At 45.9% G+C, this 141,154-nt stretch overlaps 7 protein-coding genes and 1 long non-coding RNA gene across 32 annotated transcripts; 1 reads left to right on the forward strand and 7 right to left on the reverse strand.

Moving 5' to 3' along the window:
• Window positions 1-10,519: 10,519 nt before the first annotated feature.
• Window positions 10,520-50,278, reverse strand: LOC125739023 (anoctamin-4-like). Of its 3 annotated transcripts, XM_049008653.1 has the most exons (30): window positions 50,158-50,278; window positions 49,773-49,858; window positions 44,843-45,091; window positions 42,751-42,828; window positions 40,406-40,627; window positions 29,061-29,267; window positions 28,203-28,339; window positions 26,546-26,698; window positions 26,156-26,256; window positions 25,635-25,679; window positions 25,330-25,461; window positions 24,755-24,861; window positions 24,296-24,351; window positions 20,941-21,062; window positions 20,004-20,138; window positions 19,303-19,399; window positions 18,948-19,008; window positions 17,758-17,840; window positions 17,534-17,674; window positions 16,307-16,471; window positions 15,920-15,956; window positions 15,493-15,604; window positions 15,354-15,411; window positions 15,048-15,145; window positions 14,267-14,409; window positions 13,761-13,913; window positions 13,518-13,665; window positions 12,742-12,861; window positions 12,469-12,574; window positions 10,520-11,668 (listed from the first exon to the last, which is right to left on the reverse strand). In XM_049008653.1, exons 2-30 carry the CDS (start codon window positions 49,804-49,806, stop codon window positions 11,477-11,479), a joined length of 3,492 nt encoding a protein of 1,163 aa, XP_048864610.1. In that variant the 5' UTR covers window positions 49,807-49,858; window positions 50,158-50,278; the 3' UTR covers window positions 10,520-11,476. The 3 variants fall into 3 exon arrangements, with proteins under 3 accessions (XP_048864610.1, XP_048864612.1, XP_048864611.1); XM_049008655.1 differs by lacking the exons at window positions 40,406-40,627; window positions 42,751-42,828; window positions 44,843-45,091; window positions 49,773-49,858; window positions 50,158-50,278 and adding an exon at window positions 38,368-38,713; XM_049008654.1 differs by lacking the exons at window positions 40,406-40,627; window positions 42,751-42,828; window positions 44,843-45,091; window positions 49,773-49,858; window positions 50,158-50,278 and adding an exon at window positions 37,308-37,420.
• Window position 50,279: 1 nt separating this feature from the next.
• LOC125739024 (THAP domain-containing protein 5-like) lies at window positions 50,280-54,605 on the reverse strand. 5 transcript variants are annotated; one of them, XR_007397014.1, is made up of 5 exons: window positions 53,730-54,605; window positions 53,138-53,345; window positions 52,475-52,916; window positions 51,892-52,063; window positions 50,282-50,392 (listed from the first exon to the last, which is right to left on the reverse strand). XR_007397014.1 is itself a non-coding variant. In XM_049008659.1 (4 exons), exons 1-4 carry the CDS (start codon window positions 53,810-53,812, stop codon window positions 50,304-50,306), a joined length of 822 nt encoding a protein of 273 aa, XP_048864616.1. In that variant the 5' UTR covers window positions 53,813-54,605; the 3' UTR covers window positions 50,280-50,303. The 5 variants fall into 5 exon arrangements, 4 of the variants coding, with proteins under 4 accessions (XP_048864616.1, XP_048864615.1, XP_048864614.1 ...); XM_049008659.1 differs by lacking the exon at window positions 51,892-52,063 and having other exon boundaries at window positions 50,280-50,392; XM_049008658.1 differs by lacking the exon at window positions 50,282-50,392 and having other exon boundaries at window positions 51,802-52,063; window positions 53,730-54,604.
• A 178-nt stretch (window positions 54,606-54,783) lies between these two features.
• On the forward strand, window positions 54,784-64,162 carry LOC125738548 (dynamin-1-like protein). Of its 3 annotated transcripts, XM_049007648.1 has the most exons (20): window positions 54,784-55,016; window positions 55,683-55,827; window positions 56,817-56,852; window positions 57,597-57,643; window positions 58,109-58,180; window positions 58,307-58,393; window positions 58,507-58,669; window positions 59,441-59,561; window positions 59,792-59,923; window positions 60,038-60,244; window positions 60,387-60,507; window positions 60,586-60,741; window positions 60,867-60,956; window positions 61,121-61,213; window positions 61,430-61,483; window positions 61,845-61,919; window positions 62,514-62,654; window positions 63,200-63,309; window positions 63,528-63,687; window positions 63,856-64,162. In XM_049007648.1, the coding sequence occupies exons 1-20, from the start codon at window positions 54,915-54,917 to the stop codon at window positions 63,910-63,912; spliced, it is 2,169 nt and encodes a 722-aa protein (XP_048863605.1). In that variant the 5' UTR covers window positions 54,784-54,914; the 3' UTR covers window positions 63,913-64,162. The 3 variants fall into 3 exon arrangements, with proteins under 3 accessions (XP_048863605.1, XP_048863607.1, XP_048863606.1); XM_049007650.1 differs by lacking the exon at window positions 61,845-61,919; XM_049007649.1 differs by lacking the exon at window positions 56,817-56,852.
• LOC125738550 (uncharacterized) lies at window positions 58,842-59,426 on the reverse strand. The gene is made up of 4 exons (XR_007396861.1): window positions 59,315-59,426; window positions 59,195-59,234; window positions 59,035-59,154; window positions 58,842-58,994 (listed from the first exon to the last, which is right to left on the reverse strand). It is a non-coding gene; the product is annotated as an uncharacterized LOC125738550 (long non-coding RNA).
• A 1,305-nt stretch (window positions 64,163-65,467) lies between the features above and the next one.
• On the reverse strand, window positions 65,468-95,092 carry LOC125738549 (non-muscle caldesmon-like). 12 transcript variants are annotated; one of them, XR_007396859.1, is made up of 18 exons: window positions 94,957-95,092; window positions 80,096-80,209; window positions 76,160-76,303; window positions 75,055-75,325; window positions 74,498-74,785; window positions 73,995-74,036; window positions 73,571-73,615; window positions 72,847-72,974; window positions 72,500-72,755; window positions 72,226-72,366; window positions 70,977-71,020; window positions 70,453-70,528; window positions 69,958-70,095; window positions 69,762-69,857; window positions 68,602-68,670; window positions 67,853-68,412; window positions 67,708-67,744; window positions 65,468-67,355 (listed from the first exon to the last, which is right to left on the reverse strand). XR_007396859.1 is itself a non-coding variant. In XM_049007654.1 (17 exons), the coding sequence occupies exons 1-17, from the start codon at window positions 95,013-95,015 to the stop codon at window positions 67,348-67,350; spliced, it is 1,956 nt and encodes a 651-aa protein (XP_048863611.1). In that variant the 5' UTR covers window positions 95,016-95,092; the 3' UTR covers window positions 65,468-67,347. The 12 variants fall into 12 exon arrangements, 10 of the variants coding, with proteins under 10 accessions (XP_048863611.1, XP_048863613.1, XP_048863610.1 ...); XR_007396860.1 differs by having other exon boundaries at window positions 65,468-67,358; XM_049007654.1 differs by lacking the exon at window positions 67,853-68,412 and having other exon boundaries at window positions 65,468-67,358; window positions 75,055-75,322.
• A 3,635-nt stretch (window positions 95,093-98,727) lies between these two features.
• LOC125739035 (bisphosphoglycerate mutase-like) lies at window positions 98,728-102,199 on the reverse strand. Of its 3 annotated transcripts, none has more exons than XM_049008687.1 (3): window positions 101,991-102,199; window positions 100,945-101,566; window positions 98,728-100,475 (listed from the first exon to the last, which is right to left on the reverse strand). In XM_049008687.1, exons 2-3 carry the CDS (start codon window positions 101,543-101,545, stop codon window positions 100,297-100,299), a joined length of 780 nt encoding a protein of 259 aa, XP_048864644.1. In that variant the 5' UTR covers window positions 101,546-101,566; window positions 101,991-102,199; the 3' UTR covers window positions 98,728-100,296. The 3 variants fall into 3 exon arrangements, with proteins under 3 accessions (XP_048864644.1, XP_048864645.1, XP_048864643.1); XM_049008688.1 differs by having other exon boundaries at window positions 101,997-102,198; XM_049008686.1 differs by having other exon boundaries at window positions 101,986-102,091.
• Window positions 102,200-103,348: 1,149 nt separating this feature from the next.
• Window positions 103,349-107,979, reverse strand: LOC125739037 (troponin I, fast skeletal muscle-like). 3 transcript variants are annotated; one of them, XM_049008693.1, is made up of 7 exons: window positions 107,697-107,979; window positions 106,765-106,796; window positions 106,014-106,055; window positions 105,364-105,495; window positions 104,917-105,006; window positions 104,407-104,580; window positions 103,349-103,910 (listed from the first exon to the last, which is right to left on the reverse strand). In XM_049008693.1, exons 4-7 carry the CDS (start codon window positions 105,376-105,378, stop codon window positions 103,824-103,826), a joined length of 366 nt encoding a protein of 121 aa, XP_048864650.1. In that variant the 5' UTR covers window positions 105,379-105,495; window positions 106,014-106,055; window positions 106,765-106,796; window positions 107,697-107,979; the 3' UTR covers window positions 103,349-103,823. The 3 variants fall into 3 exon arrangements, with proteins under 3 accessions (XP_048864650.1, XP_048864648.1, XP_048864651.1); XM_049008691.1 differs by having other exon boundaries at window positions 107,693-107,979; XM_049008694.1 differs by lacking the exons at window positions 106,765-106,796; window positions 107,697-107,979 and adding an exon at window positions 106,630-106,738.
• A 4,362-nt stretch (window positions 107,980-112,341) lies between these two features.
• Window positions 112,342-116,580, reverse strand: LOC125739036 (troponin I, slow skeletal muscle-like). 2 transcript variants are annotated; one of them, XM_049008690.1, is made up of 9 exons: window positions 116,471-116,580; window positions 115,417-115,446; window positions 114,746-114,787; window positions 114,155-114,286; window positions 113,873-113,962; window positions 113,617-113,787; window positions 113,165-113,254; window positions 112,890-112,935; window positions 112,342-112,634 (listed from the first exon to the last, which is right to left on the reverse strand). In XM_049008690.1, the coding sequence occupies exons 4-7, from the start codon at window positions 114,257-114,259 to the stop codon at window positions 113,168-113,170; spliced, it is 453 nt and encodes a 150-aa protein (XP_048864647.1). In that variant the 5' UTR covers window positions 114,260-114,286; window positions 114,746-114,787; window positions 115,417-115,446; window positions 116,471-116,580; the 3' UTR covers window positions 112,342-112,634; window positions 112,890-112,935; window positions 113,165-113,167. The 2 variants fall into 2 exon arrangements, with proteins under 2 accessions (XP_048864647.1, XP_048864646.1); XM_049008689.1 differs by having other exon boundaries at window positions 112,342-112,935.
• Between the last annotated feature and the right edge of the window lie 24,574 nt (window positions 116,581-141,154).

Consider the following 141,154-nt stretch of genomic DNA (forward strand, 5'->3'; position numbering starts at 1 on the left):
GCAAGGAATGTAGGATGCCACGAAACTAATTGGCAGCCAATTTAGATTATGATCAAGGATAAACTCCTTACCGGAAAGATAGTCTCTTTGGAATTTCTTTGAGCTGTAACTTCCCATTCTAGGGATTCTGTTTTATGTCAAACTGTTTCTTTGTGTCACAAGTGACCTGTCTGAAGCTTTAATATCTTCCTGCTTGGGGATAAGTGTTAATTCTGCAGTCACTCGTGGGTTGATGCAGTGCTGTGGTAGTCCTCAGTTTGAGTTGAGCCCCCCCCCCCCCTCCCCCGCAGGTGCCTCGCAGTGAAACCGTATCATGGCTGTAGACAGACTGGCCAAATATATAACTTATATACAGTAAAATGAGGTGATCATGTTGGCCAAGTATGCAGTAATATGAGGTGATTTGTCATTTTTGTGTTTCGATACCCTAAACTGAAATGAATTCCTTTTATGAAAGATTTTCCTCGCAGACTCGGTGGGGAACACCAGCTGTAAGCCCCCACCCCAAAGAACATACGGTTCACACGCTGTTACTGAATCGCATATGACTGTACCGAAGCTGTATGCATACTGGTGGTGCATTTTATACATGAGTCCCGTATGCTAGCTGTTTCTAAAATAGCTGATTTTACGGTGTTTTGGTGTAATTTTGGTTAACTAATTGAGAGCTGTGAGTTTGCTCTGGGTGAAGTCTTCCACACTTCAGAATCGTAGGGTTTAGGTCAGTGTTTCTCACCCCGCTCCACTGGGCCCCCTGGGCCAGTTCGTGTTTTTGCTTCCTCCCGGCTGCCAGCACACCTAAACCATGCAGTCATGACTGCTGAATAGCTGGCACGAGTGTGTTGAATCAATGAATGTTGCATTTATATAGTACTTTATAAGACACTGAAAGCACCTTACAGAACGAATGAGGAGCCACTTCAACCACCACCAGTACGTAGCGCCCAGTTGGATGATGGAACAGCAGCCATTCTGCACCAGTATGGTCATCACGCAGTAGCTGTGGCAGTGAAGGGGCAGGAGAGAATTTACCAGTTAGATATAGGAGAAGGGGTGGCATGGTGGTGCAGTGGTTAGCACTGTTGCCTCACATCTCTGGGACCCGGGTTTGAGTCTCCGCCTGGGTCACATGTGTGTGGAGTTTGCATGTTCTCCCCATGTCGTCGTGGGGTATCCTCTGGGTACTCCGGTCCACCACAGTCCAAAAACATGCTGAGGCTAATTGGAGTTGCTACATTGCCCATAGGTGTGCATGCGTGAGTGAATGGTGTGTGAGTGTGCCCTGCGATGGGCTGGCCCCCCATCCTGGGTTGTTCCCTGCCTCGTGCCCATTGCTTCCGGGATAGGCTGCGGACCCCCCACGACCCAGTAGGATAAGGAGATGATTAGGTGGCCAGATTTCATAGGGCCACAGTGGGCAATTTTAGCTCGGACACGGGGGAACAACCCGAAAGATGCCCATCGTTCCGTTATTATCTCAGAGAATCAGGACCTCGGTTTTACATCTCGTCTGAAGGACGGCACCATTTTCACAGCACAGTGTCCCCGTCACTGCACTGGGGCATTAGGATCCACACTGACCACAGGGTGGGCTTAACCTTTTGGCCACACCAACACCTCTTCTCTGGGAGCAAACATGTGAACCGTCTGGGGCTCCCAAGCCCTGGGTTGGGAAACCTGATTTAGAGGATTTTTTGCTTCTAAATCACCTTCGATGTGCTGGCTGGGTGTATCCTGCCCTGTGCTTCCTTGGATGTGCTCTAGGTTTATATCAGTGCACTGGATGAATGTTTTTGGGAAGTGGGTGAACTTTTTCACCTACTCAAACAGGAAAGCCTGCAGTCTTTTTCTCGTATATTTAAAGCTGATGAAGGTGAAAATGAGCCAGGCGAGTAGGTTACCGAGGTCCATGGAAAGGCACTAGTTTCCTACAGGGGGTGTGTGGGAATGAGAAGGATCGCTCATCCTCCTGCCAGACGTTCTGATAAGTGCATCATGGATGTGCTTCTCCAGCCCTGACCCCCCCCCCCCCCCCCCCCCACCACCACCTCTGGAGGGGCCCGTGAACAGGTGGACAGCTGTCTGCACTGGAACTTATGAAACGATAGGGTGGGATGCACAGCAGGGCGGCCCCCTATTGGTCAAAAGGCAACAATTCACAAATGACGATAGTCATTCCTGCACCTACAAAATCGGAGCCAGTGCTGTTTTTCTCACGCGACAATTTGTAAGGAACGGGAGCAAAGTCATTGTTAGGAAGGACAGTCAGGTGACTTCCATAATTAGTATTAATTTGTTACACACCTGTGGTTTGCTTTGTGTATATTCGTCTGTCCTGTTTTGTTCAGTTTCGTTTCAGCCACCGCTACATCTCCAGGCAGAATCTGTTCTCAGCATGAGGCGAAAGCACGGGTCAAGTAATCTATGTGTTTAACCCTAACTCAAATATCATAATTACATTTTGCACCACAGAGGCCTTGATGTTTTCTTTATCAGCAGCCAGAATCTCAAATGTTCATGCAAAGCAGATCCCAAAAGACGACTGAGTTACACAGTCCCCAGGTCATGTGACGCTGATCTCCAACAGAAACTTGCCAGTTAATAAATTTCTTAGCTTCATCTTTCTGTGAGCAACTGATACTGTTCTACCATTAGTAACATTTGCTACAGTCAGGCCCCTTAATTTCACGTTATAAACTTTCTTTGAAGCCTTTGTGGTCGATCCAAATTGAAGTCTAAGTGCCTAGACTTTAAATGCATCCTATAAATTGTAATTGCAGCTCTGCATTTGGCATGAAGACAGTAAAATTAAGCCTACATTCTTTCTACAAAACATTTAATTTTGAAGGACTAGAGCAGCATTTTGGAAGTGGATATTGTGATTTATTTCAGTGTACCTAATAAAACCTTCACGCAAGCAGACACTGCTTGTCTACTAGATGCCAGTGATTACTCAGGTCTGTGAAATGCGTTAAAATCCATAATTTAAAACGAAGATTTTGATAAACTTTATGAACGAACAATTCCTCTTTGGACTGTGTTTGATGAAATAGAAGGAAACCTGATGAATAATCGATGAGGATTTTCAAAGGTAGACAGTGTGCATGGACAATTTTTTTTTTTGCAAGAGTAGGTCTCATGTAACCAAATGCCTCCTTGGGTGAATATTTTGGGAAGGTGTGGAATGCAACAACTGGGAAATGATGACCCACTTAACGAAAATAGCCACGGTCTTACTGGAAATGCGTTGGCCCGACGGCATAGTGAGGTCAGGTTCATACAGAAAGCATCACATCAGGTCACAGCATAGTGTGAAACCTGGCTGCAGAGAATGTTTATATATCGATGGTTTATGGTCTGGGCCGGACAAAGGCTTAGTGGTCAGCAGGACTGTGGGTCTGATTCCTGTCCCTGATCCAGCCTCATGGCTTTTCTCCAAAGCATGTGGTTAGGTGACCTGCTGACTCCACCTCTGAAACCGGTGATTGAGGCTAATACCATTGCCGCTACAATTCCATTTATCATTTACAAGTTAACATTTGACATTTTGAGCAACTGTAGAGTTCACTGTAAATTCCATTTAAAAAGTATATGTTGGTGCATATTCATGGAAAAAACTCCAGGTGAATTTATTGATGAGCCCAATAGCTTGGTTTGATCCATTCATCCCTTGATGACTATTATGGGCTTGTTGATATGACGAAGGTGGGAGACAGCCAGTTTAAGCTGAACCATTTGGGGTTTAAGGCTGTAGATTACCCTTCCAGTACAATCCCTGCTCAGAGTGCCTCAGCTTCAATCTATCCAACTGCATATCCAACTGTATATTCAACTGTACGAAATGTGGTACACCGTTCGCTTGAGAATGAAGTTCACCCTCTGTACTGAACACTAGTGGAGGGTTCCTACTGGGGGAGGGGTGGGGCATCTAAGTGAAAATGCTCAAGACCTTGGAAAGTAGAGAACCAGAGGGGAGTGAGATGTGGACAAGGCAAGGCCAGGGAGAAGGTGAGCATAATATGGAGAGATTCCAAAGCCAAGGGCAACTAATTCAACAAGGGTGCGAACAGACATCCTGCTATTAAACACTCTATAGATCCTGCTCTGTTCTTGGCAGTGTGAACGTCTAAAAGATCCGATTTTTCCCCAAATGCTTGGATGGTGTCGGATTCCGAGGCAAAATTTATAATGCTGCGATACATTTTGGGGTCAGGCTGATAAAGGGCATTTATCACCAATATGAAGGGGTGATATTTGCAGAAGGAAATACCTGGGTTTCCGTGTTGAGCCCGGGGTTTCGAGATTGTTTGCGTTGGCAGTTTTTTAAAGCTTAGCGAGGTGTATAGGTTCAGAGCTGTGTGCTGGACGTCCGCCCGGAGCTTGACTGGCAGGCCTCTCGGCTGCCTGGAATGGGGCGAGGTCAGCAGAGATTTAGTCGTGATTTCAGCCGTAGCTTCCCAGCCAGGCTACATCTGCTTGAAAGGCAACACATGTTTTACCTCATTTTACCTGTGTATCACGTTTATGGCTACGTCTCGCGGTGGCACGGTGGTCAGGGTTCGAGTCTGTACACGTGTGGAGTTAACATGTTCTTCCCATGTCATTTTGGGGGTTTTTTTCCAGTCCCCCCCCCCCCCCCCCCCACCACAATCCAAAAACATGCTAATGTGAACTGGACCTGCCAAATCGTCCATGGGTGTATGTGCGCTGTGATGGTGTGGCACCCTGTCCTGGGTAATTCCCCGCCTTGCACCTGCGATAGGCTCAGAACCCCCCAGTACCCAGTATGGGACAGGTGGAGACGGAAATGGATGGAGGAATGCTTCTCCAGAAACTATGGTGACGGTGCAGTGATGCAGAGACTAATCCATGAAGCTCAGGGTGTCAAAGGATATTTGCTGGATCTACGGTATGTTCAGTGCAATTCATGCACACATCATCAATGTCATCATCGTCATCATCATCATCATCATCACTTAGCATGTTAGAGTACCCAGAGAAAATCCACATGAACTTGCAGTGAACATGAGCAGTTCACACACATCCATGTTTGTATTTATATCTTTGAGGGGGACCATTGATTTTTATGGGAAAAACCCTAAACCCAACAATGATGACCTTAACCCCAACCCAGCCCTAACCTTAACCATAAATAACCAAACAAAATACAAGGCATTTTTAGTGTTTTGATTGCATTCACAAATTTTTATGAAAATGAATTTCCCCTTGTGGAGACTGAAAAATGGTCAAAATAACAGATTCTTATCACATTGTGGGGACATTTGGTCCCCAAGATGTATGACATACCTTACGTACACACTATTGAATATGAACTCACTGCCCTGGTTATATCAAGTAACAACTTTTACAGTGTTCGTTATGTTCTCGTTTTGATATAAAACATCTAAATCAAAAGTTAATCGAAGATTAATGGCCACTGTGTCATTAGATGCAGAATAACCATCTGAAGGGCAGGGAGGGTCCATGGCGAATTTTTAAATGGAAAAAAAATAACGTTTTCATCTTTCTTGGCAAAATGAGTCGTGCAACAAACTGATTTTTTTTCTATTTATTTTTGTTGTTTTTGAAGCTAAAGATAGGAGAAAGACGGTGGAAAACAGGGAACAAAGACGGAATTTGATGAACAGCTAAAAATACGTTTTTAAACAAGCAAAGCGGCTTCAAACGGCGTGCTTATTTTTTGACATCCTTTTCTGTGCATTTCTCCGGCATGTCCGTGTGGTGCGATTGCGGTTGGCTTTTGTTGTGTCTCTGACCTCACGCTCACAGGGATTCCTGCATGTAGCTACAGATAAGTGACTCTGGCACCCTGTCTGCCAGGTTTATTGTTTCGAAGGCCACTGGGCCCTTCTCCGGGACTGTTTTATTCTCTTCGACGGAAGACTTTTTCTGAAACATCGTGCGCTATTTACGCTCTTAATGACGTCTGTTTCGGCCCACGAGCTGCGAAAGGGTCAGGGCGATGAATCCCGCGCGGAGCCAGTACTCCAGCAGTACGGCATACGCTTCCCGTCATCGGCTGCCTGTTTTTGAAGTGAAGAAGTCATTCAGATTTACACATAAGCAGTGCACTACCTTAGCAGTGCAAACAACCATGAACAAAAATTAAGTGCTTATAACATTACAAAGCCACTGTCATCTAATTAACCAAGAAGGTCTGTTCCTATTAAACAGCACTTATTTGTCTGATTGGGAATAATATTCTCTAGCACATAGATAGATTATACTCATTCATTTAATTATAGAATTACGGTTACTTCATGGTATCATGATTGATATTCGCTGCAGCATCATTGTATGGAATGATTGGAACAAAGCCTTCCCATCATATGTTACAGTATTAGGAACTAAAACACTAATTCGTCTTGTGATCCAACGAAGAACTTCCCTTGAATTCATAAAACTCCCGAGACCTGCAGAACCTTTCTCAAATATGTATCTTGTGGACTGAGCGAGTTTTGGAAATTTGCTCTGCGATGGCCGACCTCGTAAGCCAGAGGACGCCCCAGTTTTGCTGGCGATGTGAGCCTGCAGGCGCGGCGTCTCCATGCGCGATGAAGTCAAGCTGAAAAGAAAAAGCCACCTGACTTGCATTTATCCCAATGTAATCTCCTGTCATTCAATTTCCGTTGTAATTAAATCACGCTATTCGGTTAAGAGCTGCTATCAGCTAATGAGCTATTGGCTATTTAAAACGCTGAACAGATATCGTTAGTTTTCTTCAGTGAGGGGGCGAGAGGGAAAGGGGTGGATCAGGGAGGGGTCACATATGAGCTTCACTAAGCGGAAGGGTGGGATGTCGGAGGGAAGGTGACAAGAGTCGGGACACTCTATGTAGGTAGGGGGTTTCTAATGATGCTTTATTTCCATTTCAGCAAATATGAGTAGGTGGTACATTGGGATGCTTCTTTCCCATCATGCTCTCCTTCGAGACAGACACACACGTGTGCGCGGTCGAGGGTGACGCTTGAGCTCAGAGTCCAGCGTCATGTCATTTATCTGGCACCCTGGGGGGTGTTTACTGTAAATGTCTGCTGATAGCCCTTCATGGGATCTCACCGCAGGCAACAATCAAAAGCCGCAAGCAAACCAAAACAGCAGAAATGGACCATTCTCCAAGCCAGGGCTCACAGTCCAGCCAGGGCTCACAGTCCAGCCAGTCCGGCCCATAAAGTCTCATGTCTGTTCATCACAAACGGGGCTTGTGTCGCTTCTTTAACAGGGACCATATTCCATGTGACTTGACAGATACTGCCAATTAAGATTAGAGATCGGCCCAGACTATAAGACATGACTTCTTTATTGTCACTGTAGGAGTACAATGAGACGACGTTTGGATCGTTCTTTAGGAACCTCAATAAATCAATGCTAAAGGAAGTTAAAGGGAAGAAAGAGTATAGGATAAAATAAATATCTTGCAATTACAGTACAAAGAGTACAAAAAAAGTACTGGGGGAATGTTGCACATGAATTATTGCGCATGAGACAAATTATAGCAATTGAAAAAAGCCTTGGCTGAGAGTGCAGGATCACAGACAGTGATATTGCACGGTATGATGGATTACACAGAAGAGAGGAGAGCTGCAGTGGGATTCTTATCTGGATCCATCCACGTTTCTGTGAGCAGGGGTGTTGGAGGAACATAGATTCATAGGGTCCAGCGCATTGTAGGGGCCTGATGTGGAATTGGAGGGGGGGTACTCAGGGTTTTTAGGTACGCCCCTGTGCACCCCAGTTCAAGGAACTGGAAAATGAGAAGAACATGAGAGATTGATAGGAAGTCACACCCCTTGTCAGTATGGATGAGGAACCTGAGACTGAGGTCAGGGAAGGTCAGCGATAGCGCCCCCTGCTGGTGGAGCTCCTGCTCTTTTCCGGCAGACAAATCTGTTGTTACAGCTGAAGTCTTTGATCACTTTCGGGGAGTACAAAGTGAAAAAGCTCGCTGGAAAGTAAATACAACTGGAATGTTTGTCTGGTGTCGGTTTATTTTCCTTACCCTCAACATCTGGGCTGCGTGTAAATAAATAAAGGTTTTTCAAATAAACTATTTTCCAGCTGCAAACTTGGGGGTCTATTTCAGAATGTTCCCTTCCAGAACAAAGTCAAGTGTCAAAGTGATGCCATGTGATACATTGTATAGGCTTGTCGGGGGTGGGCTGATATCACAAGAACAGGCATTGCTGTTTTATAGAAATATCTTTTTTTTGTATCGGATCACATATGGTGGGCGTAACATACTGCCTCATTCTCGGAACTTATAGACGTTTATTAAATTGCAACATAATCATCCATCCATCTTCCGTAACTGCTTATTCAGTACAAGGTCGTGGGGAGGATGCGGCCTTTCCCAGAATGCACAGGGCACGAAGCAGGGACTGCCTGCATGGCAGGGAAATAGCATGTTTCTGGAATGAGGGAGGAAGTCGGGGAATGACACGACACACCATGACCGTGCGGAGTCAGACAGGCCTGAATGTGAGACTTATGGAGCCCTAGTGCCAGGGGTGGCTCCGAATGAAGGGAAAGACCACAAAACACAGACATACACCGTGAAGCATACACCGTGTGCCTGCCATTTGCACAAGTACATGGAGATGCTGCTTCCCATGTTTCCCATGATGCTCTCCTTTTCTGAGACATATGCATACAGTTGAGAGTGAAGTTTGGGGTCCAGGCTCTGCTGGAGCCTTTTGTGGAATTAAGGGCTTTGGAACATGTGACTTTTCTGCCAAGGACAGAGTTCACCGCAGCGACCGTCTGATCACCGGCACAGAGGCCTAACCTAGAAAGCCGCTCTGCGCCCCGTGTGACCAAGCCAATGAGAAATTTGCTGATTCCAGCCCAGCGCCTCCTGTCCCAGAATGCCGAGCTCTACTTGCATCTTCATTCAGAATTGTAGTGTCCTAGTTGGTGGGCAGAACGGCATGGTCTCAGACCCCATAGTTCAGCAGCTGCTTGTGTCTGCAGGAAACATTTAATGATTTGGAGATTCAGCGCCTCTCAGCTTCAGACTACAAAGAGAGAGATGATGGTCCCAATCAAAACCAGAGGCCCATTTAATTAGCCCACAATCCATTTCATCTCTGGCGCTCCTCAGAGACGAACAATAGGAAATGGGGGTGTAATTATAATAGAACAATGCTGTGTATTATTAATGAGAGATCCATAATTACTATGATGACTTATCCTACAGTTTACTGTAGTTTGTAGCGATGTAACATTTTTTTGCTACATTTCCTCAGTTTTCCTGATGGATGACAATCAGGACGGAGCTACACGAACAACATGTACATTGTCCAATAGTCCTCACAGGTCTACCAATCTGGCCCATATAAGCTCATGCCAATTGTTTCTTCCACTTTTCCTACAAGAGATGAAGTCTGAAACCGACCTTATGACAAATCAAAATCAGAGGGAACAGAACAGGCACCAGAGCAGCAGTTTGGGTCCACACACCTGGGCCTACACGTCACGCAGTTTGGGGCTTTGCTTAAAACACTGAATTATTAATTCCCACAAGAAGAATCAGCATCACCAAAATTCCAAATTCAGTTGTACATTGTTTCCATATTATGTCCTCGAGCTTGTTTTCCTTTTAAAATTTCTCAGGCTTGTTCTCCTTTTAATTGGCAGACCAATTACATAAAACGTTATATAACTTATGTTGCTCGCACATGTTGCTCTTTCAGGACGACACGTTCGCGCAGTAAATGGGGCAACAGGTCGGCAGGGGCATATCCTGTTTTTCTCATACGGCTGCTGGGAACGGGGCGCAGTGAGGTCTCTGCTTCAACACAATGCGTGATGTCATAATATCAAAACCAATGCGATGCAAGACACTACACAATTCATGATGTCATGATATCACAACCAATAGGATACAAGACGCTACACCTCCATGTACAGGCCATACACAAGTAATCACATGACCAAAAAGTTCAGCATACTTCATAATTTTAAACTTTACTGAAATAACCAATTTTGCACCAAAACCAAGTTCACTTAGACGTTATGTTAAATATTCGCTACACATGCCCGATTTGAGTTTGCATAAAGCACCATAAATTGACCAATGGGAAGAGAGCTCATCAAGAGCTGAGCAGATGATGAAGCTGTGTGTTTTTGTACACAATGAGCATTAGAAGTCTAAACCAACTCTTTGTTCCAGCAGATTTTCATCTTGATGAACGACAGATGACCTGTATAGTAAATTGGAAGACACTCATGGGTCTCCTACTGGCTCCCTCCCCGTTAAATACCCTAAATTGGCAGCATGAGAGAGGGGAACATCTTGCCCGCAGGCTCTGTGTTAGAGCACTTCTGTGCCTCTTGTGATAATGACCGCAGAAATCTAATTAGCAGAAAATGGTCCAGCTGGGGTACCTATATCCAGAGCTACATTCAGCTACGCACCACGACCTTCGACCCCAACGTGTGACACATTCAGTCCAGAGGGCAGGATGCATCACTTGAGAAAGCACCAGGATCTCTGAACGGCTGGTAATAAATCCTTTTTATTATTATAATCATTTCCATGGTTCATGAGAGGTATCGAAGATGCGAGTAGTCTGGACCCAACTCTAAGAGTCCAGACATATACGTTTTTAATGTCTTATTGCATCACACTATACAAGCAGTAAACACGGCCTTAGGCCAAAAACTGAATATTCCCATATTTACAGTAAAGCGATATGTCATCATTTCTCAACTTATTCATAAGATGTTAAAATCAAGATTTGGTTGCATTGTAAACAGGTTGTTTTTTTTTTATATAACTCAAAGAGAACAGAAGACAACGTGGTTGGATTTGCAACAGACCACAAACTGTAAAAGTCCCCAATATTCTATTTACATTCAGTTTTGTTGAGGATGTAAAACAGTGGACAACGCAAACTTCTGCAAAAAAGAGTAGCAAACTATTGTCAAATGTTCTTCGACACATAACTTTCCTAAAAGAGAAATGGGAGCACAACGTTACGTTTGAGAGAGCCATGCTTGACGTGTTAGTGTATGTACACACACCGACTCCCAGGACCCCCGCATGGCTGAGGAATGCCTCATGCAGCTTCTTTATTGTTATGTCCATTTCCAGACAGCTCCAGCAGGGGGCATAATAAGTCCCAGCGCTACAGTATCACCTGCAAACCCTAAAGTGTACTTCTATCAGATCCGAGACTACAGATCCACAAGTACTAAATCAGAAAGGGAAGGCCGGTTAAGCCTGATAACTGGAGTTCACAACTAACTTAGTTGTTAACGTAGCCTAACCATGGTGATCCACATTGAACCAACTCCAAGACGCTGTTCTGTACCCTTGAGGTCAAAATATCGGTGTGCACCATTAATTACTCGTATGATTCGGTCATGGGTACGTTCAGTGCTAACTGAAATCTGGGTTCCGTAGTTTCGCTGGAATCTTCCACAGGACCACCGTACTGATCCCAGGTCAGTTTCAGGGCCACTCTTTGTGGTGGGACCTGTCGTGCCTCTTCTTCTCGTTCTTCTCCTTTTGAAGCCTTTCTAGCTCAGCTTCATACATCATCTCCTGGATCAGGTACTTCTCACGCCGCATGCGGTCGCGCAGGTCCTTCGGAAGGTCTGGGATCAGGTAGGCAATCAGGTTTTTAATGGTAAAAACCAGGTGCTGTGAACGGAGGGACAAATCAAAATCAAATGAAGCTGGAATGTAGCAACAGCACATCTCCAATTGGATGAAGCTAAAATATAGCAAATGTACAATTCTAATTGGATGAGCTAATATACAGTAATGACACAACTCTGATTGGATGAAGGTGGAATACAGCGACGGCACAATTCTGATTGGATGAAACTGGAAACCAGCAACAGCACAACTGATTGGATGACACGGGAATACCTCAACAGCACAACTCTGATTAGATGAAGCAGGAATGCAGTGACAGCACAACTGATTGGATGACACTAGAATACCTTAACAACACAAATCTGATTGGATGAAGCAGGAATGCAGCAACAGCACAACTGATTGGATGACACTAGAATACCTTAACAGCACAGCTCTGATTGGATGAAGCTGGAATACAGCAACAGCACAACTCTGATTGGATGAAGCTAGAATACAGCAACAGCACAACTCTGATTGGATGGAGCTGGAATACAGTACCAGGAATGCAGAAACAGAAAACGTAGGATGTGATGCATTCACATGCATTCACATTGCAAACTATATATCAATATATGAATAAATGTACATAATTCACAGAACATGAGATCCAATACACCACAGACAGTACTCTATGAACTGTATATAATATATATGCCTGGTCCAGTACATTAGATAGTGTGTAGGTTATATGGGATATGTATTAGTTACAATACATTAGGGTTGCTGTATGGTATATATTCTAGCTACAGTTTTCCTGACAGAGTTTACGCACAGCAGGTAATGTGACCTGCCGGGTTTACCTCGAACACGATGATGAAGGCTAGCCGCGCCGCGAGAACATGCCAGAACTGAAGTGTGTAGGCGTAGGGCTCCTCGGAGTCCGGCGAAGCGCGGTAATCCCGATACCTGCGGGGGTGTCAGAGACACTGCACCGGTCAGGAAGAATCGCAGGATCAGATCGTTAGAATCATCACTGCCTGAAACTGCCAGGGCGACTCCAGAGTAAACATGCATAAGACTTTAGGTTCGGTAGGTCGGTGATGTTTATTACGATGTCGTCTGAAGACCCCCACCTGCAATACCTCACCGGGGATCCATATAAATCCGATCCATCCGACCGGGGCTCTGATCGGTTTTCGAAGTCCGTAACGAGGAATATTGACAAACTGGCATTGACATATCCCACCATGCACCTGGAGAGGGCGGAAAACCCAAGAGTCAGATTTTGATGGCTTGCTCAGAAAAAGGGACATGCGAAAAAAAGTTTTAAATATGGTTAGAGAACCACGACAGCACAGCTTGGATGTGATCTTGGATCTGTAGTGGGCAGTGTACCTCTGTAAGCTGACTCTGTAGTGGGCAGTGTACCCCTATAAGCTGACTCTGTAGTGAGCAGTGTACCCCTGTAAGCTGACTCTGTAGTGAGCAGTGTACCCCTATAAGCTGACTCTGTAGTGAGCAGTGTACCCCTGTAAGCTGACTCTGTAGTGAGCAGTGTACCCCTATAAGCTGACTCTGTAGTGAGCAGTGTACCCCTATAAGCTGACTCTGTAGTGAGCAGTGTACCCCTATAAGCTGACTCTGTAGTGAGCAGTGTACCCCTGTAAGCTGACTCTGTAGTGAGCAGTGTACCCCTATAAGCTGACTCTGTAGTGAGCAGTGTACCCCTATAAGCTGACTCTGTAGTGAGCAGTGTACCCCTGTAAGCTGACTCTGTAGTGAGCAGTGTACCCCTGTAAGCTGACTCTGTAGTGAGCAGTGTACCCCTATAAGCTGACTCTGTAGTGGGCAGTGTACCCCTATAAGCTGACTCTGTAGTGGGCAGTGTACCAGTGAGCCTGGTACTTACATTTCCCCGGCCCGGCCCTGTCCAGCACAAGGGCCATACTTATAGGCATAAACCAATCGGGGGATGAAGTCAGATGTCACAGCAATGACAAAGGCGTTGGTGATGACGGAGAGGATGCCAATGCCTTCCAGGATGCCATACCAGATGCCTTCAAAATACCAACATGACAAATATATAAGTGTCCTAGGAGAATCATGTAACGCTTAATACATACATACATTGGAATATAATGACAGGCCTTGCCTATGTCCTTTGCTTGCGAGGGTAGAGGTCGTCTCCATTGTGTTACAAATTTGTAGGCGTCCAGGCGAATTTCAATGATGTTGTTCAATAAGGCCAACAGAGGAGCCAATGGGAAAGCAGCCACAAATATTGTAGTGAAGCCAAACTGTAGGACTGCAGACAAAAGTGCGATTCCTTGCTGAATTTACATACCAAGAACAGCTGATAAACCCGGGATACATTGCTACCACAATCTGATAAACGGGTGAACAAATAGACAGATAATCATTTGAAATACAAGTACACAAACGGCAATGTTTCAAGTTGTAAATACACACCAATAGTCAGATACAATTTTTCTCACCTCACTTCCCATAAACTGACTTTCTGTTTATGATACAGTGTACATGTTTAACGTAGTGTGCAGGATTCCAATCTAACAAAGTGCTTAGAGAATCTGTAGCATCTGCAGGAGTTGGTTTATTATGGCGAAATCTCAGCTACAAGCAACAGGGAGGTGCACATACTCATCTCTAGGTATTCATCAAAGAGCCCGTAAGCATTCATGGGCTGAAGGTTGTAGTCCTTCTCCCACTGTGGGAAGCTGGCCTTCACCTTCCGGCCGTGCTCCTTACGCAGCCTCCGCCGCGTCCACCAGTTCTGTATGAGCCTGGGGGGGTGGAATGAGGCAGGGCAGGGCAGGGGGCGGAGTCAGAACCCATCATATAAGGAGTGTCACTGAGACACGCACCTCGAGCTCAGAAATGCAGTTCATCTGGACTGATCCTGTTTTACTGCTGCATGTACCAACGAGAAGGTCTGTTAGGGAACTCCATCATGTGAATTTCATATTTTGCTTAAACGAAGCTGAATTTGCAACTGAATTTACTAGTATTGGACCGATGTGAGATTTACACACAGGCACTAACTAATGTGGTGTCTGATTTCTGGAACTCGTGCTCTTCTGTAACTAGACACAGATCTCGATTAGACTCGCCTAAATTGCGTGGTTGATCGTTTTCTGTCTTATGTTTGATATGCTTACATGAAAACAAACATTTAAATAATCACAAATAACCACACACACAGACGAATAAACATTGTACCGTAATGCTAAGGATTATGTGGGCTCTGTAAAATCTGGAGAAGATAAAAAGAAAAAATAATGCATTTGGAGTCATTGTAAAACATTACATCAAATGGCCACTAGAGGGAGCCACATAGACGTCCAAACGATGTAGCCAGTAGCAAGCTAACTGCACTGACTGTGATGCCCCCTTGTGTGGAGATGATCTGAGCTGTACTCACGGGTAGCCCAGCTCCATGAAGTTGTTCCAGGTCTGCTTGAGCACCATGATAATACCCATCTGCATACACAGGTCAATCAGGCATCCGCTTGGGTGACACTGCCAGAACAGCCCAGTGGGAGAGACGAATCAGAACCTCTGACATATTTACCAGTCACCCTCTGAAATCTTTGGCGTTATTTTCATGAGCCACTATGCTAACGCTATGCTAATTATCGTATTATTTTAGCATATTAGCATTGCATCATATTGTGGCATTTTAATGTTGAATTATGGGATAGCTGAGACGGTGAATATGTTAGCGCACCTCCTCCAGCTTCCACCTGTTGATGAGTCGCAGGTATGCACCTGGGCGGCCGGTGAATCTGCAGAACAGGAGCCCGTGAGATGGATTTGGCGCAGGCAGCGGCCACCTCCTGACCCCGGATCAGATACATAGCACTGACCTCCCGAGGAAGAAGGCGATGTAGAAGGTGGAGCTGTTCAGATTGACGAACTGAAACAGGAACATCTTCAGCGTGAAGCTGTTCTCCCATTCTGACTCCGTCCTGGGCTGTTCTGTACACGTCGATGCGTTCCCACCAGAATGTTAGTGCAACGTCAATGTAACCATCCATTCAACAGTTCAAATCAATACAACACATATTGTATTCGCTACACATTCACAACTGTAACTAGTTAACTATTAGCTTAATATGATAACTATGTGATTATATATTAACTAGCAAAAATGAGAGAAAATATTTGTATAGTATTTTAGTCTATGGGTCTTCCATTCATAATCAATATATGCCATAGGAATTAAAATATTTTTGGTTAGCATTGTTGCATTTATTATACATGAAAAAATTAGTAATTGACAGAATTTCTTACCTAAATTTGTCAGGAGAAGAGCAACCTTTTCATACACCTGGGAAGCAAATAGACACACTTTCTCAGACACAAGGAGGGAGGGCTTGTGATGCACCCTGATGGTGAATGGGACCACTGTGCAGATCATGTGACCCCCATAAGGCAACATGGGTACCAGAATCTCTCTGCTCCTTTTCATGTAGCTAATATTTACAGCCCAATGAATAAAAAAACCATTCAATTTTAAGACACTTGAAATAAAATCAGCTCCCAAAACCAGGAAGCGGGAATAAAAGCTGCTAAATGCAACAAATTGCAGTCACGGCACCTAGAAATTGGTGAATAGAATATATAACTGCAGTTATAGAAAGTAGAGGAGCGCAGAGGGGTATGTGAAGGGCAACTTACCACGTTGAGCAGCATTATGATGCAGAAGTTAATGCACACCGCCGTCCCGGTAGTTGCAACCTGAGAGTTATTCCTGATTAGTGCCCAATCGAAGGCGGCGAACGTGCTGACGGTCACCACCCGGTAGATGACGATGCCGAACACGGCTGCGATGACCACCAGGATCTGTTGGATGGCGTGCAAAGCGGACAGGCTGCCGTCACCGCGACGCGGCTGAGAAAAAGCGGGGAGCCTAGATGACAGACGACTGAGATTAACCTGCCTGTCATGGGCTACTGATTTCCCGCCCATTTTAATACAAAATGTCTCCGTCGCATAAATACTGAGCAATAAGTCATTGACTGGGCTGTCATCTTCCATTTGCAAACCAGACATTAACCATCATTGGCATGCAGCTCCAGAAAATAAGGTGAAGCAGATGAAATCCCAAATCATGATGCTTCCCAGCTCCTCTATGGACAAAAGTGTCCCATTTTTATAATATCCAATGGTCAGTTTCATACTGAGGCATCATACAGGAGTGGATAAAATAAGGAAAACACACATTGGAGCACTGATTGACCATGGAGATCCCTGAACAGTGATGCACTGGGGCACTGACTGACCATGGAGATCCCTGAACAGTGATGCACTGGGGCACTGATTGACCATGGAGATCCCTGAACAGTGATGCACTGGGGCACTGACTGACCATGAAGATCCCTGAACAGTGAAGCACTGGGATATTGACTGACCATGGAAATCCCTGAACAGTGAAGCACTGGAGCACTAACTAAGGAGATCCCTGAACAGTAATGCACTGGGGCACTGATTGACCATGGAGATCCCTGAACAGTGATGCACTGGGGCACTGACTGACCATGAAGATCCCTGAACAGTGAAGCACTGGGATATTGACTGACCATGGAAATCCCTGAACAGTGAAGCACTGGAGCACTAACTAAGGAGATCCCTGAACAGTAAAGCGCTGGGTCCCTGACCAACCATAAGTATCTCTGAATAATGAAGCACTGGGACACTGACTGACCATGAATATCCCTGAATAATGAAGCACTGGGACACTGGCTGACCATGAAGATCCCTGAACAGTGAAGCACTGGGATACTGACTAGGCCATGGAGAGACCACTGAGATCCTTCAACAGTGACGTACTGGGACACTGACTGACCCCGGAGATCCCTGAAGAGTGAAGCACTGGGGAACTAACTGACTAAGAAGATGACTGACCATGAAGAAGATCCCTGATGCCGACACCACCAAGCGGCTGCACTTGTCTGTGAAGGCTTGGTAAGGCTCCGGCTTCCCCGATATCGGGTTCATCCTCTCCTTCTTCGAGTATTTGGCCTCGAACTGCGGTCGGATTTCTTCCTGTGAGAGACAATCAATCTCCAGTTGTACGATTCTGAAAATAAGACACCGGGATGGATTGAAGACAGAGATGGAACAGAGACCTCCTCCTCTTCCCAATCGATTAGGTCCCAGTCGTAAGCGAGGACTGCTCGCCTCCTCTTCCAGAACTCCAGGAATACTGTTGCTGAAATGCAGAGAGCACAGCTCAGAAGCGGCATCCAGACGAATCAGCGCATTAATTGCTCACACTCTTGTTACAGTACAACATGTCGCTTCAAAATCTTGTGAAACGTGAGAGGCAGAATTGTATCTGGGTCAGATTTGGGCCACCCAGGGCCCGTCACCACCAAAGTGGCACGCTCTGATAGCTGTGCCAAACGTCGGCTGGCACGGCTCATCTGTTCACCACTGTCATGACATAACAGGGAGTTTCGAAGCCATCACTGGCCCATCTGCCTCCTCCACCAGCTTGAAGCAGTGACCTTTAGCCTCCAGAGGGCGCCAGAGAACCTCGAATGAAAAAATAAATCTCCCCGGTGGAATATTTCACAGCATATATGGACAGTGCTGTTATCCGCAGCGCGCACGGTGAGATGTATTTTCAGTGGGAACAGCTTGCGTGGGCTCTGCGCTTCTGAACACCAGGTTTCGCCTTCATAAACCCCACTGCAGCTCTTAAAAAGCCACGCAACAAAATCAGCGAGCTTTTCACTGAAGTGCTCAGCAGCTGTCCTACATCTCCGAGAAATGTGGAGTATGCAGGAAGTTAAAGTGCCATTAATTAGCACCCCCCCACACCACCACCACACACACACACACACACACCGAAAATAACAGCAATGGGCAGCTCTGATAGCTCCCTCAAGGTCATGTGACAGCCACCAGAACACGGGGCCAGGCTTCTGATGCGTGGATTATGGGTAAACGCGCGATGTGCACTGCGGCGTGTCCGCTGCAGAAGGCCTCCCCACCCAGGGATCCTGAGGCAGTCCACCCGCGACGTCACGCGAGCCTCAAAGCTGCCACTCTGGGCATTATGCAAGATGAGGACACCGATTTTCCGGAAAAAGGACATTCGCTGATGCCTATCGAAGTCAAATGGCACGATTATTCCCGGCTAATGCGCATAGCCAGAATGATTCGTCTCGATTTACGCAGGGCTGATAGATTATATATAATTCAATTGCGACAAAAATACGAGGGGCAGGAATCTATACGAGACCAGCGTCAAGATATTCTTAATTAATGCTGTCTCAACAAAAGCTGCCTGTCTGATGGTGCGGTAACTTACCCCAAACCGCCATAAACACGGCGAAGAACACGGTTCCCCCATTATCAAACAGATGAGTTACCTATAATGAAAACAGAATGAGTTCAAGCATTTATCAACATTTAAAATCACTCGGCAATGAAATGAATAACCCCTTATTGTTGTTATAGGAGTACACCTTTGGTTTAAATATCACACGCCTTGGATCGAACTAGCCTCGTTTACACCAATCTCTGATCTGTGATCTACGACGCAGGGGTATTTAAATCACAAGAGAGAAGATGAATGGCATTGATGCTGAATGGCAGGGTGAGCCCGCCAGGAGATGGCAAGGCACTTCAAAATGAGACGGCGGCCATGTGCCGAAACACAGTACCTTTGCGTAGACGCAGCTGTCAGACAGTCGCATGTAGGGGCAGTACTTGTCGCAAAGGGGACACATTATAATTGATGTTGCTTGACAGACTTCTTTACTGAAAAATCACAAATGGTCTTTAGCCTTAGTTGCTATCAACAAACAACACATTCAAAGAAACATATGCTATTTTTGTATTATTTACATTCGTACATAATTCATCCATCTTCCAGCCACTTATTCTAGGTAGGGCTCTTTATAATATGCTATTTATAAATAAATAAAAATATTTAGCCATATTTTAACATATTTGATCAATAAGGTTATTTAGAGCTAATCAATACACAATTTAATATCTATTTCTGTAGTCCAGAGATTCCTGATAATGAGTTCAGTGTTTGCATTAGGCATGTTGATGCTCCTACATTTTCCATCCATCCATCCATAATTTCTTATGCATCCCAGGGTAGTAGTGGATCCTTTCACAGGAAGCACAGGGCACAGCCTCACACACGCATTCACACACTATGGGTAAAAGCAGAGGATTTCATTTCCCATCGCAGGCGAAGCTGTCCTGGGTGGTCTGACGTGAATGTATGGTTAGCTCGGGCTCCCCCACCTGATCCCAGTGTGACGAGGGACCCACATGAATTATTTAACCGTTTCTGAACAGGGCCAAGAGATGTGTTTCAGACCTGAAGGCCGGGAGATACTGACGCTACCTGACTTGGCAATGCTCCAGTGTGAAGACTCCATAGAGGAAGACCAGCAACCCCACCATGGCTGCCGGAAAGAGCATGCCCGTGTACCAGCCCAGCCATGCGAAGTAGAGACCGATCTTCTCCCCAAAGTATCTCCTGCCAAGCAACACCCACAAGAGGACACGCTGGATGACCCAAATTCCAAACGACAATGAGGGCAGAAGGAGCCTGAATTTAATAGCATCGAAGCTTCAAGCTCTCAGTAACTCTTCAAGATTATACAGGTTTCCCTTAATTAATGTGGTTTTGTTTAAAGCGAGTTAAATTAATCGCGGTTAAATTAATTGCGACTATCCTTTTATGTACGCATTAAAAATTTTGATCAACACACTCCCAAAACTCCCGTGAATCAATACATCGTATCGTAACACGAGGTGGAGGTTATAACAATGTCCTTGGCCAACACATGCATGTTATATATACTTATCGATATTGAGATCAGTCAATAGTAGATCGACTAAAATTTTTATTATTGATTATTCTATTTAATGAGACACGGTTTTGATTACCATGGTGACGTTTGAGGATTAATTAATTGCATTAATCAATGGAAACCTGTATTTTCCTGCTAGCAGCTAATAGAAACCTCTGTTATATGTACATGTAGTCTCTATGTGTCTATACATCTGTTCTATGTGTCTATACATCTGTTCTTGACCACTTCTCCAGTAGAAGGTTACCTAGAGCCTACATCAGGAAATATGGGGCATAAGGCAGGGGAGCACCTTTACAGGATGCACTTCTGTTCATGCGAAGCAGGAGTATTCTGCATGCAAACAAGGCTGTAGTCATTAGCTAACACTTACGTACACTGACCTACAGCTAACAGCTATACGCTAAACTGCAGCAAAGCTAACAGCAGCCCCAAGTGGGAGCTCTGTAGGTAAATCAGGAGTACCGTATGAGATCCAGCGGCTGGTACTTGTACCAGACTCCCCACCACGCCCAGCACTCATACAGGAGGTGTCGCTGGTTGTCTGCCCCATGGGTCCGAATGGAGTTTTTACTCCTGTAGCTTCCCTGCAGAAACAGAGCCCAGTTCACACCTGGTCCATTAAAATGATTTATTCATAGTATAAATGACAGTTTCTTGTAGCTCGTTCATACTTGAAGCATAATGAAACATTTGTCGGTATTTATTTACGCAATTTGCGCGACGTTTGTAGCTATTTAACTTACAGGCTATCAATAACTGGCATGAACAGCCAAGGGGCATAAAAGTGTTTCATTTTATCAAACAAAGGACAGAGATGTTAACAGAATAATAGATCACACGTGTTTCTATTTGAATATCCATTAAATGCCATCAGACATACTAATTAAACTGCTTCCAGAACAAGCCACGCTTTCAACCAGTTTCATTGTTTTCCCAGGCAAACTGTGAACTTCCTTGACCAGCTTTGAATTCCTACACTTCCAACAAAAGAAGTTATTACTGCCTCAGCAGATTTAATTCAGTCCCCCCCCCCACACACTGTATTTTAGGTTAGTTCTACAGAGTCCCACTCCAGGTTCATTGAGGTTCCATATACACTCAGTGGCCGGTTTATTAATGCGAACAGCCAGCTTCTCCAAATAGCGAATCACGTGGCTGCAACTGAATACATATAGCAGCACAGGCCGGGTCTGAGCAGCGGAACAGCTGAGTCTGATCTAAATGATTCTGAGTGTGTTGTGATTGTTTGGCCATGCTTGGTGGTTTCGATATCTCAGAATCAGCCACCCTCCTGGGATTTTAGAGTGTCTAGAGTCTACAGAGGATTTTTTGATGCACAAAAACATCAGGTCAATGGCATTCCTGCACCTGAAAACACCTGATCACTGAGAGAGATCAGAGGAGAATGGTCAGACTCGTTAAAACTAACAGGAAGGTCACAAGTACAAAAATAACAGCTCAGTACGACAGATCAGATGTGTAGAAGGGCTTCGCTGTATCCACATCTCGTTTACCCTCGAAGTGCTTCTAGGGAAAATGTTGGTCCTACCTGCTACTAACATGGTATAGGTAAGCAGGTGGCCACTGAGTGTATACGTAAATGTCAAGGACAGCATATCGATGGTTCTACTCAGTTCCCATGCCGTCCCAAGGCTGAGAAGGTTAACTAGAGCTATATTTATATAATAGATGATGCCCCTCACACTGTGCCCTGCTTAAGCAGTTATCCTTGACCCCGAGTACCTACGATCCCAGCCTCAAACTGACTCATGCTGTCTTGTCCTCCGACTCCGACGTCAAAACGGCGCTGATGATTCTAGTCCAGCGAGCCCGGCCAGGAGGTCCACCACGCTGACCATCCCAGGCGGGCAGCTGACTAAGCTGTTCTCCGCCACCGTAAATTAAAACTCTCCGCAGTGAGCCGTGGCCAGAAAGGAGTCACGGGATCAGGACTCTCACTGAAGGCAGTAAAGAGTACATTCGCTTCAAAGCTTCACGATCATGACTACAAGCTGTTTGCGATCATGGACACACAGATCTACTGCGACGTGCACCAGGGTCGCTATAGTTTTAGCTTATAGCGAATAGCTTTAAAAGCTTTTTAAATGTTGTTTTTATTTCTGCATTATTTTCAGTTTTTATTTGAAATCCAGCTTAGTTTTAGCTAGTTCTTAGTGTGGGTTTTGTTACTTAGAATTTTTTTAATATATTTCTATTTAGTTTTTTTATGTTTTATTTTCGGTTTTCGTAATTTTATTTCTAGGCATAGACTGAAAGTTGTAAAGCTATTTTATGTTTCTGATCGTTGAAGAATCCTCCATGAATACACAGTACACGTGTACTAACGTCTTCAAAACAGGGAAAACAGCTACAGCTCTTACGAAAGATAAGCAAATTGTTACTTTAGCGAAACAGTATTTAAAACTACTTACTTTCGGAAGTAGCATTCATGTTTCGTTTATTTACATTTTTTTATTTTATTTTTGTATCTTGATTTATTTCAGTTTACGAATATAATTCCTTATACTTTTAGTTTTCATTAATGATAATAATCCTAATCGGTACCAAATGTTTATCATGTGATGTAATAGAATTGCCATCATTTGTAATAAAATCAATTAGTTCTACGCTGTCTGGTAACACTTCATGTTAATTGCACTTTTACAATACCTTTATAATGCAGTGCACCTTCATAATGCATTCACAGAACATTCATAAACGATGTAAGTGTACCATAACATATCTTAACAGCTTTAATTTATTTTAATAACAAACACTAAGCAATTATATAACTATAATGTTTGTCATTATAATACAGTGTTTGTTATTAAAGTATATTAAAGCTGTGAAGGGATGTTAGGATGTTAATGTATACTTACATGCTGCTTATAAATGTTCTGTGACTGCATTATAAATGAATTATGAAACTGCAGTTAATGTATAGCGTCACCCATTGTTTTATATCCTCAGATATTTGTACAAAATCTAGAAAATGTCTCTGACACCAGTTACTCTCATAGTTTCTCTTACTTTTGTCTCCAGTATCAAATGTAAGTTATGTTTTAGTTTGGAGCAGACGTGTATTCCAGGATAATAAAATAGATTAAAACTGATTAAAATCACAGGCGACCTCAAAACTGTGACTTTAGGCCCAATGTAAGCCGAACCGCACCGAGGCGATTTATATTTAAAGACAGACCATATTAGACGGCAATCCAGAATTTATGTGTTCTCTGCAAGCTAAGGCCTTTGGAAGAGGCTGTGTTATATTTCCTTATTATCAAAGTGTCACTCGATCCCCGAACATTTTGCTAAGTTGCATTTGTGGCTTAATGGATCTCCCGGCGCTAAAAAAGAGAAGGTCCCAGCACATTAGCAGCCACATAAGCGAAATCACCGCACAGCCCGCTAATGAACTTCAGCGTTTACTAGAATGTTCTGTGTGTGTGTGCTTGGGGGGTTCCAGGCCACAGGGGGGGGGGTTTGTGCAATTTTCCTGATTTCCCACATTTAGTTTTGCGTCTCTGACCTTCGATATCATTTTAAGAAACGCTGACGTTGACGCATTTCCCCTCCCACATCAGTGGTCTGTGCCAAAGCGGCGTTGAACGTGTACTATTCATACTCATTAACACACATTTCCACTGCTAGCTAAGCTGTAAGACGGAAACACTGCACATCAGTTAAAGCAACATGCTCCATCTCATGCCCCCCCCCCCCCCCCCACAACTGCCTCCTCCATCCCAAAGAGCACTGAGGTGGCCACACACCCCGAAAATCGAACCCTAAACCATCCTGTACGGGTCGAAATCGTTACCTCGTGCAGGGGAAACGCTGCCTCGTAGGAATTATTGCTCAAGAGGCGGTTGAGTCCTAGGGGAGAAACATCGCATGATCGGACAAGAGCAGCAAGTATTTAATTTCATTGATAAAGTGACGGACGGACGGGGTTTCTATGCTTGTTCACAGCCCGCACAACCTTAGCTGATTCTGCCCTGCTTTGTCTGTATGTAGGCCGCAAACCATGAGCACGATACGAAGTCCGGGTCAAGGACAAGGATGTTCTGCAGCTGTCTGAGACTGTCATAGCCACGCTCAGCGGAAGCGCCCTGCTTTCCACAGACATGCGAGCTTCCGGCTGCGTGAACAGACACTCCCAATTTACCAGCTCGGCATGCAGCATGCGCAGCTACTCCCTATCTCTTCCCGCAGATGCACTTCGGTCGACATCATTTGCTACTGCAGTGCTAATTAATTCCTTCTGTTTTTGTTTTACCAATTTTATTTTTGCCCTCCTCGTATTTCACCCTCTGCAGGATGTGGTGGACGATTCGGCTCCTTGTGGCGTTGCTGAAGAAGGTGTCTTTGTTGTGGATGATAAAACTGGAACAGTGAGGTGGAGAAAAAAAGCCTCCATTTTAGACTCCAGGAATACAGCTCGTAGCTTCCTGTGCTGATGTTCTCGCCCATGTGACTCATGGGAGATCATCTCCAAGACAGTGGGATATGGGCGTCTGTATGCCAAATTCACCCAGTACAGTAAAGATGTGTGTCAATATCTGTGATTTATCTGATTAGAATATCACATACCCTCTGTGAACTGAATTAAGTTGAACTGAATCCTTTTACTGGCTTTGTACAAATACAGAGAAACGCTCCATCCATTGCTACAGCAAGAAGTATAATTTTAAACTAAAATCAAATATGGAAAAAAATAAGAGACTGAGCATTAACTATACAAAATGAAATGTCAATGGCACAGGCAGTGGTCAAACAGTCAATGTGGTGCCTCTGGCTGTAGCGTTGCTGACAAGGACAGTATCACATGTATAAGTCAGAGGCTGTGCTTACTGGTGTATTCGCTGTTGACTGAAGGGGGCTGTGAAACTATCGTTCTCCTCCAGGTCGGGTAGAGTGTCGCTGTCGAACTTCATGGGTTTGCGAGGTAGCCATCCACGAAACTTGTTTATTCGCTTCTCCATCCTGTGCGGGATGGGAGGGGAGAGACGTGGCACCATGTCTCACAACAGGTGATGCCATTTGCCTTCCAAAGCTGCTCTGCTTTTTGTAACTGGGATTTGAAATTGGCGACTTACTGCCTACAACTAATGCTTGTCTTCTGTTTATATACAACTGAGAGAATGACAGCAACCAACCTGCTCATGAACTTGTATCGACGGTGAAGGTAGTATATTTTTCTCCTGAAAGGTAGAAAGTGGCCATTAATTACACAGAATAGCAGATGTGCATGACAGGTGGTGTTTAGGTTGCATATGACAGCTGATGGTGTTCAGGTTGTATGTGACAGCTGATGTGTGGTGTTCAGGTTATATGGGACAGCTGACGGTGTTCAGGTTGTTTATGACAGCTGATGTGTGGTGTTCAGGTTATATGGGACAGCTCACGGTGTTCAGGTTGTATATGACAGCTGATGTGTGGTGTTCAGGTTATATGGGACAGCTGACGGTGTTCAGGTTGTTTATGACAGCTGATGTGTGGTGTTCAGGTTATATGGGACAGCTGATGGTGTTCAGGTTGTATGTGACAGCTGATGTGTGGTGTTCAGGTTATATGGGACAGCTGACGCTGTTCAGGTTGTATATGACAGCTGATGTGTGGTGTTCAGGTTATATGGGACAGCTGACGGTGTTCAGGTTGTATATAACAGGGCTCCCACCTGAAGGGCATGCGGATGTTCATCAGCTCAGCGTAGCGGCAGAGCACTTCCCACGTCGCGTGCAGCTTAACGAAGATCACGTCGTTGTTGGTGATGGAAGACTGAGGGGAGAGGGGGAGGCCTGAGCGGTGGGCTAGGGAGGTGCGAGCTTGCAGACGAGGAGAGACAAGTGCTGAGCAGAAAGATCGCAAGCAGCTAAACCGCATGTTTTCACAGAACGTCGGGATCCTGACCTTGCAGAGTGGATGTCAGCAAAGCGGCAGGTGGGTGTAGCGACGACAAGCGCCTGCCGCGTTTAACACAGATCCTGCCGGGATCCACTCTCCTTCAAACAACGCTTCTCTGCCTCCTTATTTCTCATCTCCTAACCTGAATATCCTGGACGATTACCTCCTTTTCCATCTGGATGCCTTCGGCCCGAATATTCCTCTCGAACACTTCCCTCTTCTCCGACTGTGGATTGGACTTCCGGTAGACCAGGATGTAGTCGATCCGGCACTTCCCGTCGCTGAAGCACAGGCCGCTGGATTTGCTCCTTCCCGCCTGCAGAGTTGCAGAAGTTAACAGAAATTCACACGGTGCCTCGGAAGAATAGCATTTGTCAGGATGAGACGTGAACGAGTCGATTAATCGCTAGGAGCACAAAAGCGTAATTATCTCGCGGAAGCGTCTTTGGCGATAACTGGGACTGCGCGGTCAGCAGATGCGAAGAAATCCTGGCAGCGAACTCATTTTTAAAAAGACTGAGTCAGACCCTGGGCAGGGCTTAGCTTAGCATTAGCCAAGCTGCAACAGCTGCCAGCCAACGGTGGGTCATAAGTCAGCCTGGACTAAAGCCACAAGCTGCCATCAACCATGGGATCTCCTGGCCAATTACCTCGTTGTATGTTACACACCAGGAATACGCACTTCAGCCAAAATCCTCTCTATTCATACCACATTCACTTTTACTTTTACATCCTACTGGGTCGTCTGCCAGGAAAAGGAAACAATCACACAGTATCCAGCATCAATGCTAATATCCCGCCGCAGCCATGCGACATTCGCGCCTGAATTGATGCTGACAATGTCGGCGAATGGCGAAGACATTTATCTCCTGTATTCTCTCCCGATGCCCAGATTGCACTGTAAATAACAAAAGCTTTGAATTGAGCCGTCCGATGTACAGTCAGCGTAAGAATGACCGGGTGATAAATTTAGGAACGGGAGCAGGAGAAGAGATAGCGTTTAATCAGCCGATCGATTACCTTACAAATAATCGGGGCCGCCACAGAACAACAGAGCCCTGAGGGGTAAGCTTATCTCAGAAAATTCTGGTAACGCTCCCCCAGCTGGGATAGCAAAGAGAACCAAATTACATGCAAAAAGGGGAATGGTACTGATTGGCAGAAAGGCAAGGGTGAACTGAACGAGTGCGCTCATAACTAAACTCTGCCCCCTCCTGGGGACTTTCATAACCCCGCCTCCATCTCACAGTTTCCTTCAAGCAACCATCTACTCCTAACTGTGCCAGCCAGCTGCGTGCGGATGGAGCAGCGGCGCAGTCACCTGAGCTGCAGAGTCTGACCTGCCCCCCCCCACGTAGCGGCCCGCAGTGTCAGCATGACACCTGGCACGTCATCCGAATAAACGTTCGGACGGCCAAATGCATCGCTGTGTGGACCCACGCACTGTCAGTAACCGAGACGGGAAAAACAGCCAGCGCACGTCAACTTAAATAACTGATATGCTGTCAGATAAATGGTCTTATCTAAGCCATAAAGGGCAGCTCAAAAAAGCTATTAGAAGATGAACATCGTAATAAACATGGCAGAATAACCTACACTGGACATAATTACACCTTTACGGTATGTGTGATGTCATATAATTTATGATAATATCATAAAACCTTTTGTAACACTTTCTGCAGATGCTACATAAAATTTACATAGTGCTTATGAATGGAAGATGTAAGTCGGCAAATGATTTTCAAGCATGATTTACGCATCTTGGCATATATGAAATGAGAGCAGGTCAGGTGACCCGGAAGGAGCATCACGGCCAGCACCTCTGTGGTCAGGTCCTGCTGGCTGGGCCCCTCCGAGCTCTGGGTCTGACTGCCCGGGTTCAGCAGCGAGTCATCGTCTTTGGGCAGGTCATGCAGCTCCTCCGATCTGCCCAGTAAGACGTTCACAACCGTACCTGCTAATGTGAGGAGGGAGAGGGTAAGATTGGCGTTCTTTAAAGGGAAGCATATCCTTAATCACAACACCCGAGCATTGCGGATTACTAGGTCAGCAGTTTAAGAAATTATGAGAATGATGAGAAGATGAATAATGACCCCGAGGGAGAAATCATCTTCTTCAACGTCATTCAGACCACAGGGAGAATGAGAGCGCAGCCTTATGAAAGTACACTCCTTTGAATCAGTTTGTTTTTGATTTTTTAGTAATCAGTTTATTTTATCCATCTTCCAAATACTAATTCAGGATTGGGTCATGAGGATACCTGAAGCCTAGCCCGGGTGCTATAAACCAAACTATAATGCATTTCCCTAACAAAACATTGGGTGTTTCTCAATACCAAGAAGGCAAAGATCGTACTTGTGGTCTTGGCAAGACCGGTTTTGCCAACTTACCTCCCAAGAACCGACTTGCGTTGCAATAAATTATGGGATTGGTCTCGTTTGGAGAGGACGCAACCGATGCATCCTTCATATTTGTGACAGAGCAAAATCAACATCGAGGTTTTTTTTACCATCCTATGAACTTTTCTTCGGCAGAGGAAGATGAAACGGGTACATGAGAACACACGTATGGTCACAGTTTGCATATTGAGAAACGCCCATTATTCGAATGACCTGATCCACTGGCCAATCAGAAGCAAACACACGTGTCATGTGACAGCAGGGGTTAGTGGAACTAACCATTGGGTGGGGCTTCCTCCGACTGAGCGGCAGCTCTGGAGGGAAGATCCCCGGAAGAAGAGGAATCCATGGCTACGGGCTTCCTGACGGGAGGCAGGGAGAAGTTCCTCACCACTGCCACACAGCCCTGAGGGAGGGGATGCGGAGCACTTCGTCTTTGGCTGTTCCGCCACTGGAGGTCAGCCCCATGTAGAGACACGCTTATGCCTGGCAGGAAGAGAGGGAGACGAACGCCGGGAGGTCAGGGGCGCCCCTGGAAACGCAGGCGGGGCCACGGGCAATGGCACGGGAAGGCTTGCTGCGTCCACAGCAACCCCACTGGGAATTCAGCAGGATATTCTGCTGAGCTCTAGGCGGTGAAATCCTCCATCATGCACTTTCCTCCAGGGGCTGAAAAACTGACACTGCAAACAGTATAAAACCGAAATGCCTCAACGTCATAGACCTGCGTTACCAATATGGAGGGGGGGTCACGTCCCAACTGGACCGACGCAGCTCCCAGCCTGGGTGGCATCTAATTTTTCATACCTTACAGCTGTGCTATTCAAATCACGGTCCCCACGGGCCCAGCACTGCTGACTTCCCAGCCTTCCTTTACCCGTGAGCCAGGTGTGAAGCCTCTGACCAATTAGAATCAGTAATTATTAAATTTGCTACCTGGGAGAACTGAAGACAAGGCCTGTATTTGGAATCGGGGGATAAATTTGTGAATGCGAAGATTTTCCCCAGAATACCATGCTATACCCAAAACACCATAGCACCATATGACCACCCATGCCTACCCACGGGTTAAAATGAAAATGAAGGTTGCGAACGTTTTCCGCTTGAAACATTCCTCCCTACTTTTCCCGGCCTGGGTTCCCATGGAGGCTCGAACGGAGCGGAAAACGAAATGAGCCGCTGAGCAGGGGTCGGCGCTAAGGTCAGGCGCCGCTTTCAGAGCCGCGCTCGCGACGGTGCGTGGGCGCCAGGCGCACAGAGAGGAAGCAGTAGGTGGCGGCGAAGTGTGTTTTCAAGCAGGTCCCCTCGGGGGGTGGGGGCTTCCACTGCAGTGCCATCGCCACCCTCACAGGGCGACGTGGGAGGCCACTTTGTACAGCGGCTTACAAGCGACGCCGCGTGCAGGTTCAGCTGACAGCGACAAGGGTGCCGTGAAAATACAATGGCCAACAATTTAAAATAGCTGTTTTTCTGCATCGTGACCCTTGGTTTTTGAAGGAGTAAAATTGGCAGCTCAAAAGATTTAAAAGAATTTTTTTTTAAAGCTAAAATGGAATTCGTAATTGCATTTTTTTTTGTTTTTAAATCTTGTTGTCCGTATGATTCATGCTTATATTACCTCTGATAAATAACTAAGGCTGCAGATTTGGATATGGATGGTATGTATGTTTAGAGGGCGGGGGGGTTGGGTCTGACCAAACCAACGTCCTTGTGCTTAATAGAGTAACATTTTCAGCAAGGCTCTTAGGCTCAGCAAGACTCCATGGGTCTTAGACGCTGGCTGACAGAACTTGCTCTCACCTGTATGTACATGTGTGTCTGTGCCTATTAAAGTACCTCCATGTGCTGGTCTGCTATTGGACCATGGCAGTGATTGACAGATGTATGAGCCAATAAATCTACCCCCCAACAGAAACATCAGCCCTGTCAAACTCCTCCCTCTTTCTATTTCAAGACTGTAATTCCAGAACCACTGGGAATAATGAACTGCTCACTAGAATTAGAAAAATTCTAAACGGAGTTGCAGATGCCCAAGGATCCACAGATCTGAGCAAAGGTGACTGTCCATGTGAGGTTCCACCTGAGCAGCCATCTTGTGCTGATGCCTCCTTCAGCATATCTGTATATATCTGGCTCGGGCGGTGCTGTAACGAAAGCTCCGCTCGCGCGTCAGTCTCAGGTAGCGGCTGCTTTATCGCGGCTCCGCATCTGCTATCGAGTACCGCTCACGTCTCCAGCTTTATCTGCCTGGCCGCCAGAGATAAAGCCGCCGTCCAGAGAGCACACTCTGACCATCACTGTCCTTGGCCTGCTAAAGTAGAACCTTCCGGGCCCCTCCTTGCACTTGCACCAGATGCGTATGGGGAATCTTTCAGATTTTTGTTTATCAAATTCACTTCTCTCCTAATCTTTCCATTATTAAGATTAGGTGCCATCAAGTTGACGTCAAATCCCAGTGACCATACTGAAAGCATTTCTCCAGAAAATCCTGTCTTCTTTCTGGGTCTTCGGCAGTATTTATTCCAGCCTAGCCCTCCTCAAATCACTGCCTGTGCCCCCCCAAGAAAAACATCCAGTAATGTGAAAAACAAAAGGTTAAGACATTATGTATGCACAGGTGACACGCCTTTTACTTTTTGTGGTGTGCTGTGTCCAGGGGTGCTGTAAAGGGGAGGGGGGGAGTTACCAGGGGCCCCTGAGTGACAGGGACCCTAAAAAATTTGAACCATCATTGGATTGGTTAGGGTTGGGGGCCCAATATGACGTGCTTTCATGGGGCCCAAAATCTCTAGGAGCCCTCTCTGACTGTGGCTTGACAACTGTTACCCCCCCCCCCCCGACTTTTACCATCCCCACCCGTACTGACCCCCCATGAAAATCTTGGCCTAGATGCTGTTATTTAGTGGTATTTAGCCTGAACTACCATTGCAGCTACATTAACATACTGTAACATACTATTATACTGAGGATTTGTTCACATTAACATACTGAATAATTTATGTATTTACTTTATATAAGTGACTCACAGATCTCCCACCCACCACTGGTCTGCACGTCTCTCCCCTGGTACACTTTGTCGCCCATCGTTGGGGGTTTCTGTGACCATCGGCCATTTCAGCTGTTCTGATAAAGGGGGTGGGTGCCTATACCCCCCCGCCCACGCCCAGCCCAACCCCATGTGTTGGCTCTTCATCTTATATAACTATATAAGTTTAACAAAGCACTTGGAATCAATGTGCAGTGCAAGAGATAAAATCTATCCTGGATACAGCAGGGTCTGAGAAACAAATGACAACATGCACTGACATACTGCGCTTTAACTACACCCAGTTCCATCTTAATCTTAGCTTTTTTACCCAAATAGAAATATCAAATCTCATATATAATCACAAAAGTTCCTCCACTGCATCGAAATCTTTTCAGGATTCCTAAAAGTAGGGTGGATATACTGGAATACATGGAGACGGCAAGGTTTACCACAGATTAATAAAATATAGGTCACATTTTATGGCACTGACAGATCGGGTTTGCAGCATCTGTCCATTTCGTGACGCTTCCTGCTGTTTTTGGGGAACGGCTCGACTCACTGAGAATGAGCACAGCACACCGTGATGGGCTGAGCAATTATTCAAGAAGAGGTGGCCCAGAGCTTTTAATAGACCTCAATTCAGCTTTGGCCGGGACGCACACAGCGGAGGTCAACACCTCCGCTCTCCCGATGACTGCTGCAAAAGAAGCCACAGTCACTACGGAGAGCCAGGACTTCAGGTTAAACGTCTCCTCTGATGCTAGTCCTGGTTCCACTGGCCTGTATTGTACTCGATCCTGGGGGGGTCTGCATTTCTAGATGCAGACTATCCTCCTGTCCGAGGTCTACATTATTTTACTGCAATGTAAAAACACAAGCTTCAAAAACCCAAACTACCATCCGTCACCAACTTTTTCAAATAAGTCAATAGTTTCTCTTAAAAAAAAAAAAAAAAAAAAAACTGCAAACTTCTGGGTCACAAACTTGGGTCACAGAACTCTAGTGTTTTAATAAACCACTCACCTGCCCAGCTTGATAGAATCAGCTCCTTAGGGTGTAAACAGCCTTGAAAAAAAAAAAGTTTTAAAAAAGGCAACCACCGTGTCTATTGTTCTACTCAAATCCCGATTAATTATTTAGTTGCCTACAGAGAGCTCCAAGGTCCCTCGATCCGTTTAATGCTTGGCTTCTTCCGTTTGCATTTCTGCTTCCCAATATTAAGTTTCCCAAGGTCTGAATAAGCAGCGATGTTCCTCCGTCCACGAGCTGCAAGGGTCCAAGAGGCTGAACCTGAAAGCAGGGCATTCCTTTCATAAAATGGTTCTCCTGCACCTCAACAAGTAGAGCACTGTGCTAACAACCCAGAGGTTTTGGGTTCAAATCCCAGGGCGCATGCATGAATCTTACTCCTTCTTTGTACTGTAAGTCACTTTAGATAAATGCATTAGATACACGAATAAAATGTAAACATTCCAAAAATCAAATGTATGTCAGATTCTTTGACCACAACGGGGGGGGGGGGGGGGGAGTCAAGTTCACCGAAATGCATATCATGATTGTTAAAGGACTGAATTTGAGGCTGGACCTGGCCATTGTACCAGTGAGCAAAGCACATGAACGGCTGGTTGCATAAATGCATAAAAGTGTTCGCTGCAGGTCAGGAGCTTTTGTTAAATGACTAAATAATGTTCACCAAAGGCCATTTGGAAAGCCCCGAACACAGAGGCACTCCGCTCACACTCTTCCCACCCATCAATTTAAATACTCACGGCAACATCAGTCACTTTAATTGATGTGTGGTCCTGCAGACGTCCAGCCCGCAGCCGTGCTAAAGCGTAGGTCCTGCTGATGAGGCCCTTTGTGCCGCCCCAGCACTTTGCCAGCACTTACGCCTGGCTTCCTCCTTATGCATCATCCTTCCCAGGGCACAAAGGTGCTGATTTTAGAACTTTACAATCATTAATACATTTTCTTTCATTTCCCTGGGATTTCCCGAGCCCGCGGTAAACGTGAATTTCATGAAACCTCTAGACGATAAGCTCAACGTGATAAATGGGCCAAACATTCAAATGAAAACAAACTTGATACCATTTCTTAAATGAATAATAAGCCAGAAAAAAAATGATCACGTGGCCTAAAACAGATTTCCAGTTTTTTTTACCACTACTAATACTTCGTATACTGTGGGATCCCACGTGAAAAATGAGAACCTGAACATATTGATCTGCACGACGATTTTGGTTCTGGGTTTAAGCGTCTGGAATGTACTGAAATCTTAGTACAGAATCTGTCCACAGGCTGCCCAATGATTTCTCGTGATCAGATCAGATCACAACCAAAACCAGGAAGGTCTTTAACTGTGTAATGATGCACACCCACAATCAGAAGGAAGGCAGGTTTCACAAGGGTGCCGACAAGAATCCTGCTGTGTTACCCTTGAACAAGGTACCTGACATTCCACTGTAAAATATCCCAAATGCATTAACAGGTATAATTATAGGCTGGCTTTTGAGTAACCGGGATGCAAGCAACATCCTTTCATCCATCTTCCGTAACCACTTAACCATTCTCAGGTCATGTTGAGCCTGGAAGTTTTCCCACAAGGCAGGGGACACGCCGGATGGGATGTCAGTCCCTCACAGGGCACAGATTGCTACAAATACAGCTACAATACTACGGGCCATTAATTCACATAAATGCGAGCTTCGGGATTGTGGGGAGGAGCCAGTGTAGGTGTCGCCATGCAAACCATTAAGCCACTTCAAGGTCTCCTTGAGAAATAAGAATCAGCGACAGAGGCATGATTGGGACGCTGTGTGACTAATGTGGACCTGGCCCCGGAGAGCCGGTATTTTTAGTGTGCTATTGTTTCATCCCCAGCAGCGACTCCTATTTGCTGAAGCGGACAGAGGTTAAATCGAGGGTGTTCAATCCCGGACCAGGAGAGCCCACAGTGTTTGCAGAATTTCCACCCCTCCTGCGGGGTACCGGGGGAAAGAGCTAAATTAGTTCAATAATGGAATTACTTGCTTCAATCCGGCGCTTAAGTGCTCAGCTGGAAGGTAAAGCTGCACATGTCCAGCTCTCCTCTGTGAGAAACAAGTAAGCACTAAATGTCACTAACAATATTATGCCAGGGTTAATCCAACATTATTACAAATGTCAAGTGAAAACAGCAAATACTGTTTTGAATGCCCACACTATTACTAAAGGCAAACCAAAGACTTTTCATGAATGTCAAGTCCAACCCAGTACTTCCACAGTTCACAGTAATAACTCAACGTTGTCTTAGCAAACCGAAACAGTGCTAATGAACAGCTATGACTGTCAAAGCTAATGCAAGCATTACCATAAATGTGACAGCTAATGAAGCACGACTATGACTGTCAATGCTAACCCAACATTACCATTGTGTGAAAGCTAATGAAGCACGGATATGACTGTCAATGCTAACCCAACATTACCAGCGTGTGAAAGCTAATGAAGCACGGATATGACTGTCAATGCTAACTCAACATTACCAGCGTGTGAAAGCTAATGAAGCACGGATATGACTGTCAATGCTAACTCAACATTACCATTGTGTGAAAGCTAATGAAGCACGACTATGACTGTCAATGCTAACCCAACATTACCATTGTGTGAAAGCTAATGAAGCATGGATATGACTGTCAATGCTAACCCAACATTACCAGTGTGTGACAGCTAATGAAGCACGGATATGACTGTCAATGCTAACCCAACATTACCAGCGTGTGAAAGCTAATGAAACACGGATATGACTGTCAATGCTAACCCAACATTACCAGCGTGTGAAAGCTAATGAAGCACGGATATGACTGTCAATGTTAACCCAACATTACCAGCGTGTGAAAGCTAATGAAGCACGGATATGACTGTCAATGCTAACCCAACATTACCAGCGTGTGAAAGCTAATGAAGCACGGATATGACTGTCAATGTTAACCCAACATTACCATTGTGTGAAAGCTAATGAAGCACGGATATGACTGTCAATGCTAACCCAACATTACCATTGTGTGAAAGCTAATGAAGCACGGATATGACTGTCAATGCTAACCCAACATTACCAGTGTGTGAAAGCTAATGAAGCACGGATATGACTGTCAATGCTAACCCAACATTACCAGTGTGTGAAAGCTAATGAAGCACGACTATGACTGTCAATGCTAACCCAACATTACCAGCGTGTGAAAGCTAATGAAGCACGGATATGACTGTCAATGCTAACTCAACATTACCATTGTGTGAAAGCTAATGAAGCACGGATATGACTGTCAATGCTAACCCAACATTACCATTGTGTGAAAGCTAATGAAGCACGGATATGACTGTCAATGCTAACCCAACATTACCAGCGTGTGAAAGCTAATGAAGCACGGATATGACTGTCAATGCTAACCCAACATTACCAGTGTGTGAAAGCTAATGAAGCACGGATATGACTGTCAACCCAACTCTTCTGCCAATGTCAGGAAAAACTCAACATTGTAATAAGTGTTATGACTAACCCAGGACAACCGTAACATATATCCCAACACAGCTGTGAAGGTCATTACAAATGCTTCCATACCTACCCAACCCAGCGTTCCTCATGGCTTCCTATTTCTGTCACTCCCAGGACCCCCAGCTCACAATTAGTTTCTCGTTTATTAAGGAAATGGACAGTGAAGTCTGATTAGCCGCTTCCCCTTAGGAGTTTGGAACAAATCAAGACATGACAGATAGGCGAAAACCTCACAGGTGCTGAAATGCCCTGGGAGGGGGGCGGTGCTCAATGGGGAGGCCCGTGGGCTGGGTGGACAGAACCATACGAGAGGCAAAAATGATTTACCTTAATGATTAGAGCATGCATTTTTAGATTAATACCGGTTCATTACAGCTGTTACGGTCATCAGTGAAAAAATATAATCATCCATCCACCCATCCAGCTTCAAGAACTGTTCATGCATCCATTCATCCCAGAAACAGCAGGACATAAGGCAGTGGACACCTTTGATGAGATGTCAGTGCATCACAGGGCAAAAAAATTACCAAAACTCAGTGCTGATTTCTGTGCACTAGAGTTAAATATAACTAACTCGCATTAAATACTGAATGAACCGATCACTGCGTCGTTTGAAAATGCACCCAGCAATGAAACATAGGTAATTTCTTGCAGAATTCTAATGTATCTAGTCTCCGGTTGGCTGAAATTTGTCAGCTACAGAGGAGAAACTCATGTTTGAGGAGAAACTCATGTTCTCCCGTGTCCTGTCAGCGACCGTTTCACCGATGCCATGGCACACAGCAAGCGTACAGGTTGTTTCGATAAGGAAGTGCCACTTAAGAACTGGGCTGGAACGCACAGCATGCAACCTGGCTAGCTCAGAGCTCAGTGCCCCCTCTGCGAGGCTTCTAACACATGCTAATGTATTTCACCGGAGCTAACTCCCGCCCCCACAGACCCTACAGAGCACTTCATGGGGATGACATACCTCTGCTGCGAGAGCCGTGAAGCATGGAATCCGTCGTAGTTTCTTTTTACCTGATCGATCACTAACAGATACCAAGACGTCCTTCCACGTGGACCTAACCACGAATGACACAGGATATCCATATGGTTTAGTAATACTCAATTATGCTCCTCCCCTTGGCACTGACCCCGTCTAACGTGACCACAATCTGACCGCTGTACACAAGCCCCGGACGGTCCATCAGAGACCGTAAACTTGCCACGTCTCCATGTTTTACATGTAAACAAACAGGCTGTTTTTGCCCATCCTCCCCCTGTACAGCCATGGCTCTCCGGTGGGACAGGCAGATCCCCGTGTTCTGCTCGTAGACACGCTGGTTCATCTTCACATGCTTACACACAAACAGCAAACCGGGAGCGTTCCCATTTGAAATTCGCCACGCTGCTTCACTGTCAGATCGTCTGCTGCCACCTCTCTAACATACGCAGCAGGACTTCCTCCGCAAACGCCGAGAAACTGCCAGGAGACCAACTTTCCCCGTGCTGCCATCAAACCAGTTTATTTAACTTGAGCTTTCCTTCATTAAAATAGATGATTATCTGTCTTACTTGAACTAGGAGAAAAATCAGGACAGAAGACTAAAATAAGTATCTGATTATTCAACAAGCAATGGGATCTAGGGAACATCTGGGGACGGAGGGAAACCTGGAAGGTCGGAGCAGGAGACAGTAAGACGGAGAGATTGATTAAGAGCCGACCTGAAGTCACAGAGCTGGGGTGGCGACTGGCTCACACGTGGGACTCGCGAGGTGTGGGGCACACCAGCACCCCAGTGGCTGCGCTCACAGCGGTTCTGTGACCCCCGTACCCTTGAGAATGACGCATAACTCAGGAAAACCCTTTCAAAAGGGGAAAGCGAAAAACAAGGGACTCTCTCACTGTGCCACAGTCCGGCACCAGCGCGAGACAGCAAAGGTCAGGAAACAGGCGGCTGAGGGTTTGCGAGAGTGAGAATACTGCAGCAAAATGAGGAGGGGGGGGGACAGCCCCCGAGCTGGGGCAAAAACACGCCAGGACTTACCGGGGCGCGATGGAGAAAGAGCAGACCTCCTCGCAGGAGAGCGAGAAATCCACGCAGCCGAGGCGAGGAGCGATTAGGAGGAGGGCACGGGAGCGAGTGCGATCTGCCTGATCAGCGGGACAGCGGCGCCCTGCCGTCGCAACATCATCCCCTGCCGCTCGCACTCTGCCGCGGAGACTCTCGCCGGCACGCCTCGCTCGCTCGCTCGCCCGCTCGCTCGCCCGCTCGCTCGCCCGCTCACGTCCGTCCTCCCTCGAGCCTGCTTACCACGGCTAACGCACAGCCGCGCGATGGCAGGAGCCCGAAGCTGGAGACGCCACTCTCCTAGGCAAACAGGAGCGCGGCGCTTATGCGTTGAGAAGTGGGGGGGGGAGGGGGGGGGAGCCACACAAGCGTCGGCATGTGGAATCAGTCATCGCGGGCAGCCAATCAGAGATGGATACACTGTCAGTAGCACAGCAGAGCAAAGGAATGACATAAGAGCACATTTAGAAGCTTTGCAGCACTGAGGCTCTGAGGGAAGAGTTTTCGTTAAGGCAAAGCTCATCCTGCGCACACACACACACACACACACACACACACGCACACACACACACACAAGCACTATGCATGAAAATAAGCCCTTAGAGACCTGCAAATCTTAACTGAGCCTCTCCTGTCCACGTTCTGTACGTCTCCCTGTTCCAGTCAGACCAGCTTCTTGAGTTTGAAAACTTCCATCTCCACTGACAAGGTCATTTTAAATTTGCCCCAGGGATTAAGCAACGGCGACAAATTAGCGCTGTTTTAATTAATTCATTCCCAGAGCAGGTGCTCATATATGTGCAGTAGCATTATCCCTTTTGCTGGTTTGCTTGCTTGGTTGTTTTATGAAGCAGCTCAGTTATATACGCTTGTCAGTAATAATTATGATAGACATGCTAAAACAGTACATTCCACTTGTTTACTGTTATAACTGACGTTACTGCTCTCGTGATCAATAGCATCGTAGTACGGCAGCAGGTAAAAATAAGGAGAAGTATTGGAGGAAATGTGATGAAGGGATCTGGACCAGGTGAAATTAGAGAAGCAAAAAAAACGTAGAATACTAAAAATATACTGTTTAAGAGAGATAACGCACGTGGCTATAGATTAGGCATGCTGCTGAGGAATGGGAGTCAGGCACCCTCCCCAGTTCCCCTGCGTGAGTCTGGCATGTCTAGGTCGAGCCAGGCAGCATGCAAGGCAGGAAGGAGGGAGGGGGCAAAGATTTTAGTGACAATCGTAGCATCCCAAGGAGAGCTGGGCTCGGACTGTGGGGGCCCATCAAGCTGAAGAAAAGCCACTCCAAAGTGGGAGGGGGCAGGAGAGGACCCAGGTGGGAGGGGCTGTGCTTAATGGGGGCTCAATTAAAGTAACTTTGTCCCGGGCCTACGAGTTTCATATGGGGGGGAGGGGCTGTATTATTCATCCTATCAGACCTAATGCAGGAGTTTCCTTTAGGGAGACGTGCTTTTTGTTTGTTTTGACTGATATTCTACACGTCAGGACAAAAAGGCATATAAGGCAGTGGGACCTAATGGTTAGGAAAGTGCACTTATAATAGAAAGATTGCTGGTTCAAATCCCTGACCAGCAAGGCACCACTGAGGCACCCTGAGCAAGGTAACGCCCCCAAGCGCTGCTTCCCAGGTGCTGAATTAGCTGCCCCCCTGCTACGAGCACCACCTACCAGAACAGCTGTTTGCACAATTTTTCCTGACATTCATCCTCATCTACCGTTAATATAGCATTTTTACTGTACATTAACATACTAACATGCTCTTTAAATCATTCGGAAATAATCAAAATCTATTTGCTGATATTTCATGAGTTTCATACACATTTCGTAATTTAATTGTGGGGACCTGGCTAATTTTATCATGGTGGGGATGGGGGTGCGTCCTGTATTTCTCCAGATTGAAAGCGGCAACTGTACTGTGGGCTGAGCGCCCCCTATGGGTCACTCTTAGAATCGACCCGGTTTTTTTAATGGTGTAGAATGAAGCTTGACTCCGTACCTGTGCTGCAGTCGCTGATCGTTTCCTGGCTGCTGTAGGAAGGCACTGGGGTGATGGACAGGGATGCGGGGCAGGACACGGGGTCGAAATGCCCCCCCTGGGGCGGGCAGGCGTCGGCCTCCGAGAACACCGCATCGGGGCTGGGCAGCGACAGGCCGTCAAAAGGGGCTCCATTCTTCCACCGAGAGATGCCGATGGCGACCTGCCCCCCCGGCTCAAATCCTGCAACACAGGGGGTTGTGGGTACTGACTTGGGTACTCGACCTAGGTTAACAGAATGTCTGCCACAGTTATACAGCACGGGGCCTGATCCTGGATCAGATGTGAAGGGGCAGCCTCAGTGGCAATACTATCACGTCATCCTCTATGCAGGAATCTTCCTTATGGGAATGCAGAACGTGTGCCAGTGTGCCAGCAGCCATCGCCTTGCCTCGCTCAAAATCGCCACCAATGCATGCAGTAAGCATTTTATACAAGCCCTCCAGCTTCTCACTCGGTAGCAGTGAAGTGCTTGGTCTTTCTGTAGTAATGCCACGCTGTGCTACATCGGACCCCTGTATGAATTGCCTAAGAGAGAGTGATAGCCCCACTCTGAACTTCCGTGTGTTTATGACATCCTGCGAAAATACTGAGTAAATGTTTGTTCAGCAGATATTGAGGAAGCACTGGAAATGAGTTTCGTTTTGTTTGTTTATTCCAGTGAAAGGTATTTATACAGATGACACCTTTATTCCAGCGAAGAGTTATTGCAGTGCATTTCTTGCTATGCCACACAAAATAGCTTATACCAGGTTTCCTAGCGTTTAATGGGATATGTCCTAAATTTGGACAGTTCTGCAATACCTAATGTCTCCAAACGGTGGCAGCAGAGCCATACAGCTGAATAGGAAACAACGAAACGCCAATATGTAAACTGACAAATCATTTTTCACATCATCAGAAAATGTATTCACGTGCATATATTCCTGTACAATAAATTAATAAATTGAGTTTCGTGTGCTCTTTCAATAAACAAGAATTTATCATAAAGAAAAAGCATTTATAGAACACACGGAAATAAGAAAGGATATAACTGAAAACAAGTTATCTTAACAAAAAAAGTAACTGAAAAAGTATTTCAGAGTGTACTGAATCTCTTTCGTTTAAAACAATTATTTAAATAACGTCTACCCAGAAAATGCTTGGCACCAGGCTTACTCAGTCATAAGCAATGAGCATATCATCGCATAGCTGCCCTAACAAGATTGCTGTTTCTGACTAATGACCCCGTTAGTGTTTTGACTTCGGACGGAAAAAACAACATGCATTAATGCGTGTTCTCTGGGTCAAAACATGACAAAGATCTGATTCGTGATTTTTATCGTTGACGTCGCTCATGCCAGAACTCGGATGCATCTAAATACGGCCATGTTTAAATTATTTTACCGTCATAATATTGATTTACTTGACGGCTAATGGCCGTGCCTCTGCATCATAAAAGCATATTGATTTCCCACCGGCAGTCTCAAGCTGAATGCCTCTGGTGAAAATCCACCGCAGTCAAATCAAAATTAGCTGTCCCTCAATGCTCAGATCTGATCGCCGTGAATATTACTGAACACGGAGTTTCAACGCCTCAGCGGTAGTCGGGTTATTGCAGACGTGGATGTGTTCAAATTAAACTATGAGAATAGCATCTCGTTTCCAAAGTCCGTGGATTCGAATCTATCCCCATTTGTATGTTTGTTGAGCTCCCTACATTATTTAGTTTTATCTGTGCCCTCTGTCCCACTGTCCAAAAACATGCTTTTCTAAGACAGCGGCTTCTACGTCATATGAACCTGTGAGTTCAAGCATATATGCGCGCCCTCTCCAGCATGCACCAGACATTGCACTTTATGCACACTGGTCATAAGAAAATTGGGTGGACAACTGAATTAATTGCGAAAAATTAGATCGGAAAATTAACAACAAAATACATGCAAATTAAATTTGCATTAATACCATTGTTTTCTCGTGTGTAGCCAATTTTTATACGACACGCACATTTATTTCCCCAAAAAAATTAACTCAACGTCATGCAATAACAGAACGTGCCGCTGAACTAACTTTTACGACAATTTTATTGCACCTCGTTTTGTTAACATGAGGCCATTCGTTAACTCGTCTTGCCTGCGCTGCACAGACTGCACTCGTACTGATCTCTAACATCTGCCTGTTTCCAGCCGACGAACCGCGTATAAAACCCTTGAAGACCGTGTGAGATGCAGTGTGTAAAGACGGCAGATGGCAAGACAGTGACTCATGGGACCGGATGCACACTATACTAACAGAACCAGCATTTATTCTGCACATCGATCGCTTACCAAAAGTGATTTGACTGACGCAGCTGTAATAACTGGTTCCAGTTGAGGGGTTGTTACTGCCGCTGCTGGGCTCGCAGTCTGTAGAAGCACAATAGAGAAACAGATTTAAGAAATGAGTCAAAGCACGAACGTACACTTCCAAGAGATTTTATACAACCCCGGAGTGACCGAAGTTCCCATTTTGATGCAAGTGTTTTAACTCCATATACGACGCCATTCATCACCATTGCTTTTCGCTAACGTCTTGAACACACTTTCAGAGTGGCAATAATTTTAAATCAGACCAGGGAGAACAAGATGCAGAATATATTACTGGCAGCTGCTCAAACGTTACTTCATCTTCTCCTCGCCATTCAAAGATGAGCCAGTTTATCATTCTTATTTACATCGTTGTCTCCTCGGACCCATTAAGATCGTTTACCGACATGTAGCGAGATGCAAAGAAGAGTATATACACTGTACAGGTGAATATTTAAAACTTTGTATAATGGAATCATACGCTGCGTTTTATATGTTACTTAACACGTATACGTAACATAACAGGTACGAAGCCTCAATGGTGTAAGATTTAACCCCAACGTGTTTACTCACACATATTGAAATACAACGTAACCTTTGCCCAGCAAAATGTATCAGAGCGGCATGGAATTATTAAAATAAGGGTGTGTGAATATCATCACACATTGAGGTGTTAACGATTTTTTTTCTTTGATGGATCATTTCCCCCCCGTCATGAACCAGGGTGAAGACGCGTCATCTACACACTTAAAAACTGTTTACGTCTTCTGGGCCTTTCCGTGCAAGAGAGATTTTTCGCAAATCTGGAAAATACTAGAAAAACAAAACGTTATCCCTGTTTACCTTGTAGAATATTGGCGCTACAAATGCAGAGGTACTTAAGAGGCAGACTATAGAGTATAGGTGTCCAGACTTCAACATCCGTGTCACAAACCAGGCCCTTCAGGCTTAATACTTACTTTTTACATTGTAATCGAATACGGACAGCCAGCGAGCTGGCATTTGGGTCACGCTGACACCAAGACAAGGTTATTGTGAAACTCAGCAGATTGTCAGAATGGGCCTTTTAAATTGCAATCGCTTTCGGGAAGCATGTGTGCGCGTTACGGGCATCGTGACCCATCTTCGCTTCCCTCTGCTGTGTCTCCACTGCGGCGTGCGGTGGATGAACATAATCAGAGACACATCTGCAATAAACACCGGTAACTGAGCCCAGGATTCCGCGTCTCTAATCTAATATGAGCGCCGATCCGCCCGCAGGTTAAAAGGCAATCGGGATCAAATTACCTCGTTGTGCACCTTTACGTGTATTACAGCCTATAACGTGATAATCTCTCACGGGTGCCGTCAGTGGGGTGCTGCTTGGTATATATTTTATGGGAAGGTATGGGAAAGAATGCATTACTAAGGTAGCATGTGCAGGATGGGAAAATGATTAACACCTGTTTGACTAGATTTGCTGAAACGATTTTCATTTGTTTAAAACAGCAAAACTGATCCTTTGTCCGGTACCTTATACTTCACTCAAGGTGAAAATAATATAACAAAACCATCAGACATCACGGCTGATTCAGCATCATCGCCTCATCATTTTAGAAACGTAAATGGGTAAACCAAGCAGAGTTTAACTTTATGAAAAGCACAGCGCAATTAACACAGAGTATGTACATTGTCTATTTCACCTGAATGTTAACATATTGCGCAACCACGTCCGGCGGTATTATAGCCGCGTCCAAGTTTCTGATAATTATGTAAGTATGTTTCAGTGCAGGTGTTTGAATGACTGGCGTGTGTATTTAACATGGCTGTGATGCCTTTGAGAAAAAAGGAAGATAAACGCTTTAGGTACCACGCCCCTCAGCGTTATGTCAAATGGTTTACCTGTCACAACTTTGTAATATTCTGCACACCAAGTATTAATTCAATGAAACGCCTGTGACTTTTTTTCCTAAAGCCTATATAATATTGGAAAAAGTAAAATGTAAGCATAATGTGATGCATCCCGTTAATATCGTTCGTTCGTTCCGAGGGTGATACGTGAGACGTACGGACAGTGAGACGCCGGCGGGGTTACCTTGCGCGGCTCCGGCGCACACTTTCTTCCCTCCGGCTGTAGGGCTGCTCCCACTAACCCTTGTAATTTCCCCCGATGACTGAGCACTGTGAGGGTTTTCCTGGTCGGTCTCGCAGTCCCGACTTTTGCAGCCTCTCTGGTCGCCCGTGCTGCTGCAGATGACCGGATGGATCTTCATGGTCGGACTATGGCAGATTAAATTCTCTTCTGTCCCGGAGCAAACATACTTCCACATCCTCAACGCACAGCCTCGGGGGGGAAGGAAGATAGAAGAGGTCTGCCTGTTTTACCTACAAATCCAGCTCCGAGCATTCACGGGACGTGCCATAAAGCAACATTTGGCCGTAAAATCCGCGATCCCATTCGGTCTGGATGACTCCTGCCTTACTGCTACCGAAAGGGTCGAGCTGAGCCAGGCGTGGTGCTTCCTCACGTGACAGAGGTGCACCTCACTTTTTATTGTCACAAAAAGCATGAGAGGTGTCCTGGACGCTTCGTGGGGTTACAATAAATCCTCATATAGGTGGAATATAATAAAATATTCCACCATTAAACCGCGTTTGAAAATTATGCAAAACCCAATACACGCGGGTTATAAGAAATATTCTATCCAATGACTATCCCAGGATTTCTTGTAGAAATAGCGTACGTATTCGTAATAAAAAACAACAACAAACTTAGAATCGCATTTGGATTCTTTTATCAAATCCTTGCATGCAGAGCGGTTCTGGAGGGTGTCTTACTGTACGCGGTACATCTTTCACACTCAATGCGCTAGTGCAGAAAGGACAGGCGACCAGGTAAAATTTCATTTAATATTTCCGGAAAAATAAAGAATGGAGCCCGTTTAAGAAGACAGTCGTGCTTGAAGCCAGAGTGCATTATAGTCTTCTGTAATTAATGAAATGTTGTTGCTTCGGTACACGTATTCTGTCTTCGTGTTTGAAGAGCTCAAGTGTCACTATATTAATTCCTTGGTTTGCCTCTCTTCCACTCCGCTTTCCGGGGCATCCTGATGTCTCTGGTCTATGACACTGAGCCTGTCTGAGCCTCTCTGTGATTCCCTAGCCTACCTCATAATGACAACAAGCGGTAGCCGGGACGGCCAACAGCCAGCTGCAACAGATCACACTGGATCAGAACTGAACATCACATCACTTACCTACCTGCCTATAGAGTTGCTATCCGTAGTGTATATTACAGGATCTTACGGGGTTGGAACATAAAATGCTGAGAACCAACTGGGCACGGGTGGGGGTGGGGTGGGGTGGGGGGTTGGGGGACGTTACGGCGGCGTTTCTAGGATTTGATTCTTAGGGTGCCTCAGCCCCCTGTAGGGTTGCCACTCTCAGTCTGAAGAAATAGGGGATCCCACACCCACCCCCGTCCCGTATTGGTTCACATTATTTTATTTTTTCAGTTTTTCAATACGCTACGATCCTGTAATATAAGCCTACGCGACGGGTGACAATTCTGTAATAATTTGCGCGAAGTGTGTATGAAAATACGTGACAAATCGCTAAGTGGATGTAAAAAAAAAATTGAGTGGCCAAAGTACTCTAAATAACGCCTAGAATCGCTTATGCTGACTCTGTTTGTATATTTGCATGTGCAAAGCGTTTTCGGCCGTCCATGCTGGGAATGGTGGTCAGTAAAGTAAATTGAATTAGAACTATCTGGCTATTTAAACACAATAAAAGTTTCTGTAAGAAAAAGAGCTAAACCGGCAGCACTCTGATCCAAGCCAGTTTTGGCAGAAGAAGACCTGGCACTGGCGGGATCCGCTTTGAGACAAGAGCCAGGACGTACGAATGATCGGTGTGACATTTGCGAGCCACCCACACACCGCTGCTTGTCAGGCGGAATTCTTTAACTTGAAATGATATTTCTGGCCATATCGATAATAATGTCATAATATCATCAATTATGATATGGGCTCAGTGAATAGCACGGTCCCCTAGCTCATACCTCCAAGGGTTATCCTTCCAATGTACCTTAGGGCACAAGGGCACTTCCTCCACTGCAATCTGAGTTATGATCTTCCATCCACTATCTCATATTACACACCGCATTTTTTTCCCAGGTACGGGCAGTCCCCAGCTTACGAACGAGATCCGTTCCCTACCTCTGTCTTTACGTTGAATGTGCAAGGAAGCTGGTAAATAAATAAATAAATAATATAGCAATAATTATAAACTACCTCGTGCCGACGAACCGCAGAAACCATAAGCGTCGCAAAGTATCGCCTGCGTTCGTTATCGAGAACCATTGTGCTTAACCGGAACGTTTAGTATAATATGGCAATGCGTTCCTAAGTACGTGTCCGTTAGGCGGACGTTCTTTACCCGGGCACTGCTTGTACATTATGAACCGATTGGACGTTTTACGCAGAGGTAAGGTGTTTGAAATGATGCAGCTAATCTTGGATGTAGGGTTATATATAATATATTATATATGGGGAGGTGTGTGTGTGTGTGTGTGTGTGTGGGGGGGGGGGTGTTCAATAAGAGCAGACGAACTCCACTGCAAAAAATAAAAACAGAGGGACGAGGGAAGGCCCTTGTCCCTGGAGATTTAACCCAGATACGTCGAGTCATTTTTCACGGGGAGAAATCCTCTCCTCATGTTGTTCCAGATTAGCCAGGTGATGTACATGATTTGTGAACCGTAAACTAGGTTTGCAAAGAAACGGAAATTTATGCGATGCTCATTAATCTACCCTTACATTTGTGGCGTCCGTATGGGATTTAATCCTTGTTGGACAGGAAGTGTCCGCGCTGCCCTGTGTTCTTTGCGCCTCTGCCATTTCCCACGGCTGTGGTGCAGTAACCTCGCTGCACGCACGCACACGCACGCACTTCTCTTTATGAGCCAGTCTCACTTTAGGGGCCTAAAGGAACTTATTCACAAATCTCTATGAATATACACTCATTGTGGCAACAGTTGACACCAGTATGCATTTTCTCAGCAGTTTGTATTTCAGCAGAACAAAGATCCTTAAACCAGACCTTAAAATGCCTACTTTTCCGTTTGCCTGTTAACCCAAACCTAATAGTAATGCAGTTCAACCATTTTATTTGGTTGTCTTTTATATGTTTACCTAAAACTTAACTTAATGAAATTTACTCACGAGATCTGGCAAAATGAAAATCAATCAAATGCAATGCAAAAATGGACTTTTGATATTAAGGTATTATTCTCTAAACAGAGTTCATGGTTCTTACTTATGGTTATAAACAATGATGTCTCCATATTTTGGTATCTGGTGACCTGTTTTATGTCCTTTGTGGGCAATCACGGATACGCAGGAGAATGAGAATATTATTTCTGTGGAATTGTAACCCTCAGTTTTGTGCGTGATCGAGTGCAGCTAAATCAGCATTTCAATGTTTTATTTCATCAGCTGCTTTGGGTCGTTAGATTGTTATGGAGGTGGGGTGAGGTGGGGGGTCTTTCTGTGAGGCTTTCATTGTTTTCTGCAGTCAGTCTAACAGAGAAACCGTTTTATACGGTGAAGGAGCCCTACCAGCAGAGTTAATCAGGAAATTAACAGACAATTTATTTCCACAAATTACTGGAAGAGTAACTGAAATGCAGGCCTGCCAAGGCGAGTATGAAGGAGGTCTGTAAAAATAAGAGTAATTGTCGAGCTGTATTTCTGAGAGTGGCCAAACTCCCAGCATGCAATTCTGCAGCTCCTCCAGAACAATGCTGCATTTATGTATTAACCCTCTATCTCATTCCGCCCGGTTCCTCTATAAATGCCTGTGAGCTAGAGCTCATTTCCAGTTCAAGACCTTGGTACTGGCATGCCGGTGTATCATGGGAGCTGCAGAGTTCGCTTCAAATCCTCGCCCGGCCCACAAACTCCGCCAAGACCTCCACAATCTTCATAATCAGACTCCTGACTCTCCTGTGACAGGAAGGCTGGCGATCATTCTCTCGTCTTTCGGTTTTGGTCCCTGCGTGGTGGAGTGATTCTTGGTGGTTCCAATCACCTTTTTTAGTCCTTCTGTAATAGTGTGTCTGAGAAAAATACATCTATGTAATTGTGAACATAGCAGATGGTTTTAAAGAGTAAAAAATATACCCATCCTTAGGAGAAAGTTAGCTGTCAAAGAGCAAAACATGTAATCCATCGGTTTTGTTGATGGAGATGATACATAAAGTGGCAACACTGTCCATCAATGAAAGGACCCGATCTTTGTCCTGTGCCCGTAGGAGATGTGAAGAAGATTGTCTTTCCGTAAATAGTAATTTGAGGAAGCTGTATCTGAATATCATGCTATCTGCTTGGATGGGTATGTTCCACCGTCCGCGTCTTTGACTGGGGGTAGCTTATGTCCCAGAAGCCTCAACGCTGCAGGACCATGGAAAGCTATAATCAAAGATGTAGTGTCTCCTATGAACGATGCGGTGTGCAGGTTCTGAGGATCCGGTTGCAGGTAACATTACACGGTCCGGTATCGCCTATGTTTCAAAGTTAAAGAGGACACAGCAGTGCTGGTCAGCGATTTGTGTTTTTTTTTTTTTTTTTTTTTTAATCACTGCCAAAGTTCCCCTGACTCCGGACAGGGACCAGGTATCAAATCGCTGGACCAAATCCAGCTTTCTTTTGCATGGAGGTAATAACGAAAAGCCGATGTGCTCTCAGCAGCAAAAATCCACCAGAGGGATCAGCGCAGGCTGATGCAGAATCTCCATTAAGAAAAAGGGGGCCAGACGGGAAGGGAGTGGAAGGTGTCAGGAGCGTCGGTGGGTCCCAGCGGGAATGATGTCCGCGCTGCTGTGCCTGCACCGCTGGCACGTCTCTCCTGCTCTGCTCCTGCTGACTCGGATGCTTTTGGGACTTTGATCAACAGAGCTGTGTGCAAACTATATCCTGGTGTGACAGACAGCGCCTCTTACAGGAGTGTTTCTGTAACCTTACCTGCATAAATTCCCTGGGGATTAAGTAGATCCATCCTTCACCTACTTATCTTATTCGAGGTCACAGGTACAACGCTGGGGATCACCCTGAATGGGAAGACAGGCACACACACAAAAACACACACACAAACACACACACATAACAATATGGGCAAAATTTTTGGACTACAGGAGGAAACTTCCATATCCAGATGAACTGGGGGGGCGGGGCATAGAACCTCTCAAACACAGTGGGGGAGAGATTTGAACCCACAAAACGACAGGCATGAATAGTCAACAGTGAATAATAGTGAATAAATAATTTGTTGATGGATGTAACAGGAAAGAGGGAGTCAGAGCAGTTGGCTGAGCGTACCACAGCAGCTCGGTGGGTCACGTACACCTACCTGTACCCGTGTCCTTGTGCTATCCAGTCTGGCGTGTTCAGCCGTCCTGCATGTGTCAGCAGTTTCCCGGGAAACCGGCTTCAGACGGATGTGTTTTCCCAAAACCCTGCGACACTGTAACTCTCCAGAACAAGCGCTGGTCATGATTAATCTGCGGAAGAGGGGCGCTTGCGTGACGCTGTGCGCCTGAGCCACACCTGGTGTTCATTCATCAGCTGCCCCGCCCTGTGTATGCCTGTATATGGGCCAGCAGGTGGCATGACTGTTAAGGACTTAAATACCACAAACGCAAGGAAGCATAAGGTGCAACCTTCAACTCACACTGACCTTGAAAGATACAAATCTATCATTAATACATCTTTGATATTTATAATATATATCACTAAAATATATATATATTAGCATAGCAGAATGGTTTGGAATAAAACCCAAATCTAATCGTTAAAGGAGAAGCTGAAAGCAGCAGCACCCCCTGCTGGTAGACTTAAAAAAAATCTTCTCCAAGAGCGCTAGTCCTCAGAACCAAATTTATACAAGTTTAATAGTACAATACATTATTTGCATACCACTGCTGTACTGTTATTCTGTGACAGGACCTCTTTGGGCATCTGGATTGGCATTGTGCTATAAATTTCATTTTACTGTACTGGTAACACTTTATTTGATGGGGCAAAAATAGTAATTACTCAGTTACTCCTGAAGTACAGATTATGAATAAATCATGAACAAATATATTTGCTACTTCAGATAAAAGATGTGTCATGATTCATTAATGATGAACAAACATGAGATCGGTATTTCACTCGTGTTATTCATCACTTGCTCTTTCAGTAATTCAAAGTTTGCAGGATTAACAGATACAGTAACAAATATGATGACTGCTTCAGACAAAACATGCATCGCAAATCATTGATTAATTAACATAAGATCAGTATTTAACTAATAACTAAGTAATACTATACTATATTATTTGTGCCCTGTCAAGTAAGGTGTTACCACTGAATTATCTGTCTCATAGCATGAGTACTGCATCTAAATACATCTAAACACGTTTTCCTGTATGCCTACCAAGGATCTTATATGTTGTATGAGTGAGGTTTTTACTGAATTTGCTCATAATAGTATTACTCAGTTAACCAGCAAAAATTCTGTTTTTGGCACCTGCCGGGTGCCACTGGATAAGACTGTACTGCCATCTATCCTCAAACACGGTAAGGATTTAAAAACCTATATCCATCACTGGCACATTTCACATATTTGATCAGTTCTGCTTGTTCGTCCACAGAGGAAGTAAGACACACCCATACATACATAGATGCATATATAGTGAGAAGTGGTGAGGTAAGGGCACATCAAAAAGGAAAGGAAGGCAGCAAAATAAACTAATCAGTGGTGGAGAAACTCAAGTATCCACACCCATGAACGCCGCCACCTCCACCCCCTACGATCTGCTGCCTCATCCATCTCCTTCAGCTGCCCAGCTGGCTGCTCGAAGCCAGCTTACCCTCCACACAAACATGGGTTCGTCAACCTAAGGTAACCGAGGAAACCAGGCACACTAGGACAGATCAGCCACACAGATGCTCACCCAGACCCACACAAAGCAGCTGCGTCATTAAGGAAAGGAAATGAAATACCAGAAAGTAAGCAAAGCAATTTAATGGTTTCCACCAAAATATCAAGTATAACTGCAGATGTTGTTGCAGAACACATTGTGGGAGCTGTTTAAGTCACCTGACACTTCTGCACTACTCGTCCCTGTCACTTTTGTGAGCTGGTGTGTGCTCACAACTCCGGCCTCACACACGGGAAGAGTGCCACTCCTGTCTTTCAGACACACTGGCCTCCATGTACCACAGCCCGCTTTGATTCGTCTCCATTTCAGCGTCTGCCAAAGTTTTTTGCGCTGCATGGATGTTCATAAGGAAAACGTGTGAGTGAGCATGTAGAAAGAGTAAAAAGACTTTCCTTCCTACAGATTAAACTCACTGATTAATAGCAGCAAGCCAAGGGAGGTCAAAGGGTCCTTAAAGAAATACAGATGTGAAATAGTCCTCCAGTGCCTTCTGCTTTTCTTCACAAACAATACTTTCTTTCCTCAGATGTGCAATCAGGTTCTCCAAAGTGTTCATTTTGACCACCGTTTCCTCCTCTCTCTTCTCCAGCTCCATGATTTTCACGTGGAGGCCAGCTATCTTGTTCCACAGCTGCTCCTTGTCAGTGTCCTGCCGTGAGTAGGAGTGCTCATCCAGCAAATTGTACTCCGTGCTCGAGGGCTCCCTCTCCTGATCCCCAGTGCCAGCTACGGGGTGCTCACCTGGAAGGCTCAGGGGGAGAGACCTAATCGCCTGACTTATGGCTGCCCGTAGCCTGTCCTGCGTAGCCAACCTAGGACACTGGCGATCTTCATCGAGCTGGTTCACACCAGAGACTATAAGCGTTCTCTCATCCCCGGGCTGCTCCGTAGTTTCCTCACTGTGCCCCAGAGGCAGAGCTTGTAGATGAAGCACCTCGCCTGAGCCAGGTCCTTCCGAGTCCAAGTCCCTCAGGAATAAAACTGTGGGAAATGGGGGTTCGTCACCCCCAGGGTTAGATTCCAAACCCTCTCCCACCCCACTCTCCTCCTTGGGTATCTCTCTTTTCAAGATCAGGGCTCTCTTCTTTGTGGGTGAGGAGGGTTCCAGGAGTTTCCCATTTATGTCAGATGTCTTTGGTTTGGGCTTTGAATTCTTTTTACTTTGCAACCTTTTCAGCTCATCCTATAAAAAGTGAATAGAAATTGAGTTCACTTCCCCCACGCAGTTCCATAACTAGACATCACCAACTATCTGGTGACAGACCATTTTATGCTAATCAGACCTAATTTACTTCTTTTTGTCATTATGACTTTAAACGACACACAAGTTATCACATTTACATACAGTACAGGTTATTAGTCAATTTCCCAAATACCATCCAAATGACAGATACTTTCAAGTACCTGAATAGGAGACGTTTCATCGTCATAAATGAAAGGGAAGATAGTAGGCACAGCGGTATTCTTCAGGTAGCGAATCCCCCATCGAAGGTCGAACGAGTCCTCGGTGAAATGGTCACTGCACAAGTACTGATGTCGGCTTGGGGTCCATTGCTCTCGTTTCATATTATCAACCCATTTCTGGAGACGAGCTTCGTCCCGCAAAGGAAACCTTTGCAGGAAATAACGGTCTTAGTCAAACAGGAATAAATCACGCATCCATAAATCGATATTCATCTATGAGTATAAAAGCCTGAAACAACTAACTCCAACACAAGAAATCGGTGCTTTTTTTCGCTAACAAAACTAATTTTCAGTATTAGGCTGTTAAGATTCACCACTAAGATTCACTTGATGGAGGACTCTCCATCAAGATTCAGAATATCGGCTAGCTAATACCTAGCTCAATAATAAAGTTAACGATAATGAGTAAGTGTTAGTAGTCATAGACTTTAAACATTCGCCTGTCAGGTAGCGACGGACTACAAAATACAGCTAGCTAAGACTATACACATTTCTCCTGCAATGCAACTTGCCCAGTCGGCGGAAAACTTACGGGTAGAAACTAATTTTCTTGTTGTCTTTCGAAAGGACCCCTCCACGATTTTTACATAGTTTCACGGCGCAATAGCGGGGCATTTCAGAAATGAGACAGCGTGTAATTTCCAACTCATAAAGCTTTTTTTCCTATTACAAATTCGAGCAGCTCCCTTAATATGACATTCTAATTCCGGGTGTGACGTTTCTAGTGAACGGATGTGACGACAAGAACCAGTTAAACTGTTGCACGTGCTATGAGAGTCAGAGTGTCATGTGATGCAGCAGCGAACCAATAAAACTGTGCTCGCTCTATTTTGGTTAGTAGGGCAACAGACCAATACAGTGTATAATATTTTGTAACTAAAATTTCCAGCATATGTAATCATATCAAAAATCGTACAGTGTGCTAAATGTGGAGTCGAAACCTATAGGTTGGGATTACCACGCGCCGTCAAATGGTTTCAGATTTTCACTCGCAATTTGAAATTGATTTGACTCGCACATTTATTATGGAAAATGCTACTTTTATAAATTGAATGTTTTGGTTGCTTAACATTCACCATTAAAGTGATTACTCTTCTGGACAGAGGAAGTTAGGCTTCTAATTCTTTCTTCATCCCTCCGAGAGTTTTTCCTTGTCAGTGTTCACTTTGTGGACTGCTATTTTGCAGTGCTAAATAGATGAAACTGAATGGTATATTTGACGACTGACTCTCTAAATTTTTAGCACATCTACCACAAATACATTCTAATATTTGATTGCCAGCTCAAATGGTACAATGGCAAATGTCTGTATGTGATTCGCAACACCATAAGATTAGTTTTACAATTAGTACTCCACACTGCTTTGTTCCGCGGGACTATTTTGGCGTGTAGTCTCAGGCAAAGGTTGTCTCGACAACGGAGACAATATTTTCGTATTTGCCGACGTCTGAACAACGTAAATACAGTGTTTTTGCGTTTAACTCTTGGAAATGTAGTTTATTTCAAGCTATCTGGTATTTTAATAAAGTTAAGGCAGATATGTGGAGACTACATATCCCAGAATGCTGCGCCAAAATTTTGTGCGCTATTATTCCTTCGGCCGGGTTGGTTAAATGGTGGCTGTGTCGCGGACATTGGGTGACTTTGTGCCTGTGTTTGGCAGGGGTTGCTGACTAGCTGGTTCATTCGTTTTGACAGGTGACCGTTCTGCCAAACCATGGAGGCTCTTATACCAGTTATAAATAAGCTTCAGGACGTCTTCAACACAGTGGGTGCCGACGTAATCCAGCTGCCGCAGATTGCTGTTGTCGGAACGCAGGTATAAGTGACGTGCTTATCGCACCCACAACCGGCGCCTTTTGCTTTCATTATTGTACCTGACGAACGCTGTCTGCAATAATGTATAATAAAATATTCCAGTTACTAATCGATTAAGGGCCGCTTAATTGTCAGCTTTTGATATAAGGCCGAAAAAAAATCGTCCGCAGGTGACGTTATCATAGCTATCATGCTTGGTTATATTAAATGCACAAGGTTGAAAGTTAATGTAAAATTGCATGGCCGAGATGTTTATCTCAAGAATTTATCCATCTGGGGGATTCAGAAATTGTTCAACGGCAAACGATTTATTATTACCCTCTCTACCATTGATCTACGATTGCCCTATCAATATAGGCTGTCACTCACTGAAAAAATGCACAGACGGATGTCTGTTTAAAAACATGCAAAAGCAAATAAAACAGTGACCGTGTTTTGTCACTGAACAAGCCAGTTGTCATTGAACAGTCACCTTCGTGGATATATACTAAATTATGTAACTAGGGTGACCATAATTTGGCCAGAAGGTTCCAAGTTTGAGTTCCTGGGAAGGGAAATATTGTGTTAATGAGGAAATGACTTTAAGTCATATTGCTTCAGTAGCAGGTGAAGTTAAAACTAGATGCCGAGCTTCATAGAAAGGTGACACTGTGCTGTTCGTCCCCAGAGCAGTGGAAAGAGCTCGGTGCTGGAGAGCTTGGTGGGTCGCGACCTGCTACCGCGTGGTACAGGCATCGTCACCCGCAGGCCTCTCATCCTGCAGCTCGTCCACGTCGACCCCGAGGACCACAGGAAGACAGCTGACGAAAACGGTACGCTGAAAAGCTCTGGCCGCATAGCCCCCCCCACGTTGACACCACTTTATTGTATTACATCACATCATTACTGGATGCTTTTTCCCCTCTACTGTAACATTTTGCCCATTCATGCAACTGGATATTTCAAGTACCCTGGATAATTTAAGCAGCTCTAGGTAAGTCTCTTGAGAGACTTTGGTTCTGCAACATCTCTGTTCCAGTTCTTCAGCCTCTAAGCATCCTTCTTCATGGCTAAACCTCAGAAGGCCTATGAAATATTTTCCCACCTTTGTGTGTTTGTGTGTGTTGACCAGGGCTGTACGAAAGCACAGTGCTGTCAGGGTATTGTTCGGAATATGTGCCACAGTACTTGCCATTTGACCCCGATGCTCTTAAACACGGACGGCCTGAGATAGCAAAGCCACTGGGCTCCAGATGCTCAGCCCTAGAGTAGCCGCGGATGTTGGATCATTCCTTCATCTTCCTGCCTCAAGCTGGTGTTAAAGCGCTACAGGAGAGGAGGTCGGGCTGTTTTGCTCTTCCTCTGTGCATCAAGTGCATCTTTTGGCTGAATTTCTGAGATGGAAGTTCGGAGTCCTATGTATTTTTTTTTAGATCTTGAGGTTTTTGATTTACCATGTGTTTATTTTTTTCAGATAGTTAGTTATTTATTACAGAGTACGGGGTTGTGGGGGGCGTATTGAGGCGCTGGGGTAGATTTTGCGTATTCAGACGGTGCTGAATGTCGGACCCCCATTCCCCCGCTTCTCATCCATCACGGCTCCCCGCCACTGAGGGTTTGCATGCAGACGCGGCCTGCCGTTAATCACACAGCTTCAGCCACGCAGCTATTTTCCGCTTCTGGCTTCAGCGGTTCGTCGCCAGCGATTTGGATGCCGGATTGGAACTCGCGTCACGTCTGCTGTCAGCTTTCTGCGCAGTTTCGTTAGTAGCACTTGGAAGATAAAACTAATCCTCTCTTTTGCGTTTCTCTTCAACCGCAGACCCCAACATCTGGAAAAATGGCCACCTTCACAAAGGTCCGCCTTTTTTTTTGGTCTGGTTTTTTTTTTTTTTTTTGTCCTGCCTCCATGTTTTTTTGTCAGTTACGGGCTGAATCCTTTGCCTGAGCTTGCTTTGCTGTGTATGGCGTCATTATTGCAGTATGCTCTTTAAAATTTTGGTAAATTTTTTTTAGAATGTGCAGTCTGCTGTTTTAGAGCAGCGTTTCCCAATCCAATCCTGGACCCACTGATAGTCCACATTTTTACTCCCTCCCAGCTTCTGGCCAAAACATGGACTGTCTGTTGGGTCCACGAGGAGTAGATTAGGAAACACTGTTTTAGAGCATTGCACAGTTTAGGCCGTCACCCAAGAGAACGTGTTAACTCGACTGAATTAAGGCGTTCGCTACATTCTTCCAGATAGTTTGCATAAATCTGAATGCTAAACACTTGCTCCCTGTTTCCTTCATGGTATTTTTTTTGCCAAAAGTGCTATAATCACAATTTTTCCACAGTGCACAGGGCTTTTTCAGCTTCTTTCACACCGCTCTTCTGTTGCTAACTGCAAAACATTTCCCGCTGTTTTTTTTATATTGGTTTGTACAGGTCCCTGTGGAAATCTACTCTATCAGTGTGTTACTGGTCCTTGGTACAAAATCTAACTCACAGCCAGCTGTATAAACTAAACAAGCACCCCCCCCCCCCAAAAAAAAAAAGAATACATGAGAAAAACACAGTGAACCAGCTGTGTCCTGTGACATGATTGTCCTGTTTTCACAGGGTTGGAGGTAGAGGAATGGGGCAAGTTCCTGCACACCAAAAACAAGGTTGGTTTCACTTATGCAGCGATGCCTGATGGGTAATAGGCCCAAAAGACAGCCATTTGGTGCATTTGTTAGAACGTCCTTTTCTCAGTCCTTTCATGCCTTCACCCCCACATGAAGTAAAACAATGGAGCAGAATGTCGATCCTCAGGAATGTTCTAGATTGTCAGGACTGCACGTTTGGAAGAAAGCGTGGGGCAGTAAATGGCAGTGCCTTATGACCGTTTGGTGGAAAAACAAGTTTTTGGCTTTGTGTAACATACTTTGTGTGTGTGTGTGTGTGTGTGTGTGTGTGTGTGTGTGTGTGGGGGGGGGGGGGATGAACATCTGCGTGTGTTTGTGTGTAGATCATGATTTTTCCCCTGTGCTTTGCCAGAAATATAAAAATATGGAAAAATAGCATCAGTCCTGTGGGCTAAAAATGACTATGAGATAGTGAATCGGCATTTGAATTGTTTCCCTTTTTAGGTCTATACAGAGTTTGATGAAATCAGGCAAGAAATTGAAAATGAAACTGAAAGGGTTTCAGGTAACAACAAGGTAAGGCAACAAGTTTATTTTCTGTTCCTTCAGTTGAAATAAGAAGGGCACATTCAAGCGGCATTATTCACTGTAAAATTGTGGATGCTGCTAGGTATTTGGTGTTCATTTTGACATCTCCTCCAGGGCATCAGCGATGAACCCATTCACCTGAAGATCTTCTCTCCTCATGTGGTGAATCTCACCCTGGTGGATCTGCCTGGCATCACAAAGGTATTAAACCCACTATGCAGATGTTGGTTTATTGGGATTGGGCTGTGGAATGGATTTCTACTTCTGTCACTCTGTGCTCCCTTAGCATGACCCTCTGCTGCTTTTCCTCCCAGGTTCCTGTGGGAGACCAGCCCAAAGACATTGAGATCCAGATCAGGGATCTGATCCTGAAGTACATCAGCAACCCCAACTGCATCATCTTGGCTGTTACTGCTGCCAACACAGACATGGCCACCTCTGAAGCCCTGAAAGTAGCCCGTGAGGTGGACCCAGATGGTCAGTGAGCTCCTTCACCAATACCATCCCCTTTTGGGACAATTATACATGACTTAATTCTGAGCTCTTCATGAAGGACAGAAAGCCCCAGCCCAGTGTTTTAACCACTAGAGACCTAACAAAAGACCTAACCTCTGTACATTTACCTGCATCTCGCGCACTGAGACCTGACCTCTGTACATTTACCTGTATCTCGCGTACTGAGATCTGACCTCTGTACATTTACCTGCATCTCGCGCACCGAGACCTGACCTCTGTACATTTACCTGTATCTCGTGCACTGAGATCTGACCTCTACATTTACCTGCATCTCGCGCACTGAGACCTGACCTCTGTATATTTACCTGCATCTCGTGCACTGAGACCTGACCTCTGTACATTTACCTGCATCTCGCGCACTGAGACCTGACCTCTGTACATTTACCTGCATCTCGCGCACTGAGACCTGACCTCTGTACATTTACCTGTATCTCGCGCACTGAGACCTGACCTCTGTACATTTACTTGTATCTCGCGCACCTAGACCTGACCTCTGTACATTTACCTGCATCTCGCGCACTGAGACCTGACCTCTGTACATTTACTTGTATCTCGCGCACCTAGACCTGACCTCTGTACATTTACCTGCATCTCCCACACTGAGACCTGACCTCTGTACATTTACCTGCATCTCGCGCACTGAAACCTGACCTCTTTATGGTTAAACCCCACGTGCTGAGGCTTAACCTGACCCGATCAGAACGTCCCTCACCGCTGTGCCATTGTGATCAGGCCGCAGGACCCTGGCAGTGGTGACCAAGTTGGATTTGATGGACGCTGGCACAGACGCCATGGACGTGCTGATGGGCAGAGTCATTCCTGTAAAGCTGGGCCTCATCGGAGTTGTGAACAGGTACATCCCCCATATGGCCATGTGCCTGCACCCGAGAACTCCCGCACTACAGAAAAGTGGCGACAGGTGGCATGATGGCAAACTAGCTGCCATTATCCAAAATTGCTCAACCCAAATTCGTAAATGGCACCACAGAATTATAAGATGTGAAGGCTATCTTGAATTTACTTAATCTTTCTCTAAACACAAATTGCAGGAAGACGTGGATGTTTCTCTGTTTTTGCATGCAGGAGCCAGCTGGACATTAACAACAAGAAAAGTGTGGCCGATTCCATTCGTGATGAATATGCATTTCTGCAGAAGAAATACCCATCTCTGGCCAACAGGAATGGAACCAAGTATCTGGCCAGGACCTTGAATAGGTACTGTGAGCCAGCCAGTCTGAGCAGCTCCTATTGACTTCCGGAAGGTTCCTCAGCTGATCTTCAGGTCCCGAACGATGCATTGCCATGTTTGTCTCTGCCAACGTGACGCAGGCTGCTGATGCACCACATCCGCGATTGCCTGCCAGAACTGAAGACCCGCATCAACGTGCTGGCAGCGCAGTACCAGTCACTACTCAGCAGCTATGGGGAGCCCGTGGATGACAAGAGCGCCACCTTGCTGCAGCTCATCACCAAGTTTGCGGCTGAGTACTGCAACACCATCGAGGGCACGGCCAAGTACATCGAAACGGCGGAGCTGTGAGTGTTCTGGTCTGGTCGAGGGGAGTGGGGCATTATGGGAGCAGGCATGCTGAAAGAAACGATTCCTGACTTCCTGTGGGCTTCGACGCGGTATCTGCCCTATACAAAATGAATGGTGGTGACCTTTGACCCCTGTCAGGTGCGGAGGGGCCCGAATCTGCTACATCTTCCACGAGACGTTTGGCCGGACTCTGGAGTCTGTGGACCCGCTGGGAGGACTGACGACCATCGATGTGCTGACTGCCATCCGCAATGCCACGGTGGGAGTTGCTCGACTTCTGGGGGGGGTGGGGTTCAGCTGGCAGAATGGCTGAGGCAGCATTCATGTCTTGCCACAGGGCCCCCGACCGGCCCTGTTTGTGCCTGAGGTGTCCTTTGAGTTGCTGGTGAAGAGGCAGATCAAGCGCCTAGAGGAACCCAGCCTGCGGTGCGTGGAGCTGGTGCACGAGGAGATGCAGAGGATCATCCAGCACTGCAGCAACTACAGCACGCAGGTACACACACACACACACACACACACACACACACACACACGAGTGTGCTCTCATGCATACTCGCACGCACACCGCCCCCTTCTGGCCACACTGCAAACTGCATGCTGACTCTTCGGCCTCCCCAGGAGCTGCTGCGCTTTCCCAAGCTCCACGATGCCATCGTGGAAGTCGTCACCTCCCTGCTCAGGAAGCGGCTTCCCATCACCAATGACATGGTGAGTCTCACGTGTCGCGCTTGCGTCTGACCAATCACGTCACAGCGAGCCGGAAGACCACAAGAGACACGCATGTCCATCAATCTGCCTGAATCATCGAATGAATGAACATGTGACAGGCAGCTGACTGCCCCGTGTGTGGTACCTTCCTGTCCTCCGGCCAGGTCCACAACCTGGTGGCCATCGAGCTGGCGTACATCAACACCAAGCACCCAGACTTCGCCGACGCCTGTGGCTTGATGAACAACAACATAGACGTAAGTGCTGACTGGCCCAGCCGGGGAAATGCACTTATCCTGCAAGAGGGCGGGTTTTCTCTGCGGAAGCTCCTCGTGTGGTTCTGCGAGTTGTTGGGCATTTTTAGCATAGCGCTAATATTTTTTAGCTGTCCGTAAGGATCCATCGTATATAGATACGCTTACACCTGACACCCCTCTGATCCTGGCTCATCCATCGCCCCTCCGTTCCCTCAGGAGCAGAGGAGAAACCGCATGAGAGAGCTGCCAGCGGCTGTGCCCCGAGACAAGGTAGAATACCCCCCTCCCCCTCCCAATACCCCATATTGGCCCGGTGCCACCATTACCAGTGAGCTGTTCCCGGAACGGCAGCATTTGCAGACCACAGGGATAATTTCCCATGACCCGCGTTCACTGCCCGATGAATCAGACGGACATTTGGACAAGCTCTGCGCGTTCATTCGTAGGTTAATGAGCTTGTCTGAGGATAACCCTAATCCATGGGTTTCGTAGGACACGCTCTCCACCCGATGGAGTTAACCTGTTAGGTAGCCTCAGGCTGCATTGGGCATACTGGGTGGTTATGAGGTCATCAGCAGGGTCATGTGACTGCAATATCTGCTGTCCCCAATATCCTGTACCTTCTCTTCAGTCCCTTAAGGGTCACAGCGGCCAGGCCCCACCCTCAAGCGAGCCTCCGGCCCCCACGGAGCAGGAGGGGGCCAAGGTGTGTGTACCGTCCGCTCTGTGGCGTTGGCATGGCACCCCCCCCCCCCCCTACTGTTCTCGGTGGAGACGTGTCCCCTTTAACCGACACGAACCTTCACCGTCATCGCCATCAGCGGGGCTTTTCCTGCCTCCCAGCCCCCACTGGCGTGGTGTGCTGTGTTACTGGAACACGGAATGGGGATTCCTCTGCATAGTTTCGGACCTCTTTGGTCATGTGATGCCGACGTCATGGTTTTGGCCTGTGCCTCACGTTTGTGCCTAACAGTTTACATTCACAAGGGGGCGCTGTCAGCACTTCTGCCAGATTCATGTCTGCGGCACTGGGCTCCCATGTTTTGTGTTGTGCTGCATGTGAACGTGAGCTCCCTGAAGCCCCTAAGGATCGCTCGTCACTCCTTGTGAAAGTGATGCTCACTGCCTTGCTTTCCTCTTTTTTTGCATGGGAGTCTTTCAGCAGGGAAACAGGGACTCCTCCCGCTATCTGTTGGCAAAACGTTTTGTCTGGCTCATTGCCCGTCCTGCTTTTTTTGGCCACAAAGTGGCGCTGTTTCCGCCAGACGTGTAATATAGCCGTTATCCCTCCCACCCTCAGGGCGAACCAGAGACCGGCATGGGCAACTGGAGGGGCATGCTGAAGAGAGGTGATGAGGCCCCAACGGAGGACAAATCCAGGCCCCAGGCTCCCCTCCCTGCCAGTCCCCAGAAGGGCCACGCCATCAACCTGTTGGACGTGGTAGGTGCCTCCAGCATCCTGCAGGGGTCTCAACCAGCCTGGACTGGGAGTCTGAAACGGACTGTAATGATGTAATGATGGTTTACCTGATAGCATGACAACCCCATGAACCCGCTTCCCCCCCATCTGTTGTAATAGTACAGTCCAACCTTCATCTCCTCTGTCATTCTCCTACATCTCCAGTGCTTTATATTGGCGGGGAGGGGGTGAGAGACAAAGGGCCTCTTTAAAATGACAGGTCCGGCTGGGTTGTGTCCAGCTGCCTCCAGATCAGAGATAAATGGGATGTGACACGATAGCATCATGGAATTTTCCAGCCCCGATTCCAGTTCCTCCCAGATTCCTTTTTTTTTTGCATGTGTTTGACCAGCTGGATGTTTATCTGAAGCACCATTTTCCTTATGTCTGCAAACGGCAGACTAGTTCAGATCCTCCCCTACTCCCTCCCTGCATGTAATCTGTAATCTGTTTCGAAAGCATTTTGTCTGATTGGCTGGAATCGCCCCCCAACCCCATCCCTCCCCCCCCCCCCCGCCCCCCCATAGCCTGTTCCCGTCACCAGGAAGCTGTCTGCGCGCGAGCAGCGGGACTGTGAGGTCATCGAGAGGCTGATCAAATCCTATTTCCTCATCGTTAGGAAGAACATCCAGGACAGGTACTGTGCGTGTTGCTGGGCTTTCGGCTTTTATCCAAAAGCACCATCGTTCAACACAAGTGCTTGTTTTATTTTGGATGCTGGACCACAGCCTTGGTTAGTAATAATTGATGAGTAGTGAATGATTTTTCCGTAAATTTTGATTAGCTTGAAATGTTTTTGGTGTCATTTGAACCATCCGCTGTGTCACACTTGCGTGTGCGTGGTCATCTGCGCAGCGTTCCCAAGGCCGTGATGCACTTCCTGGTGAACCACGTGAAGGACAGTCTGCAGAGTGAGCTGGTGGGGCAGCTGTACAAGTCAGGGCTGCTGGACGACCTGCTGACGGAGTCCGAGGACATGGCCCAGCGCCGCAGCGAGGCCTCGGATATGCTGAAGGTGCGCGAGAGGGCCGGCTGCCTTTTTATACGCACTAGAGAGCAGCTTACATATTTTCCTTTAGGGCTTCCCATGTATGTGGTCCAGGTTCCACAAGTTACTGAAAGACTGTATTTATGCTACTGTCTTGACCTCTGACCTTTGTCCCCTGACCTTGTGGCTCACCAGGCCCTGCAGAAGGCTAGCCAAGTCATCGCTGAGATCCGGGAGATTCACCTGTGGTGAACCCAGCTGGACCCCCCCTACCTCTGGATGATGACCCGGCCTCTGCGTGGGCAACATGAAAGATGCACTATTGTGATTTGTCGTGTATTGAACATAATGATGCGCTATGCGGACTTTCTGCGGCATTAGTAGCATGAAGTGTGCGTGCACCAGCCTGGTGGCACGTTTCACGAGTATGAGAGAGAGGTACATGCATTTCAGGGATGCCAGGCGACACTCTTGCTGATATTAAAGATGAAATTTAAAGGTATTAGTACTGCCTGGCTAGTTATTCAAGTCCCAGCTTTCAGTCATGCAACAAGGGTTTTGGGTGTCTTTTATTTTTTAAATATAGAATTTAAATAGCAAAGTCATGTGACCTTCCGTTTGGACCCAGGGCAGAGACTGTGTGCTTAAAGTTATCTGCCCAATTTCTGACCATTTAGGCAACTATATAAAATCTATTAAAAGCCCAGTCATCTTGGATGCTCTAAACGGCATGTAATGAGCATCATTACTTAGTTATGGTGTTTGTCTGTTTTTTCTTGTACCCTTTGCTTCACCATCATGGCCTGTTCCCTGAGCCCTTGTGGTTGTGCTCATGTGTGTCTGGTTAGGCTCATCCTCTGTGCCGTCAGTCAAAAACTGCCTTTCCTTCCTGTCAGCAGCTGTACCATCTGCAGCTAAGCAGGTTTGGGCCTGGCCAGTACTTGGATGGGAGACCAAATAGGTCTGTGTGGTCTCCAGAGCAGTGATGAGGATGCTGAGTTATGAAAGTGGTGCTGTCCTTTGGAAGAGATGCTCAACTGAGGTCATGAAAGATTGCGGGGCATCTTTTGACTTGTAATAATAGTTGATACTTCATTGATCTGTAAAATTCTATTTATAACACCTCCCTGGACTGGCTGTGTATGTCAGACACTCATGACAGCACTCAGGGAGGGGTAAGGGCCTTCCTCAAGGTCCTGCAGACATGGTGAGGCTGGGCTTGAACCAGTGACCTTCTGATTACGTGCACACAGATTTAACTCACTGCGCTATACGGCCCACCCCAACCACTCTGCATTCCGCCATCCCCTATATCTAACTTAGCTAAGCACGGTGAGCAGAAACCAAAAACGTGGACCATCTTTGAGTCTCCAAGATCCAGGTTAGGAAACACTGCCCTCCACGGATGAATTCCTCTTAAATATAACTAGCAGTTCAACTTAACCCAGTTTTAACTACCAATGTTCCTCACCTTTCAAGCAGCTGGTGACTAGTATTCCCCAGGTATTATGGGCCGGCAGAATTTATCGTGGGGGGGATCCCAGGGTTGAGGTCTGCTTTTTAATTTGTGTGTATCCCAGAATGGCTCAGTCTCCCTTTAGCTGTTGTGCGGGTGTCTCAGCCCGGGCTCTAGTCCACACTTTGTTATATTCTTGCCATGTGCACTACTATGCAATCTGTAACTAACCCGGCTCAAGTGTGCAGGTGGACCGGGGCTCGTGGCTGAGAATTACAGGGCTAATTACCGTGTCAGGATGGTGACGCTTACAGTGCGAGATGCTTCCAGAAACACAGCCCAGAAGCCCCCTTTTGGACAGTTGCCTCTTTATTGTCGACGTAATTTGTCTCCAAGACGTTAAGCTATCCTCTACATGTAGACATACCCATAGTTTTTACACAGTAACACAAGCTGCAGATATCGCAAGGACACAAGTTGCATTGCTTTGCTCATAATGTGGGGGGAGAAAAAAGGACAACCTGTAATAGAAAGTGGTCACTTCTACTATGAGTGTTCAGGATGTGCTTAATAAATGCAACGTCACCCACCTCTTACCATGAAGAAGTGGAGCGATCCGCAGCAGTGTTGTCACTATAAACTGCACACTGGATATTTCTGAACTGGACGTGCTTTAGGGACACTGGCACCCCAGCTCAGGTATGACCATACTGTGACACAGATGCATTGTACAGGACTGTACTCTACACTCAAACATTTAAAACTACGTCTACTCTATAGCACTTCCTATTAAAATAATTTAGAACATATTTCCACTGTAATACTTGTTTTCAATATAAAAGGTAGATTTTCCTGAATACAAATCTCAGTGTTTAAATAATTTGATTAAAAATACCAGCATATTCCAAAGCTCTTCTCCTGCTGCATTAACTTCATATTTCCTCCATCTGACCCATCTCTCCCCTCATCCATTCCTGCACTTCCCGTAGCTGTTCCGTTTGTCCCATACACGCAATTCCCGCCCTACTTCCTGTACCTGATCCATTCCCATCCCGCACTTCCCGTTCCTTTCGACACCATCGTCCAAATCCTCCGATTTCTCAGTGTAAACAGTGACAGCCTTTGCCACGCGCTGGCTTTCAGTATCGCTCTGTAAGACAACTGGCACTAGCGAAATGGGATAATACCACAAGATTGAACATTTTTACTGTGAAATACAACTTCTGTTCAGCTTTGGAGGCTCTCGCTCGCAGGCACCCGCTCTGAGCTGCAATCGGCTCGGACCGGACCGGATCAGGCCGCCCGCCTGACACAGATGTTCTTGGGTGTCGGAATGATGGGGCGGCCATCTTTGATTCGCAGTCATTTTTATGTTAAGATGTAACCACAGCATACTCCGCCCTGGCTGGCGTTAACAGATGAGGCCCACATTCACCTGGGAAGTATTTGCGGTCTCAGGCACGGCCTTTGCTGTGCACCCAGGAGCAGAGAGAGATTAGTGAACAGCACAAGTAACAGAGAAAACCGGCGTCACTCCATGCCTCTGTTGGCAGGAGGGCAGAACCACTGCGCATTCGTAAAACGTGAAAAAATAAAGCTTCAGAGGACAGTGGCCTCGATAATGATATTTCTGTAAATGCGTCTAAGGGCGGCTATTAGGTTTGGATACAAAAAGTGAACAAATATGAAATAAAGCCGTGACATATAATCAAAAGATCAGGACTAAATATATGCACTAACATATATTTTATCTGATATTTTTTCGTATATTATATATTTGACCTGAAGTATTTCGTGAGTCTCTACCATCAGTACCACTGCCGGCTGGTGCAAGGTTTGATGGAGAACACCACACCGTGGATAGGAGAGCGTCAAACCACAGTCAAATACGGTGTCTAACCTGTGCCGCCACTCAGCCTGGCTTTTGATTTCCTCTGTGGCTTGACATGAAATCAGACGTGAAAATGACCAGAGTTTCACAGCGTCGATTCCAGAGAGCAGTAAAGGTTTTGTGCAAAGGCTCGTTACGGTGACGTGTTTAAGGTGCTGGGCTTTTACATACAGTGCTAATATGCATTTATAATCCCTTTTGAACCTTCCCCCCGCCCCCCCTCCCTGCCAGGATTACAGAAAATCCTCCTTCCCCTGCTTGGTATTTTACACATATTGTGACGACAGGGAGAATCTCCTTGCTGGGTGCAGCCTTCTCCTCCTGCCACCAGGTGGTGCTGTTAGTGTCCTGCTAAGAAAAAAAAATCTGGTCATACAAACAGACAAAGGAGTTTATACCAGAAAACATTAAAAATCCACATTAAAAACAGCTCTCTTACAATAATTACTCATCCCAATTCCTCCAAGACAGGGCAAATACAGATGAGATTAATACATATTTTCAAAGTCTGTTGGTCATACTTCTGATGTGACTGCAGCTATACAAGTTATTTAACAAAAACTGCAGCCCGAGATTCCACCACACTCTCAGTGGTAGGAAAACATGACCCTCTCTCAGACCCAGCAGCAGAAAAGCATGTTTCTTGACTCTTCAGTTGTCCCATCCACACTGCCCCCTGCTGGTGCCCCGTATCACTTACCATTGGTGGCCGATTTACTCTTTCCTCCAACGGTCACCTGACAAGTGCGAGACACAAGCAAAGATTAGTCCACTAAAAAGGACGAGAGTGACCTGGCACTTAAATGTCGCATTTTCCGTCCTGGTGACATGTCAGCCTCACTGACCTGTAACTCACGTCCGTCTTCCCCTGCGAGTCCGACCTTTGCTTGCATTCTGACTGGCATCTTATGCTAAATTTGGATCAATTTCACCCCCCCCCCCATGTGCAAACCAACAGCGTAATGTGTGTCAGTGCTGTGAGAGATACCATCGCCAAGCTCAAAAGCAATCTGTCATGCAGGCAACATCAGGACCCAAATAGCTGGCAGGCCAGTGGAGCGCAAACCACAACACGCGTTTCAGAGAAGACAGAAAGCTGCCTCCTCAACACACCTCAACGCCCACGAGGGAGAATGCGGCCGGTTTCGCCATATCTGCCAAAAACAGAGGCAGCCGTGACGGCCTTCAACCGGCCACTCGCAAAAGTGCCATTATCTCCCCTGTCTGGTGCTCGTTGGCCGAGTGAGTAAGAAGTTAAAGGTCATGCAGGGATTTGAAGCACCATTTTCTGTCCTGGGATGTTACAGTCAGAGGATTTCAGCAGCAACCAGCTTTGAGTGAACCTTAGTGACCACAACATACATTCAGAGTCAAAATCCGACCTGTTTCACTCAGTGGGGTATTACTGAAAACGAGAAAACAAAAGTAAGACCGCGTTCCAAGTTAAGACACCTCCTACGAGGGCAGCTGAACATAGATGAAGTCAAAAACTATGGAGAGTGATCTATTCTGTACGAGACTCATCGGCAAACTCTCATTAATTATAAGGATCCGTCTTCCTGTGAGTCAGCTAAATCACCTGAAGGGGGCGTACCTTGTCAGGGGCGGAGCCCTTGTTCTCCCAGAGGTTACGCTTGTTGGTGACATCACCAGGCCTCAGGTCCTGCCAACCACAGCAATGCAAAAGTATATGAAACCGCACAGGAGGGAAGGGTGATGAATGGCGTAGACATTCTGCCGCAGCCCGAACAGACTCCAGCACTGAGAGCTCTAGAGACACTCATACATGCCTCCTGATCTCCGTCAACTGAACTATGTTAAAGAGCGGAAAAAGCGGATGCAGTAGTAGGTTTGTCGAACTTGTACAATACCTGACCTGGACCACAAAGCTAGAGAAGTGGAATAGAGAAATCCTTCAGGATACAGACCCATCAGAACAGCGCAGAGAGAAAAGAGGACAGGGAAAAGAAGCGATCTAGACAAAAGACAAGAGGAAAAGGTGACAAAGTGAGGGAGATCTAAACATCAAGACACATGTCGTGAGCCCTTTATAACTGAACTGCTTGGTGTAACTGCTATTTATTTGATATTTTATCCATCCAGCAGAGGGAGCTCTAGTAATACAGATTAAGGATTCCCTTATTGTGCTGACAAGCAGCGATACCAGACCATAAATCTCACTGTCTCCAGGTTTTAATTAAAATTCTGGTGCTTTAGAAACAATTGGAGTAATTGTTTCATCGGGTAAAAAGACTTGACTGGTAATTGAGCTGTTTTGTTTCCCCAATAAAGAAAAAATGTTTGTTGTTCCAACCAAACAATGTATTTTTTCCCCACACATGGTTGAGTCAAGAAACGGGAAATAACCTGTAGCCCTCATGGCCTTTGGGGGACATCGTCATCGAATCTGTCCCACATGATGTCAGCTACATGGCGAAAATTTTATACGACAGTGAGGCTGCAGAGAAGCTGCTTGATAAACGCCAATGTTACTCGCCTGCACGCGGCGCTTGTCATTTTCCGCGGGGCTGATCTGTACAGCGCCTGCTATCCGTCAACAGCCCATCATAAAACGCTTCCTCTACTCTGTTTCCACGAACTGAACACACCCCGCAACCTTTTGTGAGGCTTTCGACTCCCGTGGCGAAGCACGTCTGGTGGCCAAACGTTACGCCCTGTCGTCACTGGGATTCCCGTCTCCTTTCGACATTCTTGCAGGACAGCCAATGCGCTCTAATCGCCGGGATGACTTACGGCGGGCTTCCCTCCCCCACTTTTGCCGCTCTCTGGGACCTTGTTCAGCCAGTCGTTGATCCTTCCGGCGACACCTATCTTCATGCTGGCTGTTTCCTGAAACCAGCAGGAGACCGGAAAAAGGGGGACTAAGGGTTAAAGACTGAGCGGGTGAACTTAGACCTCCAGGCCCATAGGGAGCAGCAGAGAGTCCAACCTTGTTAGTAGAGCCTGGGGTTCCGGCAGAGCTGAACACATTCCCTCGCTCCCACATGCTCTTGATGCTACGGACTCCGTCTGTCACCACAGGCAGGTCGATGGCCGCCGACTTGGGGGCCTTGATTTCTTTGTTGGTCTACACAACAGAGGATGATGATGTTACTCTCCAAGTGGTTTAGCTTTTGCTAGGGAAACGTCTGGACTGCACACTCTCTCCACAATATGTCCACAACCCTCGACTCATTCACAAGGATCTAAAAGTCCTTATTAACCAAGAATGATGCTCAAGCATAAAATACTGAGCTCAAAAATAGTAAATGTAGCCTTGAACTAAAGCAGGGAGAAATATCAGTTATGAACTTACCAAAATGGCAAAGCTTCTGCTAAAAAATTAAGCGAACCTGTCAGTCCTATAGACAGACAGGTCCGTCACACCTCAGTCCTTCAATGAGTTTTTGATAAATTTGTCTGCAGATGTGAAGCACCGCACTACCTGCACAGCAGTGGTGTACTGCTCCAGTCGGTTGTCGATCTTGGACACGACGGGGGAGTGCGATGACTTCACGGAACTGCAGTAAACAAAGGGAGGTGCAGGTCATCAGGGCCCTGGGGGGGGGGGGGTACATCTGACATCTGGCAGACTGTTTAGCGCCGCTTTTCAACAGGTGGGTCACGACCCAAAGGGAGGGGTCTGGGGTGTGTGGTCAAAAGAAACATTCAGAATCATTTTTGTAATGTCAGGCATTGTGCTACTCTGTTTGCCATTACTACAGTTACTTGCCTATGTTCTATTAAAGATATGAATACAAGCATGTGTGTGTGTGTGTGTGTGTGTGTGTGTGTGTGTCTGCACGTGTAGTGGGGGGCAACTGGGTCCATGACTATTTAAATTTACAGTACATAAGATGATGGCTGTTTCGCTCTTTATTCAGTAAATGCCGAGTGTTTTCACTGCGGTGCCAGCAGGAGTCAGACACGGGACACAAGCAAAGCTCTGGTGACCAGTGAAGCACTGACCTTCTCTGGGCTGACTTGTTTAAGAACTCCGCCCGCTCCCCGATCTGAAAGGAAGCACAAGGCTGTATTTTGGGTATTCTGTAGGTTACTGCACTATGCGTATGTAAATCTCATAAAACTCAGTTCTCTTAGGGAGAAGACGGACAGCAGGTGTCTCACAGTTCCCATATATCCACGCAAATGCATCCGTGCACCAACTGTGTGCCTTAGCATCCATCCAAAACCATGACCTGGATTCATCTGGCGTGAAATTTTTCCGATTTATGGCGGCTCCCCTGGGACGGTTTGCGTTTTTTGGCTTGCCGGTCACGGGTGGAACGTGCGTCCGGGGACGCCTCGAGGCCCAGTAAGCGAGCACCGCCCAGACGTCCACCCCCCTCCCACCCCCGCAGCCCGTGATGCGAAACGTGACTGCGTGCCGCCCCCCCCCTCTCCAAAACCGTCACTGTCATCTGGGCAGAAAAAGCAAAGCCTCAAGCAGCCCCCGCAGCTGTGGGAATGAGGCTGTCGTCCTCATGATAAATTACCGCAGAAGATGGAAACAGCAACTTTTCCTGCAGTGTTTAAAAAAAAAAAAAAATGGCTCACTTCACTTCAGCTTAATGTGGGAGTTCCCAAAATACTCGTGACAGGAAATTCCCCAGCCTCAATCTCATCTCAAATGGCCATATTTAAGCACAATTAATTCTGTTAACCTAAGCATTTCCAAGCGTCCTTCCAATGACGGCATCTTAACCGACCAGACAGATCTGCTCCTGCTGACTAAGTGCCCGATTTATTCAAGGAGACTAAATTTCGTAGCTTTTCTTGAATTAATGCAGCTTGCAGGACAAGAACCTGTGTAGAGGAGAAGGAAATGCTAAAGCCTGGTTACTAGTATTAGTTAAGCATTCTGCTGGTTAGAGGGTGTGAACAGTACCATAGATTAGCGATCACCAGCACCAAGCTACCAAGGGGACTGTTTGCTTTTGTCTAATTCATAGTCTTTACAATTTGATCCAATATTACTTTGGCTCAGATCTTACACAAATCTCTTTTCAGTATCTAAACTATTTATTTAACTACTGAACTGCAGAAACGGCTTCTTTCACCCTCTGTCCTGGTGGACCCATGCCGCAATGCCTCGGATTTCTCTGCAGCAGCCAGTCCTATATTTTCCCAGGAAGGGAGCAGCAGCCTGGGTATATTTTTGGCGCAGGTCAAAGGTGGGCACCCTCCCTCGGGGGAGCGCGCAGCTGCGGGGCCCGACCTTCATGGATCCAGTCTTGGGCCCCAGGCACTGGAAGGGCCTCCTGCTCTCGCCGTCGCCGGTGTCCTCCACCCGGTGCCTCTTCTCCGCCGCCTCAGCTCGCCTCCTCTCGATCTCCTGCTTCATCCTCCTCTTCTCCTCCTGCCCCCCCCACACACAGAGTGATTTCTAAAAACCCGCTAACCCAACTGCTAACCAGCTAGTTAAAGCAGTCAAATCACCTCCCTCAAGGGTACGACAGCAGTTCTCCCCATTTCTCCCAGGTGCCACCCACCTCCTCCTTGGCCTTCTTCTCCTCCTGCTCCTCCCTCTTGGCACGCTCCTCCTCCTCCAGCACCTTCCTCCGCTCCTCCCGCCTCCTCTTGAGGTCCTCCAGCTCTGCCTCAGCCTCCTGCTGCCTCTGCCGCATCCTCTGGTACTCCTCGCTCTCCGTCTCCCCACGCCTCCGCTTTAGCTCTTCCAGCTTGCGCTCCGCCTCCTGCCGGGCCGCATCTTCTTGCTCCTCCTCAGCTGAGTGCGTGCTCCCCCGGCTGCATATGTACACCATTATACATATTACACATACACACACAACAAAAAAAGGGAAATCCTGATTGTTAGTCTGGCTTTGGCCTGGCCTACCTCAGAGTCCTTTCCGGTTTCCGGTGTCTGGCCGTGAAGTCATCATTCAGACCTCCGTTCGGCTGCTTAGACTGTGGAGAGTTTTCCATCTGGGGCGAGACAGGCTCCGGATCCCCAGGCGGCTTCTGCTGGCCAATGACGACACAGGACTCAACAGGAAGTTCCGCCTCCCCGCTTCCACACTTAGCCACACGCTTAAAGATGCCTCACACGAACGGCTTACGCTCCTCAGCAGTTTAGGTCACAGAGCCCCCATGTCCAGGTACTGAATGATAGGTCCATAGACTGATTTGTTCTGGGTAATGGTTCAAAACAACACTGAAATAAAGCTCTCTCTCATTTATATCGATTTCAGGGAGGCAAATGAGGGGCATCCGGGAGGGCGGGGGGCGCGGGCCAGTGCTTGGCTAGTATTACAGTAATAACGTGTGTGTGTGTATATATATATATATTATATATATTGCTGACGGGGCCAGATGGTGGTAAAATTTGGGGCGAGGCTATAGCGGTAATACTTCTTGCTGGTTAATTTTACCACCGCTGTACAGCCCAACGGCAGATTTCCGGGACGTCGCGCGTCATTTGCGGGTGTCGGGGAGCTGCTGTCAGTTTGCGGGAGACTCCCGGAATTTCCGGGAGAGGTGGGATGTCTGGATTACAGATCAGCAGCTTCCACAGCCCCCGCCCTCCAATAGGAGTGTCCCGATATTCACACTTGTCTTACCTCCTCTTTTCTAAGGGGCCATTTGGGCTTCTCCTCTGGGGTCTCCTGCACATAGAAAGGAGGAGGAGAACTTACTCCACAGCAGCATGACCGATATGTGCAAAGAAAGTTTTCATTTACAATCCAAAAGGTTTAGTAGCCCATAGCCCATTGGAAATCAGGGGTCACAAATTAAGATAAAATATCAGGAGTACAAGATAAATAGTCGTAAAGTGTTCTGAAATGAAATTTGGTCAGGCTACAAGTGGCTGTTAATTTTTTTTCCATAAACACTGGTTTTCATTACACGATTTTAAAAAGGTTTTACAGCGACGCGTCTGTCGCATTACAGCAGAAATGCGTGTATAGCATTTACAGCCTGGAATTTATGGCCTCGAGTGTTCAGAGGAAATGAAGCAAGATGATGAAAAGGAGAAACTCTTACCTCATCCTGAGAAAAGGACCTCCTCATCTTCTCCTCGCAGACCTTGATGTAAACAGGAGACGTCTGTGAGACACTGGGAGGTCTAGAACATCCTGTAAACCGCGAGCGGCTCGGAGTGTCATCGCAGAGTGGAGAAGCAGCACGGTTTTCAGGGATTATCGGCCATGCCGGCATGTCGCATGCCTTTCTGCCTGGAAATCCCGCTTTGTGCTCCGCCACGAGGCCTGGAGTGTCAGCGTGCTGCAAGCGACCAAACTGTGACCTACCTTCATGAAACGGCCTCATGATACATAGACAAACTGACACGGTGACCACACGGTGCTTGAACGGTCAGAAACGTGCCGTGACCATATCGTGACACGCAGTGATCACACGTCATACGTGAGCATATAAAAGCATGAAGAAGCAGTGTAGTCCAGATAACTCAACTCTCAGTCCTGTCAAAGGCCCTGGCAGACGTGTACGGATGAGTTTGAGTTATCCGGGGCCAGAGGAGCCCATACCAGCTCCAGCTCAGACAGGCCTCCTTCTCCTTCAGCACCTTCCCCTGGCACCTCCTGCTCTCCTAGCTCCTCCTCTGAGGTCCCTTCGACCTCCACCAGTCTCATCTCCTCCCCATCCTCCTTCCCCAGGGGGACTACAGTGCCCCCTTCAGCTTCGTTCCCCGAAACACCTCCTTCTTCCTCTTCCACCTCTGCCCTGGATCTGCCTCTTTCGGCATCGTCATCAGAATTCACAGGCTTTTCGCTTAACTCTGTATGGGACCCGGCCGGTCGCTCCGATACCGTTTCCTACGAAGTGAAGCAAGGGCACCACTCTGATTAGCTCCCACAGGCTATACCCCCCACCACCCCACCCCGACTCCCCCAAAGCCGACGCACCACTACCCCATGCCCAGGAGCTTCAGAGGGGCATGAAAGACCCTGGAAGATTCGAGTGACACAGCACTTTATAGGGGCCTCAATAAATACCAGCAGGGCCCCCCCACATCCAGAAAAATATTTGTCAGGGGTCACATACACCCTGTATTCATAAACCCATGAGCAAAATCAAAACCAACATGATCAACCTGCTCGCCCAGGAAGGACCTCCTCGGCACCTCCTCTTCCTCCTCCTCAGGCTCCTCCTCTTCCTTCTCGCCGGGCTGGCTGCGTTTGGGCTCCGCCGGGGCCTCCAGCTCCCGCCACTGCCTCTCTGCGGCCTCCAGCGCCCTGCGCTGCCGGCGGTCCTCACGCTTGGCCAGTCTCTCCTGGAGCCCATGGTCCCCCTCCTCGTCATTGTGGGTGGCCGCGTCCCCCTTCCTGCCGGCCGCGTCCCTCTCCGCCATGCTGCTGGGGAGGCAGACACGCGATTTAACACAGGTCAGTAAAACGATGGGATGAAAACTGAACAAGTCAAATTTCAAAAACATCTAAAATGCATCTTAAAAGTGGACAGCCTCATAGCTTGCCGAACAACAAAGAGGCATTTTTCATTCCCCCATGAGGGGGCGCTGTGGAGGAGGGCGATTACTGACGTTGACCATACAGTTCCACTTTACAATAAGGCTCCCTTTTGCCACTCGTAATTGGTAGTCATTAATAAAAAGAAATCCGTTATAACTTGTTTAAAATTGTCAATTAATAACCAGATTATAAACCATTCATAAACCCTTTATATAGGCAGCCGACCAAAGCGTTAAAGCGTTACCGACCAAACTTGTCATCATCGAGCGTCATTACCGTTCTTAATGGATCAAAACAATTCTTACTTTATTAATTAGATCCATCCATACTCAGGTATGTCTACTGTAATCGTTAGCTTTCAGCATAAAATTCAATTCAGTGTGATTAGTCTTGTCGAGACACTGACTAGCGCCGCCATTCCCATTGAAATGATAAATATTTACGCGGCCTGCTGTGAATCTGGATTTCCACATGCGCGTCCTATGAGGATCTCGCCGTTATATAAACGCGTTCACAGAAAAGTAAACATAAGCCCAGTTCTAAAAACAGAGCGTAACATTTGTGCCCCGTTCTCACACTCGGCCAGCTGATGCCTCATTTTTACGTTTCCTCAACATTACAGCAGACACAAACTCGCTTTTCTTTTAACTCGAATTTCCGATCTGACTATTTTCCGTCACGCTCTCTTGCGGAGGAGAGTGTGCACCTCCTGAGGGCTACCTGTTGCTATCCAAAGCCTCGCCCTCCGTTGCCGCAGTGACTGGCTCCTCCAAATCCTTGCTCCTCATCCTCTCCTGACGAGCCCTGCGCCTCCGCTCGCGGGCTGCCTCCTCCTCGTCGTCCTCGTTCCGCTGGTACATCAGCCTAAAAACACACAGAAGGGGCGCAGCATCCATCTCTGTTTACAAACAAATTAACAAATTATTGCAAATTATCAGCAGCAGATTCAAGCCGCCACACTAGAGCAACTTTGGCTTCTGACCGTGATCATTTTTGGCTATGCGTGCGCTATAGGCTCTTTGGCTCAGAGTGGGGGAGTTCGTCTCAGTGCAGAGTCACATTTGTTATTGTTCTGAAATGTTTGCCTATAAAAAGATAAGATTCAGCAGCTCTGTGGCCGAGACGGGCTTTACGGAGGGAAAAATCACACGCTTTCAGGGACACAGAGAGGCTGAAAAAGCTGGAGATGAACATGCTGTGAAACGTGAACGCTTCTACTGCCCTTTGTCTGAAATTAACATTCTGGCGTAAAGCCAAGAGACACTGGTGCCCTCCCACCAACCTCGGTCTGTTCCCACACCAGGCTCCAGTGAAGCGCCCCCCCCCCCGCAGAAGGCGCTCTCACCCAGAGGCCCAGAAATGCCCCATGGACTCTAGGTCAACCAGTCATACAGCATTGTCGCCCCCTGCAGGCTAGCTGCTCCCACTGTCACCGGTCCCCTCTGAGAAATGTCTATACTGTCCTGCTGCAGCACAGGACCAGGGGCCAAACGGGGCCCCATATGGCCTGAGGCCTTAAACCCACCCCCACTTCTCGCTAGACCGTGGAACATTCCAGCAGGATATTTTTTCAGGGTTAAAAAAAAAAAAAAAAACAGTCAAAACATTCCAGTGAGTTCAGAGTTTTCCTGCGACAGAGGGTCCGGGAGAGCATGGCCACACGGACAACATTGTGAGAAACGTCTCTGCGGCAAACGGACCGTTTGCAAACACGAAAGATTTGGGGCATGGCAACAGAAGGACAGGACTGCATTCTGCAAGCACACACACACACTGTACTTTGATGTGGCTGATATCTGCTTTCTGCACTGTGTATGAGGTGCTTAGCTTCTGTTGTACTGCTGCACTGAAACATTATTATTGTCTCCATCCATCCATCACAGGGTCCCAGGTCCTGGAGCTTATCCCAGAAAGCATAAGGCTAGAGCTAGGTACCAGACTTCAATACTTTTTTGGCACCAACCAAATCACTTAGATACTATCGAGTATCAAAAAATGCCTCGTCTTTCTGTACCGAATTTCATAGCTAAGGGGTAAATGTAATCGGCGCACACAGCCAAGAACGCGACGATATTAAACTGTGCATTTCGGCCAAAAATCCACTGTTGAGTTTCCTCAGAATATCTATGTCTGTGTCATGATCAGCACGTCTGAATTACTGACAATTACTGAGGGAATAACTTGGCAAATCGCAATTAACTTATAGCCTAATTCATCTGACTGTCAATCACTCGTAAACATTCTGCAGGTTGTTTATGACTAGTTAACCTTAATGGGCTCATGGGCTGCCCAGCTTTTCAGGGGAAACCAAACCACATTCTGGACTGTATGCAGCGGTTTTGTTTCTTAAAGGAACAGGAGCTCAGAAAGATAAACCTTATTTTCAAATTACTTCTTTAGTATCAATCAGGTTCAACCCAGATGATATTAGCCTGCATTTCACTACAGATTAATAACTGGTGTCAGTTTCTGCAAACCTAAAGGCAAACGGATCTTGCATTTTAAAGTACATGCCTTCCAGCCATACATGCTCTACTGCTGTCCCATGTTATTCACAAGACGTCCATGATTTACACAAGTACACACTCAGGTACTGCAGGCAATAGGTGAAATGCTAAGAGGGGGAAAAAAACACATAACTGGGCTATTTTAGATCGTTAGGGTAATGTGTAAACATATAGCCCAACATATAAACAAACAAACATATAAACAAACAGATTGGTATAAGCCTGTTTCTGTAGAACGCTCTCAGCTGTTTTGGTTATAATTACATAACCAACTCATTGCATGTGTGACTCTTCCAGGTCCTTTACACTCCCTAGACAGACAGCATTAATACTGTTATGAATGCCTTCATTCGTTCATTCATATGAATTTATGTTTCTGCTGAACTCCTATGTTTGTTATCGTTTCTTTAACCGTTAGCACCAGTGCTAGCCCAGTGAACTACCAAATGCCTTCATACATCTGCACCCCCCTGAACACACAGTTAAATATTTTTTTTTGTGATATGAAAGTTCTGATTGTGTAAAAATGCCAAGGAGCTGAGAAATAAAAAGATTTTCCTGAACACCTAAGGTTGGGGTAAGTGGATGCGGGGGGGGGAAACTGGCACCGCCCGGGGGAAACCTTAACTGGCTACAGACACGTCTGTGCTTAGGGCCTGGCTGCCAAGTGTCAGGTGGAGTGACCATGTCGGACTCGGCGGGTCCACTGCACGACGCCGAAGCCTCTAATGGAGAAGAGCAGGACTCCACAGAGCCACTCAGGAGGCGAGTGCCTGCAATTCCTCAGCGAGGGCAGAGAGATGTGTGTGTGAAACGTGTTTGCAGCAGGCTTGATTACAGAGCTGCGGGGGCCGGACACAGCCGGCTGCGGGTTCCCTCACATGTTTTCGGTTACAGCGAAAAGCGATCGCATGTGTTGCGCGCGGCCTTTGAGACGCGCGTGGTGCAGTGGTGGGGAATCCGTCGCATTATTCCCATTAAGATCGTGCTGCCTTTCTCCTGCGCTTAATTTGAAAAACATGCCTCTGTGCCGCTGTTACGCTGCCTTTTGGGGAACCGAGTAACTGCACCTTGTGAGACATGTCGCAGTGCCGATCCAGTGTAATGACACGCGTTCGCGGAAATTCCTCTACTTCCGTCAGAAGACGACAACCGATTAAACTGCAGCTGCTCGTCTGTCCATATATGACGGAGGACCCTCAACACAGACTGCTGGATTCCGTATTTGGCATTTTTGCTACAATTCGACACACTTTCAAAGTGCCAGTAATGGAAAAATGATAATTTTATGAGTGTGACAACTAAACCAACATTGCAGACCACAACAATGGACATTCTGGCCCGAAATGCCCGTATGTCATTTTGAAACAATTCTAAAAAAAAAAAAAAAAAAAAAAAAAAGTAAACTCCTTCCAAGTATTTCTTAGTATAAAACCCGGCACAGGGGAGGGGGGAGTTTAGCGATATGCAAGCTAAATGAAAATGATCAAATTCAACTTCGAGGACCAGCATCCAAAAACTGCAAAACGATAAATATCCTTCTGAGATCTGGGGGGGGGGCGGGACTGATTAAAATTTTGATTTGACAAGGAAGAGGAAGTTGCCAAAGTTACAGCCCCCACATATGTGCCCCAATTCTGCTCTTTAAGGAGCGACAGAATGTAGTGGAGTAGCATGTTGTGCATGAGAGTTACGAGCGGAAATGCAACGTACTCTGCAGGCGACAACAATGAATCGCTGAACTCAGGCGGCCAGGATCAACATCTGGACGCCCATCGTCAAGCGGGGCTTCTGGGCAGATCGACCGAAAGGCAAAGTCAACACCAGCAGGGGGGCGTTCAGTCTGGTTGTGAGAGATTTCCCCCCCCATCGCCGCCCACGTCTGGCGGCCAGCAGGGCGTCGGCTAGCCCCAGGCAAGTTTGGCACGTGGATCAGAGGACTTTTGGGGGCTGTGAAGAAGGTGAGACTGGCTGCTCCTCTCAGAGGGGTGTCATACCCCCCCCCCCCCGCAGAGCCTCCCATAATCTCACATCTGAAGCGTGAGAGTCTGGCATGGCTGTCTGTACGCAAGGGGTGTGTTAGCACTTAGCTGATCTGACGGCACTGTGACAGGTCCTTGGGGTGGGTGGGTGGGTGGGGGGGGCTCACCTCTCCGCCTCCATACGCATCTCCTCGCGCTTCTGCCTGCGGAGCTCCCTACGCCGTTCGAAATCGTCGTCCATGGTGGGTCCTGGCTGGGAGCTGGATGTCCTGCTGTTTTGCCTGAAAACGACACGGAGACTGACAGTGACCAACAGCCTGTTGACACACGACGGCAGGCCGTCTTATTTCACTCATATAAGGCCTTCCCATCTCTTTCAGGGCATCTCGTCTCAGAGGTTGATGCACTGCTGCGTCCCACTGGCCAAACTTAGTCCTGAAGAATGCAGTCGTGTAAAACAGGGGCCGGTCCCTTTCAGCCTCCGCCTCTCCCCTGCGCCCCCCCACAAGCACGAACACTCTGCCTGGGGCCCAGGTGAGGCTCCAGGCCCCAGAAGCCTGACTTCCAGCTTACTCTGGCTGACCAGGGATCACGGAGCAGGAGCGAAACCGCACAGGGCACCGACGTGGAGTCGCACTTCAAATCGTTACTCCCAAACGGATTTCATTCCCTAAGAGAAACCCCCAGGGCGGCAGGCTCCATTATGGCGGTCAGGGAAAGCGAAGCCTCAGGAGATAATTACTGCAGCGGTGTTTGCAGGGAGGGGCTGCCTTATCTGTGCTTTGTTAGGGTTCCTCTCCCGGACGACCTGCTTCGTGGATTAATCCATCTGCACGTTTCAGTGAGGTTACCCCAGCACTGCTCCTCCCCCGGTCCGGCCCCCGACATCAAACAGACACCTGATCGGTCATCGCGAAGGCATGGGCGTAGTTCTGGGACCACATGTCCTGGTGGCCTTCTGCAACTTGATATGGCTGGTTTTTCATGCGTAACCATGACGACAGCATTGTCCCTCCCATCGGCCCAAGGCTGATCCCAGAACAGAACCTAGTTGACAGTTGTCATCAGCTGTCATTTTGGATAATTAAACTTCTGACGGTTCCCATAGGTGGGGTATTTCCTAAAAAGTGTTTTATGCACCCTTACAAGACGGGAGCTTGTCATATGGATTTTACACAATCTGCACACGACCGCCCTGACAGGTTTATGGGACATTTTTATTGTCCCCACTCTTGCTACTAGTGCGGCTCTTTGGTGACGGTCCCTTAGCGATTCAGCCTGCATTCCAAAGCTGCATTTTTTTTTGATCTGCAGAGATGTGCGAGTCAGGGAACACTTACCCTGTGAACGCAGCTCGGGGAGTGAACGTTTGTACGGGAGCGTCCCTTTAAACCCAAGATAGTGCTTAGGAATGCAGATGAAGAGAGCTCATTAGGACATGTGAATGGTAATTACCTTCGCCTGTCCCCGGTTTGTTTTCCTCGACTTTGACGACAAGCATCAATACTAATGCTGGGGAGAGGTAGCCAAAGGCACTGGGATGAAAGGCAAAAAGTCCCAAAGGCTTCTGGGAAATAAACAACCCCACCGTGATGTGTCAGTGGCAGCAGAAACATGGTCCTCTCCTTAGACCACCTCTAAACTGAATCTGGACACCAGGTGGCGTGGCAGTTAAGGAGCCCGTCACAACCAGAGATGCTGCAGGTTTAAGGACAGTCGTACCCTTAAATCTCCAGCCACATAAATGGCTCTGCAAACAATCCTGCGCAAAGCAACTGTTTAACGACGTGGTAGATGAGTTCCAGTAGTGGTTTCTAACGGTAAACCACGAACATTCAGTTTTCATTTTTTACCCGCTTAAAACCAGTTGCCAGGACATTGAGAAAAAATTAAATAAAATGAACTGCACTGCAGCTGCACATTTCAATGGAAAAAATGCTGAATTTTGCAGAAAATAAATCATCTGAAGCTGACTTTCTTGGCGCCACTTCTGTGTTCTGACAGAAATGCCAGATCTTTCCGTATAACGGGACCGTTCCATTACTGTGTACAGCAGGCCACAGAAGGCCATTGGGAAAGATACCTACCTGATTATCTCTGGTCTACAGGGATTAAGGATCTAGGTCCTTATCTGCCACATCACTGCTCCGGAACACCCCTCCAGTAATGAGCACTCCATTAAAACCTCCACTGCATGCCTGTTTACACCTCGTGGACCCACCCAGTGAGGCCACACCCCATGTGGGAGGAGCCTCTGTATAACCCCACCCTCAGATCATAGACCGTTGGCGCCGTCCCGGAAGTTTACAGCACAGAAAATGTTACGTTAAAGATCCTAGCAGGAAAAATGATAACTCCAGGTCACTTTTCTAAAAAAAAAAACAAACAAAAAAAAAAAAAAAAACAGAGATACATTCTTCCATAATTAAGACTGAGCTATGAGTAACCCTGCACTGATTTTGGCCTCTGAGCTGCACAAATCTGCAGCGAAACCGATGTCGGTTATACTGCTTCTTGTGCAGCAATCACGAAACACAGTGTTGGCAGCGACACATCAGCACTGCAGTGCCAACTCAGGAGACTTAGCGCTGACTTAGCAAGGCAGTGAGTGGTGAATGAGCCGACGAAATCCCTCGTCCTCCACTATGGAAAATGGCCAAAATCGTTCGATGCAAACATCGCCATTATTCTAGTAATTATGATTTTAGTTCTGGCGCTGAAGTCCAAATAATCTGCGGGTAATAATCCACCAAGACAGACACGCTGGACCAATGGTTTCGTCTTGATTTTTGATGAATGTTGCCCAAACACAGATATGTTAATGAAATCAGGAAGGGTAGCTGGAGATGAGCCTGTTCACTTTGACTCCATTGGGCAGACAAACCACCATCCAGTCTGGTAAACGCCCACAAACTAATTCACCTGACAGCTGCTCCACAGAACGAGACTTTTACCCAAATGCATTGTGGGACAGACAAAGTCCACATGCTTCAAACTAGCTGGGAGAGAGAAAGTTAAGTGCGTTTTCTTGGAGCGTAACCTCCTGGCTTGGCTTGATGATTTTTGTCACAATAACGAATCCTCTCTTTGTGCGGTTCTAAATATTAAAACGCATATAAAAGGCCAGATTGTGCTTGGGGAGGGAAAAAAAAACAACCATAAATCTTTGCAGCTGAAACAACGGTTATCTAGAGCCTTTGTACAGTGTCGGACACGCGCCCAGATCTCCAGGCACTCTGCCACGTAAAAATTACATGTTGAAACCTCAGAAACCACACTCTCTCCCTCTCCGTGCCCAGTCTGGATAAGGAATGCTCCCAGAACACTAAGAACTATGGGGACTGATTCTTCTGTTTGGACAGTACATGTTCTCCACTCTGTCCATGTGCACTGTTCTAACCACAAGGAAAATCAGGCTGGACAATCGTTTCCACATGGACAGGGCTGCAGCTCTGCTCTCCTTTCCACATCTGCGGCTGATCTAGCCTTCAGAGCAGCCCCCTCCCACAAGAGTCACAAAAGGAGGAACTCCTTACACCCTCCTGAAAGGGACATGCCCCTCTCCCCCCGATCCTCACTGCTTAGCAACCGATCAGAAACTCATCATGTGCCCCAGGGTGGAAATAACCAGGAGATAAGACTTTTATTATGATCAAACAGAAAACAAAATTAGACAACGAAGCCAGAATACGCTTCATGAAGGCATATGATGGACGAGCAAATCATCCACTGCAGTAGGGGGCAGCAGTGAGTCTGGAACCTCTCTCAGAAAGCACACGAGGCTAACATGAACAAGATACCTGCCCTCACATCTTTGTTTTTAAACTAGAAAAAATCAGTTGTAAAAAAGCAATCCACATGACACGTCACATTCCCAGATGCTTTCCCTCCCTGACCTGCAGGAGACGAACATGTACAGGGTGTCCTCTTAGATTGGAACATTATCCTTGATGAAGGTGTAGGGTTCTTATCTGCAAAAGATCAGCTCAACTCTAGGCAAGCCCCCACGCTTTTCACCATTAACCCGACTGACTCCCATAACGTAACTGGTCAGCTGTTAAAAACTGGTGAAATTCTGGGTTTCTTAAAGGGCTCAACCCAAAAGACCAGCATTCCAGTGATAAATTATTGAAAAGAGATGACAAAATCGAATCTGCACTTCACAAGAAACTCCACAGATCAATAAATCAATACAGCATGACAATCTTAAAGTAAATGAATTACTTTGTCTGAAAGGCTAACATCTCCCATTACCTTACACTTCAAAATGCAATTATGCTTGCAGTCATCTATAAACAACTAAACATTTGTTTAGTTGCTCACACGGTTGACGTTGCATGCTTTATTCCCCTGAGAATTAGCTAATGGATTCAATTAAATTAATATGTAGTGCCTTTCACAAATGTCACCCCGAAGCGCTTTACATGGGTGTGTTGTGATACATTCCTGCATCATTTATACAGAACGTAAATAGGAGACAGAACAAAAGCATGAACACGTACAGGATCCTTCAGCGGATGTTGCTCGGAACCTGAATGATTCATTTCAGTTTGGAATCCAAAACACTGGGGTTCTTCGACATGCACAAAAAAAAAAAAAAACCAACCGCTTGCTACATGAGATCTCCTTCCCTCCGTTCCACAGCAGAAGCTCACGGTGAACTCCACACTCATCAGGAGGTCTTCATCTTCGTAAAACCCCATCTCACTCACCACCACTTCCCACTGATGTTTGGACCCCCCCCCCCCCCCCGCCACATTCTGCTGCGCGTTGACCGACTGCACAGCTCTCCAGATGTTTGTATTCTCCGTTTCACCCACACAGTTATTTGTACACAAAGATGTATGAAAAGGCTGACCAACTGACATTTTGCTGCTAGCTTTTAGATAGACTGACAGATAAGACGGATAGACAGACAATCCCAGAGGACAGTGCGGGTTTACGGTAGCTGCATGCACACATTCAGACAGTAAGGGAGGCAAATCGCCTTGATGTAGAGCTCTTAGAAGTACTGGTCACTGATTCTGTCCCCATCAGTGTTGAATGTAACTCTCCCTTCCCTGTGACAAAGGACGTAAACACCCAGCCTCTCTGCAGGCATCTGCCTAAACGAGGCTCATTCTTGGTCTGACTGATAGAATGGAGCCTAGTAAATGCGCCTCTGTGGGGGGGGGGGGGGTCGCGACGCTATCAGGAAGAAGCAGAAGTGAAAACCTGAACCTTTGAATCACTGTGCAGACGATTAAACGGTCGCTTGGCATCACTCTGCGAGACCAAATATGGTAAGAGAAATGACTCCCCCCCCCCCCCCCCCAAAAAAAAAAAACATGCTCAGTACGAAGCACGCAACCCCCCGCCCTGGAGGAAGAGGGATGATGTTTGTTTTCCCAAGAGGAGATGTGACTCACTCACCGGCACGGATGTCCCACCTGTACATATTTTTCAGAATTATTAGTGTTTTAATAGTAGCCTGTGATGCCGCAAAATGAAAAACCAAGAAATGGGAACCTAAACCTGTTACATCAAGGCTTATGGGTCCCCAACATCACTGTTTTATGGGGGGGGGTATTTATAGTGTTTCATGACATTTTGATTGACTTCTCTTGGCCAAATATGTCTGTAAGGGCCTGCATGCTGTCACACTGCCCACCCAAAGCCCGCCAAACCTCCCCAAGACTAAAAATAAATCCAGGCTCAGTACAGAAGACATGGTTTTGCTGGGGGGAGGGGGGGCCCGTCACGTGGTTTTTGACCACTACCCTCGGTGAATTTTCTGAGGTCCCCCCCCCCCGTGACCCCTATTCAGATGGCATGCCCAGAATCAGGTGCTTCATCTTCGTCATGCAACTGCCAGTGATCCTCCGTTATAATTCTGAACACCATCTACGAGTCAAGTATTTCCAGCAACAATATTTATCTACAGTATTTTAGACTCCCAGATGTGTTGAGCGCTGCACTGTGGCTAATGAATGAACTACTGAAACGGTGTACGCCAACATAAGCTACTACCAAACCTGACATCGCACCCACCATTTGTCTGAAAGGCTAACATCTCCCATTGCTAGATAAAGATGACAGTTTAATGTCCTGTAATCTGTATTAGGGGGGGCAGTTAGCATGCGGTTACCATTGCAGCCAGTTATTGGTTAGCGTCGGCATGTATAGCTACCAATACAATCACTGCAGTTATCAGTGATTACTTTTGCCTGCACTACTGTACGTCTGTGGTTCCTCCCCACATGCTGAGTAAAAGTCAAAATGAGCAGATGAAAATCTCATGACAGAGGGAGAGGATCAGTTAGTTAAAAAAAAAAAAAAAAGTTTTTTTTGAAGATATTGTTGAATTTTGGGACTTATAAAAAGCAAATATCCACACGATCCCTTTGTCGTCACTGGCTTTCATTGCTCAGCCTGAATTTCACAGCTAAGCGCCTCAAACTGCCCGTTTGAACACGGACACAAAAGATTATTCATTGTCTGAAATTCCCTGACACAGCTGAAGAATTTTGCAGGAATCGCATAACCGACAGCTCGTCTGCTGATGGGGCCACATTCCTCACATGAGGAGGCAAAGCCCTCCACCTGATGGAGGAGATAGGACAGCCCTGAGGAACGTCCTGCGAGATGGTGGCTTCAGGTTACCGTACCGGGTCAGGCCTCAGCAGGCCTGATGAGCACTTAACACCGGGGGATTCAGGAAAGAGAGAGACAGCTACCCAGGATTAACAATTAACTGCAAATCTTCTGAAGGCCCCGATTCAGCATTCCTCCTTAACATGTGCGTGAATTTACCCGGCCCACCCCCCTCATCAAGGGTCAAAAGGTTAAAACGGTCCAGTAAAAATCCCAAAACCTGAGTGCATGTTGAAAATGGAGAAATCCATAAAATTCTGCACCCCTCCCTGTCCACCTGCAAATTACATTCCCCTCATCCGTATCACTCTTCCTCATTATGGAGGTCTGCGATTAACGGCATACTCACACTTGGCTGGGGTGCCCGTACCGTACCCGAGCACGACTGCCCCCCCTCCCCTGCTGGTCTGCGCACGCATTGCGTTTAACGTTCCAGCCCAAGCACACTTTCGTCATCACTGTGTGAATGCTGAAATATGGACCACGCCTGACCGCGTAAAACATACTGCATCTGAAATGGTTTCGTAAAGACCCATTTGATTTCACAGGGCACAAATTCACTGCCTACATTTAAAGAGACTAATCATCAGAATTATAAATATTGACAAAAAACTAAACAAAAGGAAGCACTTGCTGCTTTAAGCTACATTTAAATCTTGCCAAAAAGCTACCACACTGCAGAAGTGAAAGTGAAAAGGAAGAATTGAACGAGAACCACAAGCACTTGATTTGACACCGCAAACTAGAGAGAGTTTCTTCCAAATATCTCCAGGAGAAGTTCTTGTATTCGCAGGTTGGGATTCCTCCACCCGCAGCAGGCAGGCTAGACGAGACGAGGACGTCGATGTTAATATGGATTCCTCTGGCAGGGAGCTGCCCCAGTCAGACACTAGCCCCTACCGCCCTCGTGGGAAAGTGTCCTCCGACTGTTCAGGTGTCGGTCAGATCCCTATCCCACATCAAGGTCTCTCGTCTCTGTCCGCAGAGCGCCCAAGGTCCCACTGGGCGCAGGATCCCACTGTAATCACTTGTCAGCTGAATGACTTCGGTGTGTGGGAAAGCAGCTATGTGTGTGCGTGAGTGCGTGCGTCAGCCCCAGAGAGAACCTCAGACACGCATAACCTCTAAGGGGCTGGGAACTCTCCTAAAATGGATCCATCGTTTTCCCCATTGTCTCAGACGAGACCTTCAGGAACTCTGCCAGCCAACGAGGACGGCTTGATGACAGACGATGTAATCTCGAAGAACTTCGAAAAGAAAAAGCGTCTAATTCAGAGAGGGTGCGAGATGCCGGAGCATCACTCCACTTCTCACAACATGAGTACATAGGGACATGGGGGCCTGAGTAAAACACCCAGCTTTCATCTACTAATCCTGATGTAGGTCATGGGGTGGCAGGGAGGGGGCTGGGCCCTATTCCAGGAAGCAGGGGGAATATTGCTTGGGCAGGACACACACACACACACACACACACACACACACACACACACACACACGTTTCGAACCCCCAACCCTAAAAGCGTAAGGCTGCACTGCTTCCTGTCTCGCCTCTCTGACACGGTAACAAACCCATGCAGCTCCATCCCTGAGCACGAAGATCAAGCCAAGAGCAGGAATCCAGCACATCTGAATTCTGGCACCACAGCAACGGGGATAAATTCGGGACCCCCTGCTGGTAGGGAACAGCCGAGACAGAGCAGAGCCCAGATAAGATGCAGTCACTCTTAAGCTTGCTTATATTCCTGCCATATGGACCTACTCCTAGCTTTCCACCAGCACGCGTATATATGACTGACTGGGGGGGGGGGCTAGCAGCGTGCTTTATAGTCGGGGCTTTGATCTGCCACTTTAATTGTGCTGCCCCGGTGACATGTGATGTTTGAGGAAAAAAAAAATAAAGAAATTCGCCAGCTGCATTCCGGAGAGCGTGCTGGACTCCCTGCAGGACAGCGGGAGCATTCCTGCGGTTATATAAGAGGCAGCTCCCGGGCAGCTAGAGAGGGAGAGTACACGGGACTGATCGGTGACTGGGGGGGGTCAGCCAGCCAAACACTGTAGGGCAGTTTCAAAACTCCCCCAGTAAGTGAGCCTGTCCCCTTAGGAAGTAAGGTTAATCTCAGCCTTTTACGAGACAGCCACCTTCACACAAACTTATTTTTTAACCGCAGTAAACACAATAAACACTGGTAGGAAAATGACTTCCCCGAGGCACAGAGGAACCACAGACGTTGTGGCTCCAGCGAATCCCCCCGCCTCCCCCAAGCGCTTCAAGCGGAGACTGAAGTGATCTGCACCTCACCAGCCGCTCTCCATGCTGACATCACCACAGCCCTCTTGACACGCCTGAGCGTTTGGACCGTCTTGCCTATGCTGGCGTTCCTCGATGCTTTTAAGAGGAGCACGTGGCCAATCTGAAGGTAAACATCCGGCTTGAGTGGAGAATAGCAGGAGGGGCACTTGGACGGATGAATGCTGCACACTTAACCACCATGCCCCCTGCTGGCCTCTGCAATTAATGGCATGCGTAAGGATGAACATCACAGGATTTCAGGTCAGTCAGAAGTACCATGTGAAGGTCATCTTTTCAAAACAAGGATAACCTGATTATCATTACAGAATCTCAGCCTCATTTATAATTTATGTGTGTTTGTGTGTGTGTGTGTGTGTGTGTGTGTGTGTGTGTGTGTGTGGTGGGGGAGGGGGGCAGTATCCTGGGTCTCAGCTCTCCACAGCTGCAAGCACATCTGGGGGGGCTATTAGTACAGCACAGAAGACGGCACAGAGGGGGGAGACCTCCTCGCTCAGGTGTGCCTGCCAGACAATTTCGCGAAGGAGCAGAGAGCAGACAGGCGAGACAGCAGACGGTCACACCAACAGGGGATGCGGCGGGACATCAGTTTGCCTGCATTCACACATTTAAAGACTCAAAGACTGAGCACCATCTCGGATCGCTGGCACCGGCGGTGTGAACGCCGTTACCCGGGGTCCGAGAGGAAGGCCACCACAGCAGAACCATAAGGATAACCTAAGGGGGCTTAGCGAATGTAATATCGCTGGCCGGCCTGGCTGTAGCAAGGGGTTATGGGAAGCATCAGCCAGGGCGCCCACTGTCTCTCCATCCTACCGACGCCTCTCTTGGCGTCATTTTACTCGCTCGCGACACGACGGGCATCAGCTTCGCTCTACCACTCCATGGGACCCCCCGTACAGCAGAGTGGATCCCAACGCAGGCTGCCACCCCCTGGCAAATCCACATTTCTGCTCCGGTTCCACGGTCTACACCAGGGCTCCCCAGTCCCGGTCCTGCGGAGCCAGAACGCGACACAGTCTGCAGATTTCCCTGCTGAAACATCTTAATCAGCCAACTACCAGACTTGGGAGGCACGTTCCAACAGGGGGATCTGCAAACTGCAGGACTGGGGGGCCCTGATGTGCTCGCTTGTTATTACTTCATTACAAAGCAATGGCAAAAAAGGCAGCTATGCAACGACATGCCGTCCGTCTACATGTCTGATGACTCAGACTGACATATGCCTTAATATCACTCTGAAAATGAAAACACAATCATGAATACAAAAATCAAAGTGATCACTTAAGCGTGCATTAGAAAGTATAGTATGACACTGAGCAGAATGAGGTGAAAAGGATGGTTTTATTACACGTACTTTCATAAAGACACCCAAAGACAGAAAATGGACCCAATATGACAGGAAATGAGCCTCTACAGTGATTTATACCATTTTTACCGCAGCGGCGACAAATGCATCACATTTAAATGACCTCTAAGCCTCCACCTCGCATAACTCTACAGCGCCTGGGCTACCACTCAACCGAGATGGCACATGCATTCACACGGCACACATGCATGTACCGTGTGGAGTTTTAAGGGCACCTAAAGGTGACCCTCGTCTGGGATAGTGACGGGGGTTTGCCACTGCATGGTACCACCTCCTCATTTCCACTGTAACCCCTCATCAGTTAGGTCAAGGTCCATCCCATACCGGAAATGGATGCTACGGCCTCCCCCCGATTGGGCCCACGTCCAGCCTCTCTGCAGAATTTCTCTTTGGGTTCGACTCGCTCTCGCTGGAAATGAAAATAAACGAGCGAAAACACGGTGCATTCCGGACGTCTCCCCGTCGTCAGTCCCCAGCTTTGCGCCGTTCCTTATAAGGGCCGGAATTCCCCTCATATTTCCCAAACTCTGCCTACTTATCAGATGCGGTTTTCAGGAGCTTCCTCCGGGTTGAAAAATATCTCCTCCTGGACATATATCTGGCGGAAAAAAAATACCCATCGGGCTCCTTATTAAATTCCTAATCGACATTAATCTGCGAAAGGAGGAGCTGAACGGCAGATAGGGAAGTTTTTAAGGAACGAACCAGAAACGTCAAAATGGGGATTAATGCTTTCTCCTGCACGCCGCATTAAAATTCACGGCGCTCTGTAATTAGACCATAGGCAGTAATGCAGCCCTCTGGTTATATGTCTGTTCATAATCCCTAGCTGGTCCTGGTGGGGGGGGGGGGGGGGGCAAGGCCCCCATCAACAGGCTTGTATCCCAGCTACACCCCATAACGGAGATTAAAATGATTAACTTGCCTCCATTGTTGCCAGCCCCCCCCACGCGCAATAAAAATGGCAAATTGAGAGCGAGGTGGGGGGCCGCTTAGCATTTATTTAGCATGGCTGTGTGCCCTGCCAAAACGAAACCCCCCGGTAATTTACAGGAAGATGGGTGCTCTTATTGTGTGGCTTAGCAAAAGCTGCGTGGATGGAGTGGGGTTGTATTTAGACTTTTCAGGCTACGCTGTTATTGTTAGACTTGTTACAGCAAAGGTCTGTTTCGGTTTAACGCGTCAGCGGGGAGAAACAAATCGCACTCAAACCGTACAATGATTCACTTGTGCATTTACCCTGCCGATTCACGCTTAACTGAGTTTCCTGATATTTTCTAAATTATCCTATATAATGGAGAGGAGGGCAGCACTTTAGTTCATACCTCCAGGGTTGGGGGGGTCAAATCCAACATCGGTGTGGAGTTTGCGTGCTCTCTGAACATGACTCTAAATTGCACGTCGCGTGCCTATGAATGTGCACCCTGGGGGGCACAGAGCCCCCACCCAGGGCGTGCCCGTGCATCCTGGGACAAGGCTCACATGACCTGAAATAACTGTTTTGTGTTATGCATAATCTTCATTGTAGCAGTATTCATGAATGACAAAACATTTCATTTTAAAATTAATAAGAGCAAAAAATACAGAGCACATCAACTTTACTCTCTACCAATAGGAGAGAAAATCAGCGGGTTGGGTCTCAGCCTGTGATCAGAAGGTTACCAGTTTGAACCCCAGGGTCGGCAGAGTGATGTCACCATTGGGCCCTTGAGCAAGGCCCTTAACTCCAAATTACTCCAGGGGAAAAAAAAAACGTTTGTAGATAAAAGCATCTGCTAAACAAATAAAATGCTTGCTTGTATGATCAGGGTTCTCTTTTTATCTCCTTCTTCAAAGCCTGTAGGCCGATGCTATGGTTCATATATCACTCTTCATGTATAAGCAGAGGACTGTCCTCGGAAAAGTGACGATAAAACTGCTTCTGCACAGTTCATACAATTGATGGCAGTTGCATATAACGATTGCACAGAAACACTTTGCACGAAAAGAAATAACCTGAATTTCTCTACAGAGCATAAGGGTCACAAAGAGGAAGCGCCACCGCAGGCCAGAAGCACGCACCAAATTAGACTGGTATTTTGGCAAGCATGAGAATGAGTGGAGGTGTGAAACCAGCAGCGGGTTCGAAGGGGCCGCAGGATCCGGCGGCTGAACTGAGGAAGTCCAGGAAGGGGCATGGGCGTCACACCGGCACGAAGGAAGCCATTACTCAAAGCGGGGGCATACCCCCTGCCTTCTGGGGGTCACACAGACCCAAAAGGGACGGTCAAAGGACAGACGCCACATGGCACGTCCAGCATGGCTCCGTAGGAAGAGTTCTCCTTGGTAGGCTTACAGTAAGACATCACGATCAAAGGAGAAATTACCTGAATGAAGGCGAATACCCCTGGACGACTATTCTGGGGCTTCCCAGTACTCCGAAAATGGCTGAAAATGCACCTTTCAAATGAGCCAAAGTTAAAGGGCAAAATATACCGCAGAACAGCTAAGGAACGAGCAAACAAAAATCCTTAGTAGACCTGGTTATTCCACGTTAGAGTACTATTCCCACTCTGCAGAAAGACGTAAACTGCAGTCGAACCCAAAAGAACTTCAGAGAACTTGAGTAAATGTTCCAAGAAAAGAAGGGGGGAAAAAATCTGACTCCGAGTCCCCCCCCCCCCCCCCCCCCGACTCAAAGAGGGATAGTGCGCCGCCGCAGCACGCATACACGCAGAGAACATGAACAGTACTGACCGGAGGTGATCGCAGACGACAGACACTCATTTGCATTCTAACTACACACACAAAGTAACAACACCCAGGATAGCGTAGGGGTAATGATGTCCAGATCACGAAATAAATATATTTGTTTTGTGAAACTTGAAAGGGTGACTAGGTCTTGAAATGAGGTCACAGCATTAACAGCTATAGTAGTAAGAGGTGAATGACCACATTAATAATTCATGGAAAAAGCTTGTTTTCTAAATCAAGCAACCTGTGCTTTTTGAAGGCAAACAAACTCGGACTTTGACAGAAAAAAATTATCATCATGTCATACCAAAGCACCAAATGCTTTTTTTTCATTCTGCATTTTGGAAAAGGTTGATCGTTTTACACAAAAATCTCATACATATGTACGTAAATGCACCAAATCCGACAAGTATTTGTAAACACAACTAAACACCTACTTGAAGCTATTAAATAGTAATGTTGTAACACTCTCATATTTTGTATACAAATGTTACAGGACTACAAAACAAAAGCAATTAAGGATTTCAACAGAAGTCGGGGGGGGGGTCTTTTCAGTCGTTGCGGCTACCCCTGATCTCCAGTTCTTCCCATGCCTAAGTGCCCTTGCAGATAAAGTATTCCCAGCATCGCACCCCGACCTTAAGGCCGGCCCGCATACCGGGAAGGGCGCCCGCTTCCTCTGCGCTCATGTGCCCGATAAGCATCTAAAAGCGGCCGCATCAGCCCCAGGCTGGCTTTGTGTTAAACAGCCGCCCTGCATATGCTACATTACACACTTTAAAATAACTACAAACCACATGCAATACAACCACACTAGTCATACACGCTTTTACATAGGATAGATAAAATGCATACATCCGCCAGACATGTTAAACAAAAAAGACTAGCTGTAATGTATTTTTTTACAATTAACCTTCAAAGACATCTACTGAACGAAAACAAGGTTAGAGCCAGCGATGGATCCTTAAACCCCCGGTCCCAAGTAGCCTAGATGCGCACGTACTAAATTCAGAGATCCCGGGCAGCTGCTCATGGCGTGATGCGAGTTTAAAACCCCGCATAAAACACTTAACCGAGACGGAAAGTGGGGAAAGAAAACTTACTTGTGCGGTCTACAGGCGCAGCTGGCTTCCTAAAATGCGGAGCGGAGCTAAAGCGCAGATTAAAACTGCAGAGCGGCGGCCGCCCCTCCCTGAGGAAATCACAGCCCCCGTCTGCTCGCTGTTTACTGCCCCTGCCCGGCGCTCCCCGCTGCTTCTTCTAATTGGAAACCAATTACTCCCCCCTCGCCAAAAAAATAAAAAAAGACCTCAAATGTGATCCACTTTCTGCAAGAGAGCAGCCCTCCTGTATATTCCAGTAATTTTTGTCTGCGAAAAGAAAGTGAAAAGAGAAGGAGGAGGGGAATGAAATACCTAGACCTTAAAAACTCCCCAAAATCCCAGGAAGCTGCCAAAACTCGCAATATGCCCTTTTTTGGTTATCCTTCACGAGGCCTCCGTAAGAAAATCGTCTGTCAGGAACAATCATATGAAATGTTAATCTTGGCGAGAAAAAACATGGGGGGGGGGAGATTTCTGTTTGAATACTTAAAAACGGTGAACCGTGAGAAGGAAAGAATTAAAAAGCAACCACCAATTTAGAGTTAAAAACCTCTCAACTTGCACAGCAAAGACGGTGACTTAACCTTTTCTGCGTCTATTGTGCTTACTTTCTGTTCCGACTGATGAAACGTTCGTCGACATTAGATCGATTTTTGTATTTATACTAATTCATTAAACCAGTTTAATAACAAAAATGAAATACTGGAAATCGTGCTAAAAAATAGTCACTACAGGAACGTCATTATGTAATTGTGAATTTACAGTTTTCATGGGAATGGTTTGTGTCTGTTCCACTGAACGATAATGTTTTTGCATTGTCAAGTTGAATATTCAATTTGAGCCCCTTCCCCCAAAAAAGAGGAGAGCTGTTCTCAAACCTACCATGCAGTGGGAGGGAGGTTCGGTGCTTTGTCTGAGCTGTAATGAAGGGTAATGATCATTCACGGTCTGGCCTGGCACTGATGGGCACACAGAACTGCAAACAGAGCACTGTGCTGCCCCGCCTGTTTAATTGAAGCACAGGCCTACATGCTGTAGGATTTGGTAGAGAAGCGGCGGGGGTGGGGGGGCTTGCATTTCCATGCATGTGATTGGCTGCTGTAAGTGCGAGACACTTTTCTCAAAGGCTTGTGACACGTTTTTGCGTTTAGCCGAAGTGTAATAATTAAACGTTTGAGACGTTGGTCATTTCCTGTGGTGCTTTGGGCTCAAAAGACTTATCCTACGGAAACGTCCCACACGAGCCCATATTTTATGAAGTGTCCACAGTTTTAAATGGCCATCATTTTTTTTTTGTCTTAAACTACACCAGCAGTGTAAGCTCCAGAGTTAAATCTATAATTTCCGGAGCAGGATGTGGCTTTTCTCATCGTCTGTGTCGGCTGGGGACAGACGTGGATTAACAGTTCTGGGTGAATGACATGTTTTTGGGCGTGTCCAGCTGCAAAAAGCAAGATGCTATTGGACGGGAAGTGTGAATGGGCGTGTCCCAGTTGCCTTTCATCTCCAGCTGCATTGGCATAAATAAGTGCTGCCATGGTGAAGTCAAAATAGTTATTATTTCTGTAATGTGCTGGTGAAAATTATATGTAGCTGAATTAAAGTAGCAAAATCTGATTCCAAAGACAATGATAATGGCTGAAACCAACACCAGGGCTGTCCAACTCCGGTCCTGGAAGGCAGTTTGCAAGACAGTTTGCAGGTTCAGGCACACTTACTAAACCTGATAATCAGCTGATTAAGGTGTGTCTGAGCAGGATAATCTGCTAACTGTGGTGGAATTCTGGCCCTCCAGGACCGGAACTGGGGAATCCTGGACTAGACAGTCAGAGTTTACAGTATGGGCACCATAAACACCAGGAAACTGATAAGAAACAGATGTTAGCCAGCTCTGCCAACACCTGAGCTCTCCTATAAGTGAGGGTATTAAAGAGCCATCCATCCATCCATTTTTCTGAAACCGCTGAATCCTAACTGGGGTCGCAGGGGGACCGGAGTCTATCCCAGGAACAATGGGCACAGGTGGGAACCAACCCTGGGCGGGAACCAACACACCACAGGGCACGCACACTCACACACACAGGACCCGGGACTGAACCCAGGACCTTCTTGCTGTGAGGCAGCAGTTCTAAACCCATGCATTAAAGATCAGCAGCTGTTTTCTGAAGGTTAAATGTACATGCTAGAAATGAGGCCTTGGCATTCACATTTATTTTGAATAAAAATAAAAATAAAAAAATGACTATTTTAACTTCATTACCTCAAAAATTTCCCACAACCCTATACAGGATGAGCTAATGGATGTACTCATACTTAGTCTTGTACTTATTTGGAATTCTGACGCGTGAGGAGTAGAACTAAATAGGCAACCGTATCAAATGGCTCTCTCTCAAACTTAATCCTTAAACGGACATGACTGTCCGCTAACATGAAGGGCTTTAAATCAAAGCTGCGATGACAGATGGTGTGACAGCATGTCGAGGCCCACAGAGCGAGAAAAGAGAACATGATATGCTTGTAACTTGTTCAAATATGTAACGGGACATTAAACTAATGACGAACGCTATGCTTTAATTGCACGACGAATAGCCTGCCTGCAACCCCAGCGGCACACTGATATAACGCATTTTAAACCACGCTGTGCTTTGGCCAATTTAAAATTAAGGGATCTGTAGGTGTCCTCATGAAGATGGAATCCAAGACGTGATTTTTATATAACGGAACGAGAAAAACCTCCGGCAAGGTGGTTGTTGCCAGGTTATAATCACACTTATTTCGAGAAGGGAAGATTCGCAAAGGGAATCCGGCCATAAAAGGATATTCGAGCTTTTTAATAGTGGGGAAACGGTCTTTACGGAGCGGCCTGGCTGCGTTTGGCACTCAGTAAGCGGTTACTGGGATGACACTTTGCTTATGAAGCATCGTCACGGCATCATTATGATAGCATTGTTTCCACTGCGTCGTCACCCATTGTTGCTGCTTTGTAAACATCTGTCAGGTGCCAGGTTATGCGCTTATTAATTATATACTTAAGTCTTAATGAGATTACAGAAAAACTCAGGCAGGACACAAGACACCATCCAAGGTCCTAAACTTCTATTCAATTTGCTCATTGTCTTACTCTTTGACAGACATGCAACATGTTTGATCCCTTGTGCTTTAAAGAAATACAGACTTTAAATGGACTCTGATAGCTCTATAAATACCACACAAAATAAATATTTATGAGTAGAGATATCATGGTTTCTTTGACCTAACTGTATATGTTATCGTCTTTTACACAGAGCTGTATATAGCACTGTGTAACGAAGATATGAAGACTTCAGAAGAGCTAGATTCTTAAGATTAAACATATTCTCATTGAAATATTACTAAGATGCCTTAAATTAATGTCATTGCTATGGCTGTGGCAATTTTAATGACCTGATGCTATTACCCTAGACATTTTTGTAATTGTAGGCAAAACATCTGCTTTCAGGAACCTTATAAGTTTGTTAAACTTTATAAAAATGCTTTGCAAAATGTTTTTGGATAGTGTGGTGGATGTGTAAGTGCAGGATGTCAAATATCAGAGAATGTGTGATCTATATGCCCTATATCTTCAATATTAAGACTATATTACTGGATCCAGTGCTGGGACTTCTGAGGCAAACCAGTCATTATTTTGAGTGTAAATTCCAGTGTCAACAGTTTTTGCAAAAACCACCAACCCCCACCTCCGGCTTCACCACAGTGACATACAGCTGAGATATGCACCCCCCCCCCTCCCTGTTGACCAGGATACGCCAATTCACCCTCCCTTCCTTCAGCTCACTTCCTGCTGCAGCCAGAATCCCTGCAGCTGTGCCTCTGAACACTGGTAGAACGCTCTGGAAGCCTGTCATGAGAGCGTCAGTGGCAAACTGTACCAATGTGTCCAGGTCACTGGATAAGTATAGATTCTTGTTTTTTTGTATCACAAAAATATTCGATGTTTGTAGGACTAAGTATGTATCTATAGCTTGCCTATTTCTGACTTTATGATTATTGCCTTTTTAAATTTTACTTCTGAAACATGACAGTAACTGAGTTTCGTTTATGTGTTTGAATTTATCCGCTTCTCGAGTGGTTGTACTCAAAAATTTATTAAAGTGCATCTGTCTGGAAAGCATCTGTCGAAAAAGAAATGCTGCTTTAGATGACAAATCGATCATCCATATCATTTGTCATCTACCATCAATCTGGCATGACTGGAGGACAGCCGGGAAAGAGCCATCTTTGAAATACCAGTTTCACAATGATACTGCAACAGACAGTGGGTCATGCAGCAGGCTAAGGCAGAGAGGATCACTTTGGCGCCCACTTCTGGTAATCCAATGCATGACTGGCAATACCCACAGTTCTGTTCCCACTGTAGGCCGATGTTAAAGTGCGTTTACAATGAAACACGTGACGTGCGGAGAATACAGCCCCCTCCCACTTCAGTCCTCATCCTTCATCAGGCGCGCTGACATTTAAGTAATAAACCCTCCAGATCTCAGACTAGAATGGCAGACGTTCTGTGGTGGAAGATTTCGCCCACAGATGAAGGAAGTTCAGATAGGGTTTGCAAAAACTAAATTCAGGGCAAAGTTACCGATTTTCAGCATCCAAAAAAGAGAGGCTTATGCTATATTTCAGGTGTTAAGAAGTTATTTTATTGCCTTTATTAAGACATTATAAATTACCCACTACTGCACCATAGTTACTGCTCCATATAACTTTATCTATTTGAATGTACTATATTACAGGATGGAAACAAATATATATATATATATAAATACACATACAATTATAATAAATATTTTAACAATAATGTGATCTGTATTTGACCTAACAAAACATACAAACAAGAGCAAGTTACCAGCAATGAAAAGACCTGAAAGAATGAATCTACCTTCTGCAACTTTACCCAGTATTCAGCTGGCTGGATTCTCTATATATCTGTGTAGAGCAAGCGTCTTAAAAAATCAGGAAATGCACTTAGATTGTGACAAAGAACTACATTTCCCGATATTTAAACATGTTTGACTCAAGTTTATAATTCTTAAACAGATCCTTAATTTCAAATAAGCAAATAATTTAAATAAATAATATGTCAGCAGAAACACGTTAAAATGTCATTATCAACAAAGTGCATTATGTTGGTGGTATCACCAATTCTGGGGTCAATTCAAATTCTTAGTTTGATGCAGATATCCTTCAAATAGACTTCACCGGACGTCCTAGTCATTATTATACAGTGAAATTCCTGGCTGTGGATTACGAAAGGCAGCCAGCATTAATGAGCGACGTTTTCACTTTTATAACCAGCAGACCATAGTTGTTACTGGTTCCACTATGTGGACACTCGAGGTACCAAGCACGTCATCAGTTACCTCACTGAAATGGGCATTCTCATATAACAAATACCAGAGACACACCTATCTTATTTGTCTGTGACAACGCGATCAGCTTGGGTATCAAGTTAACAATTAAATCTAACTAAAAAAACATTCAATTCTAAATAAACATGTCCCTGAACTGTGATGTTAACATTCGGTAAGTAAGGGAGACAAAGAAAATGTGGGAGAAGAAAAGAGTGCTCGATGTGTTAATACGATGTGCTGCAACAATGCAAATGCGCCACCTAGTGGTTAATTTTGCAAGTGTGTTTTCACAGGAAGTATAGTAGCTTTTAAGGCATTTGGCTAAAGTATTGCTTCTCAATCCGGTCCCTGGTGCCCCCTACCCCGGCCGGCCAGGATGAACCTACACTGTTTTCAAACTCCCACATTCATTATTAGCCTATTAAGGACCATATAAGCCTGATTATATTAGGGTTGGAATGAACCAATGGGGGGGGGGGGGCGATAGGAACATGATTGAGAACCACTGGCCTTAGGTATGAAAATATTTCTGTAACTCATGTGTTTTTTTTCTTTTTAAAAAACAATCTAACAAAAATGTGTAAACAAAGGATTATGTAACAGGCAGAGCAAATGCGCCTGAAATGTGCATTGAACAGGTTGCCCTTCTTGGATGCCCCACTGAATTCTGTATAGATGTGTAGCTTTTGCTTTCAGCATCAGAGTTTATGGTTAAGTGGCACAGAGACGCTGAACTCAGATATATGCGAAAAACATTCTGATGAGTCCACTGAACCCCAATCATGACACCATGTTAGCACACTAACCCTAACCACAGAATCCATCCCCATGTCCATTATTTGCCCCCCGGCTTGGCTTTCCCCTGGTCCTCCACCTTTTTGATAGCTGCCTGAATCTTCGCCTGGTCTCCCAGGAGCTGCCGGGGCTTGACCGGACGCAGGTCACCGTCCAGCTCGAGCAGTATCGGGACGCCAGTGGGCAATGTGACGCCAGCGATGTCACTGTCTGAGATCCCTATCGCAAGAAAAAAACAAAAAAAACAGAAGACATTTCCTGCCTGGCTGAGTGGAAGTGAAACAGGAGGAAGACCATTAACTGCAGTGCAGGATTATGGGAAGTGTGTCGGCCTCGTTAGGAACACTCAGAGAATATGTATCCATCCGCCCACTTTCCTGCTTATTTTCGAACATTAAGGTGATCAAGATTCAGAGGTACAGTGAGTCTCAGAGGTTACAGCTGACTGAAATATAGCTGCCCTTAAACCTTTAAAGGGCATCCACTCCTACAATGTAACATTAACTGCCTGCCCTTTAGATAAACTTATGACTGCCATTTTAAGACTAAAAACAGAACTCATTTCAAAACAGGAAATATATAGGGTTAGCTACTTCTACAGTAAGTTTGTCCAACTGTATAGAGGGAGCACAAAGTGAGCATCTGCAGGTTTGATGGATGTCACACCGGTTATGCCTTTCTGAGATACCTTCAAGGTGCTTCAGGAGAGCCCTACAGCTGTTGCCGTGGGCGGAGAGCAGCACTCTTTTCCCACGCTTAATCTCGGGGGCGATTACGTTGTTCCAGTAGGGCAACAAGCGATCCAGCACATCTTTTAGGCTCTCGGCACGGGGAAGGTTTTCTTTAGGAATGTCACAGCTACTGTACCGTCGGTCATTGTAGATCTCTGTGAAGTAGCGGTGGGACTCGTGCATGGGGGGCGGAGTCACGTCGTAGCTGCGACGCCACAACTTGACGCACTCCTCGCCATGATTCAGCGCCATCTCGGCACGGTTGAGGCCTATCAGAGCCCCATAATGGCGCTCGTTCAGCCTCCAGCTCTTCACCACAGGGACCCACTCCAGCCCCATGACCTCCAACACCTGCCAGGCTGTCTGCACCGAGCGGCTGAGGATGGAGGTGAACACCATGTCGAACTCGTAGCCCATCTCCTTCAGGAGCCTCCCGCACTCCTGAGCCTCCTTGACACCGTCCTCGCTCAGCTTCTGGTCAACCCAGCTGCAAAAGCGATTCTCTTTGTTCCAGGCCCCTTCCCCATGCCTCAGGAGGAACAATTTGTGTTCAGGCATCCCCCGACCCAAGGCAGGAACCTGAGAGAGCAGAGACGGAAAACAACGACATCAGCACCTCGTTCACAGGCAAGGGAGCATTGAAGCAGCGCGCATTGGGACGCACTACAAGAACTATTTTGGTAAACTTGTTTCACACTGCATAACTTGCTCCCCGAATACCGATTTCCATTTTTATTTTAGAAAAATACGTAATTCATCCTCAAAACTAGTGCAGGCCAATTAACATCTGAAATTCAAAACTGCATATTTCTCATTATCGGTATATCTACAATAATATTGATTATTATATTAGGTACATATACAGAATAGCCACCCTAGCTTGCTGCTACATGTAACTTCCCATCTTTGCATCACATCGACAACGAACGACTTTCATTTTCTCTAACACTTCCGGCATTTCATATTTACAAATAAAAGAGATTAATGATTAAAAATACCTTACACTGACCCACTGTCCAGTATTCCGAGCTGTTTCCACGCAGGTCACAGCTGTCAGAATTTTACATTAGCACTTTCGTATTCCTTAACGGTTTGAGTGGCAGGGCGAACGGACCAATAGAAAGCCGGGAGCGCCCGATTAGGCGGTGCTTGTGGTGAAAATCCATAAATAGTCGGCAGCCCTTCTCGCAGTTCCTGTCCAACCAGAAATAGGCGTTACCCAGTTAGTTACATTGCGAACGCTTTTTTAAAAAATGAGTAAGACCTTAATTTATTAATACATTAATTAAATAATTTAAAGGAACTTGTGCTCGAATATTTGCAAGGCAGTTTAGAAGCGCTGAACAACTCATTGCATAAATAGTGATGTTAAGTGTGTGGTAAGAGAATTTATTAATAAGCCTATCCGATGTAGTACCACTGACTGACAGGCTATTGCTCAACTCTCTTGTTAGGTTACTATTAACAGTTTCCCCCCTCATTCCTCTTTTTTGAGGACTAAATATACTGCATGCTGACGTCTTGCATGGCAAAATCGTACGCCCATCCTTATTCTATACTTCTCATCCAGTACAGCTATACGGTGAGCCTGTAGTGTATCCCAAGAAACACAGGACAGAAAATTGGGGACACCCTCTATAGGACGCGAGTCCATCACGGGTGACACATTCTCGGACTGTGGGAGAAATGGGGCACAAACATCGATGAGGACACGCAAACTCAACTCAAGTTGCAGCCCTGGAGGAGTGACGCCATGATGCTGAACACTGAGCCGCCACATTGCAATTTCCTGGAGATTTACGAGCTTTCAAAGCTTGGCACCTGGCACTTTAATTCATTAATCAATAGTTTCATATTACTAATTAATGTTTACATTTGTAGTAACAAAAAAACACCAGTAAGCAATTGTGTTATAGCTGTAATAAGTTATAGTAGCCTATTATGGAGTTTAGAGTGGAAAAATATACCGCACTACTTGAGACATACACAAAGAACAGAACATCTTATTCCGGTTTTGCATCCGTATTATTCTTCACATTCTGACATTACACGAGGCTACATTCATAAGAAATGCACAGGAATCTTCAAAAACGAGTAAATATACAGTATACATATTAACAAAATCAGTTTATGTTCGCAAGCTTCATGAAGGCAATTAAAATAATTAATTTAATAATACAGGAAATGATGTCCTTTTGCTGGTTACAGAGTGGCTCGACAGGTAACTCTTGTTGGAATTTATGGAGTAGCATTTGGCTTAATCACAAACAGACAAAAGCCGTGTTTCCAGAGATCCGCCCCAACTATCGCTGTATGTCGCCGCCTACAGCTGAATAAGAGGAACACTGCACACTTAAAAAATGCCAGCAGTACTGAACTTTATTAATCTTGCCTCAGAGAATAACAAATTGTGTCCATATCTTGTCTTTTTCGTTTTGTAAGCCTTCCTGAAACAAAATGTTAAAATCTGTACCAGCCCACCTACATCTTTTGAAATGTCCTCACTGTTCAAAGTTATATCTATTTAGAATACCCAGAGTCCACATCTCTGTACATTTAACAGTGTAATAAAACTTGGAGATCTAAAAAAGAAGCATTTTACCTACTGACCATGATTACTAAATTAATTACATAATTACTAAATTTCAGTTACTTGGTTAATTACTAAATTTCAATTACTTAGTTAATTACTAAATTTCAAACGAGACGCTGTAGATAACACTGGGGCAGATTAGGAGCTCAGGCGCGAATGTCTTGCAAAAGACCGTGTTGAAGGAATTCTTTCAGATCGTGGTGTCAATTTCAGCCGGAGGTGGACTGAGATCTGCCGTCCTGTTCACTGTCCAGGGTCGAACAGCTTCTTTCTGCCCTCCATTCCTGACATGGCCTCTACATTCTTACGCCAGTCTGTCACCTCCTCCCTCTGCAAAGGTGACACATCCACAGTGGGGACACAGCAAAGAAATGTACAGCCTCTATATCACATGCCGCCCTGTGTCCTATGCTTTCTGTGTGTTTTCTGCCTACTGGTTTGTATTCCGTCAGGATTCCCGCCTATCAAACTTAAATAGTGAACAGAAGTCAACACTCTTTTGCATGATTGTGTTCTTTGGAGCACGGTTGGATTTCAGTAAGTGATTTTTTAAAAGCATTTTGAGCCAGTTATGTTGGGGAAGGTGATATAAAAATAATCTGAATTGAACTGGAATATCACAGAGTATGCCAGGTATAGATAAAGGCTCTTATTGCCAAAAGGTTTTGATCTGTTGCCAGTTAATAGGTTTGATGAATAGATGCAGTGTTGATCACACTGGAATTTAGCTTTATTAGAGGGGTCTGCTTAGAGAAGTGCACCACGCTTATTGCTACTGACACTAACTGACCATCAGTGGTCTGTGGTCAGAGGAACCTTGGTTTACCTTATCCTCTTCCTTTTTGACGGTCTTGAGGTTGGCCTTGAAGTCAATGGACTCCTTCTGCTTGGAGCCTAGAAGGACACTCAGCAAGTTCTCAGTCGAGATCCTCACCCTCCTCAGGTTGGGCCTTTTCAGTTTGCCCTTTATCTCGAAGATCTTCTGGGACAACTCCTGAATCTTTGGTCGCACACATCCGTGAGGTTCTCTCTGAGGCACTGGCAGACTTACTTTAAGTACCCGTAAGCTGCATGAATGGTCTGTATTGCAATACTGTACTTCAACAGACAGGTAATATATGCATAAAACAATTATTTGAGCATGGTGACCCAATAGCCATTAATATTTTGAGAAGTAAAGGATATAATTTACTTGGGCAAAGTAAATATTGGACATCAGAAATGTTATCAGTGATATTAAATACTCTGTGACTTAGACCAGAATAAGTGGTTAGAAGATGGATGGATAGATGGATGGATGGATGGATGGATGGACAAATGGATGGATATTAAATACCTTCTCTTCATTTTTTGCCACTTTCGCCCCAATGTCGTACCGTTCTTCGTCAATGATATCGATTTTACGGTGCAGTTCTTTGCAAAGATTCTGTGGCGAGTACAAATCTTCATTAATTTAATATGCGTTGGTTAGTATGTATTACTGAGAGTTTTCACCCGCCCAGGGTTGGTGTCTGTCTGCGCCCTTTGTTCCGGGGATAGGCTCCAGGCCCTGGGTGGACCCCAGTGGGGATTAAGCGGTCACGATAATGGATGAATATTATGTATTACTAGTATATTTTTGGCGCTTGTGTTCTATAAGGTGTCTTGAATGAAATGCAGAGATAAATCTAATTTGTGTGAATTTTTACTTATGTAAGGGTTTATGTAATCGATTACTTATGTTGGTTGGGAGCTGCTTGTATCGCATGACATGCTCGGCAGGTGAGGAATCCGGGTGCGGTACCTGAAGCTCTTGCATGGACAGTCCTGTGAGCTTCAAGGGAGGGACTCGCTCGTTTAGAGTGTTCTCTCTCTCGAGCCTCTTCTCCTCCCTTTCAGCTTCCAGCAACGAGGCTGCCTTCTTCAACAGATTGATCTGTGATGAAAGAGCGTCAGGGACACTGAAGTCATTTTTATGGAACTCGGGACCTTCCCTGAAAAGGCAGGTGGTGATGGCACCAACACAGAAATCAGCTTGTGGCATGATTGTCAGAGCTCATGTCAATTGTTACTGTCTCCTCCAGTCAAGGGCTGGCTAAAATGTATCATTTACTCACTTCTGCTACCAATCAAAGGCTTGCTGACATGTATCATTAGTCCCTTCTGCTGCCAATCAAAGGCTTGCTGACATGTACCTTTATGCCCAGTCTACTCCCAGTCAAAAGCTGGCTAACATTTACCTGTAGTCCTTTCGACTGCCACTCAAAGGCTGGCTATCATGTACTTCTAGTCCCTTCTGTTGCCAGTGGGCTAACGTCTAACTTTACGCCCATTCTACTGCCAAACAAAAGCTAGGTAACATTTACCTTCAGTCCTTTTCACTGCCAATCAAAGGCTGGCTAACAAGTACTTTTAGTCCCTTCAGCTGCCAATCAAAGGCCGGCTAATATGTACCTTTAGTCCCAGTCTTCGGGATGCAGTGATCTTGGACTTCCTCTGGAGAAGAAAGAGAAGTAAAGAAGTTAGTTAATAAGATAAGTTAGTTATTATTTCTCTTGGCTCCTGATAGACCATTTCTTCTTGCTCTCGAGATCACCGGATACGCGATAAAGCTTATTAAGAACTGACATACTGCTCCACCAAACACAACACCATCTGTTTTTATCTTGGCACTTCACCTGAATTTACTTGTTGCCATTGCTACTGATACAACAGCGAACACATGTTTTATAATCTGGTTTCTAATCTGGAAGCTCTGAAAGTGAACATCTGTCATGCAGATGAAAATGTCAAGCAGGATCGGCAAGAAAAATGAACGAAAGAATTCAGCTCAACAAATTGCATGCTCTAAGCAACTATGCTTCTGAAGTCTGTTACACATTTTCTTTTATTGGATTACTATGGCTACATGCTCTAGAAGTATTGATATTCTTGGCCGCCAGCTGTTAAATTATTGTTCAATAAGAACACTGAAATATAAACAATTTCAGTGCTGAGAAGTTATCTTTATTATTTTAATTGTTGTTCATGACACACATTTAGTTCCCTGCAAAAATAATAACACACTTACCGGGCTATTTTAGTATTGGGTCATACGGGGGTATAAAAACAAGATTAAATGGAAGAAATCAATTTCGATGCACTTCAAAAAGTGACAAGGATGAATTGCAGTATAGACCTGAAGAGCACCAAAACGCATACATACTTCTCAGACATGGCTGTCACTGCTGGTTTGACCTGAAAGAAGATCAGAATATCAGTTCTGCATGTTCAAGTCCTGTGAAGAGGTCCTACTTGAACAAATAGCTAGGTCCGTTCGAGAGAAACATGATATGGTAATATTCCGTCTACTGTTGGGGATCCGACAAGTAATAGGTACTACAGAACTTTATCCCCTCAGAAAATGTCTTACGGAGAACTATTAAGCTCCTCCCTCATATGTCCAGCCAGCCAATTAGATTATGCATGCTAAATGCCTTAAATGAGAAGTTGGAGGTTTGCTGTGTTCTGGAGAGACCAGTTATTTTGAGAATCAGTCATGGGCTAGAAACATAGAGAGCTATGGAGGACTAATGGTTCTCAGAGAATCTAAGGTTCTAAGGACCACCAGTTGTTGAAAAACTGTCCTGACACGTTGCCTGGGATAACAGTTACATGTTTATGACCTTGATATAAATAACTGTAGGGTCCTATTCGATGAACTGCAAGGGAAGCTTAATTTCAGTACATTAACATTAAGCATTAAACATTGTCAAGCTGATAATTCATATTGATTAATTCTCCTAAATATTGTCTCATAAAAATACTGATTTACTGAATAAGGAAGGAGAAAAAAAATCTATTTGCATGCAGTCCTTATAAAATTTGAGAGCTTAATTTGTCCAGGGTTAATTTGAATGGCGAAAGAAGAATGTTCACAGATGGCAGAATCTGAGCGCAATATGTTTGCAGAAAACCGCAATCCCATCTCTAACTACACAAATGCACACTGACGTTAAGTACAGCCTTTGCCTTCAGATTATTCATGGACAGTAAGCACACAGTCATTCTGTTCTGGAACCGACAGCGGCGTAAGTGATACAAATGCAAATAGTGAACGGTAAATACACGCCGTGTTATTAAGCTGTACTCACTCACTCAGTCAGCTGGAGGCCAAATGTGACGCGAGGCGAGATCCTTCAGTCTTGCTGGTTTGAAGGAGGGCGGAGGAGATAAAATCAGATTTATAGCTTGTGGCGTCTGTGTGAAAAGCTGACGGATAATGAAAATGGACATCTGGTCATGTCAGTCTCCTGATTTTACCACGGTGCCTGGCATCCAAACTCAATTTGGCCAGGAAAGTCTAACGATGGCAAGTGTCATTGCTTGGATGGCTGATGGTATTGCATTGTGTGACTTTAAAAGTGCCCCTCTGGGGGGCCATAAGGGGCCATTTCCTTGCCGCTCTTTCATACACACTCTCCTGCCGGACACTTGCTGTGGATGGAGTTACAATAAACACGTTTCTGCTGCCAAGATGACAGCGGAGATTGAAGGGTTGAGGAACACGAGGTGAAATTGGAGACATGGGCCTATGGGGCAGGGTGACCGTGACCCCCTCGCCTGGTCCTCACTTGCAAAGCCAGTCTGAACCAAAGGACGTCTACATATTCACAGAAAACACACAAGAAAGGAAACACTTGTACTCGGATCGAAGCAGCGCTTCCTAGTAACAATAAGTGCTGTTTGCAAACAGCTGGTTTGTGTCTCCCCAGAGGTGACTGGCCTGTGGAGTTAGAGATGGTAGCACAGCCTCTATTTTTGAGATTAAATGATGAAACAAGTGACTTTGGAATAACTCCGCACTGTAATTTTTGTTGTCATTTACAAACACACTTCTCTCTTCTCTGGATAAGAAAATCATTACTGTGATATTGTGATGTCGCTTAATTAGTGAGGTGGTACTTTTCTAAAGCAGTATTTCACAATCGGGTCTTTGGAGACCCACATACAGTCAATGTTTGTAAAACGTGAACTGTCTGGTTGGTTTGGAGGGAACGAAAACACGGACAGACTGTGGGTCCCCAAGGGCCGGGCTGGGAAACACTGGTCTAAGGGTATCCATAGTCATGGTTCCAGCTGGGCGTCACAGTGAGCCCGGGTCTATCGTAGCACAGGGCCCAGGACACCCTGGATGAGATGCCAGACCATCGGCAGGCTTGGGCAATCAAACAGTACGGGCAGTTTGTACCCAGAGGAAACCCACGAATAAGGGGTGACGACATACAAAACCAGGTGTGGGATTAAAATTCATAACCTCAAAAGTGCAAGATCACAGCCACTGCCCAGTATGCCACTGGATCCATACTTAAGCTTAGTGTCACGATCTGCCGAGCCGGGACAGGGGAAGCAGGGACAAGACTCAAGCGATTGGACAACACGGGGTTTAATGGAGAACGGAGAACAACACGCAAGGTCAATGACCGGACTGGGGAAACAAACTGAAACGCGGACAAATACATTGAACAAATGACAGCAACAGGATTCCACACGGGGTGGATGAGGGGGTGTGGCACACGCGAGGATCGGACGAGCGGGGCAGGACACACAGCTTACCAAAGCAATTATATACTAGCATTAAAACCTCAAATGCAAACAGAGTTGAGTTGAGTTACTGGAATCAAGGACCAGGGGCGTAACTATAAATTCTGGGCCCCTGACAAAATGTCACACTGGGCCACTTCTGTATGTTTTTCCGACTGAAAGGGGGGAGTGGTTCACAGACTAGGCCCCTGTAAAGTGCCGGGCCCTCTGAGTCTGCCAGGGTATCCTGATCCGTCCAGTGCCCCATGCTGAAGATAAATGTGGTCTAGAGGCAGTACAAAATTAACTGGAAAATGCTGCCACCGTGATGAAGCTCAGGCAGCCAGGACAATTCCTTTCAATGTCCACCAGAGGGCAGCATTAGCACAAATCAGAAAACTCATAGCTGGAATCCATCCAGATTTGAAGTCAAAATTCTGTTGTCTATTTTTAAAGCGGTAATTAAAGCCACGAAGGTGTCTAACACTGAAAATTACGAAATGCTTTAGGCTTTATGCCTTGGAACAAGTGAATAAATGTTTGGCGTGATTTATTAAGCAGTTTGGAGTGGCTGGAGCAGGTGCTGGGTTGCCTTGGTGTGGTCTATGGTGGTATGTCAGAAGTGCATTCTCTATAAACTTCACGGGGGCTGTCTGTGATAATAGCTCATCTTTCTCGGTATTGACACCTGACCTTTCTTTGTCAAGGCTAATCCGCTAAAAATACACGGGGAAGCTGCTGTCTTGGAACAGGCACTCGAGTCTGGAATCGCTAGCTTTTTTAGCATCCCTCTCGCTAACAATGCACAAACAAAATGATCCCTGGTAGACCATTGTCTCGTAGGTTATAAACCTTTACCGCATGCCGTCAGACGGGCAGTTAAAAGAGAATCTGGTACATTGTGGACTGTAAGTTAATAAGACTCAAGTTACACATAGCATTATTTATTTATTTATTTATTTATTTATTTATTTATTTATTTATTTTTAACTCCAGCCAGCAGAATTTCTAACAACGCGGTTAAAATTGCACCCAGGAATTAAGGTGGGTTCTTAAGGTGGGGCCCAACCTTCAAACATCACTCACAGTGTTATTACAGAGCACAGTATGAATTCTGGACAGTTTCTGTCACCAACAGTGGTTACTGCTAACATTCTGATGAAGGCAGGACAAAGTTTAGAGCTCTTTTTATGGGCAGAAGAGCTACCTTGTCTCGAGTATTTAGCAGACAACTTTGCCCAAATAAGCCTCAATAATAAATTATGACTTTATTTTCCTGCACATCTGAAGCGTTTTAATTTTCCTTTTGTGACTATTATTTGGAGATGAACAGTATCCAATATTTACCTACATAGTTTTTATGCATTAGCCCTGGATTTAGTGCGGAAAATATAGTTTTATTTAACTATTAAACCGTCCCCATGAAGTGGATGTGCATAATTTTCTATTCAGAATTCTTAAGAGGAAGCTCCCCAAGGTCAGTATTAAGTTACTGCAGTCAGTCATAATTCTGCTTATATTCCGCTGTTAATTAATGAAGGAGACACAATATAAGGTCAAGCGCTGGATTATGCAGGGATTTAAATGAAATCCAGCATTTGTTTTAGCTTTACGAGCGATGAGATGGATTTTAGCACTAATTTAATGACTGCTGTGCTACTGACTGCATCTCATGACGCTCGTCAGCTGGGATGTGACAGAAATGCTTTAGTGTTTATGAATCTGGCATGTAGCATTTTAGCATTAGCACAGAGTAGTACGAAATGACAACACGTCTTTGTTATTGTGTGTGTAGCTAAGAACAATGCGGAGGTTCACGTGATTGGTCCGTGAGAAGGAGGCCTCATATTCATCTTTGGAAGCTGCATGGTCTTTGCACGTGGTCTTTGCACGTGGTCTTTGCACGTGGTCTTTGCAGAGCTGAAGGCCAGGACTTGGTCTCTCACAGATGGGTGGGCCAAATAACCACTGGCGCCCCCCTCGTACTTCCCAAGTCGGCGGACTAGCAAGATAAGTACTAGATAAATACATTTTAAAGCTTGCCTTTCCCCTTTTTAAGTAACAGGAAGTCTCCTTTGAGTTTGACTGAAACCAGAAAAAAGCAAATTGACACACTCTTTCATACACTCATCTGAAAATGTAATAAAAGGACAAAATCTGAAATCGATATTACATGTGGGTACGATGAAGAGCACGTTCAGCCTCGGCCACAAGCTTCCTGTCATTTTTCTGGCATTTTCCACATGTTTTGGTATTACCTCGAAGAAAAGATATTATCAGCCCCAGACTGTACGTGTACAGATTGCGGACTGTGTGGAAGGATACTGCAGACTGTCCAGGAAGAATTTATCTAAGCTGATTTTTATGGGGTTATATGACAAAAAAATATAACTGATTGTCGACATATAGATCTTTTTGGACTAAAAACACACGCACCCATGCAAACATGTACATGCACACATACACCATGTAATACGGTGAAATTATACACACGTCAGAAAACATGCAGTTCTAAAGGTGTATTGATGTAATCCTACCAATGATAGCAGGACATAAGGCCAGGTTTGGGCAGGAAGCTTAGGGACCTTGGCATCATGACCCCCCAGGCTCTGACAGCCATATGTCCCACAACTAGATTTGTTTGAACTGGACTGAGTTGAATTGAGGCTTTAGTTGCCTTGTGCACTAGTACAGAAACACCAACTACACTGGAATTCTAGCAAGGTTCTCTTTTAAATCTCAAGATTTAAAAAGAACAAACACGATTATTCAGGTCTAACTATACAATTAAATTATTAAAAAGATTTAAAATACGAACAGTGTGCGTAAATGATTGATAAGTTAGGTGCCTTGAGTGTCAGAGGCAGTGATCAAGCCCAGTTTCACTATCGGGGTCTTCCCCGTGTTCTGATTCCCCCTGGACAACAGCGGTGAAATTGCTTGTAAACTCACACAGTTTGTGAAAATAAAACGCCACGTAAAGTTAAAATTAAATAAAATGTGGTTGATTCATCTCTGTGTTTGTGTGGTCGTTCAGATGTGAAATGGGGAGACACGCCGAACTGCGGCAGAACTGGGTGCAAGAAAGTGATATTAAAAATAACATAATATTTTAGTGTGCGAGAGCAGAGGAAGGTGAAACGACGCTTGGAGACCGCAGGGGAGCCGGCAGAATAACATTCCGGCCAAGGCTGAATATAGAAAGGACAGATATTTGGGATTCAGGTCAGGAATATTGATTTTTATTTATGAGTGACACCATTCAATCAAAAATGCAATTTCAGAGCAATCGATACAACACCGGCCCCCTATTCTTTCACAGTAATTGTTTTTGTGTTTAGGGCTCGGAGGTTGGTGCGATGCCCGTGGCGCGTCGCGAAATAAAATCCCGACGAATGCCTTCCGATCTCCCGACAGGGTCTCGTATATTTTTTATAGCTTCTTTAATTCATATCGCTGAATCGACATGAACGGTGAGGGGGGGGATTTCCGCCGCGGGGGCATATCGCTGGGCTGTACACCAATACAAAGAACAAGAACAGAAAGCCAAGAAAACACCAAGAACGCTTTACAATCTGAGATTTAACTTAAAAGGAAAGACAAGACAAGATCTGTACACAATGAGACCATGCGTTCGACATCCATATCTTCTGTGGTCTGTCAAAGCCTAGTCTCAGCCAACAGAAATGGCAGCAAAAGTGGAGTGAAGGACCTGGAATTTTACCCAAGTTTTCATGGCTAAGTCCCAGGAGGGCATTTCTGTTGTACCTCTGAGAGAGTTGCTTGGGTAGAATTACTTGAGGACAACATCAAGCTGTAATGCAGACGAGGGAAAATTGAATACGGAGAACATGATGGAGGAAGACATCACGTATAATCAATGATTGACAGTTCTGAGCCTGTAGTGGGGGGGCATGAATAGTCAAAGGGATGGTAAAAGGTTTTCCAAAGAATTATGACACACGTAACCACACATATGTCTGCATGTGTCTATATGCTATTATTTTACTGGGTAAAACTGGTCGATGACCGTGAACTGGTACCTTTCACTGGGCAGCATTAAACAGCTTCTTCCTGCCCTCCATTCCTGACATGGCCTCCACGTTCTTCCGCCAGTCTGTCACCTCCTCCCTCTGCAGACACCCCAAGTTTAGAGTAGAGCTCAGTGATATTGCTGAACAACTTGAAAGATATTAGCGTATCGAATAGCCTGACTTTGATGGTAACTCCAGTCTGTATTTCTTAGTGAATGCTAGCAATGGTCTTGCACTTCAAAAGCAGAACTAAATCTGTGTGAATCCTGGTCATATTTTTTTTTTATTCCATATGACGTCGACGCTCTTTATTAATTAGCCATATTTTTTCCACTCTGGCCATGAAAATCTCCAACTTTTACAATCGCATCAGATACTTCAGATGCCAGCTAACAACAGACACGGGAAACACAGTAGCCCTTAGTGGTCAGACTGACCTACACCATTCCTGACTAGCTCACCTTCTCTTCCTCCTTCTTGACCGTCTTGAGGTTGGCTTTGAAGTCGGCCTTCATGAGCTTGGTGTCGCTCAAGGCGCCCAGCATGTCATCAGCCGATTTCTTCACCCTCTTCAAGTTGGGTCGCTTCATTTTGCCCTTCAGATCTGCGATCTTCTGACACAGGTTCTCAATCTGCCAGTAAGGAAGACTCACACATTAACTGGGTAAAAAGCAAACCATTTCCTGCTACGGCTTCAGATGAGCTGGTTCCCAGTACCTCCTTGTCATTTTTGGCCACTTTAACTTCGATGTCGTACCGTGCTTCATCTACAATATCGATGTTGCGGTACAGTTCTTTACAGAGTTCCTATGAAGAGATGAGATTGGAGGAGATGCAGCAGGTGTTTACAGATCCTTATAGCGAGATTCATTTCCGCTCTGGCTATTTGCCCCCTTGGAGGTCCTTCGAAATGCTGGGGGTGACTTTACATGAAGGTCGTCTGTTCCATGGACCATCAGGATGCCCAGTTCTGTAGAAGAATGCAGCTGGATCACCTACCTGCAGCTCCTTGACTGACAAACCGGCCAGCTTGAGAGGAGGAACCCTTTCCTTCAAGGTGCTCTCCCTCTCCATCTTCTTCTCCTCCTTCTCGGCCTCCAGCATGGTTGCTGCCTTCTTCAGCAGTTTAGACTGTCAAGAATGAAGCATGTGGCCAATGAAGTTCATCTGCACATTATACACTGAGATTAGTGGGGCCCTCAGTTATGATCAGTATCATATTCCCCCTGTAGGGGGAGCCATATTGGGGCAGAGTGCCACATTCCCCCTGTAGGGGGAGACATATTGGAGTGTAGTGCCACATTCCCCCTGTAGGGAGGGAATTCTACATTAATTTATACCACTATCATCAATGATATCATACACATATTTACTATAAAGCGGTTTATGCATTTTTATGTAGTTAATTAAGGTATCCAGTGCATGGTAATGTTAAGGTAACAATGCTTAAAAAGTGTATCATTTGGCCGTCTAGAAGAGTTTCCTGAATCAACATGCATGGGTGAGTATATGTGGCAGCTTGACCAATCAAAAAGTAATATCCCAAAATTATGCGCGATACAGTAACATCAGTGCGTCCTGAAACCTCACCTTCAGCTGAAGCCGACGTGTGGCTGAGTACTTCGATTTTTTCTGAAAGAGAACGTGGCAGTGGTTCAGTTCAGATGATGCACTTCACATTCCCACAGACAGGAGGCGCCAAACTCCGGTCTTCGGTTGCTACAGTGAACGTGGATTTCTTTCCGCATAGACTCTAAGCTGCTACGTTGTCATTACAGGGATTTTCACCTGTATACATAAATTCTGAAACAGATAGCCGGAGTTAGGTGCCCCCAACCTTCGAACGTCAGGCTGTTAAGAAACAAAAGTATTAATGGCTATAAATTAGATGTTAGCCTCACTGATTAATCACTAAACACATAAACAAACGAATCATTTTCCAGCATCTTATCAGGCATGTCACACATCACTTCAATTGTTTCTTAGGATTAACTTTTAATAATGTCTTTTGGAAAGCAACTGATATATTAATATTAAATGGTACTTAAATGACTGAGTAAATTATTAACTTAGAATAAAAAACAAACTGGTCTATAATTGAAAAATAAGCCCATCTCACCGGTCTGTGGATAACACAGAACAAACGAACAGAGAATGAAACAAAAAGAGATTTTTACAGCAGATCAACAAGTCATTCTTTAATTAAGAAATTAAACAAACTTTTATGACTGCAAGTACAAGCCTTGCTCTATGGTTCTTACCCCTCAGACATGGTGATTCCAGATTCTGTCCTGAAATACAACAAGGACCGTTTTTGTCAGTCTATGGTCACAGTGCTGCAACAAAAGCTGGACGTCTTGGTCTGACATGTTAATGACATTAACCGAGTTCCCGTGCTCGGGGACGGGTGACGTCATTCGTGCACTGCTACGAGGGGACAGCAGGACATGACCGCAGCAGTTCGTGAGTCTTCCCACAAAGCTAAGCATCGCCTCTGAAGAAGACAGCCTCTCTCCACCCCAGTTGGAAGTCCCTTGTAGTGCATACATATTTCTGTCACACATTTCACATCGTGCTCACGACGGTGACATCCTGGCAGATACCTGCAGCGCCCAGTTAGGGGCGACGGTACTCTAGCGTGCGCATTTGCCGAGCCGTTCCGCTCGTGGGCGGCCTCATGGATTCAATCTGGTGAGTACCTGCTGTCACCTGACCTTCACTGGTTTTGAGGCACGTGTTAGAAGCGTCAGACGCTGGGATGCAAGCTTAGGGCTAAAAATGCTATATGGCCAGTGTATAGGTGATCAGGATCAATCAGCTACTGTTATTGCCTAAATCCCTTCGCCAGTCACCCCAGGCGGACAAAGACGGCAGGTAATTACTGAAAGCACGCAACCACCCTCCCGAAGGCGCGCAGTTTGTGCGTAGAAATGACTGCAGAACTGAGTCCCGGAAAAATAAAGGCGCGTGACTCATTTTCTTTTTCCAAAAAGCCGTTGTCATTAGCAACACGTTCATACAGTTCCGCCATTTGATTTGTTTACTGTGTCTCATCATAAACAAGTGTTAGCTCGAAAAAGAAAAGAGGCCAGCAAGTAAAAATCTAAAATAGACTCCAGGCAATCACAAATTTCCCAGCAAAGACGTCATACCTTATCAAACAGACAGATATTTTTATTCAAAAGCGATACCCCTGTGAAAATACAATGTCATTCGCCAAACTTAATAAATTGTCTTGACTAATATCTGTTAGAACAGAATGAAGGATATTCTACGTGTTTATTATTTTGGGTGTAATTTATTTCCGCCACTTACCCTCTGGTGTGAGCGAACGAGCTGGCTTGTGGAAGAAGGAGATGGAAGATGATGTTATATGTTACTTTGACTGATGGCTTTATGGGGTCCTACCCGCCTGTGAAAGTAGGCTGAAACACTCCCCCTAGCCCCCTCCCCATCCCCGCTTGCGCCAGTCATCCTGACCCTTGGCACACACACCACCCAAATGCGTTTGAATGATCGCTCTCCTTGAGTAGCCTTAACCTTTGACCCTGACCTTTATTCATCCTACATACAAGCTATTTACTCGTCCCGGAGGATTGTGCTGCTAGTTTAAGAATATAATTCTCAATTTTTAACATTGGATAGAAGCACATAGAATAAGGTAAATAGTCAAAAGCAAGAGAATTCTAGTTGGGTAAGAAATTACAACCCAAATGACTTGGGTTCCTATTTTAACCGTTAAATGTAGCATGGACATAAAAACATGAAAGTGTTTTGTGGCTGTGCAGTAGTTTATGGCACTTGGCTTGCAAGCTGAGACCCTTTTTTTGGCTGAACTGAGATCCTCCACAAAACGATCAGCGCTAATACACAATGAATTGATGGTCCAGCACAATGCCGCCATGTCCGCAAATGGTGCTCGTGTCAGACACTTGGAGGGAATCCCGAAAGGACTGAGCAGATAGATCACTGGAGAAATAAAATCGAGGGGATTCTCAAATTTATTGCGCACCCGGTCCAGTAGAGGGCAGTCAATTCGATTGCGCTTCACGTACTGGTTCTGGGAGTCGGTCCCGTTTCCATTTTTTTTGCATTAATTGCTATGCTTACGGTTATTCCTACGTCACATAAAGGCTCGATAACGCCTAAATGCGGTGTGCTATCGTACTGGACGCAGGAGCGCGTCCGTATAAGTCTCGGATGTGGTTTATGTAGCGGGTTTTAAATAACAGGAACAGGTGTCTGCGCGCGTTGACGCAGTCCGAGTCCTGTTCTCTATGAACTCTATGCGGCGCGTCCCCGAGAACGAGCCGCGTCCCGCGACAGAGACATTCCACCTTTGTCCCCGTGCCTATTTACTGGTGCGGTGTCCTCACGCTCTCTTGCATGTGCAGAAGAGGGCACACATGCACAGCACGCCTTGCTTGCTGCTGGTGACCTGCACTCCGCCCACGTGCATGCGGCGATCAGGAGGTGCTGAACCTCCCCCAGCTCACATGCCTGTTATTTCCTCTATTTCATCACGCGAGAGGTTGGCCCGAGGTGACACGACCGTGTGGAATAGATCACATTGTTCCTTGGTTAGATCAGGGGAAAACCATTATATTCATTTAAAATCAGAGCCGGGTTTACGTTCACAGTACATTGTTAGCACAGCGACACGGTGAATCAGGTGTCACATTACTCATAATCGGAATACAGCTGTTGTTTTTTTTGTTATTTCACAGTAAAAAAGGACAACACTGTTCAGGGAAATCCTGTGAAACCCAAATAGGTTGTTAGCAGACTGAATGGAGCTCCAGGCAAAGCTGTCGCAGCTCGCTTTTTTAAAGGCATCTCATCTCAACTGCTTCACTGACTGGTTGCTTGTGTGTGACAAAAATGCGCAATTGTCACGTAAGTTCCTGTAATGCCGCTTAATGGCATATTGGATGTATCCGAGGCCGCAGCACATTTTACCATTTTATGACCGGGTTGTGAATTAAAAAAACATTTCTTAGAAATATGTGGATTTCTAAAAGTGCTAGAACGTGTCACGCCTCGCCTCTCCCTGGTGCTTCTGACGGGCTGATTTGAGTTACAGTAATTGGATGAATTTCGGAGGTATGAATGGCCCCCCCTGTTGATCAGCTGGGGAGGCGCTCGGCTCTTCTGCAGAGGAACCTTGGAGGTGATTGAAGAGCTTCTGCCTTTTACTGCTGTAGCTGATATTCGCACCCAGTGCTGATGCTCATAAACATAGGTCACAGTTATTTGTTTTAATAACAGTGTTGGATTAAACAGTTCTCGATGTTACAGCATCACCATCTGTCATAGGTTAGGCAGGCAGCTCGATGGTACAACAATCCTTTCAGAGATTTCAGTCTTTCTCAATGAGAGAGCACAAGTGTCTTTCCTTGGTTAAATACCTTACCAAATGGGTCAACCACAGCCCCCGTCTTATGTTAAATACCCATCTAAAGGGCAACTCGGCTGAAATCCTAATAGTATATTTACCTTAATGGTACAACATAAAATCCCTATTTGAAACGAGTAAAAGCAATTTCCAATTCTTTATTTGTATTCCTACCCCATTTTCACTGTTCCCATTCAAATGAAATGCTTCAGAAATAACTATTTTTTTATTTTAGCTGGGATTTGAACATAATGAATGTCCCATGATTAACAATGCTTATTTACTAAGAAATAAATGGTTCTCCTTTACAAAGGGGTGCGATATGAGTAGAATGACCCAAACAGAAGATCACTTCTTATAAGTCCCAAGGGAAAGAAGCAACTGCATATGAAAAGCGCTTTACCTTAATAGATCTGCGATATTCACTCCATCACTGCCTGCATCACATTTAGACGGTGCAGTTTAATGGGGAAATCAGCTGCTCAAAGGACCTGCCCAATCACCCATGTCCCGCCATCAATAAGCCACCGTCGCCGGTCGAATATTAAATTTCACACATCATTTTGTACTTCGGTGAGCACAAACACATTTCCCTGTTTTCATATTTTAAAGCACTAATGAAATCTTTAGCAAACACCAGGCTGGTTATACAACATATTTTACTACAGTCTGAAAGGCTTCCCGGAGGAAGAGGCCAAATTATCATGGCTGAAAGCTTCGGAAACATTTATAGGAATGAGGTTTTTCTTGGGCAAAAGGCAAAGAAGCAATTCCATTATGCACTGATCTTACATGGCTAGCGGACTTTAATTTTGAGATCTGCACTTTTCTGTTCTGTCCTGCCTGATACTTTCGCCAGTGATTAACTTTTCAGCTTTATTCCGTGGCTGGTCTACACTGGTTCTACATGAAGACCACATTTCTAATGCTTCTGTTTATTCACATTATCGATGTGTGCGTCTCCATCGCCTTTGCGCTGTGCCACCTCAGAGTTCCACAAGGGGGCGAAATTCCTCTGTGCTGCTAGGTTTATAAAAATGAATCGTCCGTTGCCTAACTGTGCGGACTGCGTTTGGTGTTTGCTATAGCATTTTAATATGTAAACGTGCCAAATACAAGTGCACAGTAAAAATGGAAAGAGAAAATCCCACACAGTTACTGCTGCATGAATTCCGTGCTCCAAAAGGACATTGGATTTTGGAACCACTTAGCTAACAAAACTGTTTAATTAGTTTGGCCAGGACCAACAATAGGCAGAGAGGGCATCTTCTCATTACTACGACTGGATTTCCTGTTTAACACCACTGTATTCCAAGTGCTGTACTTTTCAATTCATCATGCCAGACTTCAAGGAAGCCCATTTATATATTTACATTTCCATTATATTAGTTGTGTGGGAAATTTCCAGCAGAGAGCTGAACCCCGCAAGTCTGCCAGAAATGGTACGGTCCTCCGCACTGTCAGTGGAGCTGATGATGCGTGTGGAGCTCGCATGTCTGGATGGTAGCGGCTGAGGTCAGCAGTCGTGTACGACTCCTCGGCTACTTGTTGCTCGGCCGATTCCTCGCGCCCCTCCCCCCGCGGAAAGTGCTGCCTCTCTGCTTCTGGTTGGGGAGGGTCTGTGAGGGGTGTACTTCCTGTGATGTTCCTGACTGTGCCTCCATGATACACTGAGCGACCTCGCCGGATACGGCACAGGTGGCTGCAGAGGTTCTCGTCGCTATGTGGAGCACCTCCTTGACAACAAGGCGATATTGACAGAATCACCAGAAGGAGGCGCCGCACGAGTTGGTGATGCAGTCCGGAACGTGACCTTGAAGATGATCACAGTGGTACTGCTTAACAGACATCAGGAACTATTACTCACCACTACATCTGACAGTTAACACGTTACTCGGAAGGTATTAAAAACCCCAGAATCCGCCTGTGAGTCAATAGTGAAATATGGACGTATTTATGTCTATTACACGGCACACACATATATAATAAGAAGTAAAGAAGCGCCATTATTTGGGCTAAGAAGCCCAATGTGTCGGTTGGCTGGATTCTTGCCTATAATTACCTTATCATTAGCTAACGGATTTAGCCGGAGCATGTTGTAAAGTGGCAGCGCGGTGAAATAGCTACACCTGTGGCCTGCCTTATCGGGTCGGCCATGCGTACGTCTCTCTCCGCGGGACTCTAAGTCATCAAATTGATTTTTAATTCGTTCGGGCTGAGGGCCTTGGCCGTCCCTGTTAGGCCTGCGTGTGCACTGTGTCTCAGTGTCGTTGGCGAGGACCGGCGAGGACCGGCGGCCGCTTCAATGCAGGGAGCCGCCAGCACCTCTCAGCATCCACCGAACCTCGGCAGGGGACACTGAGCACGCCCGTGGGGGGGCAGAGGGCAGACCCACTCTCTCATATAACTAGTCTTTCATTTCCTGTTTGCTTTAGACAGGTGGTTCTTTCAGTGGGGCACGGTCACAGAGGTCTGACTACCCCGGGAGTCCCTTCTATCTTACAACATCTGACTCGATCGTCATTATTTCCTGCTCTGAATGAGACGATCTGGCTAAAATCAGGTTAAATGTGACCACATTAAAGCACCAGCTCCCATAGGATGCAGGCTTGGGTAAAATTTGATTGTGCAGAGGGCGCCCCCTGCTCATCTCTAAAGGAATTGCACTGATCCATGTGAAGTCGAGGGTATGGCTCACAGGTCAGTGACATGGCCTGATGAATACCCAATGGGAGCGTGAGGGGTCTGATGAATACCCAATGGGAGCATGAGGGGTCTGATGAATACCCAATGGGAGTGTAAGGTGCCTTATGAATACTCAATGGGAGCATGAGGGGCCTGATGAATACCCAATGGGAGTGTGAGGGGCCTGATGAATACCCAATGGGAGCGTGAGGGGCCTGATGAATACCCAATGGGAGCGAGAGGGGCCTGATGAATACCCAGTGGGAGTGTAAGGTGCCTTATGGATACCCAATGGGAGCACTGGGGACAGAGCGTATGCCAGTTAAAACCTCATAAGGCTAATTCAGGCTGCTTGGTTGGTCCAGTCACCGTGTCCCTGTCACTTGGGCCCCTAACCCGGGCTAAACCTCCCCATCCTTGCAACATCCTTCATCCTCACATGCTCAGTTTCCTTTATCTGTGGGGTGGGCATGTATGACTCCCTCACCCATATCATGCTTCGTAACCCCCCCAAGCAATGTATCTGCCCTCAGAACACGGGTTCCGGAGCACCAGGTCCCGTAGTGTCGGAGGCCCAAGGCTAAACATTCCTACTGAGTGCTAGTGTGTAAATCTGTCCCATCAAGTGTGTGTGTCAGAATGCATAATTTATCGCACAGGCTCTCTTGAAAGAGATTTTAGTTCATGAGTAGGTGACCTTGTCCCTTCTTGTCTGATATACTAAAAGTGCATTCATATCGGCTGTGTCCGGGAAATTATTATGTTAAATAAATATTTGATGTTTGGATATCAAATATACATAAATGCAACAAACTCGTTCATGTTTTCTCTTTCCTGTGTGTTCTTGAGATGGGAAATCAATAGCAATCCTTTTTGCATGACGGGAAATTTGACTGGAATGCATCTCTAACATCACATGTGCCTTCCATTTAAATCAAGTGCAGTCCTAAGACACGCACAGAGGAAACGCGAAAACTACGGCTGAAAGGGGAGATGGATGAAGAGGTGTTCCTCAGAGCCCTGCGCTGGGACCTTCAGTTTTTACTGGTGACTGTAACACTGTGGAGGACCAAATCAGAGCTTCATCCTGTCAATAGAGGAAATAGAGAAATATGACTATACAATAACCCCTTCACATCGGTGAGGGTTAGGGGCCAAAGATCTCTGTGAATGTGAAAATTCACCATAATATTTGGGCGCCCCTAACGTCACCCCAAAACTGTCTGCTAGCCTGAACGATAACATGTCCGTTTGTTATGAATTTCTAAACAAACTACAGTGCGGTACACTTTCTGCATGTCAAATTACTTTATCATTTGCTATAAAGACCTTTGGATACAATATACAAACCATTCAAATTATGCCCTTTGCAGGTACAAAGTCATTACCGTGCACACTGAGAGCACTACGTTTCGCGCTCATTATTAACGGTACTGAAAAGTTTAAAAGTTACTGCGAGAAACTTGAGATTGTCACAAAAACAGCTACCGTGAGTGAGGCTGGTTGCTGAAACAAACATGTGCATCGTACCCAAGCCAAGACATTTAATATTAAAAACATAGTATGTGCTTACACTGATAAATATTATGTATTACTATGATTTATCTATTGTGTGATTTTATGGGATTCAAACTGTTTTTTACATGCATCGCCTACATGTTTCTGTGATCTTTCAGCAAGTTCTAAAAATTTTCCTGTTTAACTATTCGGGATCAACTAGTTTTGTTTGTTTATTTGTTTATTTATTTGAACAGGGGCAGAGCACAATAGAACAATAACCTGGAATAGAACAAGGAAAGATGCATTGTACCAGGTTTTAGCAAGTATTGCTATTTTCCGCCCGTAATCCCTGAGCAGGAAGATGGAACGTTAAATTAAAGACAGAATAAGATGGTGTGTACAATACAGGTCATAAAATCTTACAGACATTTCATCCCCATATCCCACCCCATTTAATCGCTACAATTCACAAAGTTCAGGTTGTAACGCAAAGCTGCAGCAACAGAAGTTTTAAAGGCACAATCATTCTCGTTTTACAAAACTAGTTTGCTCACTGCAGCTCACACAAATATCTGCCAATACTGCATATCCCAAATCCGGAATCCCCCACTCCACCCCACCCACCGGCACACACAGCCCCACCCCACACACACATCCCCACGCCACCCCATACACACACACACGAATAAATATTCATGAATAGCCAGAAGCGCAAATGTCGAATGTCATTGTATATTTATTATTAATTCAATGAAAGATTTGCGGGCAAAAATTAGTTCATCTTCATTGATCTATTTATTCATTTGTTTATTTATTTTAAACGATCGCGTAGGTCAATGACATTAGCATCCATTAGAGCCTGGATATGGCCCGTGGATCAAATTTTACCCTGGTCTACTGCGAGATCTAACACTGTAGAAGTTCAAGCAGTCTTTTCCAAGGAGGATTTGAGAATAATCTGGACTGAGAAACGGCAAATGAAATCTGGCTCCGGTAAATGTACCGTCCCACATGCCAAGAATAGACACTTGAGAGGCATATAGTGTGAGGCCTAAATTAGAGAGACCAAACTCCCCAGCTTTAAGAAATTAACATCACATTCAAACTGAATTACTCCCAGAACAAATGCTCATTTTTTCACTCCCCGAGTTTGTACCGTAGGAGTTTTTGCTAAATTTTAGCTCAAACTCATCTGTTCTTTATCGATAATCTTTTGCTCCACTTGTTGTCAATCTAAAAATAATTATATTCCAAACATATTGTAAAACGATAATTCAGCTTTATTCGCATGAGCACGGCATAAATTTAACGGTTCCAGTTAGCATGGGGCCAATTCTTTTTAACCAGTGTGACAAGAGTTATTTAACTGGAGAATAATTCTTTTTGTTGAGTTTTATGTTTTTCAATAGCTGGCTTTTTTCTTTGAAGTTCTCCTGCAGTTCATTTCAAAGTTTTTTTTAAAGGATTTTTTTCCCTCCTTTTTTTTAAATCAGACAGCGGGTTGCAGTGAAGCTATTATTTTTTTGCACTGCATCTTCATATTTTCTCCTCATAGGAAGCCTGAAGTGTCTCACAGGACATCCAATGCCTTGTTTAATAGATTGGTGAATAAATCTGGACATTCTGGAGATTATTGTTGATTGTCAATGTTGCTGCAGAAATTTTTTGCAGTCGACAAACTTCATAAAGTTGGCGGGTAATTATAATTTTTATTCCAAATGGTATAATCAAGCCTCATGTTATTTTGCTACGTCTGAGAACATGAGTTGTGGGGGCTGCTCGATTTGGAAGTGTTATTTGTATAACACCTATCGCTTCAATTCCTGACGCCCTCTCAAACATTAAGAAACCCAAACAGTGGTCTACAGTTTAGTGCTGTGCAGTGCAGTGCTTCTGAACCCGGTCCTTGGGGACCCTGAGACAGTTCACATTTTCGCTCCTCCAAATCCTAGCAGCTGCCCCAGGATACCATAAAAGGAGGGACATAGGGTCTCATACTCCCAGCCTTCTAGTATGTTTCAATCAGGGCTGTGATTACCTGATAATAAGCTTCTGATGGGAATGTTAGGTTAGGCGGACCCTTTTCTGAGGGTTTTTGCCCCATCGCCGGGGTCACAGTTAGGTCAGTGGGATGGATGTCTGGCAGCCCAGGTGAGAATGTCCTCCAAACGGCAATGCAGTGCAGCCACGACCCTGGTGTGCGGGCTCCTGATGGACAGTGTGGACACCTTTAGCGCATGATGACACGCAGACTGCTCTCTCATCTGTGGATTCTCTTGCCACAGTGTCTCTTCCCTTGAGTCTTAAATCCTCATCTTCACTGTTATAGTGGTGGGAGGGTATAATTGGTCAGACGACATGGACATTCCTCCACATTCAGTAGTTACCTGTATTTGAACCTCCTCTGGTAAGATCAGAGTAAATGAAGGACAACGTTCAACACTCCTTATCAATGGGGAAATCATTCTGCTGACCCTGGGTTTCAAACACACAGGTATAGCCTTCTAACCCGCTGAGGCAGACACATGGAGAGATCTCACGGTCTAGGACCAAGATTATAAAACGTCACAGGGACTGGAACAAATAGGACAGAATATTGCCTAATACATACAATAGCTTGGTTTAAATGTGTGTCTATCTAGTGCTCCAGAAATAGAGGCTGTTCTGGTAAATAAAATCACAGCTAACCCATTCATTTGTTTCCTGTGGCAGAGGAGCAGAGGATGGTGTTTTTTTTTTTTAACCTAATAATGCATTTCATTACAGCAAAACTGCACAGCTCGCATTTAGCCAACCTGCGTCCAATACACTGACATGTAGTCCTGCGATCTGCAGACAGACACCTGTGAAGATCTTTCCAGAGAACGCCACGATGACGAAGGACTTCCTCTAAGTGATCCTGACACAAATATTTATTTCCTGCAGTGACCGTCGCTGAAATGGCATGTCTTTGTCTCTCTTGTCGCAATTCAATTTGCGGCACGTGTTTACACGACAGGCTCTGTAATGTGATTGTCGCATTTAATAAGAGAACGTCATCGGATCCCGGGCTGCAGAAATGAGCACGGCTGACGCCACGCTCCTTTGGGCCGTTTTTGCGCAGATTAAAAGCTTATTGATGGTTGTTTTTCCATCGGTACCGCTGTTATAAACAGCGACACTCATTCATTCAGACGGAGAGGAACTGAATGCATCGACTAGCGAGAATCCTCTGGGAGCTCATGGTGCACAGCAGAGAGAATATTTTAATACAAGAAAAAAATTAAAACATGAAAAGGGTTGATAAAAGAAAAATGTAAATGGATAAAATTAGTCACTTGGCAGAGATTTAACTTGGACTGGTTTATTCTGGTCTGCTGTCCAAAATCATGCAGTTAGGTGTTTCTAAACTTGCCATCGTGTGTGTGTGTGTGTGTGTGTGTCCTTCCTCCAATGAACTGGCATCCCATCCCACAGGACACGTGTTTACTGGAATGGATTCCAGTAACTCCCAGGCTCCCAGTGATACAGGATGCAGTCGCTTCTCATTTTACGAGTTTCAATAACGCCATGCATCCTGGAGTATGTTTTCTTGCCGGGCAGGTCATGGTTTAAAAAAAAAAAAAACACATGCAGCTTCAAATTAACAAAGCCAAAGTAGATATTTCACCACATTAACATTCAAAACATTTTTTAAAATGCTAAGTGTCTGCAGAATGAGAATTTTGCTGTGTACCATCTAGGCCGAGAATTTGTTGGTAATCGCTGTTAGATGGAAACTTTGGAGGCACGTGTGGCCTGGGTGGCGTGTAAATGCAAGCAGAGCAGCTCGGGAAAATCAGGAGCACTCCGCAAACGGATCAGCGGGATCCAGAGATGTCTATAAGGGCTGGGTTTTTGGAGATGTTTACGTTTCAGGGTGGCAACGGGCCAAAAGAAGACCTTCAATGTAAACAAATGCAGGATTCCTGCTTTGCTGGGGAGCAAACACCCACTTTTCACAGATTCTGGGCTAATATACAGGAAGCTCTGTACCCGGAAACTGATAAAATAAAGTGCACCGATATATAACCAATCACTGGCCGTTATGGAGAGCTAGAACCAATCAACACAAATAATTAGGGGAACCCGCCTCTCCGTCCCGAGATGCCCCTCCCTAAGATAGTTAAGTAGACAAACATCTTTTCTTGTTGTGCTTCTTCTTTTATCTGCCTAATAATGGGACAGGATGCAAATGTTGCCGTCCTCAAGCTACATGCAGACACGCATTATTTTAATGACTTTGCGCTACTGGGACGGTGCTTTCTGAAAGCATTTACAAGTATGATCTTCCGAAAGCCACCGGACTGGTCTGGAATTCTGCACACGTCTGTTGTAGGCAGAGGGGGTGGGCTGACAAATTTGACTTGATGGCAGCATGCTGTGGGATCATGGCAACCCCCCCCCCCCCCCACCGTCCCCACGCAGTCCCCCAGGTTTTGTGCTGCCGGCCAAAAATCCAGGACTGCTTACATCATCCCGGGATCAGTCTCCACCTCCAGACTTAACATGGTGAAGTCAGAGTTTTCGTGTAATTTAAGGTCAGCTGGCAGGCGTGCGGGGGGAGGGCTGTGCTGTGGCCTGGGGGGGGGGGCAAGACTTCCCTCATACCTTCAGGGCTTGATTCCTCAGGTTCTGCGCGTATGCAGTTTGCATGTCCCTGTTGTGCATTTTGAGTGCGCTGGTTTCCTTTCATGATATAAAAACATACAGTTTGATGATTCAGCATCTTGTTACCTGTGTGAGTGAGTGTCCTCTGATGGACTGGAACCCCATCCAGGGTGTCCCCTACCTTGTGTCCTGTGCATTCTGGGATAGGCTCCAGGCTCTCCATGACCCTGTACTGGGTATCTGGGTTACAGAGATTGGATTGATGGCTTTGCTGTTGAGTCACCATGTCCTTGCATTACCTCTCTTTACACACCTATACATGTTTTTAAAGGAGCAATAAAAATACTCTGTCTGTACAGGGATACACTGCATCTTCTATCAGGGATTTCAGTTAGGCGTGATGTCACTGTCAGCACTGGGGATGACCTGCTGGGTCTCCTCTCACTCTGGCAGGGGCCTCCCCTCAATTAACAGTCATTAAGTTCAGTGTGCTGGTGCTGACCTTTCACTGCCACCCCCCCCACTCCCAGTGCAAGTGAAACGAGGTATCAGGAAAATCACCACTGGTGTGCTTTTACTGCTGTGGCCCTCTCTGTGTCAGGGAATACTTGTGATGAGGATGCTTCAGCAAACACATGGCTTCGCCTGGCCCAATCACAGTGAACACACGGCATTGCCTGGCCCAATCACAATGAACACACGGCATTGCCTGGCCCAATCACAATGAACATATGGCTTCACCTGGCCCAATCACAGCGAACATATGGCTTTGCCAGGCCCAATCACTGCAAAAACATGGCTTCGCCTGGCCCAATCACGGCAAACATGCTGCTTCACTTGGCTCAGTCACAGCAAACACAAGGCTTCGCCTGGCCCAATCATAGCAATCATATAGCTTCATCTGACCCAATCACAGCGCCGCAAAAACTTAATGCCCGCAGTTTGGTGAATGAACGCCCTGATGCCTGACTCACATCTAGCTGCACATCTGTACTGACTTCATACATACAAAATACCCCCGTTGCACTGGGAGGGAGGTTATCCACACATATAAAGATTCCGTTGTTATTTCAAATTCAAAATTATTATTTATTGCTTCTCCAACCCTGGGTGTTCTACTGGAGGGACATTAATGTAAGGCACCTGCAATAAACATTGCGTCACACACGCAGGAAAGAGCAGGCAGGCCGTACCATGCAGTATACTGTGCTTTCATTTGCAGCATCATTTAAAATAATTCAAATGTCAATTTTAAACCCACACAGAAAAAAAAAACATCAGAAAAACGATCAGCAATAATAATGGATAAATACTAATATTACAATACGACTCCAGTGACATTGCCGGCTGTACTTCGAGAATCGAGCGAGAAGGCGGCTTTCTCCGGGAGCAGGAATGACCACGGAGATTGTGGGGGCTGGTATCCCGTGGCGACCATGTGTGGGGGGCTGATGCCTGCTAACGAGGGGGGGGGGGGGGGGGGGGATGCGTTGGGCAGCTGCGGAGAGCCATCATGCTTTATTTTCACGCAGAAAACCTCGTTGCATGCATTGCTTACCGAGGCTGCACGGGTGGCTTGTGTTTGAGGAGCAAATGGGCTGCAATTTTCGTGCTGAAATGAAATTATTGCAATGAAACAGGAGTGCAGGTGTCGAGCACTGGCCCGTGTAAATAGGCCAGTGAGCGGAGAGATCCCTGCGCTGAGTTTATCTAACGGGTCGCTGAGGCTGCATGGGGGAGCGGCATTGCTGCTGACCTCACTAATCTCCCCATGCGGACTGTCCGCTTCCTGACAGATGAGCGGAGGCCAGGCTACCCGCCATGCAGGGGCGACGAATAATCTCCAGCGGTTGTGTAGCTAGAAAACATTCTGTGCAGGGTTGGGGCTGCTTGTTTCGGGCCGGTGGACCCTCATCGGGAGCCCAACCCTTTTCAGGCTCGTAAGCGAAATTTGATTAACCTAGATATCATTGGTCGTTTTCCTTCCCATCCTGCCAGATTGATTCTTTGGAGTGCGCCCTCTGATGGCTGCTTAGTCCTAAGCAGCCGCTTCGTTCGCTTATGTCTGTGAGGTGTAGCTATAGTAAACTAGCCCAAGATGCAGATCCCTGATCAGCAGCAACACAACCCTATCCTCAACTCCATGATTTAATCACCTAGAGTTTAATCACCTGGGCTATGATGGCAGCGGTGGCAGCGCAGGGGCAGCGCAGGGGCATGGATACCCAGGCAGATTTAGGGGGCCAGCATTGCACAGGGCCCCTTGAGCAATGGGGACCCAAGATGACATTTTCCCAGGGGCTTCCTAATTTCTATCTATGCCCCTGGATGGTGGTTACCCTCGACAAGGACCATTACCACAGGTTTCAGAACTTAGTGGACCAGCTGTCCTGCCTGCATTGGTCATGACATCTGTCACACTGACTCTATTGAGTCAGAGCCAGACTCCATTGACTTTGACTCTGAGTCTTAATACTGTTTGAAGATATTACTGGTGGGCGGCACTGCTGTATCTGAGAGCAGAGTCTCTGCCCTGGTTCCATGTGTGTGGAGTTGGCATGTTCTCCCCATGTCGTTGTGGGTCATCTGTCCCGGATCAATGCAGATATTATAGGCACCAATATGAAAATCAGATTATTTAAATTTAATTTTGATTCCTTTGGATAGCCAGGGAACTTTTGTGGATTTTGAGTAAAAGAGTTTCGGATCTGAGGGCAGAGCTGGACTCTGGGGCTCTCTCCCTAATTAGCTTACCGCCGTCTGACATAGAGAGACATGCTTAATATTAATCAATCCCAGTCTGTGCTAAATTCTTTTTTTGGTCTGCAAATTAGTTCTGGGCATAGAGGGCTGTCAGCAAGATGGCATACTTTCATTTGGGAATGTTTTCCCACTGAAATCGAAATTCCGGAAGATAATAAATCATGCATCCCCCGGAAAGCCGTGACTTTTCCTTTCACGGGATATTTTTAACCTGAGATTAGTGATTGAATGTGTTACGGGGGCGGGGGGATACATTTTGTAAAAGGTTAGGGTGACTAAAGGGTTATGCAGAATTCACTGTCAGTTCACTGCAAGGGTCAAGGGCTTACATCCACATTTACATTTATTTAATAGATGCTTTTGTCCGAAGTGTCATACAAGTGCACCATTAAGAACATTCAGGGAGCATGGAGTCTTATCAGACTATTAGAGGAATTCCTGGAACAGGTGGATTTCTTGAAGGTGGAGTGGGAATCTGATCAAATATGGTTTGGCAGGTCACTCCATAATCGGGGAACCACACAGTCTGCCGCACGGATTCTGGGGTGGGGGGCTCCAGGGCTGGTGCTGTGTGATGAGAATGGGCTATTATCTCACACGCCCTGTGTCATTTTCACAGCCCTCACGCCGCCGCGGGACAGACTTTCCCCTTGAGCCAAGCAGCATTTGACCTTTTCCTCTGTTTAGAGGAAATTATTGCTAATGCCTTGCTACAAAACTGCAGGTAGAGCCTGCATCTGTACCTATAATGGTGAACCGAACACAGTGATGTGCCATCACTGTCCTGACACTGAACACAGTCACCTGCCATCCTGTGAGCCTCTGTCACTCTGACACTGAACACAGTCACCTGCCATCCTGTGAGTCTCTGTCACTCTGACACTGAACACAGTCACCTGCCATCCTGTGAGCCTCTGTCACTCTGACACTGAACACAGTCACCTGCCATCCTGTGAGCCCGTCACTCTGACACTGAACACAGTCACCTGCCATCCTGTGAGCCCGTCACTCTGACACTGAACACAGTCACCTGCCATCCTGTGAGCCTCTGTCACTCTGACACTGAACACAGTCACCTGCCATCCTGTGAGTCTCTGTCACTCTGACACTGAACACAGTCACCTGCCATCCTGTGAGCCTCTGTCACTCTGACACTGAACACAGTCACCTGCCATCCTGTGAGCCTCTGTCACTCTGACACTGAACACAGTCACCTGCCATCCTGTGAGCCCCTGTCACTCTGACACTGAACACAGTCACCTGCCATCCTGTGAGCCCCTGTCACTCTGACACTGAACACAGTCACCTGCCATCCTGTGAGCCTCTGTCACTCTGACACTGAACACAGTCACCTGCCATCCTGTGAGCCCCTGTCACTCTGACACTGAACACAATCACCTGCCATCCTGTGAGTCTCTGTCACTCTGACACTGAACACAGTCACCTGCCATCCTGTGAGCCTCTGTCACTCTGACACTGAACACAGTGATCCTGTGTACAATGACCTGTTACTGCATGCATCTCTGCATATTTGAGATTCACAATCAGGGACCTTTTAGTATTTGAAGGACGAAAATGTTCTTATACTTTAACGATCTCAGGCTATTGCATTTTTTAACATTATACAACAAGCAAAAAAACTCTGGGGAAATACTGTCCTACAAAATATACCCATAAGCTATAGTTTATTTCTTAACCAGACACATTAATAACTACATTATTGCATGTTGATTTATTAAGTATGGGACTAATTCAGAGATATCACACAATCTTCATGAATGTGTGACTTCCAGGGCAAAATTTCTATTGCCTCAACAAACCATAAAAGTGAATAATTACACTTTGAACAGGGCGTTCATGACTAATATGGTAAAATAAATGGAAGTAATCACTTTTTATGACATTGCATTTAATGGAGTTATCATTTATATATACAGATGATTGCCAAGAAAAACCTACATGGAAATAATTGATAGTGATACGTATTGAAATTTATGTCGCTGTTGCATCATAAATTGTCCTGTGGAGTCGCACAGGAAGCAGGAAGAGTTAAGCAGCATTTCCGTGCAACGCCAGTGCACTTCCTGACCATGATGATTCGTATCCGACGGCGAACGGGGACCAGCCGCTGACTCAAGTCCCTGCGGTGGGTAATGTCTCTTGACGCCCCCTTAAATTTAGCTGTTGGGTGAAGGTTAATGGAGACTTAATGGCAATCAAACTGGAAGCAGAATGAGTGTACAGATCAGCGTTCCTGAATGCTGCAGTAAAATAAAAACCTTTTTAATTAACTTCTGTAAAATATTCATTCAAGATAAAGACACGTTAGCAAATGGTAAGGTTATTTCGCCCCTTAGTCAATGAGGTCCCATTGCAGTGTGGCTAACATTATTATGCCATGAAGACAATATGCAATTTGTACACAATTATATAAAGCGATTTACATTACAAATGAAAACCATAAAAGTATCATTACAAATACTATGCATGTATACACAGTATGCCCACAGAGGTCCAAGATATGTCCATTACAGACACAGTTATGTAACCACTCAGTACATCTGTTACAGATACAGTGATGTAATTACCCACTGCGTCCATTGCAGACAAAGTGATGTAACCACTCAGTACATCTGTTATAGATACAGTGATGTAATTACCCACTACGTCCATTACAGACACGGTGATGCTCCAATCAATACGTCTGTTACAATACAGTGAAGCAAGCACTCACTATGCCCATTACAGATGCAGTGACATATCCGCTCACTACGTCTGTTACAGATGCAGTGATATAACCTCTCACTATGGCCATTACAAATAGAGTTATGTAACACTCACTACACCCGTTTCAGATACAGTGACATAATCATTCACTACGACTGTCACAGATGCAGTGACGTAACCATTCATTATTTCTGTTACAGAAACATTGATGTAACCACTCACTATGTTTGTTACAGATGCAGTGCTCTAACCACTCACTGTGCCTGTGACAGATACAGTGACATAACCACTCACTGTGCTTGTTACTGATGCAATAACATAACCACTCATTATATCCATTACAGATGCAGTGACATAACCTCTGACTATTTCTGTTACAGATGCAGTGACATAACCACTCACTGCGCCTGTTACAGATACAGTGACATAACACTCACTGTGCCTGTTACAGATACAGTGATGTAACCACTCACTGTGCCTGTTACAGATACCGTGATGTAACCACTCACTGTGCCTGTTACAGATACAGTGACATAACCACTCACTGCGCCTGTTACAGATATAGTGATGTAACAACTCACTGTGCCTGTTACAGATACAGTGACATAACCACTCACTGTCCCATGTTACAGATATAGTGACATAATCATTCAGTACGTCTGTTACAGATACAGTGATGTAACCACTCACTGTGCCTGTTACAGATACAGTGATGTAACCACTCACTGTGCCTGTTACAGATACTGTGACAGAGTCATGTAATCACACGCTATGTCTGTGTTCAGTCTGCATTGGTGTGACTGGCTGCATCACTCAGCCAGTCACTGCTTGGAGGAAGGTATGCGTCTTTGGCCTCTGGGAGCAGTGAGGTATAGTACACTCAGCCAGAGTCAAGAGTCATGGAGAAGCTAGCCAAGCCAGAGCCCATGGGATGTCACACCCGGAGGAGGCTGGGTAACCCCCGTGGACCAATGGTGCAGTCCCGCTGAAGCAGAGAGAAGCGAGTTATCCTGCTTTCCACTGAGGGGTTCGTGCTGCTTCAGAGCACTGTGTGGAGGTGTTTGTGTGGCCAGCCATAAATGTCAAGCACACCCTAGTGGGGGGGCGACAGCGATTGGGGAACCTTGGGCTTCCTTGGCCTGCTTTCAGCACCAGTGGCCAATGTGTGGTGCCATGATGAGAATCGGACCATACCACATATCCTGCCAGGAGGGGGGCAGAGGCTTAGACGACCTTTTCTTGACCAACCGCTAAACAGTGTGGTTTATCTTCAAAAAATAAAAACTGAAAAGAAGGCAGACAAATTACTGTGTAATAATACACAAATATAGCTGGTGTGTGTTCCTGAGCTTTAAAGTTGAGCTTTGATTAATCAGTTCCTCCTCAATACCTCCATCGCATATTTCTAAGTCAAATGGTGCAGAACAGTTCAATTAGCACGTTAAGCTAAAGCCAATTTAGGTTATCTTTTAAAAGTAAACTGCAGTTATTATAAACAGAGCATAAGCCAGAGGAGGCGAGGGCGGCCCACGAAATGTAGGATGAAATATTAATTTTTCTTTTTTCCTGTTTGAATTCGCCGCACAGGGGAGGAGATCCTGAACGTGGCACCGCTGACAGTGAAAGTCGGCCATCCCAAGGTGTGCGATTAATGCTGCACAACACGCCAGGTTGGAAGCGAGTTCATCTAGTGTAATCATTATTAGTATATGATATCTCATTAATTAAGCCATTAAAATGCACTGATCTACTTTTTCAGTTAACAGCTGCTGTATTAAGATTTCATTGATACAAGGAGCGATTTATCTTTGTGTATTTGATTTTGTAAAGAGAAGATTATCTAGTATATTCTTCTGGGGCAGTAATTTATGGTGCCAGTCCCAGAGCCATTCAGATATAGTTGTCTCAGATTTCCGATATAGATACATTTCTGAGCCGCGCAATAGGAGCCTAAAAGGATTTGAGGCAACTATGATATTTATATGGAAAATGTATATATTAATATTCTACATTTTACGTTTAAACAGGCAAAATGCGTGTATTATATTATTTTTCATCAACAGAGAATTTCTTTTTGACAAAATAAAGATATGGTGTGCAATATAAAAGCACATGTGTGTGTGTGTGTGTGTTTGTGGCGGGAGAGTTGGGGGGGTGGGGCAGTGAGATTATGATGGACACCCCCCAGCCTTCTGGACCTGAGGTAGATGTGAGCGTCGTCTCTTTATAATGCTGGAACACAGAGCTTATGTGCTGCTCTGGAATAATATGTTAATTAAAACAGCGACGGGCTTTAAGTGCAATAATCTCCAATTTATTCCACCCAGTCCTGGGCTCATATCATTACGTCATTAACTCCCTTGTCAACCAATGGAGGCCTGTAACATTTTTAAGGGGCTCTTTTTTGCCCTTAATTGTATTTTCCCTGCATTAACAAAGTTAACATCACCTACACCTTAGCTGTGTTCACCCGTGACCCTCTTCATGGACCAGAAGGTAACACTGCTAGAAGAAAACTCTGCTAAGAGCAGCCGTAAAAATCATAAAGGAGTAAACACATCCACTAAGTTTATAAGGAACACTTCAGCTTTTAAATTGCCTAAACAATAATAAACATACATACATACATCAACAAATATGTAGCTGTATTTATGTAAATAGTGCACCTGTACAGTGAATGGATATAATGTTTTTAACCTTTTCGAAACTGTCTCCCGTCAGCCGCTCTCCATTGACACGTGAAAAAAAGTCTTTCCTAGCATCAGAAACTCATTTGCAAGTTGAGCTGAGAAGACATTAGATCCGGAGCTGCCCGAGACCGCCCATCTGCTGACGAGAGTGTGAGCGAGAGGGCCAGCCATCTGTGCACGCTCCGTCTCCACGAGGAAAATAACAGGAATAACACATCCTCGTTTGTTTCACAAAAGGAGGCCGTTAGGAATGTTCCAGAACAGTGATATTCCAAAGTATCAGGGCCACCCAGGACTGATTTATTTCTCCTGACACTCCGGACCCCTGGCTTCCTCACGCACAGACCCCAAATAAACATTACCTTGCAGCTTAATGGGCAGCATCTTCCTGCACGCAGTTTATCGCAGGGAGATTTTGAAAGTCTCTCTGTTTTTTGTATCTGTAAAGGTTGCAGTTTTCAAATAAGTCTCCCCCCACATCACCCTCCCTCCCACAGTTTTAAGTTTTTTTTAAATTTTTTTACCTGTGCCTCTTTTGCAATTGTGTCACGCCCCAGTGTGTGTGTGTGTGTGTGTGTGGGGGGCAAATCTCTGTTCTAGAATACCAGTACCTCTGTTGTAGAATATGAATTTGACAAGAACTGGGAATTGAAAAGGACAAAGCAGCGAATAACCGAAGAGGATGTGGGAGATTCCTGCGCACCTGGTGACCTGGGCTACTTCCCATCATCCTTTAGCCTTCCTGCATTGACTTCCACAATGAAAGATGATGTCATCACATGATGCATTCTCCTTGGGATACTGGGGAGCCATATGATGCAAACAGTGCAGTGCTCAGAAGGTCCAGCTTCCCACCTGCCTTAATGATGGTTTAGTACATGGATCCATCCCGCTGTCATCCATAACTGCTCATCCAGTACAGCGTCCAGGTGAGCTTGGAGTCTATCCCAGAATGCACAGGGCACAGAGCAGCAGACACCCAGGATGGGATGCCAGTCCACTGCAGGGACATAGACATGATGGAAACATATTCACTTAGACTTCAGTACCAGTGTGAAATGCAGGAAGAACGTGATCTGCTTGCCTTTGGGCTGTGGACGACAAGCAGAACATTCATGGGAACACAGGAAGAACATTCCAGACTCACAGCCCAGGAAGTGAGAGGTTACAGAGCTAACCATTGCACCACAGCTCGACTTTAGGTAAAAATGCGGTTTCCTGAAATGCATTTATGTCCTTGTGGTAATTTCTCTACTTGGACACATTCCCTTAGTAATGGCTTAAAAGCTGGATCATATCACGCTAAACGCAGCTACGCAGCTTCCTTCATTTGGTTAGGTGCATTCCCAAATCACATCGACAGCTTTTGCAGACCTAAAATCTGATGGGAGAGATTGGGGCATTTGTATAAAAATGTAATGTACGGACAAACGCTTACAGGCAAGGGCACTTAATGCATGGGGTCACCCGGGCTGAAGCCCAGGGGCTTCCGCTAAAAAGGGGCCTCAACTAACCCTGTTAAAATTACTACCCCCCCTCACCAATCAACAACTTTTACAGTTGTCACCCCTGCCCAAACTCCCCGGGGTCAACATCTACACTGCTGAAGAACGTAGTAAGTAGGGCACAGGCAACTCAAAGCCCAGGGGTCACTTGCCATGTTGATGTGCCTTTGCTCAAAGGGGGGAAAGGTCAAACATGACCCCCCCTCCCCAAGGATACACAAAGATCACCCTCCCTTTCGCCCCAATGAAAACTACAACCTCAGATTACAGACACTCCAGACTTCACAACCTATCTGCTTCACAAATGCCCGGACTTACGACCAGCTCGACCGACAAGTTGGTATTGTACTCTGTACGAGAACTTTGGTCGTGGAAACGGCAGCGTGGTGTCTCACCCTCAAGCACCTTATCCCGCATCATTTATAAATACACAAAATGATATATATGGTGCAGAAGTGACCTTAAAGCATTATCTAAAGATGGATGACACAAACCCACTAACAGTACAGTTTGCTTGAAATATCGGTAAGGGGCGGCCCCTTGCTTATCGACAAATCCGCTTAACGACCTTGTCTGTATTCCTCTCATATAAGGTAATTACTTCTTTGAACATTTAACTTTAATCAGGTTACCAGCAACTAGCTCTTCAAAAAAAATTTTGTAGGAATGGTCGTTTCTAGTAAAATAAATAAATAAATAAGAATCTTTGTGGTCTTTAAAAAGAGGAAACAACCTTTTGGATAATTAGCTAATCTTGACGAGGAAGCAGATCATGCCTTCAAAGCAGTCAATACTGTACAACAGGACAGCAACGTAGCTGAAATACCCAAGGCCAAGCAGAAATCATTAGTTCCTAAGGGAACAAATGACTGTAGTAATTGGCATGTCACAGAGTTTAATTAACAGGCCGCTTTCCCTAGAGCCGCTATTGCTGAAGACGGCGGATACTGTATAACAGGTGTAAAGCTCAACGCGGGATCAGCCTGTACGCTGTAGGGCTTCTTTCTCCTTGAAATCGGTTTCCTTTTTTGCCAGGCAGACATAAGAAATGAAAAAAGAATAAAAGATCAGACTACGATAAGCTATCTGTGTACCTTTATATACTTACTGTATGACGAGATTGGATCTATATTCACTTTATGTATTGAGGAGTAAAATTATTGCAACGTAAAAGAGAAAATTGGCAAAATAACTTAAGATAGATTTTAAGGGGATGGCGTATTTAATGTTGTGCCGCCCCTTTAACAATGTGCGAGATTCCAGTGGGTGGGGCATCCTGTAAAGGTCACATGATCAGCTTGTTAAATGACACTCCCACATGCAGACCCCCCAGCGCAGCTGTAACGCCTACAGTGACCCCAATGTCAAGCTGAAATGGCTGGCTATTGTTTTAATTCCTCCACCCCCAACCACCAATAATCCCCCCCCTCATGTGTACCCCCATCCTGGTGTCACATGGCCCTGTTTGGCTGTCCCTCCTGGAGCAAGTGTGACACACACATCACAGGCGTCACACAGGGGGTGAGCCTGGGGCAGGGGGGCGTGGTTGTCATACCCAGCCGCAGAAAAATGACAGAATGCCATTATCTCTAGCGGTTGGCGGGTGATTTTGGATGCATCTTTAATGATCCCCCATTTAATGTGACGGGGGTGGCATGGTTGGGGTTTCGTGATGTCATCGACCTTGTCGCCCCTCACATGGACAGTCGGCAACGGTGCCTCTCTTGTACCTTCACACAACCACTGATGTGGCCTTCCCTCCCACGGGGGCTGGGAGCCTTCAGGGAGGTGATCCTATGCTGCCCCCCCCTTCCACCCCCCACTCTCCACCACCGCCACCCCCGCCACCACAGGACCTGGCAGACACAACGAGACGATGTCAGATTAATCTGTATCGACCGCCTGATGAACATTAGAACAACTCCAGTATTCTCCTATAATTATGTTCATGCCCGTTCGCGCAGCTGAGGGTGCTGAGCGTGGCTAATGCTTAACTTGACCATACTTTAATCCGCATACATTACATTCATATCTGAATTCATATTTCTTTCCTTCTTTCACATTCCATAACCTTTTACTACATGATCAATGAATAATTTCCATCCCCGCCACCCCAAGCACCACCGGTCTGGCTGTTTTCCCATTTTTATTTCATTCTCGCACATTTAAAAGCACCAACTTCACAGGAACGCCTGCATTAAAGATCACACTTTTCCAGAATTCATTAAAGGGATTCCGGAATACCGTTCCATGTTCCCAGGGCAAGACTCTGACAGACATTTTGGTAAGAATGTACTGCTGATCCTCACAAATGAAAGTATCAAACGTTCAAACCAAAGGCATTGAGGTTTCCTCACAAAGCCCCCGGCGCTATCGTTTTGGGGGATAACTATGTATCTTTTGGTTCTGGTTCCGGAATCCCATTGTTTGGGATCCCACTAGTTTGCTTGGATGGTCTGTAAAACATTACATACCTAGATATCACATTTATCGATTGCTGTTAAGAGTATTTCCTAATGCATACTGTGCATTGTATGTTGTAAAGACCATGCATAGAAAACAAATATATATATATATACACATATATCAAAACAAGATGTTACAATAGTGTAAATGAGGAAAATGTAAACCTGTCATGAACAAAATCGCAACAATTTTAAAAATGGCTGACCATGCCAGTCACAGTCCAAATGGCATCCTCTGCCAAATCTTGTCTGATTTATTAAGAGCTCTGCTGCAGGTAAAAGCAGCTGACAGGATGGGTGCCGAGGACGGTTCGCTCTGTTGGGCGAACTGAATCAGCAATGGGGCTAAGCTACCTTAGTTGTTGCCTAGCAACCAAAGAGGCCACAGCAGCTAACGACAGAGGGCACTGGGGTGGGGGTGTGGAGGGGGGGTAAGCCAGCTGTTTGGCGTGTCATTGCGGCAGATGAATGGTGTTTGTGATAACACCAGCGTCACTCCTGGCATCAAAAGTCAGTCCGGGCTTGGAGATTCCCTCTCAGCCTTGGTAATACAGATCGAATCTGTAGGTGGAGGCAGTGTTCTGTGCTTCTACATGATTCCAGAGCCATGTGCCTTTAGGGAGAAACTCCCACAGACAGTCCTTTTGTTTTGCTCCATCCCAGCTCCTGGAAGCAAAACCGTGGACTGTCTGGCGGGGAGAGCTCAGAAGGAGCAAAAACGTGGACTGTCTGGCGGGGAGAGCTCAGAAGGAGCAAAAACGTGGACTGTCTGGCGGGGAGAGCTCAGAAGGAGCAAAAACGTGGACTGTCTGGCGGGGAGAACTCAGAAGGAGCAAAAACGTGGACTGTCTGGCGGGGAGAGCTCAGAAGGAGCAAAAACGTGGACTGTCTGGCGGGGAGAGCTCAGAAGGAGCCAAAACGTGGACTGTCTGGCGGGGAGAGCTCAGAAGGAGCAAAAGCGTGGACTGTCTGGCGGGGAGAGCTCAGAAGGAGCAAAAACGTGGACTGTCTGGCGGGGAGAGCTCAGAAGGAGCAAAAACGTGGACTGTCTGGCGGGGAGAGCTCAGAAGGAGCAAAAGCGTGGACTGTCTGGCGGGGAGAGCTCAGAAGGAGCAAAAGCGTGGACTGTCTGGCGGGGAGAGCTCAGAAGGAGCAAAAACGTGGACTGGCTGTGTGTCCCCAAGGACTGAAAGGGGAAACACTGCTTTAGGAGATTACGATATATATGTGCTATATGTTAAAAAAAAGCCCATAATGGGCAAGTGGCTGTATAATTCCCACCCTCTTGTCCCACAAACTGCTCCACGGGAACTCTAAGTGCGATATATGGCACCTCAGTGACCTTTGCTGATGCCGGTATTGTGACACCGATGTTACTCGGGGTACAGCTCACTAAACACCAGCCTATAATGCTGGGGTCGGCGTGAAGCCAATTTCTATAGAAATGCAGGCACACGCAATGGGATGTGACCACCGAGAGGAAACGTGCCACATGTCATGCATTTCAGACTCGTGACGCTCACATCTCTCCATTCATCTGCTCTCCAATTTTCCATCTTCCCCGGCAACGCCGTTGTGTTGCTGCATATCATCAGCTGGACCAAAAATGATCTATCCTGTATCTCAATTATTTCTGCACC

This window comes from Brienomyrus brachyistius, chromosome 3 (assembly GCF_023856365.1).
Source record: "Brienomyrus brachyistius isolate T26 chromosome 3, BBRACH_0.4, whole genome shotgun sequence".
Taxonomy (NCBI): domain Eukaryota; kingdom Metazoa; phylum Chordata; class Actinopteri; order Osteoglossiformes; family Mormyridae; genus Brienomyrus; species Brienomyrus brachyistius.

Excerpts from the sequence above, each read along its gene's own strand:
- LOC125739036 (XM_049008690.1), bottom strand. The coding sequence starts at position 114,259 with ATGCTGGAGGCCGAGAAGGAGGAGAAGAAGATGGAGAGGGAGAGCACC. Across the intron at positions 113,963-114,154 it reads TGTCAGTCAAGGAGCTGCAG|GAACTCTGTAAAGAACTGTA; the intron begins GTAGGTGATCCA and ends ATCTCTTCATAG. Across the intron at positions 113,788-113,872 it reads TGGCCAAAAATGACAAGGAG|ATTGAGAACCTGTGTCAGAA; the intron begins GTACTGGGAACC and ends CCTTACTGGCAG.
- LOC125739024 (XM_049008657.1), bottom strand. The coding sequence starts at position 53,812 with ATGCCCCGCTATTGCGCCGTGAAACTATGTAAAAATCGTGGAGGGGTC. Across the intron at positions 53,346-53,729 it reads AAGAAAATTAGTTTCTACCC|GTTTCCTTTGCGGGACGAAG; the intron begins GTAAGTTTTCCG and ends TTTCCTGCAAAG. Across the intron at positions 52,917-53,137 it reads ATGAAACGTCTCCTATTCAG|GATGAGCTGAAAAGGTTGCA; the intron begins GTACTTGAAAGT and ends CACTTTTTATAG.
- LOC125739023 (XM_049008653.1), bottom strand. The coding sequence starts at position 49,806 with ATGGATCTACTTAATCCCCAGGGAATTTATGCAG. Across the intron at positions 24,352-24,754 it reads GGAGGGCAAAAATAAAATTG|GACTCAACCGCCTCTTGAGC; the intron begins GTAAAACAAAAA and ends TTTCTCCCCTAG. Across the intron at positions 17,841-18,947 it reads CGTGTTTATGGCGGTTTGGG|CAACAGTATTCCTGGAGTTC; the intron begins GTAAGTTACCGC and ends TCTGCATTTCAG.
- LOC125738549 (XM_049007651.1), bottom strand. The coding sequence starts at position 95,015 with ATGATCATTACCCTTCATTACAGCTCAGACAAAGCACCGAACCTCCCT. Across the intron at positions 72,756-72,846 it reads AAACCGGAAAGGACTCTGAG|CCGGGGGAGCACGCACTCAG; the intron begins GTAGGCCAGGCC and ends GTACATATGCAG. Across the intron at positions 72,367-72,499 it reads AGAAGAAGGCCAAGGAGGAG|GAGGAGAAGAGGAGGATGAA; the intron begins GTGGGTGGCACC and ends TGGGGGGGGCAG.
- LOC125739037 (XM_049008693.1), bottom strand. Across the intron at positions 104,581-104,916 it reads TGGCAAAAAATGAAGAGAAG|ATTCAGGAGTTGTCCCAGAA; the intron begins GTATTTAATATC and ends GTGCGACCAAAG. Across the intron at positions 103,911-104,406 it reads TCAAAAAGGAAGAGGATAAG|AGGGAGGAGGTGACAGACTG; the intron begins GTAAACCAAGGT and ends TCACCTTTGCAG.
- LOC125739035 (XM_049008687.1), bottom strand. The coding sequence starts at position 101,545 with ATGCCTGAACACAAATTGTTCCTCCTGAGGCATGGGGAAGGGGCCTGG. Across the intron at positions 100,476-100,944 it reads TCTCCTGAAGCACCTTGAAG|GGATCTCAGACAGTGACATC; the intron begins GTATCTCAGAAA and ends TTCTTGCGATAG.
- LOC125738548 (XM_049007648.1), top strand. The coding sequence starts at position 54,915 with ATGGAGGCTCTTATACCAGTTATAAATAAGCTTCAGGACGTCTTCAAC. Across the intron at positions 59,924-60,037 it reads CTGGCCAGGACCTTGAATAG|GCTGCTGATGCACCACATCC; the intron begins GTACTGTGAGCC and ends AACGTGACGCAG. Across the intron at positions 60,245-60,386 it reads TACATCGAAACGGCGGAGCT|GTGCGGAGGGGCCCGAATCT; the intron begins GTGAGTGTTCTG and ends GACCCCTGTCAG.